The sequence below is a fragment of the Megalobrama amblycephala genome, linkage group LG18 (genome assembly GCF_018812025.1).
Source record: "Megalobrama amblycephala isolate DHTTF-2021 linkage group LG18, ASM1881202v1, whole genome shotgun sequence".
Lineage (NCBI taxonomy): Eukaryota > Metazoa > Chordata > Actinopteri > Cypriniformes > Xenocyprididae > Megalobrama > Megalobrama amblycephala.
This window is the reverse complement of record NC_063061.1, coordinates 4,738,272-4,846,553: the sequence shown is the minus strand read 5'-3', so window position 1 is coordinate 4,846,553 and position 108,282 is coordinate 4,738,272. Positions and strand designations below refer to the sequence as shown.

Here is a 108,282-nt window from a genome sequence, read left to right as displayed (position 1 = left end):
AGAAATGCTGTCCATGTGTCCTGTTTGTCATGATAACGTCTAAAGTCCCCGTCAAAGGAAGTAGTCCCTTTTAGCAACTTGTTGGCAACCGCCGTTTTTAAGACACAATAAAGGTTTGAAAAATCACAAACAGGTTATAACTGGTGTGTTTTATGTCATAGATCCAAACGTGAAAATATTTAGAGGCTTTGATAACCACAGACCTCATTTCAGGTGATTTAGCAAAAACCCATTCAAAAAACCCAGTTTTTTTATGGCGATGGAACCGGAAGTCCTAAAATGCTAACTCACTTCCAGGTTTTGCATACAAAAACACGTCATCTCTGAGGTACTCTATAGACGCACGTCCTCTTCCAGGCAGATCCATAACAAAAAAAATCCAAAATGACATATTTAAACGTTTTTTTCCTGTGAAAAAAAATTCTTCTGCCTTTAAATAGCTTGAATGTAACTCTACACCCTTACCTCATTTAATATACATGTTCTATGAATATGCAAAGTAGCTCCGCCTCCACTTGCTCATGCCAGCTCAGTCCCATCCAATAAATCGCAATAATCTTTGTGCTTTGTTACTTTTGATATGAAGCAAAGTCTCAGATTTCAAATGACGTCCATATTATTATGAGATTCAAAAAAAAAAAAAAAACGTTTTGGCACTGTTTAATGTGACATGACTGATCGCTTTAGCGCCTCAGTTAACGGTGCCCTAGAGCCAGTTTTTACAAGATGTAATATAAGTCTAAGGTGTCCCCTGAATGTGTCTGTGAAGTTTCAGCTCAAAATACCCCATAGATTTTTTCTATTAATTTTTTTAACTGCCTGTTTTGGGGCATCATTAAATATGCGCCGATTCAGGCTGCGGCCCCTTTAAAAAAATCGCGCGCTCTCTCCGCCCCCGAGCTCTCGACTCTTATACAGTGCATTTACAAAGTTCACACAGCTAATATAACCCTCAAATGGATCTTTACAAGATGTTCGTCATGCATACTGCATGCATTTGTCGGATCATGTGAGTATAGTATTTATTTGGATGTTTACATTTGATTCTGAATGAGTTTGATAGTGCTCCGTGGCTAACGGCTAATGCTACACTGTTGGAGAGATTTATAAAGAATGAAGTTGTGTTTATGAATTATACAGACTGCAAGTGTTTAAAAATGAAAATAACGACAGTCTTGTCTCTGTGAATACAGTAAGAAACGATGGTAACTTTAACCACATTTAACAGTACATTAGCAACATGCTAACGAAACATTTAGAAAGACAATTCACAAATATCACTAAAAATATCATGATATCATGGATCATGTCAGTTATTATTGCTCCATCTGCCATTTTTCGCTGTTGTTCTTGCTTGCTTACCTAGTCTGATGATTCAGCTGTGCACAGATCCAGACGTTAATACTGGCTGCCCTTGTCTAATGCCTTGAACATGGGCTGGCATATGCAAATATTGGGGGCGTACATATTAATGATCCCGACTGTTACATAACAGTCGGTGTTATGTTGAGATTCGCCTGTTCTTCAGAGGTCTTTTAAACAAATGAGATTTACATAAGAAGGAGGAAACAATGGAGTTTGAGACTCACTGTATGTCATTTCCATGTACTGAACTCTTGTTATTCAACTATGCCAAGGTAAATTCAATTTTTGATTCTAGGGCACCTTTAAAGGTACAATATGTAATAATTTTGTCCGCTAGAGGTCGCTAGAATCCTATTCAAAACAAAGGCATAGATTGATGACGCCAAGTTTCAGAGTGGAACATGTGGTCTCCACCTCAACGGATGGTGCAAAAGAATAGGGATTGGACTCGGGAAGAAATCATGTTCATGGATGCGATTATTAACGTTACTGTAGTATGAAGCAGAGCAGGAGCGAGTGTTGTGGAGCTGAAAGAGGAGCTGGAGCGATTGATCAACACACGCCTCACGAGCAGCGGGACTTTTATTATGACACAGTCGCCGGCTCCGCTTCCACTTTTCCGGACATGAGTATGAGGAAACACAGCTTTGTTTATCATATTAGATACATTTGATTGCGTTGAAAATGTTACAACGTTCGCTTGGCGGCTGCTGTGAGACACTGTTACACACTGCAGTAAGATTGATTTTAGAATATCATTAAATGCTGGATGACTTGTGTTGATAAATGGCATGCAATTAATTTTAAAACGTATTGTATGATGGAGAGAATTCTGTATTACTGTTACTAAAAATAAAGCTGCATCTGATTATGCAATGTTAGCTACTTCACAAAATAGTGTTTTTCTCTGAGGCATGGTAAAGCATGGTAAATCGAAGAAAAAGACTAAACGTGTTGAGCTATATAACAATAATTTGTTTTATGTCTATAAATATATCAAAACAGTTGTTCCCTTGTCTATTAAAACATGTAAATATTAAAGCGTCTTTTCCATGATTTCTACAAAATCAAACCGGAAACCGAGGATAACGCGGGTATGACGCCATCGACAGGCGACTCCTCACACGTCCCGGAGCCTTGATTAAAATTACAATTTTCTCACGATTTACAAATAGTTGGAAACATTTGGGATATTGTCAGTACTCAAGTGAACAAAATATATAACACTGGCCTAGTGTTTTTTTTGGATATTTTACTGCAAAAATATTACATATTGCACCTTTAATTTAACCTTCAGTATTATTATAGTAGTACCAATTGACTCTCATGTGTAGTTTACAGCATTAGTTGACAGATTTTTTTCCTCTAGAAAGTACTGTAACTGAAATACTACATCCAAAATAATCTATATTGAGTCGAAATCGAATTGAATCGAAAGCATGTGAAAAGTAACCGAATCGAATCGTGAAAATTGTGTCAATACCCAGCCCTATCAGTTATCCATCATACTTTATTAGGGTACAACGGGGCTAAAGGCGCCTTTGATTTTATTTTTCTCTAAACCACTAGATGGCACAAAAACTTGCCGCAGCACTTTCCTAAACATCCGCTTTTCAAAATGCATGTGCAAATTTGTCTGATCCTTGATGCGATCGTGGGCAGCAACGCAAAGTTGATTCTGAGGTGACAAAGGTCTTCTTAATGATTTTCAGTTTTGTTCAAGGTAATTCAAGCAACAGTTTTTCAATAAAGGATGAATATGTAAAAGTATGGTATTTGGGGTAAAAAGCGCACCTGCTGTTGGGGCAAAAGGCACAATAATTAACATGATAATGAATAGCTGGCTAACTTTTCCAGTTGTTGACATGACATGGTTAGATTCACAGCAAATATCATATATCAAATTGGGTATCCATCTTAGAGATAATACCCATATTTATAATGAAACAATCATATAGGGTGATATCAGGTAAAATGGGCCATTTAAGGTTTGGGGGTCCCAGCCCCTCTGGAATTTCAAACTGTTGTCATAACTGCTTGACAAGTAACAGGTGATTTGATTGGTTTATGGTTGCTATGGTGGGCGGGGCAATAATTCAAATCAAAACTGCACCAGAAAGCTGCATGGTAAGTAGCCTGGCATACCAAATCTAACTAAACTATTATAAGGATGATAAATCTATAATAAAACAAACATGCACTCAAAAAAAACTATGCATAATAGATGTCTTGATGGCATCCATCAGAAATAATGCTGTTAGTTTGGTACATGAACATATTTTTTGGAAAAGTGATGTTTTTCTTGACAGCCCAATTTACCTTAACCCACTGAGGTAAAATGGGCCACATGGTTTCAGCTAAAATGGGCCATCCTCTGTGTCACTCACAAACACACATACACATGTGTGAATGTGTGTGTGTGTGTGAGGGTGTGTCTGTTTGTGTGTACGTCTGTGCGTACACACACACCCACGCACATACACATGCAGCCACACACACGCACAGGTCGCACACACGCACACACACTCACCATGACCCCCCCATAATAATGGTGGTAGATATTACAGCTGATGTTTCAAGAACTATAGGGACTAAATAATTATATTTTATTACATAATTTCAACACAAATATCAAAAACAGTCATTATTAATCATAAAAACACATGGAAAAGGCATATATGGTATTGTATTATTGTCCCAAGCGATTTACCAAAAAATGGCCCAATTTAGCTGATATCACCCTATATTAATCATATCATAATAACATATAATTTATTGTTACTACTGTAAATCTATATTAAATAGGCTATTATGGGATCTCCTTCAATGCTTTCAGAATCTTTACTTTTTAAAATAATTTTGTTTCTGTATTTTTAAAATCTATTTTTATATTTTATATATAACATTTATATCACGTAGGCCTATTTTAATGACAGTATATTTAATGAACAAAAATTAATTTTTATTGATCAAAATAAACAGAAAATAGTTCAAACTTTGCTAAAGTGATTCTTTTGAACAAATATTAACCTAGACATTATTAAAAACATATTATTTTAGCTAAAGTATTTGTATGAATATGGTGTGCCTTTTACCCCTTTCACCACCATATTTTTTAACCCTTGGGGTCAGTCCCCACTGACAGTTTCCTTCGTTTATAAAAAGTGTTCCCTTCATCTCAGGGACATGAAACTCGGTGAATCCTCCTAAATAATCTATCTAAACATGCACAAAAAATCTGGGCTTGATTTGGTTGTTCTAAAGGTGCGTAAAAAAAAAAAAATCACAGTTTTAGTCCATCGGGGTCAGATTGACCCCACATTGAAAATGAATGGGAAAATGAAAAAATTTACTTTTTTTTCCATTTCATTTGTCAAAAAATAAATAAATAAATAAATAAATCTGAATAAATCCAGAATAAATCTGAAATGTTCTACATTTCCATAAAGGTCTGGTCCTAGACCATAACCACAAAGTGGAACGAACTTTCTATCTCATACACACACACACACATATATACAAAAACATAAACACAAACATACAATCTCTATTGACCTCTATTGGACATATGTGGTCACTGCACTTTTTTTCTTTAACTATAATTCCTAAAGTTTTTCCACAAACCTCTAGATGGTAGTATTCTATCCCTAACACACAGGGCAATGTCCAAATATAATTTAAATTTAATTAAGTTAATCATTAAAGTGATTTTTTTTTATTAAAAATAAATTTTTCATAAGCCAATTTATGACATGGTTAAGTATTTGTACCGTAAATAGGTAAAAAAAAAAAAAAAATACAAAATATCCACTAAAACACAGCAAAAATGCATAGATGAGAAGTAAATAAAACAAATGATATATAGTTTATCATATAAAAAAATTATATTTCCTTATGCAATCGCTCTGTAAAAGTTTGGGGTCAATCTGACCCCAAGGGACTAAATCGTCGAAGGAATTAAAATTAACCACTTTCTGATTTTTTTTCACACAAAATCTGTTGCTCCATCAATGTTCAATACAAACATATATATTTTTCCTGCAATCATACACTTTGAGAGTAGTGAAAAGCACAATTTTTTTTAAGGTGTGCCTTTTTACCCTACACTTTACTATTCCTACAGCTTATATTCAGTGAATGGATTCAAACCATCAGCTTTTTACATGTCAAGAGAAAACTATTTTTATTATTAATGCCATAAACCAACAATACAATGAGATATATCATTGATTGGCTTGGAGTCAGACCATTTCATCTTATGAATGTGAAACTTTCCCATTAATATTAACAATTGTATGAAGTATGCCTTCTCTTTCTCAATCCCATGATCATTAAAGTGTATCATTATATCAAGTCCACTCAACTGCAATTCAATGTTCAATTCTTTCTTAATTAAATGCTCCACATCAATCCAAAATATTTTTGTATGTATACAATGGAAAAATAAATGAAAAATAGTTTCCTTTTCACCTTTACAGAAATTACAAGAGTAATCAATATCTAATTTAAACCGTTCCAGCACGTTTTACTGGGTATATTCTATGCATTTTTCCAAAATGTTTTTTGTAACTTTTCTTTATCATATCTTTATTCTTTTGGGGTTTTATGTTAAAGACAATAATCAACTTAATGCAAGTTTTTGTATAAACCTTCTTTTATTTATTGGAAAGTGTAAATACATGAAAAGTAAACCCCGCTTTAACTTTTTCAAACAAGAATTGAAGATGTATTTAAATACAATTTCAACTTCTGTTAACAAGAAAGCAATGAAAACATCCAGAATTTGTGCCATGTTTAATATTCTTCCTTAATTTGTTTATTTATTTCCCCTCTTTTTTTCCTCTTCTCTAATTTCTGAAATATTGTTTATTTTTTTGCATGTACCAACTTGTTCTGTTTGTTGTTATTGCAATAATAAAAAAAAAATCTATGCATTATTTTAAAAGAGACTATTAATTATTATAGGGTTAGTTCACCCAAAAATGAAAATAATGTCATTTATTACTCACCCTCATGCCGTTCCACACCCGTAAGACCTAATCTTCGGAACACAAATTAAGATATTTTTGTTGAAATCCGATGGCTCAGTGAGGCCTGCATAGCCAACAATGACATTTCCTCTCTCAAGATCCATTAATGTACTAAAAACATATTTAAATCAGTTCATGTGAGTACAGTGGTTCAATATTAATATTATAACGCGACGAGAATATTTTTGGTGCTCCAAAAAAACAAAATAACGACTTATATAGCGATGACCGATTTCAAAACACTGCTTCAGGAAGCTTCGGAGCGTTATGAATCAGCGTATCGAATCAGCGGTTCGGAGCGCCAAAGTCACGTGATTTCAGCAGTTTCGACATGCTGATTCATTATGCTCCGATGCTTCCTGAAGCAGTGTTTTGAAATTGGCCATCACTATATAAGTCGTTATTTTGTTTTTTTGGCGCACCAAAAATATTCTCGTCACTTTATAATATTAATATTGAACCACTGTACTCACATGAACTGATTTAGATGTGTTTTTAGTACATTAATGGATCTTGAGAGAGGAAATGTCATTGCTCCCTATGCAGGCCGTCATCGGATTTCATCAAAAATATCTTAATTTGTGTTCTGAAGATTAACGAAGGTGTAAAACGACATGAGGGTGAGTAATTAATGAATGAATTTTCATTTTTGGGTGAACTAACCTTTTAAACCGTTCCAGCACATGTTTTACTGGGTATATTCAATGCATTATTTTAAAAGAGACTTTGTTTACTTTATTATTAAGATAATATATATTCCTATTCGCCAAGCTTTACGCCAATTCACATCCCCAAACACAGAAGACCAGAAAAAAACGAGCTAGAGGGTCAAGGGAAAACTTGTTCTCACAAACACAGTGTGTGTGTGTCCGTGTAACATGAAGAAGTGTGTGTGTGACGAAAGCTCCTGATGGTGGCAGCAGCGTTAGTGACGCAGTGTCTGTGTGCTCGCGGTCGGAGCGCGCGACTCCACCCAACGGCCAGAGCTGAAGCACAAAACAACTTTGCGAGCGCAGCGCGAGTCATGGCGTCCGAGAAGACCTCCTGAAGAACAAACTCCGCGCAAACTCACACCAAAAGCGTGTAACAACCCATCGACGACCGTCTGGATCTATTATAAACAACAAAAAAGTCGGAAGGAATCATGGTTACCGAGTGTCGACTTTAAAGCTAACAGAGCGCAGCTAGCTCAAGAGTTTGGCGTCGCGAGGAGTTTGACGAACAGTGTAAATATAGTGTAAATATAGTAGTTTATATAATTTAATAGTGAGTATTGTGAGGAAAAGAGCTCTAAGTGTCTCTCCGCGAGTTTATTGGGTGTGTAGTTTGCCTGTGGACGGGTGGAGATGGCTCAGTCGCCGGTAGCTGTTCAAGTTCCTGGAATGCAGGTGAGTTCGTGTGGAAAGGTAACGACAGGCCATCATCATCATCATCATCATCATCAGCTAATCCGCATTCAGCATAATACACTCCTGAATCATATCCATAGCACACCTTTACACTGGCTCTGTCAGTCCTTCAACACTTGCTGTTGTTATTCACAACATAATATAAACGCTTAAAAAAGTACTATGGTATTACCGTGTTTTTGGACGCATTTATCATTGTATTATTTTAAACTCCTTAAAGTGCTGTGTAAATACCATGGTGCATGGTGATAATTTAGCCCTTTATTATTTTAGTTATGACATACTTTTCTCTGTTCAGTGAGATTCTCTGTTGTTTTATCAAGCAGAGATTGGGAAACTGTGTTTGTTCATTTTTAAAAACAATTGCTTCATGTTGAATAACACAAAATAAGACAGTTCTGTTTTTTCTTTCCCCTGACTTTTATTATTTGCAGTGTACAGTATGCTGGATATTTGCACATTAAATCTGATGTCATTCTGATATGGGAAATAACAGCACAGTTAGGACACAGCTTTTATTGTAGTTACTAACGCATGGAAAATAGTTTAATAACATATTTAATAGCCTTATATATGCGTCATATATATAAACATTGCTTCCCAAAGGTTTGAAATATACTAGCCGGGTGGAAAATCCTCTTATTACCCACGGCACAAAAATGGTCTACTACATGTGACCACTATAAATAATGTGTGATTGAACAATATTGATATTCATTTTAATTACATAGGTTGCTATTACATTTAATTACATACTAACATTATGCATTGTAAATTATGCAAAATACAGATTTGTCATGTAATGTCTCTCTTAGTGAATGGGACACAGATTTTAGTGATACTAGTAAAATCTATATATTGAATAATATGTGCTAATATGTTGTTTTGTAACATTAAACACTACCGTTCAAAAGTTTGGGGTCAATAAGAATTTTTTATAATTTTTTTATTAAGAAATTCAAGAAATTAATACTTTTATTCAGCAAGAATGCATTAAATTGATCAAAAGTGACAGTAAAAACATTACAAAACATTATATATATATTAGAGATGCACCAATACTAAATTTCTCCACCGATAATTCAGAGTGATATCTGTCGATACCGATCGTTTGAGCGTTCTGCCTTTTATACCTTCTTTTAAATGAATGAGAATTTCATTATAATTAATAATTAATCATTATATTTTGAAAGAAATGCAAATAAAAACTTCATTCTCTATTTCATCAACTTGTTTCAGAGTCACTGGTATCAGTTATAAACAAACGCATTACTAATATGAATATTAAATCATATTAAGTAAATAATGAAGATTAAATTAATATATCAACTTTCTGAATGTTATTAATTCATATAAGTACTATTAATATTGAACATCAAACTGTTTTTTTTTATCATTTTCTTTATACAAAGTGCAAATTCAGTAAATTTTTCTCCCCTCTTTTGATTGACAGGATATATCAGCCTTGTTTTAAACTTTGCCATTCAAAAGTTTGGGATTGGTAATATTTTGACTTTTTCAAAAAAAAAAATGCTCTTCTACTCACCAAGGCTGCACTTACTTGATTGAAAAAAAACAAACAAAAAAAAACAGTAATATTGTGAAATATTTTAAAAATTTAAAATAAGTTTTCTATGCGAATATATTGTGAAATGTAATTTATTCCTGTGATCAAAGCTGAATTTTAAGCATCATGCATCACATGATCTTTCTAATAGGCTGATTTGCTGTTCAAAAACATTTATGATTATTATCAATGTTGAAAACAATTGTGTACAATTTTTTTCAGGATTCTTTGATGAATAGAAAGTTCAAAAGAACAGCGTTTATCTGAAATAGAAAGCTTTTGTAACATTATACACGACTACCGTTCAAAAGTTTGGGGTCAGTAAGATTTATTTATTCTTATTTTTTTTTTTAAACATTGAGGAAATTAATTATTTTATTCAGCAAGGATGCATTAAATTGATTAAAAGTGACAGTAAAAACATTTATAATGTTACAAAACACTCTCAGCCAATCAGATTCAAGAACCAGAAAGAACTGTTGTATAAATATGAGGCTTATAATGTGTCATATATATATATATATACCGGATCAATCTATATTTGAACATCTCCAATATGCAACTGGTGTAATGATGGAGCAGATATTTGTGTATAAGGTGTGTTAGTGTTCGCTCTTTTTTTCCCTCTTTATGAGTCTGCGTTTGCTTCCCGTGATCTAGGACAGTGATGTAATCCCTGTCTTTTAAGCCTTTTTGTGTGACAGCAAGAAATAGTCTTACTTGCAGCACAGGAAGTGTGAATGAGGTTCCGTGTTGTGGCCTCTGTCACAACTTCACACTCGTATACGCTTGGAACCAGAACCAAAAAAACCATAGTAGCACATTGGAAGTTCACTTCTACTCCTTTTCTGCCAGCAGACGGGGGTCAGAAAGGTCACTGACCACAGCCAAGCAATGTGCTCCCTCCAGGAATAACACACCTCTCTGCTATGACAACTGAGGGTTGTGTTGTTAATCATTATGCACAGCAGATAGGTGGCTTTGCTCATTAATGTAACACTTGTGGCAGGCCTTTTTAATGTTTGTTTTATGAGTTTTCCTAGGGTTTAAAGGGCAGTTTCGTCCTTTTAAACAGGCCATGCAATTGTCCATTCATAGAAGCGGTGTGCTAATAGCTCCAGAAGCATGAAGGAGTGCCTGTCTTAGGCGTAGCGTCTGGGTGTGGCCCGCGAGGACGTGTTTCGAGCCCTGGTTTCTCGTGGTTAACGCCTGAGTCAGCTAGACAGGTACGGCGTAAGAGGAGAAGACTCATGATGAAAAGCTTGTTGTGTCTTGTAGCTTGTACCCACGTGCATTTGGTACGTTATCCCTAATGCATTTCTGCAGGCCCTGAGGGGTGCTGCTTTGTTGCCATGTGTTTGTCTAGCAGTCAGAGGAGGAAATGCATCCAGCTGATAAATCTTGTGGGGGTACATGTGAGCTTGTTAACATGCAGATAGCTTAGTCAATAACGTACCAGTCTGTGCACAGCGGTTTATCAGAGGGACGCAGATCCGTACACAGTCGCTGAAGCAGGATATAGTTTGCCACTGCTGCTCCACTGAATCTAAAGCGCTTTGGAGATGACCAGTCTAATTGGATATAAAGTTTAACTAGATGAGCAACAGAGCAAGTAAAATCTTTTACCACATAACCTGTGACTGCACTTGTTTACATTTGTTATACAAGGAAAAAAATATCATGATATTCTTAGAATTTTAATAGATAACAATTAGGAATGCAAATTCTTTTAACCGATTAAAGGAGCATGACATGGATTTTTTTAATTTTTAATTTTAATATGTTTCTTGAGGCTCACTTATAAAAAACAATTATTTTCTGCCCCTGTGTCTGAAATGATCCATTTTTAAGGCTTGGCTCCTTTTAAGGTTCATCAGTAAATGCCGTTATAACACTGTTATGATTGGCTAGTGTCATTGCATAGGAAACAGCATCAACGCCCACTTGCTGTTGCACATGAGTAAGTGTTTTGAAAACTTTATCCATATAAAACTGTCATTTACAGACAAAGCATTGTGAAATCATTTATTTGCCGTTTGTGATGCAGCTGCTGTCAGATCTAGGCCTGTCACGATAATTACTTTTTGTTGGGCGATTTTATTGTCATTTAAAGACCATTTTTATGCCACTGAATATATAATCATAATATAACAGCATAATAATGCAAGTAGGCCCACACACATTCAAATGACATTTAATTTAACTCTTAAAGGATTAGTTCACTTCAGAATTAAAATTTCCTGATAATTTACTCACCCCCATGTCATCTAAGATGTTCATGTCTTTCTTTCTTCAGTTGAAAAGAATTGAAGGATTTTTCTCCATATAGTGGACTTCAACGGGTTGAAGGTCCAAATGTCAGTTTCAGTGCAGCTTCAAAGAGCTCTACATGATCCCAGACGAGGAATAAGAGTCTTATCTAGAGAAACTATCGGCTGTTTTCTAAAAAAATAAAAAATTATATACTTCTTAATAGGGCTGGACAATAATTCAATATCAATATATATCGCGATATAATTTTTTTCGATAACGGTGATATGATTTTTAAACACATTTCCGGTATTTCGATATATACATTACAGCATCTTGAGGCGCAGCTGTTAGAAAGAGCAGAACGCGATTGGCTATTTGCGTGATGACGTAACGTTACACCACAGAGACATGCAGCCACCAGCCAGTGCTCAGCAGTTGTACGCTAAGATCAAACGCGAACGCGGCAAGTTTTACAAAATGAGTGCACCTGATGCAAACGCGACGGAACAAGCTTCCACAACTTGATGAAATATGTGTGCATAACTACACCGTGCTGGTTAATGTTTGGTGCAGGAGAATGTGTGAAATAAAAACTTTAAACACGGATACTTTATTCTGTATGAGCTATGTGTCACGTGGCTAGTGTTATTAAACTCATCGCGGAGCTCCGCGCTGAAACCGAGCATATGCGCGCTCCGCCTGTATATCATAAAAACAATCGTATTTTTCATGTGTTCGTATTCAAACTCCAGTTCTGACCGCATCGCGAGCAAAATACAAACAACACGTGCTGCTGTGCTGAGGTAAACAGCCTACAGCTTGCGTATTTGAACGCAGCTAGAGCAGGCAGAGGTGAATGAGCCGCACTTTTGTGATATTTGAATTCTCCGCTGTAATGCGATGATCTCATGTGAACATATTTTCCATTTGCGCTGGTAGATTACAGCAAAACAATCCACTTCCGAGAGAAGTGATGCTTCCTCGTGCAAAATACTGCAATTATAATCTTATGCATACTACAGCGCAGTGATTGGATTAAATGAGCTTTATGTCATGAATATATATGTCGAGATTCGCTCGAACCGGTCTATGTCAGCATGTTCGACCATGCCCATACTTGGGCCGAAAGTACACGATTACGTCAGATTTTGTGACGTTGCTCCGACTCAGCTTTTCAAACAGGAAGACAGAAATCGCTATGAAAAATGCAAAAATAACTATTTTTCACTTATGAATAACATTGAGTAGGCTACCTTTAGTGTTTTCAATGATGTGCAGCCTATACATATCTGTTTACATCTCAAAAAAAGTGTTTTGGGGTTTCATGACCCTTTAAGAATAATAAAATCAGCCTACGTTATAGTTTAATGTTAAAAATGTTAATATTACTAAAGTGAGTGAGTCTTATGTTTATTTTTATGTTTGTATGAAGGCTAAATACAAATAAAAGCTGAACATAAATTTATTTGTACAGTTTTTATTTCTAAAATCCTATATAGTTTTATAGGAAGAGATTTCATAGATTTGGCAAATTAATTTTTCAGACGTTTGTAGGTACAGATATCCGTTGTGGCCGTTCTTGGCAGTTTTTCTGAGGCTATTATATAGTTCATATCGATATCGGAATTATATCGTATCGACCGAAATTAAGAATTATATCGTGATATAAATTTTGGCCATATCGTCCAGCCCTACTTCTTAACCACAAATAAATCATCTTGCACTGCTCTGAGATGCGCCACGCATTTCGTAATCACGTTGGAAAGGTCACGTGTGACGTAGACTGAAGTATCGCGGTAGGGCGAAAAACTCTATTTCAATTTCCCCAACTTCAAAATCGTCCAACAATGTTGTTTTACCTTTTTTTTGTAAAGGCCGTTTGACTTAGTCTTTGCAAGTTTACTTTGTAGACACTGGATCAATACTTCCGCCTATGTCACGCATGACTTTCCAACATGATTACGTAATGCGTGGCGCATCACAGAGCAGTGCAAGATGAGCATTTGTGGTTAAAAGGTATATAAATTTGTATTTTTAAAAAAAATGAGCGATGGTTTCTCTAGATAAGACTTTTATTCCTCGTCTGGGATCATGTAGAGCTCTTTGAAGCTGCACTGAAACTGACATTTGGACCTTCAACCCGTTGAACCCCAGTGAAGTCCACTATATGGAGAAAAATCCTGGAATGTTTTCCTCAAAAACCTTAATTTCTTTTCAACTGAAGAAAGAAAGACTTAAACATCTTGGATGACATGGAGGAGAGTAAATTATCAGGAAATTTTAATTCTGAATTGAACTAATCCTTTAAAAATGTTTAGATACTGAAATTGAAGTGTCAAAAAATAATAATAATGTTGAATGAATAATAAATAAACCTTTTTATGGAGATTTTCCATCTACATATTTTTCCCTGACCTTTTCTCAGTAAAGTAAGGGTGCACACTCAAAAACACAAACCCTACTTAGCAGTCAGATGTCTGTTTGAACAAAGGCACAACAGGCCATTTCTTCTGCTAAATCAATTTTTTCTAGTGGCGTGTTTTTTTTTTTTGTTTTTTTTTTTAAAATTTAAGAACTTCTTTTAACTTGAACACCGCGAACTTGAAAAATGCGAGCGCAACGATCAAAGAAGCATGGAAAAAGAGCGCCTGCTGCATCCCGCTAGCTGTGAGCGTACACCAATTCGTGCTGTCATGTTCATATTTGTACCGGAACCATGAATTGCGGAATGCATTTGTTCTTCCAAACTGTCAGTAGTTGTCAGGAAAACACTATAACGCCACGAATTACGCCTTTTTTCACCTGTCGATGTCCGCTGTGTGTATGAAGCAGCTGCCCAAACCTTGCCTCGACACGGAGAACAGATAAGATGACAGAGGCAGTGTGATCAGCAAAATGTTGGTGAAAACAATAGATAACATATATGTTTGGCATTATTTTTCCTATACAAACAATGAAGCTTCTCTCTTTTTAGTTGAGTTTGAGTATTTTTTGAGCCTTCATGAACCTTCAGCTTGCTTCATTGCGAGACACATCACTGAAATTAATCGTTGTTCACTAATCGCTCAGTGAATTCATTCAGTGAAGGAGCTGTCAGACTGATTTAAACCGGAAAAGGCCCAGATATATTGTTTTCCAGGTTCCGCACAGTTAAGACTTTCAAAGTAAAATGCATTGACCGTGAGTGCGGATCGACGTGTTTGATGCATGAGACCTTTGACTGCACTGCGGTACTCCACAAACTTGCACGTGCTCTGTTTTTTTGCTTGGTTATAAAAATCTGGCTGCTCACACACTGTGCACAAAATTACATCACATGCACTGTCCTTGAGACATACCTGAACACGGACAAGTGAAGCATACATTGGGTTTAACTGAGAACAATTTAGTAAAAGAAACGGCTCAAATGAGTAATTTGTAAAATAGACCTTACAGGGTAGACACCATATTGAATTTTATGAGGATGAAAACGAGACTTGCACTGTATAAAGGGCCTAGATCACTTGTAATTTTCAAAACACCATTTTTAAAACTGATTTATACAGTCCCCCCCCCCCCCCCCCCCCCAAAAAAAAAGATTTTATGTTTCATCAGCTGAACAGTTGCCATGTTGTTAATAAGTACAATCCATAGCCTCATTTTCATTTGTCAAAAATTAAATATGGCACTACTTTGATTTAAACTCCCTGTGAAACGGAAGTTGTGGCCAACTTTACTGAGTGGTTAAGGATATTCCACCCGTCATCAGAGAAGGAACGCCATTCCAGAGCGGAAGCAAATTTTCAGATTTTGATTAAAGATTACTACCCCCTGTGTATTAACTTGCATGTATTAATTGTTTAACACAAGACTAGTAATGTGCACTAACAAAGTAAATAGGGTCAATTTTGATTTCACGACAAGGTCAGTTGCTGTTGTTTTCATGTTGCTCACAGGACAGGACAACTTAATTGATAGACTTGCACATGTGTTGGTGTTTTATTTCATCACACTCAACTCATGCACATTCACAATTCTGGTCTGTTTTTTTTTCTGTGTTGCTGATGATTAGTTTCACAGGAAACACTGTCATAACTATGAAAGAAACTGTACTGTAATATAATACAGGCTTCCTCAAAACCAAGTCCTGAGGGCCACAGCCCTGCAGAGTTTAGCTCCAACCCTATTCATAAACACCTGAGCAAGTTATCAGAGTTACAGGTAGGTGAGTTTTGTCAGGGTTGGAGCTAAACTACAGAGCCACATTTGAGGAATCTACCTCTACAGATGATCAAATTTATATTTGGTGTGTATATATAGTTTTAACAAGAACATCAGGCAACCACAAACAGTATAAACTCTGCTTCCCATTGTGCCACTCAAACACCCTTAAATAATGAATTAAGCTGTTTTGCATTACTTTTCATTATAATCTTTTTTTTTTTGTAAATTCTGCCTACTGTTTACCACACAAATCTATCAACTGTGGTACTATTTTTTTTTAACCACCACAACAAACTCGTTTGCTTGAAGTATTTCTTGTCGATATCCATGATCTTGCTTAAAGTATGTTTCTGGCCTTATAGTCCAAAATGCATGCAGGGAACTCATAAAAGTTGCCAAAAGCTTTGCACAAAACCTGTGCACCCACTGTAGTTTTAAAACCCCTCTTGTGAAATGGCTTGATAAGTGAAATTTTTTTTCCCCCAAAGTCTGTCATATCAAAATGAAACCCTATATTGTAAGGTATGAAAGTAAAACTACTGATTCCAAAACAACAAAACTTTTAATGATTAAAAAGACTAACTGTAATATGCAACTATGTGCCTCTTATATCTTTATCAGTATTGACTGGATAAGTTGGATTCACTTCCTCATCCAGTGAAATAACCGTACCTGCAATAGGTAACTGATACCAGTCGGACAGCTGTTTTATGTTGATTCATAGAGCTCCCCTCCCAAAGTTTCTAGGAATATTACTGACTAACCTAGTGTGCATTGGCATTCTCTCTGTTATAAACGCTTATAAACTCCTTGTCTTTCATCTTCATTGTTCCATTAAGCCTTTTATAAAACTGGAGGAACATATTAAAGCAACTGAACAAAACACATGATTCATAGAAAGTGAGAAATCAGTTTCTAAATACACAGTGTCAGATATGAAAGATTTAGTTATTAGTCTATATTTTCTAACTATAAACATGGATCCCAGATAGCACAAGTATGCGATTTCTGCGAACTTACCTGAGATACATTGTTAAGTGACTTTGTTTATACCTATTTATCTAACCTAGCCAACTCAGACTAACTCTGTAACCTTTGTCTTCCAGAACAGTCGAACAGACCCTGAGGAGCTGTTCACTAAACTAGAACGCATCGGGAAGGGCTCGTTCGGTGAGGTGTTTAAAGGTATCGACCGCCGCTCTCAAAATGTCGTGGCCATCAAAACCATCGATCTTGAGGAAGCAGAAGACGAAATCGAAGACATCCAACAGGAGATCACCGTACTCAGCCAGTGTGATAGTCCCCATGTCACCAAATACTATGGCTCTTACCTAAAGGTATGGATTGATGTTTACTTTTTCCACACATTAGCTGTAGCACATGTTAGTAGGGTTGTAACGATACCAAAATTTCAGTAGTCTGTGCCAATACCAGAAAAATTCCATCGTTCTCTGTAACAGTTTTGGTACCATAGTAAAGTACATACAGTTTAATAAACAAGCGGTTTATATTAAGTGACTTACATTTTAGACGCCAAATCGCTTGTTTCGCTCTATTTCGCCAACGAAAATGGTTCCAAACAGAATTGTTTTGGGTCTCTGAGCAACACTTCCTGAATGAATCAGCCATTTGAATGAATCGGTTGAATCTCAATGACTCGCTCATTAACAGGGACTTGCTGCCACCCACTGGCGGATTTAATTTCACATTTAAAGTGTCTTTTCATTTTATAAATAATTTCAAATAACAGTATTTAACGTTTTATATTTTCAACATTTCAAAACATTATTTATGCATAACTGCTCTTGACTGATTAACTTTAATAAAGTTTAATCTATAGTTATATAGTTATACATTAGATTACAATTTCTGTACCTGGAAATCTCCTGTTTAAACCTACATAACCTGAAAAGCACTGTTTATTTAATTTGTTTATTTAGTTGTATTTATTTGTGCTATTACTTGTAATTAGATTATTTGTTCCTATTTTATTACTTACTGTTTACCCGTCTAACAGTATTTAAAATTTAAGTGTAGTAGCTTTTGGCGTCATCTTATTTATTAAGGTTACATGTATCAAAAACAACAAAACCAGTAACTTGGCTTATTTTATAGGCCCATTTTCTTTCCTTTTCTTTTACTTTATTGTTTTTTTATTGTGGGGCCAGTGAAAATGTTGGCAGGGCAAGTAAAAATTTTAACCACTGGCCCGACCGGGCCAGCAGAAAAAATCCTTCGCCTAATCCCATTAATGACAATAATAAATATAAGTAAAAAATACAGTAAAGCATGTAGCCTTCCATTTTTAAAGTAAGCATTGCTATAAAGTCCCCCTGTAGTCAATCATTTTAAACTCTTCTTTGACATATTTAAATGTTTTTTTTTTTCCTGTGAAAAAATTTTTCGTTAACACTTTATTTTAAGGTGACTTATTACACGTTATTACATATACTTACTATGCAATAACAGTAAATTATGCATAATTACAGGTAACTAACCCTAAACCAAACCCTAACTGTAACTCTGTAGTAAGTACATGTTGTTAATTTATATTACTCAGTACTTAAGTAAGATGTAACTATGTCACCTTAAAATAAAGTGTAACCCAAATTTCTTCATGCCTTTGAATAGCTTGAATGTAACTACACCCTTGCCTCGTTTAGTATACGCGGTTCTATGAATATGCAAATTAGCCCCGTCTCCACTCACATCCACTCGGTCAACTTACTGAGGTAAACGATGCACAATGGTATCGCTTTTTACAACGTCAGACACAACAGTAATATGATTAGCATTTTGCTTGACTACGTTATCAAACAGCTAATAATGTGTTGCTAATGTTACAAACCATGTTCCTGTTTGCAAGTCAGACAGCTGCCTTCTAAAAAATCAGCATCCTTACAAACGCTTTAACAACTCAGAACGTCAGTGGAGAAAGGCATATAGTTCATCATAACATCGTAATATACATCATACACCCCCTATATTGCTAAATCTACACATTTTTTTTATATCAACAGAAAAACAAACCAGAATAACTTTCTCTCGAGACTCTCCTGTTAGTTCGCTGTTAATAATAAAAAAGCCCACCGGCACGTTGATGTGATTGGTTACAAGGTGGTTTGTGACATCACAGACACCAGCGATTTCAAACCTCTTTTTTTCCACTGCAGTTTTAAGGAGAAAATACTCAGCATTGGTGTTGACTTACGAATTTGCACATGGTTTGTCTTAAAGCATATTAAAAACACCACATAGACATACTGTATAAACAACATTAAAAACTTGATTTTTACCACAGGGAGACTTTAAATGTCAACTGAGAAGTTTGTAATAAAATGAAGAACTCATTATATGTAATAGAAAAAGTGTGAGGTCTGTGTGTCTGTCATTTTCACTCCAAGATTTGATGCAGTTCCTCCCAAACCTGTCCGACCGCAACATTCGCTAGATGACACACTCTGAGTTGAATTTTTAAAATGATTAATGCATACAAAATGTAAAAATATACAATCTACTCTACTTTCCTCCAATGCTGCAATCATGCAGATTTAAAATTTGCATTCTTTTAATTCAGTTAAGAGGTTACATCGTGACTTATCGATCTTCTATTGGTCACAGATTTGCAAATGTGAACCTTGGGAACACAATGGTTGTCACATTTAAATATGGTTGTCATTCATGAAACTTTGTAGTGTGCAGCATGCAAGAAGCCTTTCATTCAAATTGTGAATGTGTTATATACAGAAAGTGAGGAAAGACCACTCCCTTTAATCACTTCAGTTGATTTCTGCACTCTTTCAAAAATTCTGATATAGTCACCACATCAGAGCAGATCTGTCATTGTACATCGACATAAGTACATCCTACTAGGCATATATCCAGAAAAATGTCATCTGAACAAGTAACACATCTGCCGCTTTTCTTCTGACCAAATGAAATCATAAATGTCTTAAATTAGATTACATTACTGATGTTTAGTTCTAACATTTGATCGGTCAAATCAGATCATGCATTGAAAATGAGCTTGCTACCTAATGAGCCACTGAAATGTCTTCTGTTTACCAGGAAAAAAGCCATCTCTGCATCTTTAGTCCCTTCAGAGTTGTCGCCACCTCTTAAAAACTATGCCAATATTTACTTCCGTTTTACCACTGACTCTGCCACTTTCCCTTTTTGACTGCTGGCTCTCCACAGTTTTGTCAGCGGTTTAGACCTTTCTAGATTAAAAGCAGCCATCTAGATGACAAGTTTAAGGAACTGCATCCTTATCACATGCCTTATAGCTGGGTCTTCTTTCTGTTTACAGACCAGGGTTCCCACACTTCTTGAAAGTACTTAAATTGCAGATACATGGATTCAATGCCTGGAAAGTCTATGAAAACAAATATAAGTCTTGGAAAGTGCTTGAATTAAACATGAACTAAATTTTGTTAGAGTAGTATGGTGCTATTACAAAAAATGGCCTTTATGTGCTGCCACAACAATATCTAGTGATGGCCGATTTCAAAACACTGCTTCGAAGCTTTACGAATCTTTTGTTTCGAATCAGTGGTCCAGAGCGCCAAAGTCATGTGATTTCAGTAAACAAGTCTTCTTTACATCATAAGTGTTTTGAAATTTTAATGGTTCACACGACTTTGGCAGTTTGATAAGCGATCTTATCCGCTGATTCGAAACAAAAGATTCGTAAAGCTTCAACGCTTCACGAAGCAGTGTTTTGAAATAGTTGAATAAAGTCGTTATTTATTTTTTTGGCCACACAAAAAGTATTCTCTTCGCTTCATAACATTAAGGTTGAACCACTGTAGTCACATGAACTGTTTTTAGTACCTTTCTGGGCATTGATGGTGGTTAAAAAATAATATTTCAAATATTTTTAATTCCCAGCAATTATCTTATCCTTAAATTAATGTAGGCCTATATAATATTCTCTCCATATTTTAATGTTTTTAATCAAGTATTGATTCATAAAAAAAAGATAACTAAAACAAGTGTGAAATAAATGTTACAAGCAGAAATAAAAAACCTACAAATTGCATATCTGGTTCAAACCCGTCTCTCTCTCTCTCACACACTTTCTTCTCATTGGATTTTAAAACAGACATATGCCCCTTAGATTTTAGTTGTCAGTATATGCCTTAACATTACTGCAGTAATGACAGACACAGGTACAGTATACTGTCCAGATTGGCAGTAACAAACCCACCTTTATTGTCTTTATTGTGCTTGATATAAAATAAAAGGTGCTTTAAGAAGTCCTTGGGTGCTTCTCAATATCCCTCCTCGTTTCCTCGCTCCTCTGTCCTCCATCCTATGACCCGGAAAACAATCGAGTTCAGCCATCTTGAAGGACATCTAAATTCTCTAATTGCACCGCGAGGAGGAGAGGATCGAGGAGTGAGGAAGCTTCCTGAGGAGTCATGAGCGAGGATACACAGGTGTATCCTTTGCACAATAATTGAAATGTTTGCTTTACTTTTGCAGTTTAAAATAAACTTTATATCTCATATATTTCAACGGGGCAACTTGCTTTATTAATATTTATTATAATTTTTTTTTAAATAACCAAACTTTTAACAACATATGGGTAGATCCCTCGAGAGCAGCTGATGACGCTTTGAAGTGACGCTAAAGGGAGCGAGGATATCATTTCACTTGATTCAATTCCTCCGTCCTCGCGTCTTTTCCTTGCGTCCTTCTCTCGCATCCTGAAGGGGTGGAGCTAAGATGCGAGGAAAGGAAACGAGGATGCACAAATAAGAATTGAGAAGCACCCCTTGAAAGTCCTTGAATCTGGTGCTCATGAAAGAATGGGAAGCCTGACGGATGTGATGTAACCACGCAAAGACGAATGACCTCATACTGTCATTTCCCAGGAAATCGGACCGAATGTTCACATTGTAAATCATTTTATAAGTGTGGTGTCAGTCGGCGTGAGTAACGCATCAAGATCTTATTTGTGGCTTATTGTGTTTAATAACTAATAAAAGCATGTCCTGCACTTTATTTTCACATTCATGCATGTTCTTTTCATTAATACCCGGAATATCAGAGGCAAATGCTTTGTTTCATTATGACATGCGCAAATTTTTAATTAATATAATAAGAGTAGCCTACATTATTTACAATAAAATGGCACATTAATATGTATTATAGGCCTGTTTAATTACATATTTTTAAAAAAATCGATTCTTTTGTTTTTATGCATCGTAAAAACTATTATATTCCACAGCTCTAGTAACAAAGTACCGGTACTTTTGACAACTCTAGTTACAGGCCTATATAATATAAGACATCTTGAAATCTTGAAAATGTGTTTTTGTGTTCTACACCTTACAAGAATGACATCAGCATGTTCATGTTCTTTTTAAGACACTGTCAAGTTCTTTAAAAAATGCGTCTCCGCGGTCGGTTTCATTCTGCTCTGGGCTCGCTCAGCTCCAGTGCCATATGAAAATATTTACTGTGGAGAATTACAGTGCTTCCGTTTGGAAAACACTGCGGCACTGGCGGTATTTTAGGCACGAGAACCACAATATTGTCATAACAATGTAATACTGCATTGTGTGTAACATGCGTAGTATGCATGGTTGCCATTAGATGGAAATGAATACAAAAAGATGGCTGTGGATATTCTTTAATAGGGAGTTTGGGAGCAGTTGGTCTGTTTGCTTGTAAAGATTTGATGCCACTGACTCATGGCCAAACCCTTTGTGCTATGTCACAATACCTGTATTTCTGGATGGCTGCCAGACACAACGTATGCTCAGAGATTTTGTCTGGCCGCTTTGCGTGTTTGTGTGTGTGTGTGTGTGTGTGTGCACATTGATGGTCAGTGTTTTCAATAAATAAGTCTGCATCAAGGTCAAAAATGACCAGGACCTTGTGTACATGCAGATTTAAACTATACAGTCGATACCTTCCTAAAATATTAAAGGTTAAAATTAACAACTGATTTGGTTACAAAATCATTTAAATTGCAAAAGGTTTTTTTTTTATTAAAAAGTTATTATAACACTATTATGACACATTTAAGGCTAGTTACTCCATTGGATCCTCAAACTGTCAGTCAAACCTCATAACTCCGCCCACCTCTATTGTGAATCAAGTACTGAACTCAGTTTGGAGCTTCTCTGCTTGTTTGCAATGCAAAGGTAAATAAAGAACTGATGTTTGAATAAGTACAGCATTTTCTTTACTCAAGAAACACTGTCTATAAAGGCTGTTTTTTTGTTTTGTTTTTGTATTTGAAGAGCGAAGAAGAGTCTTAATCTGGTGTTTGCAGTCTAGTTGTAGCCAATATGCAGTTTTAAATATCCTATGCATAGCGCTTCATCTTTTATGAGATTTTGTCTAAATGTGTTCTTCAACAAGAGAACCCGAGCGCCCACATAGCTAAATAAACTTTATAACTTTTAAGTTGATGAAAAGGTTCTGTCAATCTCCATTGATTCCATTGAACTCCATTTGAGCTTGATTTTAATAAAATATTAATGTTTTAATGATGCATGCATGCATGTCTGACCATATATAAATCCACAATACCAACTTTGATGACACAGTGTTTAATTATTAAAGGTGCCCTAGATTGTTTTTAAAAGATGTAATATAAGTCTACGGTGTCCCCTGAATGTGTCTGTGAAGTTTCAGCTCAAAATATCCCATAGATTTTTTTTTATTAATTTTTTTAACTGCCTATTTTGGGGCATCATTATAAACGCGCCAATTTATGCTGTGGCCCCTTTAAATCCCATGCTCTCCGCCCACAGAGCTCGTGCTTGCCTTAAACAGTGCCTTAACAAAGTTTACACAGCTAATATAACCCTCAAAATGGATCTTTACAAAGTATTCGTCATGCATGCGGCATGCATGCGTCGGATTATGTGAGTATTGTATACTGTTATATTGTTTACATTGATTCTGAATGAGATTGAGGCTATGCTGCGTGGCTAAAGCTAACATTACACACTGTTGGAGAGATTTATAAAGAATGAAGTTGTGTTTGTGCATTATACAGACTGCAAGTGTTTAAAAATGAAAATAGCGACGCTCTTGTCTCCGTGAATACAGTAATAACCGATGGTAACTTTAATCACATTTAACAGTACATTAGCAACATGCTAACGAAACATTTAGAAAGACAATTTACAAATATCACTAAAAATATCATGATATGATGGATCATGTCAGTTATTATTGCTCCATCTGCCATTTTTCGCTATTGTTCTTGCTTGCTTACCTAGTCTGATGATTCAGCTGTGCACAGATCCAGACATTCTGCCCTTGTCTAATGCCTTTCATAATGATAATGTTGGGAACGTGGGCTGGCATATGCAAATATTGGGGGCGTACATATTAATGATCCCGACTGTTACGTAACAGTTGGTGTTATGTTGAGATTCGCCTGTTCTTCGGAGGTCTTTTAAATGAGATTTATATAAGGAGGAGGAAACAATGGCGTTTGAGACTCACTGTATGTCATTTCATGTACTGAACTCTTGTTATTTAACTATGCCAAGATAAATTCAATTTTTCATTCGAGGGCACCTTTTTAAAAAAAAAAAAAAAAAAAAAAAAAAAAAAAAAGTTTTCCGCCTGACAGCGATAGGTAAATTTGTGGTTTTATCATCATCAACATCATCATATAGCTACAGATATGACCTTGTGTTCATACCTGACTTCAGCTCAAAGGTACTACTTTTGATTTCCACTTACACTTACTTTTGATTTTTTTTATGTCATTTGAAGCAATGCATGTTAGTGCGGTTTTGTTACTTTAGATCTTTAATGGTGTGCCGTGGGATTTTTTACTTAGCAAAACTGTGCCGTTGGGAAACACTGATATAAAAAACAATCTGTGGGGTATTTTGAGCTGAAACTTAACAGACACATTCTGAGGACACTTAAAGGGTTAGTTCACCCAAAAATTAAAATGTATTCATTAATTACTCTCCCTCATGTCGTTCCACACCTGTAAGACCTTCGTTCATCTTCAGAACACAAATTAAGATATTTTTGATAAAATCCAATGGCTCAGTGAGGCCTCCATTAACAGCAAGTTAACTTAGACTTTCAAATGCCAAGAAAGCTACTAAAGACATATTTAAAACAGTTGACTACAGTGGTTCAACCTTTAAAGGTCCCGTTCTTCGTGATCCCATGTTTCAAACTTTAGTTAGTGTGTAATGTTGTTGTTAGAGTATAAATAAAATCTGTAAAATTTTAAAGCTCAAAGTTCAATGCCAAGCGAGATATTTTATTTAACAGAAGTCGCCTACATCGAACGGCCAGTTTGGACTACATCCCTCTACTTCCTTCTTTAATGACGTCACTAAAACAGTTTTTTGACTAACCTCCGCCCACAGGAATACACAAGAGTTGCGTTTGTAGAGTGTGTTTGTCGCCATGTCGTCGAAACGCTGTTATTTTCATCCCGCAGTCCAATCACCGGGTCTGATTCCGGCTCAAATTGATAGGGTAAAATTAAAGACATGTTTACAATAACACTGAGCGCGTGCATCTCCACGTTATGGTAAGAGGCGTGACCTTTCCGGGCAAGGTGCGCTAAGCTGCTGTCGAATCACAACACAGGAACCGCTGGCACAATCAGAACTCGTTACGTATTTCTGAAGGAGGGACTTCATAGAACAAGGAAGTCATCAGCCCGTTTTTATGACAGTGGAAACAGCGGTATACCGATACGTAAATTATGTGAAAAATACTGTGTTTTTTTACACGCGAAACATGAACACATGTTATATTGCACACTATAAACACAATCAAAGCTTCAAAAAACCACGAAAAACGGGACCTTTAATGTTATGAAGCGACAAGAATACTTTTTATGTGCCAAAAAAAACCAAAATAACGACTTTATTCAACCATATCTAGTGATGGGCGATTTCAAAACACTGCTTCATGAAGCTTCGAAGCTTAACAAATCTTTTGTTTCGAATCAGTGGTTCAGATAGTGAATCAAAAAAGATCTCAAACTACCAAAGTCAAAGGCTTCGTTGCGTCCTAAATGTTTCGAAAATTCAATGGTTCATGTGACTTTGAGATCGTTTGATACACTCTCTGAACCACTGATTCGAAACAAAAGATTCGTTAAGCTTCGAAGCTTCATGAAGCAGTGGTTAGTTCTGTGACGAGTGCTAGATATTGTTCAATAAAGTCATTATTTTGGGGTTTTTTTTGCTGCACAAACGTATTCTCGTCGCTTCATAACATTAAGGTTGAACCATTGTTGTCACATGATTTGTTTTAAATATATTTTTAGTACCTTTCTGGGCATTTGAAAGTCTAAGTTAACTTGCTCTCAATGAAGGCCTCACAAGCCATCGAATTTCTTTAAAAATATCTCAATTTGTGTTCCCTTTGTGGGGGAAATGGGTCCCTTTTTATGTGAACGTAAACAGTTGGGGGAAAATTGGATGTGAAAGTATTGGATCCGTGCATTAGTCCATAAAATGACAGCGGCCTACCTGCTACTGTTTGTGTCCTTAAAGTCCACATGAAACAGATTTGCGATAGACTTTTCTTCCCTATTGTGACGTATATCTGATTCAAACAGCTTCTTAAACAAGAAAAAATCTAGGGTGGGACTTAATTTTTTTTTTTTTTTTTTTTTTTTTGAGTTGATTGGATGGTTGGATTGGTTGGACCAAAAAAAAAAATCACTCACTGCTCTTGACTTATTAACTTTTAGTAGCTTTAATAACAATCTATTTATGTTCCATTCAAACAGTGAAGACTATGTGGTGTTTTTATTTCATATTTTATTACTTCACTCAGTTTCTGTAGCTGAATGCTACTGTTAGATAGATGTACTTGAAAACTTAAAGCACTGTTTATTTCATTTGAATCGTTCTATTGTATTTGCTGGCTGTTTACTTGTTTTCAGTAATCTTCGAGAGCTTTTTACTTAAACTAATACTAGCCTAATTAATCTTTGCTGTGGTATCAAAGCAGTATTTTCAGCGGTATTCTAAAACATCATGTGGTTCAACCATTGCTGAACACTGTCCATAGTTTCCTGTTTTTCTGCTTTTTCTCTACTTCCACTATGTAAAGTCTTATATATTCATTTTAATTCATTTGGTGGTCAACTAATGTGTAGTCACCTATTGTTTTTCAAGTGACAATATAATACAAATATAGATTTACATGGTTCAACTTGCCCAGCCAGGCCAGTGGTTCAGATTTGTTAAATTCAAAAATTTTTCACTGGCTCTGCCCTGTTCTTATTATAATGTTATGTAAATCAAGAGTTTTTCAAATCATTTTTTCAAATCTTATCATGGTACCATTTACTTTTTTCATTTACATTTACTTACCCTAACGTCATCTCAAACTTGCTTTATGTGTGAAACAAAGTAAGATACATGAAAAATTTTACAACTGTTTTTTTTTTCTCCATATAATGGAAGTCAGTAGGACCCAATACAATTACGCTTTAAAGAGAACATCATGAATATTCATATGATTTTGATGAACTGGTGTATTTTAAGTCTTCTGAATTCACACTCAAAGACTATGTCTTGTGACATGCGAGAACCAATGATGTTTGAGGTTAGCTGATGTTTCAGGTTTGTGTTTCCATATTTTATGTCGTCTGTTTTGGGTCCCAGTTGACTCATAATGGACAAAAAAAAAAAGCTGTAAGATTCTTCAAAAATGTTTGTATTTCACAGAAGAAAGAAAACATAGAAGTTTAGAACAACATGAGGGTGAATAAATGGTGACAGAATTTTGAAGGCTGTATAGAAAATATAGGACATGCTATACATTGTGCATAAGAAAGCTTTCAAATATAAACATATATTATAAAACAAAAGAACAACTGTTGGTCTACAGTTTGAAAGCAGAAGTTAGAAATAAATGCTGGCCAGTGTTTCCTGTATGAACAACTGAACTCCAGTCAGAAGGATTCATGAAACAGCCTCAGACTCACTTGTGAGTTAGCATTTAGAATCAGAATCGGTCAATGAATCAGAGCCTTTACTGAGGTCACAACTGACATTTTTCAGTAGTGTCCGATTGAAAGTGCAACAAGTACTTCAGGTTAGGGATGCACCGATTCCAGTATCGGTATCGGGCCCGATACCAAGCTCATGTACTCATAAAAATACCCCCGATACCAAAAACTGATACCTCTCATGACGTAACTGACAGAATTTTCCTTGCGCAGAAACAATGTCAGCCTCAGGGGTGTGGAAATACTTCAAATTAATGATGACAACCGACACGTTGTGAGATGCATGCTTTCAATCACAATTCGTTATCGATTAGTGAAGGCGGGATAGGCGGAATTGCACTGAATGACACTGCGTTCAGCCCTGACAAAACCTTGCAAAACGTTTTTTTAAACGGAATCGGTGGTGCTCTGAATGCCCTGTTCTGATGACACAACTATGGCAGCTGAGAAGGCCATTCTTTGTGTTCTTTTTGAAGAATTTCCAAAGCCTGATGAAATCAGTATAAATACGTGTTTAATACTGCAAAATATGCTCTGTTACAGTCACTGCCCTTGCCGTCCAGAATAAAAGAGAACACATTTGTAAACGACTTTACTTGGACCCATTGTGTCTCTTTAATCCCGTGTGGTTTATATACATGTTGCCGCTGATTGGGCTGACATTTTTGACACACCCACCAAACAAGAGAAAATGTATCTCAAACCCATTTCCAGGAAACATGTCGTTCAACCCAGAAACCATAGCAAAACGTTGCGCGCCGGTTTGAGCTTGAACGTGCCCCAGAAGCACGCTCTCTCTCACACATGCGCTCTCTCTCTTTCTTGCGTGTGATCTAGTGATCGACCGATATTGATTTTTTATAACCGATACCGATTATTTGCATGTTTATTTACCCGATAACCGATATGCAGAACCGATATTTATTTACTGTTATACTTCTGTTTTTGACAATTATTACAACACAAATGAGCTGAACAAACCATTTTATTTATAACAATCACTCCCTCCTTGCATACGAATTTTTTTTTTTTATATTTATTAACTAAATAATGGTTATGTAGTAAATCAAATGATTATATAATCTAGGGTGTTTAAACGAGATAATCTTGTCAAAAATTTCATGCAGTGGCCGTGCTTGAGGCTTCCTGTTCATCAACCCATTCAGGTGCTGAGCAATATGAACGAACTTTTTTTCCCGAGACTATATAAAGTTAAACAGCACTTGTCAGTTGGCATTTAATCTAACGTTAAATCATGAAATGCCAACTGACAAAGTGCTGTTTGACTATAACTTAATCAACCGCGATCGCGCATGGAGATAATAAATAATTAATTTCCACAAAGCGGTAGGCTATATTTATATGTGTATTAGCGAAATAATTGTTATGTGGTAAATGATAATATAATCTAGGGTGTTTAAACAAGATAATCTTGTCAAAAGTTTCATTCAGTGGCCGTGCTTAAGCCTCCTGATCATCAGTCAGTTGCTAAGCAATATGAACGAACTTTTTCTTCTAGACTAATGGTGAGCAAATACAACAGATAGAGAATTAAATTCAGCGCTTTTATTTTCAACATGCACTCATTCATGTCTGTTTTATTTAATTCATGTAAAGTTACGTCTTTATTGGGGCAGGACATGACGAATTACACTACGTGACTCAATGAGTTCGTCTCAATTGTTTAGAAACAAGCTGCATAAATTAACTATATCAGGAATTTATGTCTCAGATCTCATTTGTGCATGTCTGTTATGTTAAATAAAGTTGATTAATTAAAGCAAACCAAGTAGAACATATACTTTACCTGTGCACTGAGTTGTTGACTGATCTCCTCAGACGCCCGGGCTGCAATGGCGGAAATCTCAAAACGGCCACAAGATGGCGCCATAAATCGGCGAATCCGATATTACAAAACCGATACCCGATTATGGAAAAATGCTTAAATATCGGGAAAAATATCGGTAAACCGATACATCGGTCGATCACTAGTGTGATCCCAGTTCTCTCAGACAGCGCCTGAATGGTCAAATGCACACATAGTTGTCAAAATGTCCATCGTGTGGAGTCTCTCACGTAAATAGTCGGTTATGGCTTAAGTGGACGTAAACATTTGGGTGAAAACAGGATATGTGTCAGTATAAGGGCCCTATAATTTCCGTGATCACGGAATCGTGGAATCCATTCATAAAAACGGAATTTACTATATAACGCGGAATGTCACGGAATTTGTCAAATTTTTGATGAATGAATTAAAAGCAGGTCAGTACACTTAAATTAAATCGCGATATAGACTAGTGTCTGTAAATATTAAAGACTATTTAAACATGAATCCTGCATGCCTGTGTGACTCTAAAATGAATGATGCGGAAGCTCGGTTTCACTTACCTCACACCGCCTCACACACAATCGCGCGGGCGCACGCACGCTGAAGCACATGCGACGCTCGCGGTGTTTTCGTCCTCTGTCGCCTCACTATATGAACGCACGAATTCATCTCCAGAGCTGCTCTGAAAGTCACTTCATCAGCATTTAACCGCTTCATTTGAGAAAACTACCGTCATAAGCACAGAGAAACTCAAAGCTCTAGGCAAACCGTCAAAATAAAAGTTCGATTTAACTTGACACAAACATATTACTGTTGTACAGTAGAATTCAGATAAATTAATTTAACAATAAATTATTAAAATATATTTTTAAACAATAATCTCAGTGTTTCTTCCATGTTTTACTTTTAACAGTAAAACTCTGTTGTGCAGCACATTGTTTGACAAAAAAGTTTAATTTCATGATAAAAAGATCAATTAAATGGTATGCGTTCATTTGATTGCCAGAAACATTTAAATACACAACAGAACTTCTGAAAAAAAAAATATATATATATATTTTTTAATTAATAAATATTGTTGTTTTTAAGAATTCAATTAATTAGACATGCTTTTTGATTATTAAAATGGAATTAAACCATTAAAATGGAATCCAGAAAACAGAATTTGGTAAAAATAAAATGTTAGGGGAAAGAATAAAATGTTTATCATAGGGCCCTAAAAAAAATTTTTTTTTTTTTGTTAAACTTTTATTAAATTGTTGGTAAATTGGACAAGATTCATTATTTCAATTAATTAGACATGCTTTTTGATTTACTAAAATTTAATTTAACCATTAAAATGGGGTCAAAAAATAAATAAAACAGAAAAAAACGGAATCCAGAAAAATTAAAATAGAAAAAAAGAAATTTGGGAAAAAATAAAATGGATTTCATAGGGCCCTACAGTATCCATGGATTCCGTCTTAAAGGGACCGTAGCCTATATTTGTCATTAATGTTAATAAAACAACAAAAGATGTAAAATGTAAATGTATACATGGTAAATAAACCTACTGTATCTGAAAAACAAGTTTATTTAATTTGTATCTCTCTAGTATTTGTTGTATTGTTTGCAATTTGTTTGTAAGTTTCTTTTTATATAACAACATTTATATATATTGGTAATTATGCCCTTTGAAGGTTATTGGACACTGTGAAATTTTTGTTCTTTAAGTTTGTGACAAGCACATAAAATTCTTACTTTTTTCATTAGAGTAAAAATAAAGAAGCTGTCTTACATTCATTAGTCTCGCTGTGTTGTGCATAGAAAACTGCAAAAAAAAAAAAGAGTGAGAGAGAAATTAATAAATGTATAGGCATCGGTATTGGCGAGTACTAGAAAAAAGTATCGGTACTCTGTCCTTAAAAAATGGTATCGGTGCATCCCTGCTTCAGGTTATATAAACTATGCACTCAGAAGACGTTTATAGCTAATTGTCTGTTGTTTTTCTTTTAGGGTAGTAAACTATGGATCATAATGGAATATCTGGGAGGAGGTTCAGCTCTGGACCTGGTAAGCCCTTTGACTTTATCTGTGAGCCTCCACAGCCAGAGAATGCAACTGATCCTGCCTGTCATGTGCCCTACACACTCAGCTCATTTTGTGTTTGTGTGTGTGTGCAGCTGCGAGCCGGACCCTTTGACGAATACCAGATAGCCACCATGCTGAAAGAGATTTTAAAGGGTTTGGACTACCTGCACTCTGAGAAGAAAATCCACAGGGACATAAAAGGTGTGTACGCAGAGCATTTGTCTCCATGTTAAGAATGTTTGTGTCTGCTTGGATGGGTGGGTGTGACGACTTTGTTTTTCCACTCTCGTTTGTTTTTCCACTTGTTTGAACTGTGCAGGGTGAGGTAGATTCCGGCTGCTTCGTCTGGAATTAGCTGCACTGATTGGTGTTGTGTCTGCAATTTTTGTTCAGTAGTTTTGTGTTATTAATGTAATTTCTTCTTTTGAGGTGTATTTCAGTCTTGAAATTTAATTTTGAATGAAGGAAAAAGAATGTTTTCAGCAGTAAAATGTGAAATCAAAGGATGTGATTTGAAGTGATCACATGTTACTTATGAAGAAAATATATAAAATGCCATTTCTATACTTTTCCAGTGGATAATTGCGATTAAAACTTTGTAACGTGATGCTGTTGAAATAATCCATTTGTCTACATGACACATAATCTCTCTCTCTCTATGATGTTTATTCTGTTCCTATTATGATGACCTTTAATAAATGGTAAAATGTAAATTCATCAGATCACTCAAGTAGTAGTAAAAGCTGCCGCATCTGTTTTCTTCATCGTCTCTTATTTTTACATGGTTACAGCCGCCAACGTGTTGTTGTCTGAGTCTGGTGAGGTGAAGCTGGCAGACTTCGGTGTGGCAGGACAGCTGACAGACACACAGATCAAAAGGGAGACATTTGTGGGTACACCATTCTGGATGGCGCCGGAGGTCATCCAGCAGTCTGCCTATGACTCAAAGGTAAGTCCCTCAGTGCTGAATCTACTTTAACCAGCACACCTTAAACACTTACTACACCTGCAGCAGGCTTGTTTATCATCTCAACTCCCTGAATGTACATGTTTCCATAATCACGCCGTTCTTTATAGAGGGCCGTAATGACTTTAAAGCTCAACTCGCTGTTATGCAAACCACTAATTATTAAGAAACAGCATGAAGCTTTGTGCGGTTATTAAAGGCTAAACTGTTACATGTAAACACCTATCCATATATAAACATACATATCAATTAGAGCAGTGAGTGAAATTTTGTTTGATTAACATTAAAAACACAGACGGCAGCAGGTTTATTAGGCTGCTGTCATTTTAAGAGTGACTGCCCGGATCAAATATAGTGTTGCACATCAACTGTTTACATTCACTTAAAGGGTCATGAAACCTCCCCTGTTTTAGCATGGTCGTTCACACCTCAAAGCTTTAAAAACTCTGTTAAAATGGGTGTGTGAAGCTCTGGAAATGTGGGAGTGTGGGGAAGAGGGGAGAGAACAACCAATAAAACACAGACTCATTATACAGAATAATGAATATTAATAGATGAGCATGGAGAAAAATGACAATAAACTCCCAACCACAAGGGAGAAATGCGAAAGAATATTTAAAAGGGCTAATAATATTTACTATGGGTGCAACGGTTCTCGGTAAAAAATCGAACCGTACGGTTCTCCACTTAGGGTTCGGTACGCACTTGCTCCGCGGTCCATCTCGAATGATGACACATCTATTGGTTAATATGGTTTGTTTAAAATAGCAACGTGGAAAACAGACAGAGTTCAGATAATGTATGTTTCAGTAGATGGATGCGCAAAACGTTACAACAACGATAATCAAAAAGCGTGGACAAAACAGTCACTCTTTGCAAACTGTTAACTGCGAGTGCCGTATACTCTAATGTCCAGTCATTTACGCCGTCATCACCCGGGTGTTGATAGCGCGCGAGCGCAAGTGAGACCTGAACAGCACACGTTGCTATCTGTGTTTAAACTCATTTAAGCCTTGCTGATTTAAACCTTCAAGAACAAGACGCGAAAGAGAACTCGCACGCGCTGTGAGAAGATTTGTGTGCGCTCATCCGAAGCGCGCACACGCTTATTTCAGTCAGTGCGCAAATACTGAGTTCTCTTTCAAGTCTTGCGCTTCAGCGGCCAAATTCATACAAAAATTATGTCAACATGCCCATCTTCTAGTATCCTAGCAAACATAGTCGGTTATGTCTTAAGTGAACGTATATTAGTCGAGAAAGACAGCGCATGTGTAACAGTATATGTACTGGATCGTGCTTGACTTAAAGGGAAAAAAAATTATTCCTGCTGCCTTTTTTTAATGTTAAATCAAACAACAAATAAAGAAATCACTCACTGCTCTTGACTGAATAGTTTTTGTAACTTCAATAATGATTAATCTTTATTTATTTTATACAGTAAAGATAATATGCAGTGTTATTTTATATTTGATTACTTTATCCATTTTCTATACCTGAAAACTACTGTTAGATACCTGAAAAAACTGAAAAGCACTGTTTATTTTAATTGAATATTTGCTTTATTGTACTTATTTGTGATGTTGCTTGTAGTTTGATTCTTTGTTCTTATTTTCTTAATTTTTATATGACCGTAGTCCTATTTTCCCTAAACATAGCACATACCGAACCGTACCGAAACCGTGACCCTAAAACCCTGATACGAACCGAACTGTGAGCAAATTTGAACCGTTGCATCCCTAATACTTACATTACGTTTACGAGCAGTCTTATGATAAACGGCACATAGTTTAACACAGAAAGAATGAAGACATAGTTTAATTTTTGTCCATTTTTCTTTGAATTTTCAATCTAAATCAGTCTTTTGTCTATTAGAATAATCGTGTCATCACGTTCACACCACTGTATCAGTGTCCAGTTTGCACATGTAATTCATTTGAAGAAGACTTAATGAAATGTGTGCTCATACACCGTGCTGGTTCATGTTTGGTGCAGGAGAATATGTGAAATATGTCAATAAAAACTTTAAACACGGATACGTTATTCTGTAAATGAGCTATGAGCCACGTGGCTAGTGTTGTTAAACTCATCGCTGAGCTCCGCGCTGAAACCAATCATATGCACACTCTGCGTGTAACAATTCAACTCCAGTTCTGACCACGTTGCAGGCAAAATACAAACAACACTCATGTGCTGCTGTGCTGAGGGAAACATATACACGTCTCGCGTGTCCGAACGCAGAGGTGATGAACAGCAGTTTTGTGACATTTAAATTCTCCACTGTAATGCGATCATGCAAACATATTTTCCAATTGTGCTAGTAGATTAAAGCAAAACGATCCATATGCACCTAAACTTCTGCTCTGGTCGCGTCGCAGGAAAACACATTTTTGTGTTGTAGCACTGAGGAAACGAACACCTACGACCGTCTCTGACAAGAGACAGAGGCAAGAGAAGTGATACTTCCTCATGCATAATACGGCAATTATAATCGTATGCATACTACAGCGCAATGATTGGATTGAATGAGTTTTAAGTCATGAATAAATGCAGAAACTGTTGATGTCAGCATGTTCGACCAGCCCATACTTGGAGCCAACCAGCACTCCGGATCTTGCCGGTAGTACACGATGACGTCAGATTTTGTGACGTTGCTCAGACTTTGCTTTTCAAACCGGAAGACAGAAATTGCTCTGAAAAAGGCAAAAATAACTAATTTCAACTTTTAAATAAAATTAAGGAGTACCTTTAGTGTTTTCAATGATGTGCAGCCTATACATATGTTCACAGCTCAAAAAATGTGTTCTGGAGTTTCATGACCCTTTAAGACAAAACAGTCTGTGTTACGAGGATACTCGCAAAGGTGGGCAGTTTGACATATTTTCGTGTGAATTTGCCCGTTCAAGTGCAAAAAGATGTGAAAGAGAACTCAATTCAGTACTCGTGCACTGTCTGACAAGCAGCTTTCTGGGTGAGTAACAAATTGAGTTCTCTTTTATGTCTTCTTGCACTTGAATATTTAAATTGGCAAAGCTTAAAAACATGCAAATGATAAAGTTTTGTGACTATAGAGCACTGGCCTGGTCAGGCAGGTTGACCGTTCCTTCGACTGTCCAGAGCGCCGTTTACATTCGCCCCAGACCATCAGGCAGTCCTTACTGTCGAGTCCTGAAGCTGCTATTAATTTTCATTGATGACTGATTATTGCAGTGTTTAAACCTATTGTATATTTTCATTATATCATTTTAATTCTATAATTAATTGTATAATAGACCTAAATGTTTCTAAAACATTTCCAATGAAGAGAAAGCTAATCTAGGATTTTATTATCCTCGGACTCAAAGTGTCAGTCATGCGGTGATGCGCTATGAAATTATGCCGGGGCAAATGAATTGTAATTTAATAGTAATAGCTGCCTAATAATAATAATAATTTAATACTTTAATTTGAAATGCCAAATCCTCTTGATTATTGATAAAGCAATCCTCTTGATGCTTTTGATATCTAAAATCATAATTGTATTGTTTATGATGTAAATATCATGCCCACCACAATAATTCAATCATCTCCACAAATCATCATGAAGTGATTTTTAAAAAAAAATTGAAATATAATTTTCCTAAGAGATATACTAATGGAAATCAATATTTATAAGCAGATAGTAGTTCTTCAACTCAAGTATTTATTATTTACTTTGTCTTTTTTGTTTAATAGAACATTCTGCACAGTAAAATTGGAGTTATTTTGTATGTCAGGCTTTACAATATTAATCTTTAAAACATAATGAGGATGCCAAAGAAGTGGATATATTTAATTTATATATGTAAATATGAAAGTTCCTTCATATTATTTGAGATGCTTTCATTGTGTTAAAGGAAGGTTATAAAGCTCATCTCAATCAAAAAAAAAAGAAAAAAAAAATTCCAGATGTTTTAACTAAACAAATGTCTCACTCTTTCTTGCTTTATTCTACAAGGCATTTTATTATGGCACGCTATATACGAGTTCAACCTCATGAAGTTGTTTTTGTTCTCAGGCTGATATTTGGTCTCTCGGGATCACTGCCATCGAACTGGCCAAGGGCGAGCCCCCCAACTCTGACATGCACCCCATGAGAGTTCTCTTCCACATCCCCAAGAACACACCACCCACCCTCAACGGAGACTTCTCCAAGATATTCAAAGAGTTTGTGGACTCCTGTCTCAACAAAGACCCTACATTTGTAAGCACAGTTAAAGCATTGCTTTCTGAAATCGGATTGTTGTACTTGTGCACAGTACCTTAAAGGATTAGTTCACTTCAGAATTAAAATGTCCTGATAATTTACTCACCACCATGTCATCCAAGATGTTTATGTCTTTCTTTCTTCAGTCAAAAAGAAATGAAGGTTTTTGAGGAAAACATTCCAGGATTTTTCTCCATATAGTGGACTTCACTGGGGTTCAACGGGTTGAAGGTCCAAATGTCAGTTTCAGTGCAGCTTCAAAGAGCTCTACATGATCCCAGACGAGGAATAAGAGTCTTATCTAGAGAAACCATCGGCCATTTTAAAAAAAAAATAAAAAATTATGTACTTTTTAACCACAAATGCTTATCTTGCACTGCTCTGCGATGCGCCACGCATTACGTTATCATGTTGGAAAGGTCACACGTGACGTAGACAGAAGTACAGATCCAGTGTCTACAAAGCGAAAGTACAAAGACTAAGTCAAACGCCCTTTACAAAAAAAGGTAAAACAAAGATGTCGGACGATTTTGATGTTGAGTTTGAGGAGTTTTTCGCCCTACCGTGGTACTTCCACCTATGTCACGTGTGACCTTTCCAACATGATTACGTAATGCGTGGCACATAGCAGAGCAGTGCAAGATGAGCATTTGTGGTTAAAAACTATATACATTTTTATTTTTTTATAAAATGAGCGATGGTTTCTCTAGATAAGACTCTTATTCCTCGTCTGGGATCATGTAGAGCTCTTTGAAGCTGCACTGAAACTGACATTTGGACCTTCAACCCGTTGAACCCCAGTGAAGTCCACTATATGGAGAAAAATCCTGGAATGTTTTCCTCAAAAACCTTCATTTCTTTTTGACTGAAGAAAGACATGAACATCTTGGATGACATGGTTGTGAGTAAATTATCAGGAAATTTGAATTCTGAAGTGAACTAATCCTTTAATTTTGGTATATCAGCTAAAGTATCACAATACAAAGTAGTATCCAGTGTTATTTTATTTATTGATCTTTGATAAAGTTTATTAATATTTTGAATTAGTTTATAGTTTTATTTAGGTTTAGTACGGTTTTAGCTTAATTTCATTAGTTTTATGTATATATAATTTTTATTTTAGTTTAATTTGAAATTATTTAGTATCACATTAAATTAAACATAAATAAGAAATGTTGACTTGGCAACTAGCTTAAATAAAATAAGTTTTGATTTTTGAATATACAGGAGTGGCCAGAAGTGATGATCCTTTTTAAGGACCCTACAAGTTCGAGTAAACCATCAAAATATGAGGAAAATATTTTATATATGAAAGGCAAACAAAACTCTAAACTTCGTTAAGGTATTTCTGACAAAAATATTTGGCAGAAAAGGGCAAACTACAGCTACAGGTTTTATTTTACTATGCAAAAAGCTGACAGGAAAAAGCATACATCGACATAATCAGTTATTAATATTTTGTTGGTTGTTTCTTGTTTTTGCATGTGATAATTTTTTCGTATAGAAACCTGGCCAAAATGTATGCTGCTATAATTTGGCATATTTGAATAAAGGGTGAAGATGTCAATTTTCCTAGACTGGACATCACTTTTGGACACTTTTTTTTTTTTTTTTTTAAGTTCACATTTATTTATTTATTTATTTATTTTTTTCAAATATATTTTTTTATGGTTTTGGTTTTTAACTATAATAACCCTGGTAGTGTATAGCAATACTACATTGTTTGTAAGTGTCATTATTGCAGAGGCTGTTTTGTTATATAACAAATCTGAGTGTTGCAAACAAACCCAGACCTCTCTATAGTCCACCCAACTCAGATCATCACACAAAGTGGTCATGTGGTTCACTTATAATGCACATAATTAAAGGGAAGTTCATATTCTCTGTGTGAATGGCACCGCAGCGTCGCTCCATAAGTGACTTTCTCATGTTTAGCGCTGTGGCATTTTGTAATTTCTGTGGCACTGGCAGCAGTTTGATCCATTGGTGCCAGCATACAATGAGTGCAACGCTAATTCATACTGATGTGTTTGTAAAGTGATAAAGGTAATCTAATGTCATTATCTTCCTTTCTCAGAGGCCCACAGCAAAGGAACTTCTGAAGCACAAATTCATTGTTAAATATGCCAAGAAGACGTCCTACCTCTCCGAGCTCATTGACAGACTGAAGCGCTGGAAAGCCGAGGGCCACAGTGATGGAGAATCGAGTTCGGACTCTGACTCGTAAGTACAGAATCATTTACAAATTAGAATAAGGACACCCATTTTGAACACCCTGCTTTCCATCACTAAAGTGCCTGATGGTATCTGGTAGTAATTACTGGCTAATTTAGGGCCCTATGATTTCCAAGATGCAGAAATCGGACGGAATTGCGGAATCCAGTCATAAAAACGGAATTCAGTAAATAATGCGGAATGTCACGGAATTTGTCAAATTTTTGATGAATGAATTAAAAGCAGGTCAGTACACCTAAATCAAATTGTGATATAGACTAGTGTCCGTGAACATTAAACCGCAAAAAGACTCTTTATGTATGAATCCTGCATGCCTGTGTGCCTCTGAAATGAATGACGCGGAAGCGTGGTTTCATTTACTTCACACTCGCACACACTGAAGCACGTGCGACGCTTGCGGTGTTTTCATCCTCTGTCGTCTCACTATATGAGTAAAATGACGCACAAAATTAATCTCCAGAGCCGCTCTGAAGTCACTTCATCAGCATTTAACCGCTTCGTTTGAGAAAACTATCGTCATAAATACAGAGAAACTCAAAGCTCTTGGCAACCCATCAAAATAAAAATTCGATTTAACTTGACAGAAACATATTACTGTTGTACAGTAGAATTTAGATAAATTAATTTAATAATAAATGATTAAAACTATATTTTTAAACAATTTTAACAGTAAAGCTCTGTTGTGCAGCACATTGTTTGACAAGAACTTTTCATTTCATGATTAAAAGATAAATTAAATGGTATGCGTTCATTTGATTGCTGGAAAAATTAAAATGCGCAACAGAATTCTGAAAAAACAAAAAACAATTCAATTAATTAGACATGCTTTTTGATTATTAAAATGTGATCAAACCATTAAAATGGAATCCAGAACAGTTAAAACAGAAAACAGAATTTGGTAAAAATGAAACAGAATTTGAGGGGAAACAATAAAACATATCAATATCAATATCAATTTAAAAAATAAATTGTTGGTAAATTGGATGTTTCATTATTTAAATTAATTGGACATGCTTTTTGATTACTAAAATTTAATTTAACCATTAAAATGGAGCCCCCCCCCCCCAAAAAAAAAAAAACTGGGGGAAAATGAATAAATAAACAGAATCCAGAAAAATTAAAACAGAAAAAATAGAATTTGGGAAAAAATAAAAAATTTTCATAGGGCCCTACTAATTCTGTCGAGAAATTAAGGATCACATTAGAATCAATATCCAGATTTCAAGCAGTAACTTCGACTGGATTAGATTAGGGCTGTCACGTATCCTCGAGTAATTTTGAGTACTTAAATCCCGGAAGTGCTGCATTCCACAGTCAAGTATCCATGAACCGCATTATTAAACCGTTTGCCAAGGCTGCACAACCTGTGCACAACCACAAAAAAAAAATCACAAACTTGAGGGCCGCATACAGTACTTGTACTGTGCAGCTGCTTTTCAAGAGTTTAAAACTGAGGTCTTCCTCTGAGAAACTTGCTCACATGTATTTTAAATGGATCAAACTGCTCTGAGCTGAACATCTCCATGTGTTCCTGATGATCTAACAGGGAGACCAGCGGGAAGGACAGCGAATCGTCTCCTGAATGGTCCTTCACAACCGTTCGAAAGAAGAAGCCAGAAAAGAAGCAGCCCAATGGAATGGTTAGTTCTGGATGATGATTTGGATATTTAATGTTGAAACTCTGAATACTGAGAACATGTTTGTGTCTTTGACCGCCTCCCTTCAGGACGAAGAACTGCAGAAGAAGTCAGCCAGTTTAACCACCGTCATGGCTCCTGTGTTCTCTGAGGTAGGGGAGCTAGTCTTCTCATGTTCAACAGAAATCTTCATTTGACATGAAATCCTTCTAGTTATGACTGAGTTTGTGTGGTCTTTTTGTAGCTGAAATCACAGAACCGAGATGATGACTTGACGAGAGGAGTTCTGGAGGAGCTGGAGAAGAGCCTGCATGTGGCTGAGGACCTCTGTCCCGGGGTCACCGACAGGATGATCAGCCACATCCTGGAGAGAGTGCAGAGGTCAGACACACACTACATGATGATATGTTTCTGATGGTGCTCAGCGGCCTTGAATTTAGGAGACTAAATGCAGTTTACAGATTTGTGTAGTTATCTAGCAGTAAACATTGAAGGGTCATGCCATGCATTTTTTATTTTTTCATATGGAACTTGTGCAAAAACAAGTGGAAAACATGGTTTTGGTGCTATATCTCATTTAAAGGGATAGTTCACCCAAAAAATTTGCTGTTAATTTACTCACCCTCAGGCCATCCAAGATGTAGGTGTCTTCTTTTCTTCAGTAGAACAGTAAAGAAGATTTTGAGCTGAACTGTGGTCTGTGGTGTTTCATATAATTGTTGTACCATCACTTTGAGAGTCAAAAAACATATACAGGCATAACAAAATTAATACTCAATTCCTGACTATACATTGAGGTGTTGTGAAGCAAGACAATCGGTCTGTGCAAGAAGCTAAATATTACTTGAGTGTGTTCACGACAATCTGGAGCATGAGCTTCCTGTCGCATAATGATGCCATGTTTGAGATGATATTAATTAATTTTTTAGTGCAAAAATCCTCAACTACACCATTAGCATGCATTTGAAAAATTACATTTTTATGAAAAAAACTGATGATCAAAATATGAGTTGTTTCTGGGAATTGATTTAGGTGTTAGATGCAGAATTCTGCCATCTGCTGGTTAGAGAAAAGCTTGTAGGAATTATAGTTTTACAGGGTTCCTACGCAAAGTATGGAAAAATATTTGCACTCCCAGACTATTGCCCAAGAATTTAATAAAAATAAATTTATCACACAAGAAGTGTGTTTTCATGACAGCTGTTCAGTGATTCTTCAGTGATTGTCAAACATGACTGAATTAATTCAAGATGCACTTTTTCATTGCACAGAAGTGCAGGTTAGAAGCGTTTTGGGTTTCTTCTCATGATATTCTTGGCATCGTATTACAGGACCTTTGCAAAAGATAAAAAATATATAGACTTTTGTGTGCACACAAGAAACCATTTAACTTAGCATATAGGACAGTGCACACTGAGCCACATGTCATGATGTGGTTTCTCGGCCGCCACAGAGTATGCATTAAAGCAGACCTAAGACCTTAAATATGACGTACTGCCCTAACGAAAGCCATATTGTGAACACTTATTTATAGTACCAGTCTTTTTTATAGACCCTTGAACTTGGCTAATAGGACAGTGCGCACAGCCGTATTGTGCCATCAGCCCATTTCATGTCATGGTTTCTCCATCACCACAGATGATGTGTTAATGGACATTGGGCATTGATATTAGAGGTACTACCCTAAGAAAAATGGATCTATTTTAAGTAATATGCATTCATGCTCTCGTTTTCTTCATAATAAGATATCAGAGATGCACAAAGAAGATACAGTGGTTACAGTGTTACAGTGAGTGTGTATATATAAAACTGTAATTGTACAGTAAAAAACTAATTAAAACAAATTGTGCAATCATGCAAAAAATTGCAGTGCACATGTGAATAGTTTCTTGTGTGCGTGTGTGTGTGTGTGTGTGTGTATATATACACCTTGAACATTTCATTAATTAATACAGTTTATTCACTATAGTTTAAAAATTGATAATAAAAATAAGACAAGATCTCAGATTTAAGCAGTCTCAGAAAAAAATTATCTTAATTATGTCAGATATTATGTCAGAATTTTTGGCTATAATATGTCCAGTGTTGGGCACGTTACTTTAAAAAAGTAATTAGTTATAGTTACTAGTTACTTCTCACAAATAGTAACGGAGTTAGTAACTGAGTTACATCATTATAAAAGTAACTAATTACCAGGGAAAGTAACTAGTGGGTCAGACATGATTTTAAACACTTCATTAAGTTTTGTTTTATAGAAAGCCTCTCTTTAAAGTGAATTTCGTTTTGTAAAAATTGTATCTTAATTTTAATCAATGTTTCATCAACCAATTGCTTGGATTTAATATATAACAAGCAAATATAGCAGACAATAAAATCATGACATGGAGGCGCGGGCGCGATCACTGGCTCGTGAACTGGAGCGCGTCTTATAGGCTAAATGAACCGAAACTCAGAGGCTGCTTGCCTCGCAGACATGAGAAATATATCTATAGAATGCTTGAAATATCTACTTTAACGAAAATGAAGTAATTAAACACGAAAAGAAAGAGGCTACTCTGATTGTATAGCCTAATCCGAATGAAATGTGCGTTATCTCTCTAGGCGCGTCCATATGAGCAGATGATCAGCAATGAGAATCAGCAATGTCAACTTCATCTTTGCAGCCGACACTGATTCAGAAAACATTACTTTATTAATAAACAATTAAAATGTCTCCTTGCTGTTTTTGTCACACTCATAATCATTACTTTTGCCGGTTCTTTATGGCAATTATGCGTGCGCTTGAGTGCTATATAGCCATTATGTAAACGCTCCTTATTATGGTTTATTCTCTCCAGTATTTAAGAAATTAAATTAATATAAATGTGATTAGTCAACTAATAGCTTAAATGAACAACTACTAGTCGACTAGAAAAAAGCTCATTTCACATATTTTCGATCAAGCATCAAAAAGGGTATTCTGGTTTGAGCTCGCGCTTCGCGCGCATGCTCTGACAGACACACACACAGCATCATACATTATTATCAGTTTAAAATTATATTTGTGTATGACTTACCGCAGCACACACCAGAGAAAAAAACTTTGCAGGTCCTATGGCTGAGAGAGAGCTTACTCGAAAGAAAACCGATTCAGTGAGCTCAATTATAGTAACGCGGCATTTTTTTTGTCAGTAACGCTAACGGCGTTGTAACGGGAGAAAAAGTAATTCGTTTGATTACTCGTTACTGAAAAAAGTAACGGCGTTAGTAACGCGCGTTATTTATAACGCCGTTATTCCCATCACTGAATATGTCACAGTTTACTTCATTTTGCTATCCTCACTTACATAAATGAACTAGTAAAAATATATCAAAAATATCAAAAATGGCAGAATAAGTTTTGGTTTGACTGTGTATGTATGCATGTCTGTGTGTGTGTGTGTATATATATATATATATATATATATAGGGGGCTCTGTATGTCACTTTGATAATCGATTTTAAAAAAAAAAAAAAAAACCTGTGAAAATAATATTTACAAATGACTGTACTTTATACCAAATACAAAGCTGAAAATAATGCTGTATGAACCATTTGTTAAATATGGTCTGAAAATCTACGTAGAGGTTTGAAATGGAAAAAGTGTAGGAAGCCTGGTTGTAATGACCATGTCTGTCCAGCAGAGGCCCATAGAGATCCATTCATTTTTCTGGACGTGCTCCTATAACAGCTTTTGTGAATATACTTTTGACCGGTAAGATTTTTTTAATGTTTTTAAAAGAAGTCTCTTCTGCTCACTTCATTTATTTGATCCAAAATACAGCAACATTAATAATATTGTGAAATATTTTTACAAATTAAAATGTAATTTATTCCTGTGATCAAAGCTGAATTTTCAGCATCATTACTCCAGTCTTCAGTGTCACATGATCCTTCAGAAATCATTCTGATATGCTGATTAAGAAACATTTATGATTATTATCAATGTTGAAAACAGTTGTGTACAATTTTTTTCAGGATTATTTGATGAACAGAAAGTTCAAAAGAACAGCATTTATCTGAAATACAAAGCTTCTGTAGCATTATACACGACTAGCGTTCAAAAGTTTGGGGTCAGTAAGAATTATTTTTGTTTGTTTTTTGGAAAGAATTTAAGGAAATTAAATCTTTTATTCATCAAGGATGCATTAAATTAAATAAAAGTGACAGTAAAGACATTTAAAATGTTACAAAAGCTTTCTATTTCAGATAAATGCTGTTCTTTTGAACTTTCTATTCATCAAAGAATCCTGAAAAAAAAAATGTCCACAGCTGTTTTCAACATTGATAATAATCAGAAATGTTTCCTAAGCAGTGAATCATCATTACAATGATTTCTGAAGGATCATGTGACACTGAAGACTAGAGTAACGATGCTGAAAATTCAGCTTTGATCACCGGAATAAATGACATTTTAAATTGTAATAATATTTCACAGTACTACTGTTTTTGCTGTTTTTTGTATCAAAATAAATGAAGCCTCGGTGAGCAGAAGAGACTTCTTTCAAAACATAAAAATAATCTTAACTTTTGATTGGTAGTGTACATTTGTATATTCATATACATTTGTCTTGTTTTTGCAATAATGTCACATAAATTTGCAGTAATGCCACCAGTTGCCATAAAAAGACTAGACTTGATTGTAGTCCCACATTATTTCATTAATTCAAATATGAATTAAGGTTGATTGGGACATTTTTTTTCAATTCATCTCAATGGCAAAAAGTGTCCCAATCACCCTGAATTCACCCTATATAAAAATAATCAAAGAGAATATTTTTAGAATAAGAAATTTATTTTAAAGTAAATAAAACCAATAAAAAAATTGTGAACAGGTGTGAAGAGTGAACACACCTAGTAACAGGCCTTCATTTATCAGGTTTATGCTGGAATTATTGATTTTATTTGCCAGTTTCTATAAAAATGCTCTATTGCAGTCACACCTCTTCAGCATCAGATATCAGCGTGGCCAATTCACTGATCTATAGCTAGTTTTTGATCCTCATCCCTGCCTGTGTTTGTGTCTGTAGGTTCTCTGTGAGTTAGTGGAAACACCTCCATCTGCTGTCAGCCCCGATGACTGCACCTTAACACACTCACACCTGTACAGAGAACGGACGCGCGCACACTATCTGATCATAACCAAAAGGAAGTCTTCTCTTTTTGTCCCAAAGAATGGAAATATATATTATATATAAATATAGTGTGTGTTCAACTGTATTTATACAATTTTGCCACATGCTTTTATATTAGTCTTCTGCTGGTGCCCAAGGATGTGTGTTACTGTTATTTTATTCAACATTTTACTTTGAAAAGACACAAAAATATCCTTACTGGTTAAGTAGAGCGTTAGCGAAATCTTTTGGTTCACATTTATTTATATGTATTTGACGTCCCGATCCATTACTTTATTATAGATTTTAAACTATGATCAATAATATATATATATATGTTTGGGAGTTTAACAGTGCCTTTCTGTTCGTCTTGGTTTGGGATTTCTTTATTATTGTAGCATTGCAGAACTGCTGTATGGGATTACATGCATATCATATCAGTCAAAATGAATAGAAATACCTCATTTACGCAATCATTAAAAAACAAGAACAGCTCCTGGTTAATGAAGATCAAGATTTAAACTGCTAGAAAAACGAGAGGAGTTTTGCTGTGCAAAAGCTACCTCCATTTCTGACTCATAACTATAGGGAATTTCATTTTTTTCTTTTAATTGGCAACTTTAATTTTATATAGATATATATAGATATATATATATATATACAGGACTGTTATCAACATATTTTGCCCTTCATTTCTCAGTAATGCCCTCTTTTAGTGTCTTTTTTTTTTTTTTTTGAGCTAATATTTTTATACAAGAGTAGAGTTATACTGTATTTTTTGAAGGAAATATGCACTTGCACACACTTTGTACGGGGTGGGCCTGTTTGTTTGTTAATTTCAGAGCTCTCTTGCTCCAAAGACATTCCTCTTACTTTGAGTCGATCTCAAGGGATCCTGCTTCTTTAACCGATGGGGACGTTTCTACACGCTAACTGATGCATTTAAGCTACCCAAAGTGACAGCAAGTCCATGCTAGTCAGCAGTATAGAGTTCATGCTCAATGCAAATCCTTCTTTATGTTTTATATAATCTCCTGCGATGAGGGATTTTTCTTTCTTTTTTTCGCCAAGCTTGTATAGAAACACAAGGGTGCCATTGCGGGTGCGGTGGTCATGTCGTCGTTTGCTCCCGTTGGCTTGGAGAGACTGTGCCAACGTTGCATCCCATTGTGCCTAAACTTCACCTTTTTTATGTATATGATGTCATTGTCTTCTCGAACAGCTTTAAGACGACGTTTTCACACGGTGCCAGACTGCTGGAAGATTTTAGAGCAATAATAAAGGTGTTTAGTAGAAGATTTGTATATTTCTTTATAGGAGTGTAGATGCAGAAGCTAGGTTTTGTACATTTCTTCACCAGAGCTTTTGTAAATTTAAAGACGCCAGACAGAAATCTTTCTAGGCTGTATCATACAGATGCTGTTCTCTTCTCTTATTTTTTTTTTTTTTTTTTTTTTTTGACTTCAACTGTTACAAATTAGTTTTTGTTTGGTGTGGCAAATAAAGATTTAAGTTATGACATTTCAGTGTGTGTGCTTTTTTTTCCCTCTTGATAATAAAATTTCAGACTTGTTGCACACTTTACCATTGTCAGTACTGTTTAAAATGATGAAATCACACAGCATGTCCAATAGATCATATTTATTAAACCTAAGATTAACTTGGATATTGTTAGTAATATTTACTGGACTGATGCAACTTAAGTTTACTTGATTATCTACAACCCGAATTCCGGAAATGGGACGTTTTTTAAATTTGAATAAATTGAAAACTAAAAGACTTTCCAATCACACAAGCCAATATTTTATTCACAATAGAACAGATAACATTACAAATGTTTAAACTGAGAAATTTTATAATTTTATGCACAAAATGAGCTCATTGCCTGTTTTCATTTTATTCAAATTTAAAAAACGTCCCAACATTTCCGTAATTCGGGTTGTATAAATTATTTTTTAAAAAAATCATGTTAAAATGCTGAATATGATCAGGCTTTTGAGGAATGTTTAACATCTCTCAATCATCACTGTATTGCATATCTTTTGCCCCCCACAATAAAAACTACAGAGCATTTAAATATCATCTTACTAAATATATTGGGAGATATAGAGCTATGTATAATTTTACATCACAAGCTATCAGAATTTCATATTTTTTTTGTCCATATAAATATCAGCAACTGCACCATATTGCATGCTCAGTTTGAGCCTCTGAATAAAAACTATGTATTAGTGGCCAAAAGTTATGTCCAGAGGGGATATTTGCTTTTAATGACCCTACTACAAGTTCGACTATACCATCAAATTATGAAGAAAATATTTTAGATTTTTTTTTTATATATATATTTTAAATATGAAGGAAAAAAAAAAACACTAAATTTGATTAAAGCATTTATCTAAAACAAATATTTGGCAAAAACAAGAATCTACAGCAACAGGTTTTATTTTACTATGCAAAAGAAAAAATGCATAGAAAAACAAAAAGCTGACAGGAAAAAGCATACATCAACTACAGCATAATCAGTTATTAATATTTTGTTGGTTCTCTCTTGTTTTTCTTGTGTTCATAATTTCTTTGTACGACAACCTGGCCAAAGATGATGTCCGCACAATTTCTTATGTTTCATTGCGTTATCACAAATAAAACAATTGACAAATTTTCAGTAATATTTGAGAAAAGGTTAAAGATGTCAGTTTTTGGCCACTACTGTTTTCCTGACTATTATATTTCATATGTTAGACTTTACAGGGTTATAATATGGCTAATGCAGTTGGCTACAGATGGTACCAGACTGATAAAAAGAACATTGCTGCTCTGATTCCTTCCATTGTGGAAAAATTAAGCCAAAATATCCCAGTAACAGTCGTTGCTGATTACGTCATTTGGAGCCGCGGCATCAAGGTCCCGCCCACACTCCCGCTCCCGCAGACTCATTCGCAAACACAGCTGTCAATCATGATGTTACATCCCGTTTTTATAGCATCTAATAACTAACTAAAACCAAACTTATTGGGAAAACAAACACTTGAACGTACATCTATGTCATAAGAACTACCTAAAACGACAGAAAGAATCTTTGGAAGTTTGGCTCATGTCCCATTCGATACTGCAGCCAGCCACCAGGGGGTGATCGAAATGCTTTGGCTTCACTTTTCAGGACTTGTGCAGCACACTTTGGTGCAGTCCGTGGTTTTCCCGTGGAATTGGGCTACTTTAACACTGTTGCTGCGGGTTGTTTTTCATGTCCGTGGGTTGAAGCAACCCCAAATAACATGATATTTAACCCCTGCAATGTGAATTTTACCAGGGGAACCCTGCCAAAAACACAAATTTTATCCCCTGGGACCGGAGGACCCCCGAAATGTGATTGGGCTAGTTTTGAGTAGCAATTGGGTGGGTTTTGTTGTGAAAAACTGGCAACCCTGCATGGGTGCAAATGAATGAATTTATGTTGTAGTACACAGTTGTCCATGTTCCCTGTGTATCTCAGGACTTGTGTTTAGCTTTGACAGCTGATGCAGAGGCTGTACCTTCTTCATTACTAGACAAATGTTCCTCTTCATCCAGCTGTAAGCTACCGGAGGAAATGCGCATGCGTGCCAGAGGCCCAGTCCGCACCAGTCGGCTGAGCCCGGGGCAGTAGGACGAACACACGGCATCCGAGTCCGAGTCACTGTGACTCAGTTCTGACCGGCTTCCTTCTGTCGGTTGCTCCGGCAGGAGAGACGAGTGCAGCGGCAGGTATGTAGGCCGTGAGAGGCCTTGCCGTCGAGAAAGGTGAGGATAGTGACCCAGTGGTCGAAACTCGGCAGGCTCACATAACATCTTCATGTCAGACTGGCTGTACGAGCGGCGAGGAAGTCCCGTTTGGTAGCTGCAGTCGTCACTGAAGTGGCCTAACTCTTCCCTGTCAAAGTCTTTGCAATCTCTGTCTCCAAAGCTACCCGCTAAGTAAAAGCCTGGCGCTGCTCCGAGCACCGTAGACCAACCGACGCCAGAATACTGCTGCCAGTTTATAAGGGCCGGGGAGCCATACGAGGATCCGGAGAAGCTGGAAGAGCGCACAGCGTCATCTAGAAAGCACATGGGCGATTGCTGATGAGCGGTGTGACTGCAGCACGGCAGCAGGACTGGAGCACAAGAGTGATCCAGAGCAAACGAAGCACTCAGCGGACACACCGGCACCAGAGGTACCGGATGAAGGTGCAGGCAGGTGTGAGGGTGGTTTGGGTAAAGCAGCACCAGCTGCCGTCTGTTGGGACGTTCGCGCTGTGAAGCGCAGCATCTGCACCGGGCTCTCCGGTCGCTCCTGTGCACCTGCTGTACATCGGGCCCTGCGTCTGCCTCCGAGTGGAAGGGCTGAAGGGAAGACGCCTGAGAATCCTCGAACTCGGACGAGACGAGAACCTCCACGGCTGACTGACTCCGCTTCCCGCCCGGAGCGCAGCCCGCATGAGGAAAACCACACGACTGCTCGTATGCCTGCAACACAGTCAGAACGCAAAGAGCCTCTGTTTTATCAATAGCTCCTTTCACACATACATACAGTCCTTACTGGTAAATTACCGGTAGGAGATCATGTGTGCGTCTGGCAATTTACTAGTAAGGGAAGTTGTAACATTACGGGTAAATTACCGGTATGATGCTGTGTGAACGGAGCATGAAGATTACCTCTATAAGCATATACAAAGTCAGAATGCGTTGATGTAAAGCCCAAAGTATACTTCACTTTTTACGTGTACACGAGGGTCAGCGCACAGTGCACGTGACGCGAATTTCATCATCAAAAGAGTATGAGCGTACTGTACATGCACCGCCGAATTTTTGTAACTGAGTGTACTTTGTACGCACAGGTCGCACATGCGCATTTTTTTGTAGTAATTTATCCACAAGGTGGCAACTGTGCCCTGGGGGCGTCAATTCATAAGGTAGTCAAAGAAAACCTGCATAAACAGAACAGACCGGAACACATGCAAGCTACAGTGACAATGGAGGCCTATATAGACGAGAGGTTGTGTGAAAAGGTTAGAAAGTACCCTCACTTGTACAACTCTAGCATGAAAGAATACAAAGATGTTTACATGGGTTGTACAACCCCAATGCTGGAAATGTTGGGACATTTTTTAAATTTGAATAGACTTTCCAATCACATGAGCCAATATTTTATTCACAATAGAACATAGATAACATAACAAATGTTTAAACTGAGAAAGATTACAATTTTAAGCACAAAATTAGCTCATTTCAAATTTGATGCCGGCTACAGGTCTCAAAATAGTTGGGACGGGGGCATGTTTACCATGGTGTAGCATCTCCTATTCTTTTCAAAACAGTTTGAAGATGTCTGGGCATCAAGGTTATGAGTTTCTAGAGTTTTGGTGTTGGAATTTGGTCCCATTCTTGCCTGATACAGGTTTCTAGCTGCTGAAGAGTTTGTGGTTGACTTTGATGTATTTTTCGCTATAGTTGAAAGATCTGGACTGCAGGCAGGCCAATTCGGCACCCGGACTCTTCTACGACGAAGCCATGCTGTTGTAATAGCTGCAGTATGTGGTTTTGCATTGTCCTGCTGAAATACACAAGGCCTTCCCTGAAATATGTCGTCTGGAAGGAAGCATATGTTGCTCTACAACCTTTATATACCTTTCAGCATTCATAGTGTCTTCCAAAACATGCAAGCTGCCCATACCGTATGCACTCATGCACCCCCATACCATCAGAGATGCTGGCTTTGAACTGAACGCTGATAACACACTGAAAGGTCTTCCTCCTGGAGGACACGGCGTCCGTGATTTCCAACAAGAATGTCAAATTTGGACTCAAGCCTTGGCCCACAGGACACAACGGTGCTTTTGGACCATGTTCACATATGGCTTCCTTTTTGCATGATAGAGCTTTAGTTGGCATCTGCAGATGGCACGGCGGATTGTGTTTACCAAAAGTGGTTTCTGGAAGTATTCCTGGGTCCATTTAGTAAAGTCATTGACACAATCATGCCGATGAGTGATGCAGTGTCATCTGAGGGCCTGAAGACCACTGGCATCCAATAAAGGTCTTCAGCCTTGTACCTTACGCACAAAGATTTCTCCAGTTTCTCTGAATCTTTTGATGATGTTATGCACTGTAGATGATGAGATTTGCAAAGCCCTTGAAATTTGACGTTGAGGAACACTGTTTTTAAAGTATTCCACAATCTTTTTACGCACTCTTTCACAGCTCTGCCCATCTTTACTTCTGAGAGACTCTGCCTCTCTAAGACATCCCTTTTATAGCTAATCATTAATCAGTTGCTAGATGTTCTCCCAGTTGAATGTTTTTTTTTTTTTAATTTCTTGCTTTTTGAGCCATTTGTTGCCCCCGTGCCAACTTTTTTGAGACCTGTAGCAGGCATTACATTTGAAATGAGCTCATTTAGTGGAAAAAAGTGTATAATTTCTCTGTTTAAACTTTTGTTATGTTATCTATGTTCTACTGTGAATAAAATATTGGCTCATGTGATTTGAAAGTCTTTTAGTTTTCATTTTATTCAAATTTAAAAAACGTCCCAACATGTCCGGATTGCTCAAAACTGTGCATACGTTGAACGCCTGTGTACGCGTATGAGTCAAATGAAGCATACTTTGCAAGGCTGTGTGTACGACGGTGTGCGTACACTAGAGTACGCGTTAGAAAACGAAGTATACCCAGGGCTTTAGAAGTCTGCTTTGGGCCAATCATAAAGCTCTTATGTCGATGACGTCATTACTCCGTGCTGTTTACAGTAAGCTCCGCTGCTTTTTAATAGTTTTCTATGTAAATATGCACTAGATGACATCTTTGACCGTTGCGCCACATCTTGCAGCTTTTTCAATGTGTCACTTTTAAGATCCAGCCTTATTTTTACATTATTTTCTCTGCAGTTTAATACTATTATGAGTGTCTCCTGTCTCAAGAGCAAAAACATGTTCTGTTTGATCATCCCCTTATGCTGCATTCACACGGGGCATTGGCGTCAATGTTTGGCGGAGGCATCATAGTGACAACAGACAATCACATTACTTTTCGGTGTTGCATGAACGCAATTGGCTAGCGTCTGCACTAGGGTATTTACATAAGGTGATCTGACGTCTGCATTGGAGTTGAAAAACTTCTGCCATGAGCAACGATAGTGAAAACTGATAGTAAAACTAAAACGCTTTTCCTGGAATGAAGTTCTGAAACAAAATTTACCAGTATTTTGGTGCTGATGTGTGAATGGTTTCTTTTCCGGTAAAAAGCCAAAAGTCCTCTAAATGATCAACATGATCAAAACTTTGCTGATAAACCTGTCACACACAATCTCCTCCATCCCTTCTGTCATCTGATTGATAGTTTAGACTTTTTAGCTAGTAAAGGTCTTTTATAACTGTACAAACGTCCACCTTCACGGTTATGGTTCACGGGTCTTTTTGCTATGAAATCTTTACTGATTTATATCAAGTAAAATTAAGAATAACTTATATGTGGTTAGTAATATTTCAAATATAGGTACTCGTCCATCATCTCCTTGCTGCAGATGAACTCTGTGCTTTCGATCTAGAGCAAATGCAAACATACATGTGAGAGAAATAATGCCAGAACTGCAACGACACCGACAAGAACGACAGAAGCACATGGATAGGATAGTGTTCTGTTTAAATGTGTGTTTTGTTTAGTTGATCCGTGGGACATTTAAATACCCTTGTGTTGAGGAGACTTTGCCTTGTGTCAGAAAATGAGTAACACCTTCCAGCTTTATTAATATACTTTATGTACCTGCTTGGAAACATCAGTCAGCAGGTCAGGCGAGGATCTGCATTGTCTGTCTTTACCGTACCTTCTGAAGGAAACAGAACAACTCATTATTTTAAACATGGGCACTTTTTTACAGAAATAAGAGTTTTTAAAACTGTTTCTAGACATTTCTCACCTCTTAAAAGGTAAGTTCTTCTCAGATTTCTTTGCGAAGTCCAACAGCTGCTTTTGAGTTCTTCCACTGTTGGTGGCAAATTGTGTAATGACAATATTTTTCTTTAATCCCAAATCATTCTGATTAATTGGTTTGATATTTGTGCATTATAAGACTCTTGATATTGTCCAACATCTATAAATGACTGGCTGATAAACAGAAGTGCTCAATCTGCCTTCATCATTTCCATGATTCAAGATGTTCTTGTCTGTCTTTCTTCAGCCGAAAAGAAATGAAGGTTTTTGAGGAAAATATTCCAGGATTTTTCTCCATATAGTGGACTTCACTGGGGTTCAACGGGTTGAAGGTCCAAATGTCAGTTTCAGTGCAGCTTCAAAGAGCTCTACATGATCCCAGACGATGTCACGCGTGACTTTCCAACATGATTACGTAATGGCATTTGTGGTTAAAAACTATATAATTTTTATTTTTTTAGAAAATGAGCGATGGTTTCTCTAGATAAGACTCTTAGTCCTCGTCTGGGATCATGTAGAGCTCTTTGAAGCTGCACTGAAACTGACATTTGGACCTTCAACCCGTTGAACCCCAGTGAAGTCCACTATATGGAGAAAAATCCTGGAATGTTTTCATCAAAAAACTTCATTTCTTTTCAACTGAAGAAAGAAAGACATGAACATCTTGGAAGACATGGGGGTGAGTAAATTATCAGGAAATATTCATTCCGAAGTGAACTAATCCTTTAAGTGTCACAATATCGTAGTATTGTAATGTTATCCACCTGTATCTAAAGCAAGATCCCCTGCTGTAGAGGAGCGATTTCTGTTTGCCCTTCGGCTCCTCAGACAGACGGAAGAAGGCATGATACTCCACACACATCTTCCAGAAGGCCTTACAAACGTCACGACTGGCCATGGCAAATTCTACAGTGTCCTTACAGGACGCCTGAGCAGAAACAATGACAAAAACATTTTCCGGTTTGATGTCACAGAAACGGCAATGGATATTTTGCTGAATGGTTTTCAGATTTCCATTTTTTGAAAATGGAACAGCAATAATTACCACAATCGGTGCATGAAGTTTTATCAAAAAGTGTTTCCTCTTGAAGCTGAGCTTACGAATATTGGCCCAGCTGAAAGAGTTTATTTTGGTATTTCCCTAAAATAAAAGCATAAAAGACAGTAGTTAACAGACGTTTGTTCGATGTGAAAATAACAAAACTGCCAATATTCTGTAATGGCCTTATTATTATTTTTTATTATTATTTATATAGCCTATACCTGGAAAACCAGCACTCCAGAGTGAGTGACAGCCAGATTGATCCTCATGTCTTCTCCATCGCTGGCTGCGTGAGGTCGGATGCCGTACATGTCCAGTTTACGGGCGACCTCGAGCAGCTGACTGTCCGCTTGAGCTGGGGATTGACCTCTGCAGCACGGGACAATACAGGGGTTTATCGTTTCTCTGTGTTGATTTTTAAGGTTAAAGTATGTTAGGTCAGAATCTGAGACAAAGTGTGAGTTACTGTACCACAGAAAATGATTTCCACTCATCCCTCTGTATGTGAAAACTAACAAACATCAAGTGTAATAAACACTGTGGAAGTGTACTGAATAAACGTGAAATACTGTGAAATTACAGACACAATTAAAGAAGCCTGTTTTGTTTCGCCCCCACAATAAAAACTACAGAGCTTTGATGAATTAAACATTTAAATATCATCTTACTAAGACATATTATTGGCAGATAGAGAAAAAAAAATCTTGGTAACACTTTAAGACTTTATGTTTTTAATACACTAATCATACCTTGTAATGCATCGTAATATGTTCTCATTATAACCACAGTTGTAAAACATTATAATACATCTATTCAGCATTTCACAAGAAATATAATGCATTAAAACAAAACCAATTTCATTCCTGTAACAAGGAAATTACAGATATAATGCATTTGAAATTTAGTTACAGTTATTTATGAAAATCTTTATAATGCATTACACATAAAGGCCTCAAGTAAAGTGCTTCCAAAATCTCTTCGCAGTGTGTGTGTTTTGTAAAGGTCTGTCCACACAACATTACCTGTGTCTCTTATGGAAGCGTGTGATCTTTCTGTGGAGGCACTCCTGGTTTGGGATGTACCTCTTGTTTTCCAAATGCTGCTTGTCCAGCTCTTCTACATAGTCCCCGATCTCTGCTGCAGAAACACACAGGCATTAGTTCAGACACACACGCACATATCAAAGCTAAGCTACAGGAGAAACTCTACATACCCTGCAGAAGATAGGAAACCAGTAAAGCAGCACTGTTATCATTACAGGTCAGACTGCCATTGGACAGATCCTGTTTGATCTGCAGTGCGAACAGATACCTGCAGGAGACCAGAAGATGATGACTGTCTGTTGTGTTGTGTCATGTAGTGTGTGTGTGTGTGTGTGTGTGTGTGTGTGTGTGTGTGTGTGGCACCTGGTTAGCTCTCTCTGCAGCTGTCCTGGGTCTGGTGGGAAAAACTTCACTATGAAGCGGAAGGTCACACCATTTCTTCCTGTTTTAAGAAGAGGATAATATCGTGTTTTGTTTGTACTGTAAATGACAGAAAATGACAGAAAAATAACAATTCTCATTCACTAACCGTAAATACCTTATGCCGTATTTGTGGGTAAAATCTATTAAAACCTGTTCACATTTTCATACAATATGTGTATACAATAATGTTATAAGCCATATTTTAGATATTGTTATAAAGTGAATTGATAGGAAAATGCAGCCTCTGTGTTGGTGTGTGCAGCAAATGAGAGGATATTATTATGGAAACTTGTTTCCACCATGGAATAAAACAATTTAAAAGATAATTGCGAATTTATATCTCACAATTCTGAGAAAAGAAGTCAGAATTGTAGGATACAAAATGTGAAAAGTGTAAAAGTCACTCATTTTTATAAGTAATGCTTATACAGCGACACCTGCAGGTGAAGTTACAGTGGCAGTGCCTCCCTTGATCCCATTGACTTTTAACAGACCCCCTAAAGCGTGCGCTGGGTTTAGTGGGGGGTAATTGAGAATGAATAAGGGAAAGTCACGTGAGGGGAGGCAACGCTTCCATACAGGTATGTTTGCATTAACGAGACCGGACAGTGACTGAGTGTCTGTGAGGAGTGTCTTAAGTAGTGCTGCTGATTGGGACTGTGATGAGTGACAGGTGCGTGTGATCAGTACTCTGGTGAAGGAGTGCGTTGTGATTGGCTGGGTGCTGAGCCTGGCATGTCTGTGACAATTAAAAAGCCACTTAGAAATATCACTGCTTTATGTCACGTCAAAATCAAACTCGAAATGGCCTAAAAAAATTATGACCGTGAGGTGTTTAGTGAGCAATCAGCTTGATGAAATTAAAGCTACATCTTCATGTCTGATGATTGATGAATAAGCTGAATATTAGTTCACAAATAATATATATTGTTTAAATTGTTACTGCCTTTAGTTATTATTTTGGAATAAATGTAAAAATGCATAAAAACACTAACTTTATGAAATGTATACTTGGTTTTAATAAATTTAACAATACATAGTGTAAAAATACAAACTATAATTGTATTTGGTCTCTTTTTTATGTAATGTTTATTTAACCAGGAAAATTAAGTAAAACAGGGACATAAATTTAGATTTGAGATATATATATATATATATATAAATTGAGGACTTTGTCTCTTCATTTTAAAACACCACCGCACATCACTGATGAAGAGGGAGATGCATGACGTAAGGTCTTTCCTCCGGTTTCACAGACAAGGCTTAAGATAATCTCAGACTAAAATGCATGTTTGAGCTGAAACTGAAAGTAACTTGCACTGATACATCTTAAAATATGTCAGTGTCATTGTTTTGTCTCAAGATGTACACCAGTGATGTTTTTTTCTAGGGTATGTACAGGTGCTGGTCATATAATTAGAATATCATCAAAAAGTTGATTTATTTCACTAATTCCATTCAAAAAGTGAAACTTGTATATTATATTCATTCATTACACACAGACTGATATATTTCAAATGTTTATTTATTTTCATTTTGATGATTATAACTGAGAACTAAGGAAAATCCCAAATTCAGTATCTCAGAAAATTAGAATATTACTTAAGACCAATACAAAGAAAGGATTTTTAGAAATCTTGGCCAACTGAAAAGTATGAGCATGTACAGCACTTAATACTTAGTTGGGGCTCCTTTTGCCTGAATTACTGCAGCAATGCAGTCCAACTGTTGGGTCTGGCATATCGCATCTTCCTCTTCACAATACCCCATAGATTTTCTATGGGTTTAAGGTCAGGCGAGTTTGCTGGCCAATTAAGAACAGGGATACCATGGTCCTTAAACCAGGTACTGGTAGCTTTGGCACTGTGTGCAGGTGCCAAGTCCTGTTGGAAAATGAAATCTGCATCTCCATGAAGTTGGTCAGCAGCAGGAAGCATGAAGTGCTCTAAAACTTCCTGGTATACGGCTGCGTTGACCTTGGACCTCAGAAAACACAGTGGACCAACACCAGCAGATGACATGGCACCCCAAACCATCACTGACTGTGGAAACTTTACACTGGACCTCAAGCAACGTGGATCGTGTGCCTCTCCTCTCTTCCTCCAGACTCTGGGACCCTGATTTCCAAAGGAAATGCAAAATTTACTTTCATCAGAGAACATAACTTTGGACCACTCAGCAGCAGTCCAGTCCTTTTTGTCTTTAGACGCTTCTGACGCTGTCTGTTGTTCAAGAGTGGAGGAATGCAACAGCTGAAAGCCATGTCTTGCATACGTCTATGCGTAGTGGTTCTTGAAGCACTGACTCCAGCTGCAGTCCACTCTTTGTGAATCTCCCCCACATTTTTGAATGGGTTTTGTTTCACAATCCTCTCCAGGGTGCGGTTATCCCTATTGCTTGTACACTTTTTTCTACCACATCTTTTCCTTCCCATCACCTCTCTATTAATGTGCTTGGACACAGAGCTCTGTGAACAGCCAGCCTCTTTTGCAATGACCTTTTGTGTCTTGTCCTCCTTGTGCAAGGTGTCAATGGTCGTCTTTTGGACAACTGTCAAGTCAGCAGTCTTCCCCATGATTGTGTAGCCTACAGAACTAGACTGAGAGACCATTTAAAGGCCTTTGCAGGTGTTTTGAGTTCATTAGCTGATTAGAGTGTGGCACCAGGTGTCTTCAATATTGAACCTTTTCACAATATTCTAATTTTCTGAGATACTGAATTTGGGATTTTTCTTAGTTGTCAGTTATAATCATCAAAATTAAAAGAAATAAACATTTGAAATATATCAGTCTGTGTGTAATGAATGAATATAATATACAAGTTTCACTTTTTGAATAGAATTAGTGAAATAAATCAACTTTTTGATGATATTCTAATTATATGACCAGCACCTGTATATTAAAGCTACTGTTTATGTGTAAATGTCCTAATTGAACAAAGGCCTAATCCTGGCTTATTCTAAGCCCCGTCTATGAAACCAGACCTTTATCTTATTTTTATTTGAAATAAAATGCTACTTTTTTATTTTCTTTCTACCAGCCAACAATTATAATGTTGAAAACATGCCGAGAGCCTCTAACGAACACAACTTCTGCACACTTCTGATTGACAGGTCTGATAAACAGCACGCTTTTATTTAAGTGTTGTTAATGTTTTGCTTATTTCAGCATACAGTTTGTTCAAATTCAATAAAGTTGGCATAAAACAGAAGTTGCGGTCATATTTTCTTCCCTATTGTGATGTATATCCGAGTGAAATGGCATTGCAAACAAGAAAAAATGTTTTTATTGGATTGGACTGTAGGATCGTTGTCATTTGCTAATTGCTGCGATCTCTGACAGCTTGCTGGACCAGAGAACAAATACATCTGCGTACACGTGCATTCGATGGAAATTACTTGCGCAAAGTTTTTCTGTGCATATAAGTGCATACAAATAATCCAAACAACTGTTATTGAATAAGATTCAATTGGATTTGTTATTAAATAAAGCATCAAAAATACTAACTTAATTAGTAAAACAAGGCCTAAAACAATACAATAACCTATATATAAAAATATATATAAATAATAAATTAACATAAATATACAACTATTTGTATGCACAACATAATTATGAACAACATGGCAACATAAGGGTTGTTTATTATTTATCATATTTACTTACTTTTAATTTGTTTTGCAAGAGGTTTAAGCAGTTCCAGCCAAACCTATGAAGAAAATGACTTCAGGTCAAACCATATTAACAGCAATAACTGAGTTTATATAATATGTTAGTGTCTCAAAATCTACCAAAAATAAGCACTTACAAAACTGCCACAATGATGTCGAAATTCCAGCCCAAAGTATTCCTTTTCCACAAGTTTAAGGTGTCCACATACTGCGTTGAAGAAATCCTTTCCCAGCACCCTTTGCTAATAAAATAAATCAAAAGCATCTATGCTTTTATATCAAAAGAAATGCATAATAGTCATATTACTGGTATTTAGTATTCATACATGATATCAGCCAACGTTAAATGAGAATTTAGAAAAATAAAAGCAACAACAAATGAGAAATGTTAATATTATTTGTCAAAATCTTGTGAGCCTTCTAGCCAACAACTAACCTCTGAATGCACATTAGTGAGATATATGTTATTCCTGTGAAGATTTATAACACAGGATGAGGGATACGGAGAGTCTTTTGGTGAGACACTCAAGCATGCACAGAAAAATTGGGATGCTGACATACATTTTCTCTCCAAACCCTTAAGCCAAACTGTCCTGGCATTCACTCACTCAACAGAATGACACACACACACTTTCATGACTTATTGTCCCACTCAAAAGATGCAATAAATGCCCCTCAGCATACGGCACAAAATAATGGAGTTGCCCTGCATGCTGTTTCAACATGTGACTTTAACTCTCTCTGCTGAGAATCAAAGGATCGCCTCACCTCCATCTCAAAAACATGCTCGCTATCATCCAGAAAGACGACTCGAAGAGCGAACAAACTGTCTTTCTGTGGCTTTCCTTTGTTTTCCGAGGTGAAGAGATCAGGTTGTTTTCTTCTGCAGCTCATGTCGCCCTCATGAACTGACACCCTAAAAACATCAGCAGACAATTTCACACAGAAATACATTCAGTTTCAAGGCATGACACATTCATTAGTAACTTATTAACCATTTCATACAGATTATTACTAGTATTAAAAATACAAGTTGCATAAAAATAACTTTACAATATATTTTATAGTGACATCTATAAAAAAAAATCTGAACTTTGAGCCTGATGTTACTCCACACTACTGTATAAAAAATGTCATTAAGTAATCAAATGAGCTTAATCAGGGATTTATTGTATAATGAAAAGGCAGAAATGTTGTTTGGCATCTAGCAGGATGAAGAATTGAATGAAGAACACTTAATGAGTAGACTAAATATGTGTCATCTTTTACACAGTCAGACACTTGATATCACCAGTTCATGCTCAGTTTTAATGCATCAAATAGCAAAAAGCAATATATGTGTACTTACGTTTTTCTGACGCCATGATGTGAATTTCTGCCTTTGGTCCTCTCTCATGTCAAATGGATGAGGATGAACTACAGCATCACGTCCTTCATCTACAGACACTGAGCAGAGCAGCTCAAATGAAGCTGTGAGGACAGAGATTCATACAGCGACTCCTCCTGAGAGCCAGAGATTCCTGTTTGTCCATTCTGTGTTTTTTAACAATACCACCAGTTTTAAGTTATTCTTAGCAACATGCTGTGCTTTGGTTATGGTGGAAAATGTTTTGAAGTGTGGCTAATATAACGATAATTAGCCTAAATATAGGCCTATATTCAGACTATATTCATCACATTATTATAGTTTTGACACAGATTGTAGACACTAAATAAGCATGTAGAACAACAATTAACGTTAATAAAAGGCAAAATTTGCAACATCAGTGCATTGTGTGTCACAGAAAACCAAATGTTTCTCACTGGAGAGGTTTCCTCTCAAGAGACAATTATTAATTTGCATTTAAATGTATTTTTTTTCCTAAATATTAGACTTTTTAATCAAATGTGTCTTTGCCCTCAATCCATCATATATGCTTTACAAAAACCGTTTAATCCTCTTGTGCTCTTGGGTTTGGTCATTTTTGACTAAATTTTTTTATTTTATTATTATTATTTTAATAATCTTTTACTTCATTGTAATGGTACCGAAACTTGGCAAAGGTTTTGGCATTTGCTATGTGGAAAAAAATCATGGACATGATTCGAAAAGTTTAAATGATCCTGAAAATAATTAACACATGAATGTTTACGGTCAAAAATGACCAAATGACGAATGGGAAGCGAGCGAATTTCATCTAGTGGAAGCGTTTGGTACTGCACCCAAACAAAAATCTTACTGAAAGCTCATTTTTTGAGATATCAACCTCAAATTTGGAACACAACTTGTTTAGATTTATGGCCTTGATTTTCTCACAGTTTTAGAGTAAAACATGTTATGGAAAATATAGATTCCATAGAAAAATTGAAAATAGTGCATTTTTCATAACAATAAACGTAAAATTCTATAACTTTTTGTTCACTTTTTTACCTTTTTTTTAATCTTCAGCAATAATCTGCCAATTCTGTAAAAAGAGACCAAACTTAAGTCTCCAAAGCATTCAAAAATTTACCACAGTATAGACCGTTTTCACAGACTGTGATGACTCGGTCATCAACATCTTAATTCCTGCACAGTTTTTTTTATATGTTCATTTTTTTTAAAAATGTATGTACATTTATAATAATATACTTACCTTTGCATCAAATTTTTTCCTGTTTTTGAAAGTTGTGAAAACACTATTATGGAGTTTTTCTTTTGCTATTTGTGCAAATGGAAACACAAAAAATATATTTAATGTATTCTCTCATTCACAGCTATAAAAGTTTACCCAACTATGACGACTTCTGCTTCTGAGAAAAACGGAAATGTGAAAAGGGTCTATTGGTTGGAAATTTCATTTTCATGTTTAAAAAAAGCAATTAACAGGTAATAAATGGATCATAACTATTCCATAAAAATTATATAAAATATAAGTATAAATATAAAGTATCATAAAATTCCCTAAAATTACCATAAATATTGGCACCAGAGGGTTAACAGATTATGATGACACAGTTGATCAATATTTAGGCAAGGCGAGGCAAGTTTATTTTTATAGCACATTTTATACACAATGATAATTCAAAGTGCTTTACATGGAAAGGAAACAAATACATAAGAAATAACAATAAAAGCAGACTATATGGATGGAAGAGTCAGAGAGTTTCTATCAGGTTGCAAACTCTTGCTGCGAAGGGTTTAGATGCTGAGGGACTGAATGATTGACATGCAGTCTGCAGTGTCTTTTAGGGAGTCATTATTCAAATGTACCCTAATATAATAGTGGGTTTATTTGTTTTACTGTTAGAGCAGATGGAGACGTTTGCAACATTTGCTGTGGTCTCTACCTTTATAGAAGAAATATACAATAGATTTAGACATGTTTGTATCCAGGAGGTGTCCTGGAGTTGGAAGCTGGAGTTTCCATCTGTGAAGAGAGCTTTCATTAAAAAACAAATAAATGTAATCTCTGGGTAATAAGCAAAATTATTGTCTTTTGATACTTAGTTGTGAGTAGTTATTGACAGAAAATCAGAACAAACACAATAACAGAATAAAAAAATACACTTTCTCTCCCTTAGCCTCATTCACATTATCTGTAACCCTAAAATAATAATAGAAAATCCACACATTCCTCATGTTTTATGTCATGGCCTTTAACGCTTCTAATGTTCTTAAAGGGACAGTTCACCAAAAATGAAAATTCTGTCATCATTTACTCCCCCTCAAGTTCCAAACCACGAGTTTCTTTCTTCTGTTGAACACAAAAGAAGATATTTTGAAGAATGTTGACTAGTAGGGGAAGAAGTCAATGGCTAGCCTACCGTCAACTCTGGTGGTTACCAACATTTTTTAAAATATCTTCTTTTGTGTTCAGCAAAAGAAAGAAACTCATACAGGTTTGGAACAACATGAGGGTGAGTAAATGATGACAGATTTTTCATTTTTGGGTGAACTATCCCTTTAAATCAAACTAACTCTACCCCTAATAGACACATTTTGGCATTTTTATAATTCATTAATGATAAAACATCATAATGTAATAAAAATAGGTCTGAAAACAATACATGAAGGCGACTATAATGAATTCAACCATTTTATATAACAGAACCCGTATGTGCGACCCACTAACACAATTCAGGGTGACAAGTGTGTGGGGGCGGGGTCAAAGGTTGTGATGTCACATATATGGGTGATGTAAACAGCGTGGGGGGAGCACAAGCTTATTTGCATTTAAAGGTACACACACCAAATCAGTGCATTTTCCACCCAAAAATAGGCAGTTAAAACGTGGTACAATAAAAAATCTTTGGGGTATTCTGAGCTGAAATTTCACAGACACATTCTGGGGACACCTGAGACTTATATTACATCTTGTGAAAAGGGGAATTATAGGTCACCTTTAAATGATAAGCTTTATTCAGTGTGGTGAAGCCTCTGTTCCATTGACATCCATTTTTCCCTTTACATCCATTCCAAAAAAAAACAAAAAAAACCACAGCATTAGCATTAGCCGTTATGCTTTTTTAGCCAGTGGTTGCAGGCTTTGCTCCAGCTCCCTTTTCAGAAGAGGACCAAGCCTGTTCAGCTTTTGATTGATAATAGCCAGCAACAACTGGAGTGTGGAGAACTTCACACAGTGAGTCGAATTCTCAAAGATGGATCAATACCAACTGTTTGTCCAACTTCAAATTCAGAACATGTAAGCACCGCACATTATATTTTGTGAATCTGTGCAAATTGCCTTTGTGAATGTGCTTGTTAGCACGCTGTACGGGTAATTTGGCTAAAGTTATCATTATCTCTGACTGAATTCACAGAGATCAGAGCTATGTCATTAGCTTTACTTTGAAATTATGGGTGAAAATCGTACCGTACTCTCTTCGACACATACACATTATATGTATACAGCATATATTTTTTATATTTTATTTACCATGCTATTAAAGGGTTAGTTCACCCAAAAATGAAAATAATGTCATTAATTACTCACCCTCATGCCGTTCCACACCCGTAAGACCTTCATTCATCTTCAGAAAACAAATTAAGATATTTTTGTTGAAATCCGATGGCTCAGTGAGGCCTCCATAGCCAGCAATGACATTTCCTCTCTCAAGATCCATTAATGTATTAAAAACATATTTAAATCAGTTCATGTGAGTACAGTGGTTCAATATTAATATTATAAAGCAACGAGAATATTTTTGGAGCGCCAAAAAAAACAAAATAACGACTTATTTAGTGATGGCCGATTTCAAAACACTGCTTCAGGAAGATTCGGAGCGTTATGAATCTTTTGTGTCGAATCAGCGGTTCGGAGCGCCGAAGTCACGTGACTTCAGCAGTTTGGCGGTTTGACACGCGATCCGAATCATGATTCGGTTATCGCTCCACTAATTCCGTTAATTCGCCCTGTGTTTTCCTGCTCGCTCACTCAGTCTGTCCATGCTCAGAAGAGTGTGTGGAGATGACAGTTCCAGAAGTTCGTCCCATTGACAGGCAGATGCACTATAATCCACATACAGACAATGGTTGGGCAGCTGAATTAGTAATTTGATAGTTTGTTTTTGTATTTTGTATGCTAACAACTTGTACAAAACATTCATGTTCTTGGAAGACAATCTGAATTTGTGTCTAATCAAATTATTTTACCAGATATTATATAATATGAAAAACACCAAATTTGCTGTTGTTAGCACACTTGGTAGACAAAAACAATGATTTCACAAAAAGAAGAAAGGCATAGCTAAAGGGAGGCTGCTAAATGCCATTCATCATATTGCAAACATTGATTTAGTACTCCAGCACGCCAGCAGCCCTTACGGAAATTAACAATGGCTTTACTACGAATAAAAAATAAATGAAAAATGGTTATTGTAGTTATTCCATGGTAACCACAAATTAACTATAATTCTGCTAAAAAAAACCACAGGTGCACTATGTAATATTTTCTGTCAGCTAGAGGTCGCTAGAAGCCTAGCAAGTTTGAGCGCGGAATCTTGGGACATGTGGTCTCCACCTCAACGGACGGTGGAAAAGAATAGGGATTGGACTTGGGAAGAAATCATGTTCATGGATGTGATTATTAACGTTACTGTAGTATGAAGCAGAGCAGGAGCGAGTGTTGTGGAGCTGAACGAGGAGCTGGAGCGATTGATCAACACCTCACGAGCAGCGGGACTTTTATTATGACACAGTCGCCGGCGCCGCTTCCGCTTTTCCGGTCATGAGTATGAGGTAACACAGCTCTGTTTATCATATTAGATACATTTGAAAGTGTTGAAAATGATGTTATAGCGTTACTCTGTGCGTTTGCTCGGCGGCTGCTGTGAGACACTGTAAGATAGATCGATTTTACAATATCATATTAAATGCTGGATGGCTTGTGTTGATAAATGGCATGCGATTAATTTTAAAACGTATTGTATGATGGAGAAAATGCTGTATTACTGTCACTAAAAATAAAGCTGCATCTGATTATGCTATGTTAGCAACTTCACAAAATACTATAAAACTTTACTATAATAAAACCATGGTTAATTTTCGTAAGGGAGGTGGGCTAAATAATCATGTGGAACACTCAGCAGGCAGGCACTCAGATTACAATCTATTCTTAGTTGATATAGTAATCTGTAACAAAAATATATAATATTATATATTATAATATACTGTAGGGAGTGAAATTAAGGGTATAAAATAATGTTCTAATACCTTGTATAGATCTGGGTTATAATATCGCGAGAACAGCGCCCCGCGATTTGGATCGCGGGAGAGGACAAACTGTGTGTGTGTGTGTGTGTGTGCGCGCGCGCTTAAAGAATGCAGTTAGCAAATAATGTAATAATTTAGGCAATTAATTTACAATCACTGTTAGCAGTTTAACTGAACGTAGAAGCAATGAGCTCCTGGAAAAATGAATTATATATTAACAATAATTAGCATATAGAAATTGTGCAATGTCATTACCCCATGTCCCCACTTTCCAAAAGGCTTATAAATCATAAAGAATGAGATTTTGTGAGAAAGTAAAAGTGTGCACAGTTTCCTGTGATGGGTAGCTTTAGGGTAGAGGTAGTGTAGGGCAGTGGTGTGCAGTGGTGTTCTGAAATGAGGAGGCACATTTTTTTTATGAATCAATGTAAATTAATGTGCATTACTCTTAAAGTTGACACATCTTCCTTGTTAAATGAACATTACAGTACATCAAAAAAAGAAACCAAATACAATTCTATTTTGTAATGTTACATTAACGTAATGTAATGCTCTATTTATCAAAACCAAGTCAATCTCATCAAGTTAGTGTTTTAAGCATTTCTACATTCATTCCAAAATAATAACTAAAGGCAATAATAATTTAATCTATATTTTTTATTTGTGTATTGCGATTTTTCTTCAATTGTCAACCTAGGATATTTTGGATCATCAGTCATGCTCCGTAAACACCGTCTGTCACAGACACGAATTGTATTTTTAATTTCACCAAGCTGATTGCACTAAAAAAAAAAAAAAACAGTCATCATGCTTTCAGTCCATTTCAAGTTTGACTTTGACGTGACATAAAGCGGTGATATCTAACTGGGTGATCTGTTTACTTACTTTTCAATTAGTCCGATTGACGCCATCATTTGTTCAGTCAAACTGACGCGCGGAACGCACACGTAAACGAGAGGCGGGATTTATCGCACAAACCAATCATATCCAATCATAACCAATTACATCCAAGCATAGCGCGATGGAGACATTGCCTCCTCTCACGTGACTTTCCCCCATTCATTCTCAATTACCCCCCACAAAACCCACCGCACGCCGAGGGTCTGATGATTTTATATGGTTTCCTATGAGAGGAAAGGGAGGCATGACTCCATAGACCAGTGGTCTCAAACTGCCGGCCCGCGGGCCATTTACGACCGCCCACCCCCTCTACCCGGCCCGCAACTGATCTCAAAAATAAAACATAATCCGGCCCGCTAAATTATTATTATTATTATTCTCTAGTTGCTACTTGTCTGACATGCAAAGAAAAAGTCGCCGTTCTAAGGGGCATTCACATATCGCGTCACATAAGCGGCCGCGCCGCATTCTCCTTCTTTCCAATGCGCTTTCGCTCCAGTTGCATCTGTCGTTGCTATGCAACCATGAGCCAAGCTCTCAATCGCTTCTATTATGAGCGCGCTTGCCTAAATTACAGTAAAAGCACTCGACTTTAAGTCATGAGCGCCGATTTAAACCACCGAAACACGTCCGATGCAAACGTTACCGATGCTCAAACGGCATCTTGGACAAATGTGGCCCAGCTGTGTGAGCACAAGTGCTGCAGGTGTCTGTCAAGAAACAGAGGAGTGTACAAATGTATTCAGGGATTGTATTTGTTCAGTACAGTGTTGTTCAGTGCAAGATTTTAATGTTATTTAAGCTAACATAAAGTAAGGGAAAATACTTCCACTAGATGTTAAAAACTAATAAACCCCTCCACGCCACAGGTGTTGCTGGTTTTGTTCCTAAATTACTGATTTTTTATTCCATATATCTTGTTGGATGTGAGAAGTCGCACCAGACTATTTCAATTAATAGTATTATATTAGTAATAGTATTATATAATTATATTACACTCTGTAACAATGAGAGAGACACTGCTGTTTACATTTAGTATGGTAAATAAGATATTTATAGTATAGGTATAAAAAATATTTTAGTTGGTCTAATGAAATTTGAAGTAAATGAGAAATAATGCAAAGGAAAGTAAATTTTCTGAAATGTTGCGCTTTCTTGCGCTTGAATGATAATATGGCCCTCCTATGAGGTGTCAATCACAGAAACGGCCCCGCGACAATTTGAGTTTGAGACCCCTGCCATAGACTGTAAAGCATGACTCCTCTGTGTAACTTTACCAGCGGGTGTCGCTGTTTGGCAGTGTTCCTTAAGAAATACGCGTGACTTGCTCTCTTTTTAATGTCATAGGCTAATTTGTAATATTTGTGTTGTTTTATATGTAATATGGATTATTTTCTCATCCTATTTTTTTTGAGGAGGCACTGCCTCCCTTGCCTACTCGGAGGAAACGCCCTGGTGTAGGGGGATAGAAAATATGGTTTGTAGGCCTACAGTATAAAAACCATTACACCTATGGAATGCTTTAATTACCTGTTTGCCATTTGGATAATAATTTGGAACAGATTTTATAGATTTATTTTTTATTTAAAATGTTTTGTTATTCATTAGCTATTTTTCAGATGATATTGCGTAAGAGTCCACTCAGAAGAGTCAGAGTGAAATTAAGAAATAAATTAAGGTTATACTGTTATCAGAACATGTTTAATTAGAGCTCACATCAAGTTTTTAGTTTCACTTTCTGCAGTGAATAATTGACTGGGATTTGAGACATAAAATCAAGTAAATTACTTTTAAAAATATTTATTTATTATTAATAACTTATTAATAATATTTTTTAAGCAAAATAATACCCCCCAAATCGTTTGTCCTGGCACCGGGACTGGCATAGACCACAACGAAAATGTTACTTGAAAACCCTGCTAGCCAGTCTAGTTCACAACAACAATCATAAACTCTAGCAGAGAAAATAAAACAAAAATACAGGAGAAACAGCGATCAACTAAACCTGCAACACAGCTATGATGAACCACGGACTAATTTCTGAGATCAAACAAGGACGGGTGTGACCAGAAGCGCTACCAGGCAGCACAATGTTTACATCTACTCACATATCCGTGCACAAACAACACGCTTCCATGCAAAAGATCAGACCCCATCTTCAGGCACCCTTTGTTTTAGGTGTCTGCTTAAAAACCCGGTCCCACTTTCTATTAAGTGGCCTTAACTACTATGTTCTTACATTTAAGTTAATCATTTGATACAATGCACTTATTGTGTACATACATGTTTTTACATTGTGCTTATATTTTAAAAAATACCTGCATGCAAAAAAAAAAATAAATTCCACAAACCTGTCCCTAACCTTACCCATACTCCACTTCAATAGTAGCAAAAGTGTTTTGCAATACAATATGAACACAATAAGTACATTGTACAAATTTTGTTGATGTAAGTACATAGTAGTTAAGGCCACCTAATATAAAGTGGGACCAAAAACCCTCTCTGCCTGGCCACGGCCATCACTAACTAGTCGTCACCTCACCAGCTACATTCTTCCCCCCAAGAATTCATCTGCGACCCACCGATGCACCCACAAAAACAAATTAAAAAAAGAGTATCAAGTCCGTTTCTGGTACTACAATTCCTCTCCAACTACTAGTGCAAATGCAGCCAGTCTATATGAGTTTGAATGCTAACCTACAGTACTTCTCCTAGAATGCCTCAGCCATAAAGGTTGAACTTCTAATACAGAGGAACACCTCACGACACTATCCTCATCTGTCTTGGGAGGTGGCACATCACAACCACCTCACAATAATAGTCATGAGACCGAATCACTATCTGAATCAGTAGTAGACCCACTATTCAAACAGCCTGCTTCCTCTGACACAGTAGAGTCAAAATGGGGTCAATAAATGTCTTACGCATTTCTATCCTATGGACCTGCTTCACAGGCCCTGCCGGAGACACAGGAGCAACAGAACACACAACACCCTGCTCTCCTGGTCCACGCACCATCCACGCTGATGGTTTTTAAGGTAGACCAACTCAGCTTCTGTGAAACCCTGGTCATTTACTCTATTAACGTCTGTTACGACCTTTTCTCTCACTCTCTCCTGTACTTTATACGCTGCCTGAAGCCTCCTTTAATGTTCTGCAATCCACTGTTCAGGCATCTCTGCAGTCTCTTCCAACTGATTATTTAACAGAAAATCAACTAGTAATTTGGGTTCACATCCAAACATTGAAAAAATATGGAGTCATACCAGTAGAATAGTGCACTGTGGTGTTGTAAAGAACCACCCGTCAGCCCAAAAAAGGATTCAGATGACCTAGGCGAAGATATAATGCGTGTATGTCTTTTCATTGCCCCTGTGAAGTTCACTTAATTTTAGAATTTAGTTTCAATTTGACTTTAGCTGCTCATTTAATCTGACTCCAATTTCAAATAATTAAGACTCTTATTCCTCGTCTGGGATCATGTAGAGCTCTTTGAAGCTGCACTGAAACTGACATTTGGACCTTCAACCCGTTGAACCCCAGTGAAGTCCACTATATGGAGAAAAATCCAGGAATGTTTTCCTCAAAAACCTTCATTACTTTTCGACTGAAGAAAGAAAGACATGAACATCTTGGATGACGTGGGGGTGAGTAAATTATAAGGAAATTTTTACTTGAAAGTTACGGAAGAGGATTAGGGCCAAGCAATAATAAAAAATAAAACCATCTCGAGATTAAAGTTGTTAAATTTCGTGAAAAAACTCATTAAATTACGAGAACAAATTTGTTAAATTACGACTTTTTTCACATAATTTAATGACTTTATTCTCATAATTTAATGAGTTTGTTCTCAACATTCTATCTCAACATTTTTCTTGAAATTTAACAAGTTTTTTCTCGTAATTTAACAAGTTTATTCTCAACATTTTATCTCGACTTTTTTCTCGAAATTTAACAACTTTAATCTCAAGATGGTTTTATTTTTTATTATTGCTTGGCCCTAATCCTCTTCCGTAGTAAGTGGACTAATCAACTATAATAAACTTTAATGTGCTTTTCTCCTGTGTGTTTCCTGTACTTCTGCATCTCAGAGTTTATGATTTTGCTTTTAGTGCCTCATCTGAAATCTCTCCTTTGCCTACAAACACTGTGACGGTATTTTGGAAAAACTTAACATACATCATTGCCATTGTTTATTGATTTCTTGCTGTCAGTAGCACTTGTATAGCTTTTAATTTTACACCCTTTCTCATATTAGAATGGATTAAATAATAAATATTGGTAGGCCTATGTATAATTTTAGTATTTTATTTTGTATTCTTTTTAAACAGTGCTTAATTATTTACTCAAAAAAGTATTTTTGTTTTAATTGCAGAACAAACGTGGCAAAATGTATTCATTTGATTTAATTATTGGCCATACAAGCCAATTTTATTATATTTTATTTTGGTCATTAAAAGAATCAGCTTTATTTCGAGCTTTCATATGGTATCAGTGAATGTGCACGGATAAACGAGGGCGGAGATCAGAGAAGGAAGACGGACTGAAACTTTAGAAACACGCTTCCTCGTGTTAGTCATTCTGAACGATGATGGATGCAAAAGGAGAAAAAAGGTAAGAAGCTTATTATTATAATTTTTAAACTACCTATGTTTTATTTAGTTTCTAAAATGAAATCATGACATGCCAGTGATAAAAAGACAGTCTAGGTGTCCATCATATAATTAAATAAATTTCCTCAACCAGAAAAAGGTTTATGAAAGTCCATGTGTCTAATAAGGAGAACTTGAAAAGCTGTGGGTTCCTGTTAATTCTTCATTTAATGGAAGAATTTAATAAAGAGCCAAACAAAGCCAAACTAAGATCCCATTTCAGTGAGGTATGTACACATGCATGTTTATGAAGGCTATAGCCTATTTGCCAGATAGCAATCGCTCTGACATTTCTTACGTGGCAAAAAGCTAAATTATACTGTTTAGAATATTTTCTAATAGCCTAATTAATCTTGCTTTTTAAACTTTGTTTTGTTTTGTTTTTTTTCAAGATTCTCCACAGCATCTTCTTTTTAGGGATCATTCATGAGGACAGTCTTACTCCTGAAGACATTTTATCTGAAAAAACAGCTAAGAGTATAAGAAATGAATTTCCAGAACCCTTTATGAAATTCAACACTCACCTACCCAAGCGGACGCCTTTCTCAATATTGTTAGACATAGTAAGAAACATATTAGGATGTGAATATATTCTGTCTTTTTGTTGTAAAATAGTAGTTTATATTTTTTCCTCCCACTATCACTGCAAATATATTTTTTGTTAAATATTATTCTTATTTTACTGTTTTTAGATGCAGCGTAAATATGGCACAAAAGAGAAAGTAATGGAGGAGCTTTGCAGTCTAATGGAAAAGCTGAAATTTCCTGTTCCTATAGACAGACCAGCAAACAAATACCAACACTACTACACACTGGAATCCACCGTCATTTGCGTGTGCTCCAACAGTCAACACACAGATGAATATTTTGGTGCTTCTCTGGGTTGTAGAGGTAAAAAGGCCAAAAGAATTATGATAAACTCCTCATGTTTAAATACATGGCATGAGTATGTATCACATGCAGTAATGTCATTCAGACATCAAGAGGGTGACAGTTTACAATTTCATGAGTCAATGCAATGTCAGGCATACATCAGGGATTTGAAAATCAACACTTACAAAGAAACACGACCATGTAGCAACTGTAACAAGCTTTTCAGTCTGCCAGACTGTACAGAAAAGGAATATAATCCTTATGGTAATTGTGCAGAGACAGAATGCTTGAGCAAACTCCTGTTTAATGATCAGTTCATGCGAGAGAATATCACAATTAGAAGTTATAAACCTGAGGAAATTAACAGGTTAAAAGCCTCTACCAAGGAATCCTTGCTAAAGGAGCTTGCTTCGATACCTTCTCTCAGCAATATGAATGACCTTCTATTTTTTTGACCCACAATCAAAAAATAATGTCCTTAGTTAGAACAAAAAGTTTTCCATCTTTCCCAAAAAATAATTTTCTCTAGTTCTGAAGCCATACCAACTCAAGAATCTCATACCGTGAAAAAGGTTAGTGAAAAAAAACATTTTTTTTTAAATATGTATAATTTTCAGTATTTTAAAACATCACACATAGACTTGAGTGTTGCAACTGTATCTAAAACAGTGCAATATATCATGGTGTCATTTTATTTTCCCCACATACTATGATTATAGTGTGATCATTTCCTCGGAGATTTCATGAACACGGAACACATTCTAGAACCCCATACAGAGTTCAAGCAGGCTCTAACTGGTTTAGTACATTGCGTGCATTGTTATGTTGACTACAGGGCGCAAGGCACACCTAGATTTCTGGTTAAACTTGAATGAGTTTCCATTTAATTTGAGCTCTAATACATGTCTCCACTCATCAAATTATTACTGGATATGATTAGTAATGTTCTAAGCTGTATTGTGTAATTATGGAAATAAATCATGTTTTGTTTAATTTATAAAAATGTTCTTTGTCTTTATTATATAGTAGAGTATTAAGAGAAATGTTGAGAGAGAGAGAGAGAGAGAGAGAGAGAGAGAGAGAGAGAGAGAGAGAGAGAGAGAGAGAGAGAGAGAGAGAGATGGGGGAAATGGGATCAGACCAGACTAACATCCTGAGAGTCAACAGCTCTAATAATCCGCACTACCAAGAATATATTTGTTGATTATATATAAATCCCTGTCTGAATGTATGCTTTAGTGTGGTTTTAATGTGCTCAAATTTTTAGTCAACAGTATGATTAATTTGGAGGATAGAATTAGCAAAAAAAAAAAAAAGGTTTTGAACTGTAATGAAGGGTCAGTGGAGAGTGGATCCATTTGCAGCTTTATTAAAATACAGCAGTATACAAACAAGGGCAAGGCAGTACCGTAAATAGGGACAGGCAAGGGTCGAGGCTGGCAGCAGAGAAACAATGTCGGGTCACAGGCAAGGATTGGGACAGGCGGCAGACAAACACAGATCAGAGTACAGGCAGGAATCAAGGTAGGCGGCAAAGGTAAAAGCAAAACACAAAAGCAAATCAAGACTTCGCAATGGGTGTGAGTGTGTGCGCGTGTCTTCAATAGTGCGAGTGTGATGTAGTGCAGGTGTGTGTGCAATCAGTCCCAGGAATGAGGGCCTATGGGAAATGGAGTCCGAATGGTAGTGAATCAATATTCCAGTGATGGTTCCCTCCGGCGGTCCGGAGGATGAACCGTGGGAGCCACATTCATGACAGAGCCCCCACCCTGCGAGCGGCTCCAGACGCGAGGAGGCGGACGCCGGGGTCTACCACGAAGTCGAGGGGCCGGTCTCTCCGGGTGCGTCTGATGGAATTCTTCCATGAAAGCAGGGTCCAGGAGATCATCCGCGTCGACCCAGGATCACTCCTCCTCCCTCCCAGTCGACCAGATATTGGAGCTTCCGACCCCGACGCCTGGAATCGAGCAGTTCTCGAACTTGATAAGCCACCTCGCCTTCGATCAGCAATGGTGGGGGATGATGGCCCTCGGCTCCCTCCGGTTCCCCTCCCGGACCCCCGGAGGGTTTCAGCAACGAGACATGGAAAGTGGGAGACACACGATAGTTAGCAGGCAAATTTAAACGGAAAGACACATGAGTAATTTGTTTAGTAATTTGGAAAGGCCCTACAAACCTGGGACTGAGTTTCTTGCATGGAAGTCTTAGTCGTAGGTCCCTGGTGGACAGCCAAACCCACTGTCCTACGGTGTACTGGGGATGAGGTCGACGATGTCTGTTGGCCTGTACCTCTTGCCTCCTGACTGCGCGCTGTAGGTGATGGGCCAAATCCCATGTTTCTTTACTCCTTTGCATCCATTTGTTGACGGAGGGTAATTCAGAGGGCTCGCCTGACCTTGGGAACAATGGAGGTTGATAACCTAGGACACATTGGAATGGTGTCCTACCTGTGGCAGGTTTCCGCAGAGAGTTCTGGGCGTACTCAGCCCACATCAGATAACGGCTCCACTCAGACTGCTAGTGCTGACAATAGGTGCGTATAAATCGTGCGAGTCCCTGGTTCAGACGTTCCGTTAGACTCTGGATGGTAGCCCGAAGTGAGACTGACATTGACATTTAAATTTTTGAAGAAAGCGGACCAGACCCGAGAGGTGAATTGTGGTCCTCTGTCTGATACGATGTCATCAGGTAATACATAAAGTCTGAAGACAAAGTTACATAACTCAGCAGTTTCTCAGAAGTTTGGGCAGAGGTATGAGGCGACAGGCTTTGGAAAAGCGATCGACGACAGTGAAGATGGTAGTGTTGCCTTGTGACACTGGGAGGTCGGAGAAGAAGTCAATTGCAATGTGTGACCAAGGGCATTGTGGAACGGGTAGTGGTTGAAGCAAACCGGCAGGGGTTGATAAGAGGTTTTGGATGTTTGGCAGGCTGTGCAGTTGTGGACGAATTGGGTCACGTCGTGGAGCATAGAATCCCACCAGAATCGATTTTGTAGGAGACTGTGAGTGGCAGTGATACCTGAATGACCGGCGCTGGGAAGATCGTGGACATGGTGTAGGATTTTGTCTCTCAGATGGTCTGGCACAAAGGTACGATTTGATGGACATGCGGCTGGCGGAGCAGAATGTTCGTTGGCCTGAGTTATTTCAGTCATTATGTCTCACTGGACTGGTGCGAGGAGAATGGTGTCAGGGATTATATGTTCTTCGGTCTCAGGTTGTTCAATCTGTTCCGTTTGCCGAGATAATGCGTCGGCCTTGGTGTTTTTGGAACCGGGTCTGTAAGTTACCTTGAAATTGAAACGGGTAAAGAACATGGCCCATCTGGCCTGGCGTGGATTTAGTCGCTTGGCAGAGCGGAGGTATTCTAAGTTTGTGATCTGTGAGCACCGTGAATCCCTCCAACCAATGGCGCCACTCCTCTAGTGCTGCTTTCATTGCTAGAAGTTCACGATCACCCACATCATAATTACGTTCTGCTGCTGATAACTTTCTGGAATAGAAGGCGCACGGGAACATTTTCTCTGGGGTACCTTGTCGTTGGGAAAGAATGGCTCTGATGCCTGTGTTGGACCTCCACAATGAAAGGCCGTTCCGGGTCTGGGTGACGGAGAATGGGTGCAGTCGTGAATCGTTTCTTTAGCTCTTTGAACGCTTTGCCAGCTTCAGGGGACCAGAGTAGGCGGTACGTTTGGCGTTTAGTCATGGAGGTCAAGGACGCTGCAACACTGCTGAAGTTTTGTATGAACCGCCTGTAGAAATTAGCGAAGCCCAGGAATCTCTGCAGTTCTTTTAGAGTGCATGGTTTTACCTTGTGTGAGGGAGAGCAATTGATCACCCGGACTCTGGCCCCCTGCGGGATGTTCAAACACCTCTGAATCGTTGCAGGAATTCAGCGAACGTGGGAAATACAGAACTATCGTCCCTCCAGTGGCCCAGTCCAGTGCTTTGCCCGTCAGCAAAGAGCAGACAAATGATATTCGTCCTGTGTCAGTGGGATACAGAGAGGGTTGCTGGTTTACGTACAGAGAGCATTGAAGAAGGAAACCCTTACATTTCACTGAAGTGCCATAAAATTTCTCCGGAAGGGCCAGACGGGGGTTCACTGCCGGAGGAGTTGGAAACGCTGATGTTGCAGTGGGCAGCGGCATGGCGGCCTCGGCGGGATTGAGTCGTAGGCCCTGCAGCGTCTTTACCAGTTCCTCTGTTAATGAAGTTAAGCGATTCAATTGATGGTGATGCATCGCTAATTGACTGGCTTGGGCTGATAATTCGGTGGAAATCTGTACTAGAGCTGCTGGATCGCTGTGTGGCGAAGTCTTCTGTAATGAAGGATCAGTGGAGAGTGGATCCATTTGCAGCTTTATTAAAATAGAGCAGTATACAAACAAGGGCAAGGCAGTACCGTAAACAGGGACAGGCAAGGGTCAAGGCTGGCAGCAGAGAAACAATGTCGGGTCACAGGCAAGGATTGGGACAGGCGGCAGACAAACACAGATCAGGGTACAGGCAGGAATCAAGGTAGGCGGCAGCAGTGATAAACAGTCCAGGTAATAATGAGTCCACAGTATAATGCTCAGAAATGATCACAAAAGCAAATCAAGACTTCACGATAGGTGTGAGTGTGTGCGTGTCTTAAATAGTGTGTGTGTGATGTAGTGCAGGTGTGTGTGCAATCAGTCCCAGGAATGAGGGCCTATGGGAAATGGAGTCCGAATGGTAGTGAATCAATATTCCGGTGATGGCTCCCTCCGGTGGTCCGGAGGATGAACCGTGGGAGCCACATCCATGACATGAACTGTGTTTGAAACCATCCCTGCGTTCCAATGTCCATACTATCCATCCTAAATAGTATGTGAGATTAAAATAAGTGTGTCCCAAAGCATAGTATGTTGAAAAGAGTGTGCTAAAAGTCCCCGGATGGTCTACTATTTCCGGTAGATTTTCGAAGCGTGGATCCATGCACACTATAAAGGCTAATATTGCCCACAACCCATTGCGCATTGGACAAGGATTCAGTTCAGAACTACAAACACGAGTAAAAAGTGTTAAAAAACTACAAAACATGGCGGATACGCGCGATCGACGCTGAGAGGTTTGAGAGACTAATAATCAGTTTAACCTGATAGAAAATATATATTTAATGTTATCCGTGTTATTTTTCATCTGCAAATACCAATGTGGACTTTTATAAAGATCCGAATGGCCATTAACTTTTAAATGCATCATTATGCATTAATATGAGGAGAGTTCTCCACATGAAAGACTGCAGATCAACGTGGTACTGCATTTCTCTCCGATGCAGTAGGAAATTAACTAAATGAAATGTGGAGGATGTAAGATGATTGACAGGCCAGTTTACGGTGACAGGATGCGACAGAGAGAAAAGACGCGATTGTATGACGTGTTAGTATGTCCCAAAGCTTGTCTACTCTTTTGCTACACACTCAAAAGTAAGTACTTTTTGTTCACAGAAAGAGTACATACTTTTAGGGCGTAGTATAAGTAGGCGAATTGGGACGCAGCACATATCAAAACTCTTTGGTCATTTTTGAGCGAGATGCTAACGGTCTAATCAGATTCAATGAACTATGCTAAGCTATGCTAAAAGTGGTACCGCCAGACCCGGAGATCGGCTGAATGGATTCGAAAACGGTAAAACTGTTTAACTCTAGGGGAGTTGAAAAATGACCCTATTTTTTTTTTTTTAAAAAGTGTAGTGTTCCTTAAAAAACAACAACAACTGGTTATACAGTAAAGTTATTTAATTTCAAACTGAACACTTGTGGATAGAAATCATCTGTTTATTTTTGTTGATGTCTCAGAATGACTGTTGAATGTCAAAGCAGCATATCATCAATGGGTGTAGGAAATTGCTCTCCTGTTCAGACAAGCAATTCTTAAGCAACAGGTGACATCAGGTAATATTTGCAATTGTTGCTGGATGGAAAAATATTAGCACATGCGCACAGGGCCAGGGCTTTGTCACCAGTCAGGAGCTTCACGTAAATGAAACTGGTTGGACAAAACCACACCTCTTTACCTCTTCAGGTGTTTTTCCACATACTGTAACCCATAGACTTTGTATTACAAGTCCAACCATCAAAAGATCGCTCGGTGAGAGAAGTTGGGTGAGTTTTGTTTTCCTTTCTTACATTTTCCACCAGAACCTGCAGTTCACTGAACCAATAACCAATGATAAAATTCACTGAAAGTTGTTTAATTTTAAAATGAATTTAAATGCTTTACAAGGGCCTAAAAATTGGTGTACTGGTGAGATAATGGAATCGGGTTGATTCAGAGTCATATTAAATAAAGTTTTTGTCTTTAATAAAATAAGTTATTTTAGTTGTTGATACATAAACACATTTTTTTAGGTTACATGACAGTGTATGAACTTTGTCTAAGCCTTTATTCATAAACATTGTATTCTCATACAAAATCCTTGATAATTAAGAAATTCTGAAAAAAGTAAAATGTTAGGCAGCCTTTAATTAATACAATGTGCCATTGTTCCTTGTGACTAATCTATGACTCAGAATCGGTGATGATCTTTGCTGGGAAATTGCAGAAGCGGAAAAATAATTTCTCTAATGTAGTATTCGTTTTTATTTCAGTTTTCCATCTTGATAAAATAACCGCAGTTAAATAAAAAAACTACCACATTTACCCGTCCAAACTACACAATAAAATGGCTTTAAAAAAAAAATAAAAATAAAATAATGTTGTAAATTGATATCACAAATTAATTATGTAAAAAAAAAAAAAAAAAGATAAAAAGCATATGTGTTTATTCTGCTTATGTTATTACAGGGCTTTACCGCGTTCACTGTGCTCTTCTTAGCCAGGTATGTGAATGTTTAATTTCAAACAATTTACAGTCTGATGCATTTTGAGACATTGAGTTTAATGTTGATCATTTTGAATTGATGCTACAAAAATATTTTTTTTTCAAGTTATTTCAAGGTATATGGTATATATTTCAAAGTTTATCTCAAGTTATATCATATACTGTATCTTTTCATATTTTATATCTGCACACATAAGTGAAATGTGGGCCTAAATAATAAAAATAAAAAGTAAACACAAAATATCAGAAGACCCAAATAGCAAGTGGGTCGGAATAAGTTTTTTTTTTCACATTATAAAAATATATTATCTTCAATTTTACCTCTTTTTTTATCCATGTAGCTCAGCTTGAAGGAGACTTCAGCCTTGAGACACAGTTTGAACCATGATAAACAAGTAAGTGTATTTTCATATTGTAGTAAAGCCCTTTAATAGCTTATTTTACTTATATTGGTTGTTTAGTTTTAATTTTTTTTTTTTTTTTAATTGTTTGCATATGAAATCTTGTTTCCACCATGGAATAAAAAAGATAATAGCAATTTTTTGTCTCACAATTTTTACTTTTTATCTCATAGTTCTGATATTTGACACAATTAAAAGGTATAATGTCAGAAATGCATGATATAAACTTGCCGTTTGCAATTTAAAGTCAGAATTTCGTGATAGTGTATTTTCAGTTCGGTGTACAGCATTCCTTTGAGAATCGCTCCCCAGCCCGTGAGGGAAGCGTCCGTCATTAGCATTATGTGATAACCCAACACTGGGCCTTGGGAGAGGAATCAAAAGAAAAGTTACTTCAGAATTATAATTGATATCTAGAAATTCTGAAATCTTTTGAGACATAAATTGACAAAATTATACATCAGAAAGTAGAGAAGGATGAAAACGGCAACACTATGGTTTAGTCTTATGGCTAAAGTCGGAAAGAGATCAGAAATTATCTGAAGTGATCACGTTTGATATAAGTTTGGATTCAAGCAAAAAATCATCTTTTGTGCCTTAGTGAGAAAAAGAATAGTCTCTTCCTGTGGGATTTGTCAGTCTCTATATATCAACCAGATTCATGTATTTAAAACTATGGAGTCCCAAGGCAACTGGATTATTTGGGCCGTCCTGTCCAAAACATTATCAAGCACACTGTTAAAATCACCACCTACAACAACATGTGAATCAGTAAAATCAGACAATAAATTAGTAAAGAAAGGAGGGTCATCAAAGTTTCCTCTATATACATTAAGAACTGTAGCTTGAAATTAATAAATGTAACCAGTTACCAGAATATATCGACCGTTTGGATCAGTCAAAGTGGAAACATTTCTTACAGGTTAAAATTGCATTATTATCAATGTTGAAAACAGTTATTTACATTTTTATTTCATGATGCTATGATGAATAGAAAGCAGCATTTGTCTGAAATCTCAATCTTTTGTAACATTAAACACTACCGTTCAAAAGTTTGGGGTCAGTCAGAATTTTTATTTTATTTTTGGGGGATAGAAATAAAATTAATCAATACTTTTATTCATCAAGGATGAGTTAAACTGATCAAAAGTTACAGTAAAGACAATTATAATGTTAGAAAATATTCTATTTTAAATAAATGCTGTTCTTTTGAACTTTCTATTTATCGAAGAATTTTGAAAAAAATTTGTACACAACTGTTTTCAACATTGATAATAATAATGAATGTTTCTTGAGCAGCAAATCATCATATTAGATTGATTTCTGAAGGATCATGTGACACTGAAGACTGGAGTAATGATGCTGAAAATTCAGCTTTGATCACAGGAATAAATTACACTTTACTGTATATTGACATAGAAAACAGCAGTTTTAAATTGGAATAATATTTCACAATATTACTGTTTTTATTTGTATTTTTAATCAAATAAATGCAGGCTTGGTGAGCAGAAGATACTTCTTTTAAAACATTAAAAAATCGTACTGACCCCAAACTTTTGAACGGTAGTGTATCTCTGTATTTTCTAAATTGTTCTATTTGGATTTAGAAAAAAACAATCAGTATTTATTTTAATACATCTTAATTTAACATCCTGCCTAATGTACTGTAATCCTACAAACAGTGTTCACTGAAGCCTATTAAAACAAATATAGTGAATGTAGTCTGTCTAGCACTCTATATATGTGCAAAAAAAGGTAAAATTACATTACATTCTGTAACATTATAATCTAAAAATAAAAGTAATGCTTTTTAAATTCACTGACTAAAAATGAAAATGAAAACAAAAGCACAGACTATATTAGGCTTTTCCCAGCAAACATTTGGACGTTTAATTACCACTGAACAGACACGTCCCGTCACGGTTGAAAAATACTTCCAAAATGAAAGTTGAACCATCGTCTTTGACGTCATCTGGCCTGTTTATTTATTTTAGAGAATTATTTATTTTAGTAAAACACCATTTTCCCCCCCCCTAAAATGAGATGCTTATGCAAAAGTTTTTAAATTGCAAAACAGAATTGAGATGTATGTTTTTTTAATCATTATTATTTTATGAATACAATCTCTATATTGGCAATTACCTGCAACACATTATATTAAAATCATAATAGATCATGTATATTCAAATATTACTGTTATAAAATGTCATTCCACTTTTTTTCCCTTTAGATCCCCAGAAGAAATCAAGGAGGAATTTCTGTCATTCATTAAAGAAGGTAAGAAAAATTTTATTTCAACAATCACCTTTGGATAGACAGACCTCTGCTTTACTAGCATCGTTTTTCTTTAGAAATATCAAGCTGACATTGTCCTCAGTATTTGAAGCTGTAATGAATTGTCTGTTGTTCACTGACAGACATACTGCGTAAAAATAAAAGACTCGCCCGCTGACCGAGTTCAATGTTGTCAAGTTTTGGACACTCGCATTTTGTGGTAATGAGACTGTGTTGAGCACTTGTGCAAATGCTGAAAGCAGATCTTGACCAGTAACAAGATCTGTGAAATTTGCACAGAACTTCAACAGAGAATTAATACTTTAAAAGTGTGAGATTCCAAAACATGGCTCTTGACTGGAGAACCTGAGACTGCAGCAAACCTTGGGTAGAGAAGATGCGCCTGGATAAACACTTGGTCAAATGTGAGTTTCTCCAAAATATCTTCATACTTCTACAAATCTTCAAAGGCACTTTTTTTGTGGAATCAAATGGCTCCAGGGTCAGTGGAAGCACACGTAATATATTTGACTGGTGTAAAGAACACACAAGCGTAGCCAGGAATCACAATGTATGTGCGCCCAGAGAAAATCAAAAAAGTGCATCAAATGCATCATCAAAAAAGGCCAACACAACTACTCCATTCATGCTCTGTTTAACCTGTGTAGTGATCAGCAGGCAGACTCCCCTCATCACCTCAATCTGCCATGATGAAAAGCACTGGACTCCAAAACTCACACCTCAAAGAGAAGCAAACAAGGAAATAGATAGGCTAGCAGATAAGCCTATCAAGACAATCACCCTCACCATTTATGCAAAGGAAGAATGATGACGTTAGCATGTCATTGAGCAGGCAAATCCTATCACCATTTTCCCCATTGTTCACCTCACTCCTTAGACCTGAACTGGACTCCACTCACCAGACAGGTTTGCCATATGGCTTGAAGTCACAAAATAGGCACACAGTGGACAAAATGGAGCAAATCTTCTCCATTTCTATTATCAGAACTCTATACACTTAATGAGTGTTGTTTGTGTACATGCAAACTATACAAACTTGCCTATTAAGGTATTCATGAATGCATAGGTAAAAGGTCTTTATGTTTTCAGCACGATGCCTAATCTGAAAGTGAATTATGCATAGGAAAAACCTTAAAGACATTGTTCTGAACATGAACTTTAAGCTATGAACCTCATGCAAGAAGGGCGCCATGCAGCGACCACCTCTGACAGCATCAGCCAATCAAGACACTGCATCTGAAAGGTGCCAATTTGCATTTCCCTCCTTCTCGGGACAGGTTAAAAGACTTGTTTCTGAGACAGAGAATTGTTCCAGGTTCCAGGTTGCCGCAGTTTCCCAGTCTGGTTCGAGGCTCCAGCTCCTGTTCCAGTTCCGGTCCCAAGATGTGCTAAGCTAAGCTCGACTCTACAGAGTTGTGAAGTTGCTCGAGTTGGAAAACTGCAACGGAGACAACGACTACAAGCTTAGTCCCTCATCTTCAAGATATCTTCAGCACCAACTTCAAAATCCTCTGCGTGTTCCAGACTGCCCGGATCTACACTGACTTCAGAATCTAAAAATCCTTCTGTCTGCGTGTTCCAGAATAAGGATCATCTGCACAGACATCAGAACCTTCAAGGCTTCTTCTTCTGCGTGTTCCAAGAAAAGGACCTTCTCTGTCCTCCAGGAGTTCAACCTTCACAAGTACTTCATGTTCAAGGCTGTGAAACGGATTCCAACTCCTTTCTTCCCACTGCAACGCTGCTCAGCTCAACAAGTGGAAGACGTCACCTTCGGATTCAGAACGACCAGGCAGACGTAAATATCACTTACCAAACCTCTTTCTAGAGATCTTGGCATTAGTGTATATTGTCAGTATATGATTATCTAATTTGCATTAGATCTTGCATAGCTGATATCAGTTAATAACAAATAATCTCTTGGTTTATTTGTTGAATTCAGAATAAGGTTTGCCTTATTTCTTCTAGAGAAACTACAGTTTATCTTTCCATAAGATTAACTTGTAACTGCCATAGTAACATCCTACTCATTCACTTGCATTTATCAATCTTTTTGCACTTTATCAATTCAGTAGTTGTTAGTTACTCTTGTCTATACTTTTGTTAATAAAATCCATTTATTGTACTTGTGTCTTCCTTGTGTTGATAATGCAGTAAGAGGCTCTACAAGTTAACGATATCTCACAAATCCTTCAGATTGGTCAGATGATGAACTTCCTCCAATTTATATAATTGTAATTCAGTCAACAATCTTCCATGATTGTTCTTTATTGTCAAGGTGAGACTTGACTGGTGCCCCAAAAATATTGGAAGGAATTATCTGACTCAATATTGATATTAATACAAAATATTAATATTTAAGACCATGAACCACAAAATTTGTGGTACCCTTGAGTGAGGCTAGTCCAAAATCACAACACATGAGCATCTCTCTCAAAATGTAAGCAAGTGTAAATGTCAGCATTATCATATATTTCTAAAGAACTGAAGTATGTCATGTAAAACAAAAACTTTTACACAGAGTATGCCTCAACTAAATTTAATGGTGCAACACAAACATATTTAGTTCTGTCAGAGCACTATCATCAAAGATTTATTAATGATAACAAAGAATGTTACCAATAAAAACAATTTAAATAGTGATAGCAATGTAACGTTGACGGTATGGAACTGTTCTGGGCAAAACTCCGCGCTCATTCAAGCAGCCATGCCTGGACAGTGCAACACATTTCCCCAGGAACCAGAATAGTTCAGCAAAATAATAGAACAGAAACATCTCAGACAAATACTTGTGAACATCACCGTAAACAGACATGAGGAATTAATAACAACAGTAATACAATACGCAGATTGCATGAGCAGAGGTGCGGTACTGAGCCATGTCAAATATTGGAGAAGTAGGGGACGAAGGCAGCGAGATGGTCCTCAATGCAGAACCACAGATCCAGGGGGTTGGATCTAGATCCAACTCCTCCTACTTTATATATTCCTAAACCTACCCGTCTCCACCCCTGGATTTCGTGTGTTCTGTAATAAGGGGCTACTGGATCAAGCAGCTCTGAATGGCTGGAACTTGAAGGTGTATTTGAAAGATGCGGTCTAATCTGAAAAGTATCCCTATTGGATGGCATGGATAAGCTAAGTGACAGCTGACACAAGCTTGACTGACGTGTCTTGCCAGAACTGACGCTATATGCTTGATTAATGTGCAAGTTGTAACTTAGTCCCCATTTACATCAAAACTAGGCTAAAGTTGCACCAGGTTCTGAGAGATGCTGGTCCCCAGGAACCTGAATGACTCCACTGCTGCCACTGATGGTGAAGTGGGGGTAGTGCAGGGGGGTTTCTCCTGAAGTCCACTATCATCTCCACTGTTTTGAGCGTGTTCAGCTCCAGGTTGTTGTGACTACACCAGACACCCAGCTGTTCAACCTCCAGTCTGTAAGCAGACTCGTCACCATTTTGGATAGGGCCGATGACAGTTGTGTCATCTGCAAACTTCAGGAGCTTGACAGAAGGGTCTTTTGCGGTGCAGTAGTTCATATACAGGGAGAAGAGCAGTGGAGAGAGCACTGTGATTGTGATCAGAGTTCTGATTGTGAGAGTCCTGGATGTGAGTTTTCCCAGTCTCACTAGCTGTTACCGGTCTGTCAGAAATCTGGTGATCCACTGACAGAGAGCTGGGCCAGTTTGGCTGTAAGAGGATTAGGCATGATGGTATTGAAGGCTGAACTGAAGTCCACAAATAAGATCCTTGTGTAAGTCTCAGGTTTATCAAGATATTGAGGGAGTAATGCAGTCCCATAAAATTCAGGAATTGCTATCAAGACAACTAGTGTAAAATGTTTTATAAACTTTGTGTCATCAGGCATACCACTGAAATGATGAATTTGAATATTTATCACATTATAGCTAACAAGATTCATCCAAATCTCTTAGTCCTGGGCACTTCAAAAAATAATAATAATTCACAACTGACTGATGCAGTGTGTGTGTGCTTTCCATTCTGTGCGTACAAAATTGTATACAAAAAATTAAATGAATAAATAAATAGTATCTGTTGCACACTATAAATAAGGTCTTTTCCTGCTTTTTATTTCTATTGTAATATAATAATAACAATAATATATACTTCTTGTGCTTTAGATGCTGTGGACCTCAGTGAAATATCACATTTTGTAAAGTGTAATTGCAACTCAACGATTCCTCTTCTAAAACCAAGAGGTTATACACTGAGAATTTGTGGCCTCGATGGAACAGTGTTCGAAGGGGATGAAGAGCAGCTTGAAGCCTGGAAAGATTTTTACCTCCCAGAATCGATGGAAATGGAGGTGATTGGAGCCATTGATGAATTCCCATGTGATGCATTTGGACTGCAGTTGGTGCTTTTGTTGGGTGAGGATGGAAGTGTCTTTGCCTATGAGGATGAGATTTTGCACCTCGTAGCCAAGAGTTTGAGGGACCTGTTCCAATGTGAAATGTTTTTTCCTGGAATAAAGACCTTCAAGATTGGAGAATGTTTTGATGAGCCGGTGAGGTCATATACATATATTATGCATTTATATTCTTATGTGTATACATACTACACTTACATACACATGAAAAAGAAGTTTATATTGAGTGACTTACATTTTAGATACAATGTTGTCTATTTAATGATGCCAAAAACAAAACCGATTGTTACATCCCCAAGCAAATCACAGAATTCATGTTTGTGAACCAGTTTAATCAGATTTGAATCAGGTGAATGATTCATTGACTCACTTATAAAGACAGTCACTTGGTGCTAAAAAGACAATCTGTGTGGAATTCACAGTTAAAAACAATGGTAAGCATAGTGACACAAACAGTGAAAAGTCTCAGTGCTGTTGGGTTATATTGGCACAGCAGTCTGCCAATCAAATTTGAGTACGACTGAGATCAGAAAGTCAAGTAATAAGATTAAACCATAATTCTGAACATTCTGATTCCTAGATTCCAGACATCTAATGGTGGTTAGATAGCGAATATCTATAGATTTTGTGTTTAAGCCTTTTCATACTTTTGTTCAACAGACTGAGGAAGAATACCGTGAAATGATGGAAAGCGATGAGGTCAAAGCAATAAAGAAACAACACGAGGATTTCAGAGCATCTCTGGAGCACGACTTGCTAAATATCATGAATGAAATCGCAGAGAGCCGTAATGTAAGATTATAGTTTTTTTATTTACAACCATCAGCAGTCAGTTATCAGCTTCATACACCCATCAGACCATCCACATTCCACAGCTATCAATCTTCCCTCATCCTAAACTTCTCCTCTGCAGCCACCCTACCTCACCCCCTCACACCTTCTACAGGCAATTTCTCCTACACTTCTGCCATTACTCAAACACATCATCAGCACATTTCTTCTCACATTCATGCAGGCTCGGGTAAGCCCACTGATTTAAGACCCTTGAATGAGTTGTTTTTTAACCAGTTATCATCTTTCCTTTTACAGAACAACCAGCTGGATGATAACCACTCAGGATTCAAAAATGGCCACTCAACCAAGACTGCCTTGGTGTCGTTCACCAAATCATCAGTTCTGATTCTGCCAGATCAGTCTGCAGCCTTTGACACTGTTAACCATCAGCATCTTCTGTCCATCCTCCCATCACTTGGCATTACAAGATTCTTCCTATACAATACATCGCTGGGACCGATTCTGGCAGACAGTTTCTCTTGCCAATTCAATGCTGATGACACACAGCTCTGCTTTTTATTTCAACCAGACGATCCCAGGGTACAGATACAGATAGAGGAATTCCTAGAGGAAGTCTTGGCACGGGTGAAATCTAATCATAATCTGGAACTCAATTGTACCAACCAGCTAGGTCCATCAACAATAATCTCATCCAGTTTGGCCGGAAAATATGGAGTAATCTGGCTGACCTTCAAAAGACACAGAAGACACTTTACAACAACAGTTGAAAGCAGGATTTCTCTGTACAACAAAGCAATGTTACAAGTCAAGTCAAGTCAAATTTATTTATATAGCGTTTTACAATTGGTAATTGTTTCAAAGCAGCTTTACATATTAGAAGCACAGAAAAAAAGAGAAGTGGTTAAAAATAAGATGTACAAGCAAGCGTGGTAATATGTAACATATACAAGATGGTGCTACATTAAGCCAATGTCGGCTGACTCCCAGGGGTGGAAAAAACCCCCTAGGAGAAAAACCCAGCGTGCTGGGAAAAAAGTCCTAGGAGGGAAAAAAACCCTTGGAAGATATATATACACATATAGAATGGAGCAGGAATCGTTTCTGGTGCAACACATCACATTTTTGAGGGTCTAAACATGCTCAAAAACTCATGAAACTTTGCGCAACCCAACAGGATGTGAGATATTTTGAATTTTCTCTGCAAAATTTTGGCAGTTTTTGTCATTTTCAGACGTTGTACTTTAACGAACTCATCCTAGAGCTTTAATCAGATCAATATCATATTTGGTTTGTCTAATCTTAAAGTACACATGAAATAAAAATTGACCTTATTTACTTTGTTAGTGCATATTACTAGTCTTGTGGTAAACAATTCATCCATGCAAGTTAAAAAACACAGAAAAAAATTGTTTGTCGTGGTAATCTTCAATCAAAATCTGAAAAGTTACTTCCGGTCTGGAATGGCGTTCCTTCTCTGATGACGTCAGTTTGACGGCTTGGGTTGAAAACGTGTAAACCACTCCTCTGCAATGGGTCTGTCATGAGCGAGAGATGGAGAGGAAGAGCGCTAAAGTAAAACTGCTGTTTGGCTTGCTTAGCTGGGGACACTTGACATTTGATATTCAATAGTATTATTGTCATTTATTCAACAGTGCTTCTGATCTGCCTGCATTGACACTATTATTTAAGAGCTGGTGCGCAGCCAAATTATGTACCAGTTATCAATGTAAAGCTGCTTTGACACAATCTGCATTGTAAAAAGCGCTATATAAATAAAGGTTAAAAAAAAAAAAAAAAAAAAAACCTCTGCCCTCTATTCAATATTCCGTTTCACTTGGAAATACGTCACAACACTGGAGAAAAGCTTCCAGTTCACACGGACTTTAAGGCCTTTGCAATGTTAAATTGTGAAGATCTAGAGTTTTCACAGAAGGGCGTGTCCGTGGCGGCCTGACAAATTCGATGTTTCGCAATGAAACAGGAAGTTGTTGTAACTCTGGCATACAATGTCCGATCTTCCCCAAACTTCACATGTTTTATTAGAGTCCTGACCTGAAGACATCTACATGCAATATTCAGTTAGTCATAGTGCCACCTGCTGGCAGCAGGAAGTGTGGCTCTTTGAAATGACTTTGCCATATTTCCCTTGTATTCACTCACTTACATGCATGTCGCCCACTGTTCACTGTTTTCCTGAGGTCAACGGGTGGTGGTGAGCCCGTATTTTTTGCATTTCTTTGTTGTATATCTTTTGTATTTAAAGTATGTTTTTTTAAAGTGTGTTATGTTTTTTTGTAAAGTGCTTTGAATAAGACACTTTTAAAGGCACTATATAAAATAAATATATTATTATTTATTAAGATTGTTTGCATGAAAATCTGCAAGAAAAGAAATGACAGTATAAAGTCAATCACATATTGAAAGTCTCAATTCTGTGTGTTATCTTTCTGCTCCTCTCTGTGTTAACTGCTTTACACCTTCTTGAGCAGACCTTCTTCTTCTTCTTCTATTTTTTTTTTTTTTTTTTTTTTGCAGGAGGCAACTAGCAATTAAGGTGCATATCCACCACCTGCTGTACTAAAGTGTGAGCCAGAGATCAGTATTTTCTTAATTTATATATATATTATTATTCATTTAGATTCTTTGCATTAATCCAGTTTCTTTCATAATAATAAAAACAACTTTAATGATCTGCTCTTCATTTATTATATTCTTAAGGTTCAACACACTCACCGCATATTTCTTTAACTCATCTTTTAGTCTTACTCTTTGTGTCTCATATTTAATGCAGTGACAAATAGCATGCTCCACTTCTTCAATCCACAATCACACATACCTGAAGGATGCTTTCTCAATAAGTACATCGTTTTATTTATCCCAGTATGTCCTAGCCTCATCCTCATACCATTGTTTTGCCATGCATTCATTGTATTAATGCATATTATTGTTTTACTATGTTACCTCAATTATTCTGCTTGCTTAGCTAAAACATCTGCCGTCTCATTCCTCTCAATTCCCATATGTGCTGGAATCCACATAAATCTAATTTATTCCTATATAACTTATTCTGTACAGAGTTACATATATATATTATATACACAATATCAGGTTTGTTATAAGATGATAAAAACTGTAAAGAAACCAATGCTGATAAACTATCAGAGCATATTACTGCAATTTTAAATTTATTATGTTCTACCTATTGTACTGCATTTAAGATAGCTAACAGCTCAGCTGTAAATACTGTTTATTTACACAGCAGATTCTCAAAGCTTGATTTTTTATTATTTCCAATTTCTTTAGCAGTGTCTTTGCAGCTGATCTATACACTATATTTCCATACTCTATCATTGGTCTTATTAAATACATGTATTTCTCGAATTTTGTCAATGTTGGTGCGAGATACTAAACCACTGTTCACTTGATTTGATGTTATTAATTGTTGAACATGCTTCCAAGGAATCATCCTCTATAAAAACATCTATCCTGGAGTGTGAGAAAGAAACTAATGACCATCCAAGAACAACTCAAAGAATTTTGTGAAGACTTGACTACTTTCAAACCTCAAGTTCAGACGTGATACAATGGACTATAAAGCCAAGGAAAACCTTGAGCTTCACGTCCACGGGAAGAACCCACAGCAAATCCTATTCTATTCTTCATCCACGACGTCTTCTAATCCTAAAAGGTCTTTTTTGGGAACTCCACGCCATTCTCAAAGAACAAACTCAAGAAGAGGCGTCCAACCAGAAGAGGTTCGAGGGTGAAGAAGACGTGTGAGGTAAACCACATTGATGCAGCGATGACATTAATGTAATATTAAATCTGTCTGATAAAGAACTCTCAAGTGAACATATGCAAGTTCTTAGCAAAGTTTTTTCTTTGTTTCATCTCCAAGAACTGATCCTTTTCTGGTGATTTTTGTGACTTTTCTGGTTTTAATTATTTATGTTTATGAGAAATATTAAATTAAAAAGTTTTTTTGGACATAAAAGCATCAGTGGCACAGTTATCAATCGCTTTAAGCCCTTTGTTTCCAATTCCTCTGAGAATACATTTTGTCTGCTGGTGGAAGAAGATATTGATAATTTGTTAATTGAAAAATCTAAATTTAGTATAAATAATTTGGATAAAACTCAAAAGATGGCTTTGGAGGATTCAAAGAGTGATAAATCGATTAAGATTCAAAAAGCAGATAAAGGGGGAGCAATTGTTTTACAAAATAGATATTTATATTGCTAAAGTAAAAACAATGCTTATAGCAAACCTTTATGCTATAAAAATAACATTCAATCCCACTATAGAATACAAATCCCAGCTAGACAAGATGCTAAACAGAGGTTTTGAAGAAAAATCACCCAGTTTCATTACCAAAAATACATAAATCAACCATAGATCGCCCTTATCGACCTATATTCTCTGGTATTGCTTCACTCACTGAAAAGATATCTGAATTTATAGATTTTCATTTACAGCCATTGGTGAAACAATTACCATCTTATCTAAGAGACACAACAGATTTTTTAAATAAATTACCATTGCATTCAAATTTAGAAGACCAAGATTGGTTAGTATCATTGGACGTATCATCTTTATACACCTCGATTCCACACAAAGAAGAGTTGGAAGCTTTGGATTTTTTTTCTAAAAATTCTTCAAAATTCAACTTTACCCACACAATTTATTTTTAATTTAACTCAATTCATGAAAAAGATTACTACCTTCAAACACAAGGCACTGCTATGGGTACTACATTAGCACAAAGTTATACAAATCTCTTTATGGGTAAATTCGAATTAGATTTTATTTATAATATCAATCCTTTTGGGCACCGCATTCAGTACTAGTAATAGTTTTCTTGAAATTACTAGAAAGGTTTGTATCCAGTAGGTGTCAGTAGATACACGACAGCAGATGCTGGAGTTTCCTTCTGTGAAGAGAGCTTTCATGAAATTAACAAATAAATGCAGCCTAATCTCTGGGTAATAAGCAAAATTATTGTCTTTTGATACTTAGTTGTGAGTAGTTAGTGACGGAAAGACGGAGAATTAGGACAAACACAATATAACAAAATACACTTTCTCTCCCATAGCCTCATTCACATTATCTGTAATCCTAAAATAATAATAGAAAATCCACACATTCCTCATGTTTTATGTCATGGCCTTTAACGCTTCTAATGTTCTTAAAGGGATAGTTCACCTAAAAATGAAAATTCTGTCATCATTTACTCACCCTCAAGTTCCAAACCACGAGTTTATTTCTTCTGTTGAACACAAAAGAAGATATTTTGAAGAATGTTGACTAGTAGGGGAAGAAGTCAATGGCTAGCCTACCGTCAACATTTTTTAAAAATATCTTCTTTTGTGTTCAGCAAAAGAAAGAAACTCGTACAGGTTTGGAACAACATGAGGGTGAGTAAATGATGACAGATTTTTCATTTTTGGGTGATCTATCCCTTTAAATAAACTAACTCTACCCCTAATAGACACATTTTGGCATTTTTATAATTGAATATTTTAAGGATAAAACATCATAATGTAATAAAACAGGTCTGAAAACAATACATGAAGGCGACTATAATGAATTCAACCATTTTATATAACAGAACCCGTATGTGCGACCCACTAACACAGTTCTGTACGTGGGTGACGAGTGTGTGGGCGGGGCCAGTGAAAACGACGTCACATATGTGGGCGGAGTCCACAGCTTGGACTCAAATACGCGGGCGGAGTCAAACTGGTTCAAACACAGATTCTGGACTCTGGAGTAGTTGTTGACGAGCTTTTCTTCTCTTACATCCTCCGGAGGTGATTCTTTCTCGACATTCCGTGATGCAAAAAACTTGTTTTACACCCGTTAGTCTTGTATTAATGTTTTGCTGTTTGAAGTGAAACATTTCTTAAATCTGTAGTTGTGTAAACAGTGCGCTTGTTTTTCAGACATGGAGGAATGATTTTGTGCTCATTTATGCAGTGGACGTCAATGTCAGAAGCTGTGTTTCCTTTTGCAAAGGTAATTTCTGTGTCAAAACTTTCCGTGTCTTTGTTTACAAGTGGATGCAGATCGACCCGCCCATATCTGTCTGTGCGCTTTTAGTTTCACATTGTCTTCAATTTATGTTTTTCTGCTTCCCTGTTGCAGTTAAAATAGCGTGCATTATTCATTTGAGTAAATTTCAACACGAATTAATGAGATGTGGACATTGATTGTAAACACTGTGCTGTAGGCCTGATGTTGGGACCATTTTGCATTGCATAGACCCCAACATCAGGATGCCAAAGAAGAGAAAATTGGTAAAAGGATTGACCGATACACTGCCTTCCTTGCTTGAATAAATCACTTTGGATAAAAGCATCTGCTAAATCACTGTACATTTCTTTGTCAGGCATTACTTCCAGTGGAAAAGTTTTCAAATCAGCCATGAAACCTCCTGGTGAAGAAGAGAATCAGCGTCTGGGCACACTGCTGCTCAACACCCTGGCGAGAGAAATGCGTCTTTGGAGGGCTCCTGTCCTGAAGAACGGTTGCATTCAGGTGGATGCATGTTTTAATTCATTCTTCTGAACCAGAGAGATCCTGGTGTTTGGTCTTTTCACTAGGGAACACAGGTGTCAGAAACAATCTACATTTGCTTTCAGGGTTCAGATATCAGCCCTCCTCAGTACCATGAGGTGATTGTGTGGTTGCGTGAAATGAGCGGCACATTCAAGTTTTCCTCGGAGACGTTTGCTTTGGGAGTCTGTGTTCTCAACAGCCTGCTTGCAACAGTCAAAGTAAGTGAAACTGCTACATTTCCATCTAGGGCTGTGCGATTAATCGTTTGGCTTCCACAAGAATAGTGTTGTAAAATGCAGTTGATAAACCATGGGATGTGTTTAATATTAAACCGTGTTATTAAAAGCGTATTAAGCTGCAAAAGAGATACTGTTCCCTAGGCGGCTTTCTGTGTGCAATCCGAGACGGAGCAGAGCGTGCATAAATGTTTAGTTCACCCCCATGTCATCCAAGATATTTATGTCTTTCTTTCTTCAGTCAAAAAGAAATTAAGGTTTTTAAGGAAAAAAGTCCAAACGTCAGTGCAGCTTCAAAGAGCTCTACATGATCCCAGACGAGGAATAAGAGTCTAATCTAGAGAAACCATCGGCCATTTTCTAAAAAAATAAAAATTATATACTTTTTAACCACAACTGATCGTCTTGCACTGCTCTGAGATGCGCCACGCATTACGTAATCATGTTGGAAAGGTCACGTGTGAAAAACTTCAAAATCTTTCGACATCGTTGTTTTACCTTTTTTTGTAAAGGGCGTTTGACTTAGTCTTTGTGTGTTCAATTTGTAAACACTGGGTTGGTACTTCTGCCTACATCACGCGTGACTTTCCAAGATGATTACGTCATGCGTGGCACATCGCAGAGCAGCGCAAGGTGAGCATTTGTGGTTAAAAAGTATATAAATTTTTATTTTTTTAGAAAATGAGCGATGGTTTCTCTAGATTAGACTCTTATTCCTCGTCTGGGATCATGTAGAGCTCTTTGAAGCTGCACTGAAACTGACATTTGGACCTTCAACCCGTTGAACCCCAGTGAAGTCCACTATATGGAGAAAAATCCTGGAATGTTTTCCTCAAAAACCTTCATTTCTTTTCAATTGAAGAAAGAAAGACATGAACATATTGGATGACATGGGGGTGAGTAAATTATCAGGACATTTTAAATCTGAAGTGAAAAAAAAAATGAAGTGAACTAATCCTATAAGCAAAGTATACTGTGGGCTTCAGATACGTGCCTAAAGGGTCAAATAGCCGAGTAGCTGAGTATCCTCGTAAATGTAGTCGCCTAGTCGGTGATGTTTTAAAGGGTTAGTTCACCCAAAAATGAACATTCTGTCATTAATTACTCACCCTCATGTCGTTCCACACCTGTAAGACCTTCGGAACACAAATTAAGATATTTTTGATGAAATCCGATGGCTCAGTGAGGCCTCTATTGACAGGAAGATAATTAGTAGCTTTCTGGGCATTGAAAGTGTTAAAGACATATTTAAATCAGTTCATGTGACTACAGTGGTTCAACCTTAATATTATGAAGTGACAAATACTTTTTGTGCGCCAAAAAAACAAAATAATGACTTTATTCAACAATATCTAGTGATGGGTGATTTCAAAACACTGCTTCATGAAGCTTTACGAATCATTTGTTTCGAATCAGTGGTTCGGAGTGTGTATCAAACTGCCAAAATCACGCCCCCCAGTGGTGAACCATTGAAATTTCGAAACACTTATGACATAACGAAACCTCGTTTACTGAAATCACTTGACTTTGGCAGTTTGATACACGCTCCGAACCACTAATTCAAAACAAAAGATTCGTAAATCTCAGAAGCTTCATGAAGCAGTGTTTTGAAATCGCCCATCACTAGATATGGTTGATTAAAGTCATTATTTTGGTTTTTGTTTTTTGGTGCACAAAAAATATTCTCGTCACTTCGTAACATTAAGGTTGAACCACTGTAGTCACATGAACTGATTTAAATATGTCTTTAGTAGCTTTCTGGGCATTGAAAGTGTTAATTATCTTACTGTCAATAGAGTCCTCACTGAGCCATCAGATTTTATCAAAAATATCTTAATTTGTGTTCTGAAGATGAACGAAGGTCTTACAGGTGTGGAACGACATGAGGGTCAGTAATTAATGACAGAATTTTCATTTTTGGTTGAACTAACCCTTTAAATGAATGTAAACTGTTAAAGGTGCGTTCACACTGTACTTTTCGCCCATTGTCTTCCATTCATACAGATGTGAATGCGTCAGACTGGAAACGCAAGTTTGTGCGAAAAGTTTTGCATTTTGCTGCATCCAAAGTCAAACTCTGACCTGCGAATTTGCATCACATGAAGACGTTTAGCCGGTAGAAGATCGATTCGCCAGGGCATGACCTCTTGGTTGAATTAAAAGAATATTTTTGCAGTGAAGTCAAGTAGGTTGTATGTTTTTACATTTTGAATGTATTATTATATTATATGTTAAATTCATGTAGAAGACCCTGTAGACCGTGACGTCATATCACGACCATTGCAGCATCCGATGAGATTTCGCACATTCAGAGTCTGGCTTAAAACGCAGGTGTAACAGTATATTGGATCTGTGCCGCTCTTAAAGTGACAGCAGCCTAATAAACCTTGTTAATCAAACAACAAAAGGCAAAGATAAAATCACTCACTGCTCTTGAATTAAAAACCAAAAGCACTGTTTATTTAATTTGTATTTTTGTTCTGTTGTATTAATTTGTCTGTTTTGTTTGAATTATTAGTTTCTTTGTTCATATTGTATTGCTGACTGTTTACTTGTCTTCTGTAACTGTTTTGAGGACCTTTTAGCCTACTTACATTAGTTAACCTATTATTTTTTTTGTTGAAATATCTATACTTTTAAATTTCGCTGATATTTAAAATTACTTGTACCTTAAAATAAGACTTTGATCATATCACCCACCAACAGTGTTGCCAAGTCCGTGTTCTTCCCGTGGAATTGGGAGATTTTTAACAGTGTTGCCGCGGGTTGAAGCGACCACAATAACATGATATTTAGTCCCTGGAATGTTTATTTTACTAGGGAAACCCAACCAAAAAATTCAGATTTTTTCCCCCGGAATATGTTTTTTAGCAGGGGAACCCCCATGAAACGTGATTGGTTTAGTTTTGAGTAGCAATTGGGCGGGTTTTGTTGTGAAAACCTGGCAACCCTTCCCACCAATAATCGTTTTAAATAATCATGATTTCAATACTGACCAAAAAATAATGGTGATTATGAATTTTGCCATAATAAAGCAGCCCTATTTCTAGAAGATGGTTGCCGACTCTAAGTGCTCCCTCTTTCTTTGCAGACTCGGTTGAAATATCTCAAATGCATGGCCATCACTTCTCTGATCCTCGCTGCAAAAATCAATGAGGAGGATGAGGCAAGATACAGAAACGACAGAAACACCCCACACAACTTTTAACCATTCCAGTGCATTTATTGTTCTTGTTTTGTTGCTGAACAGGTGATTGCATCGGTTAAAGACTTGCTGGAGCAAAGCAGATGCAAATTCTCAACAGCCGAGATTCTTCGCATGGAGCGAGTCATATTAAACAAGCTGCACTGGGACCTTTACATCGCTACGCCCATGGATTTCATTCACATCGTGAGTAGCGACCGATGCGTCATCTTTCTTGTATTGAGATCAGAACTTAACGGTACAAAAAGCACAGGAAAACATACAACCTTTCAGATGTGCCCATTGCAAACATCAGCAGAAATTGACTTTTGGTCCTTGACTTTGTGCATGTGAATATCTGTGGCCGCGTGGCATGGCATACGAGGGCGGTACGAGGTGTGTGTTCGGCCAAGGCACTGATCTGACTTGAACTTTAGCAGTAAAGCAGATAGATAACCCTGCAAAACATCTCCAGTACAAATATACTCTCGGAAATCGCAACTTCAATCTTCATGCTTCGTCTTTCCTACATAGTGGGATTCGGTTAAATTATCCAAAAATATGAATTTTTAGTGGAAGTTAATGTTGCAAAGAGTTGGCTGAGGCATTTAGCCATGATTAGATCGAAGACCAACCGCTAAACAAGGGAATGGAAGTGAGTGTAGCGTTGCTGTTTTGGCACACCGCGGACAGCCATAAAATAGCCATTAGAAAGTACATGTAACGAGACCCCAATATAAATACTTCTGTGGTTTTAAAAGAACGCAAGATCCTGATCCTGAAACACAATCTCAATTAAGAAAATGATAAAATCAGTTTACAAAATGGGTGAAACTCATGAAACCTTATTTGACCCCACATCAAAATAATAAATATATTTTGGATGAAGAAAACAAAGCCTTTTTTTAGGACGGTTAAGATTTTTCTGTATAGACATCAGTCAGGATAGATGCTATATTTAATATTTTCCGAACAAGACTGCCCATTCAGTGGCCGTTTTTGGTCTAAAAAAGTATTATAAGTGCACCTCAGAAAAAAATCTTTTGTAACATCTAATTTTATCACCAGGAATAATTTTGTAAAGACACTATTTCAATTTTAAGACAGTTGAATGAACAACATCAGCATGCAGGATTGTGGTTTTCATTCATGAATAGGGATGCAAAGGGGTGGAAAATTTCTGGTAAATTTCCAAAAACTATTCAAAGTTTCCAAAAATCCTGGAAGGTTTCTGGAAAGCTTTTTTGAAACATTCCGGACATTTTCTGGAAAACTTCCGGAAACATTACGGACATTTTCTGGAAAGCTTCCGGAAACATTATGGACATGTTCTGGAAAGCTTCCGGAAACATTCCGGACGTGTTCTGGAAAGCTTCCGGAAACATCCCGGACATTTTCTGGAAAGCTTCCGGAAACATTATGGACATTTTCTGAAAAGCTTCCGGAAACATTATGGACATGTTCTGGAAAGCTTCCGGAAACATTACGGACATTTTCTGGAAAGCTTCCGGAAACATTATGGACATGTTCTGGAAAGCTTCCGGAAACATTCCGGACGTGTTCTGGAAAGCTTCCGGAAACATCCCGGACATTTTCTGGAAAGCTTCCGGAAACATTATGGACATTTTCTGAAAAGCTTCCGGAAACATTATGGACATGTTCTGGAAAGCTTCCGGAAACATCCCGGACATGTTCTGGAAAGCTTCCGGAAACATTCCGGACATGTTCTGGAAAGCTTCCGGAAACATTCCGGACATGTTCTGGAAAGCTTCCGGAAACATTCCGGACATGTTCTGGAAAGCTTCCGGAAACATTCCGGACATTTTCTGGAAAGCTTCCGGAAACATCCCGGACATTTTCTGGAAAGCTTCCGCAAAGTTTGCCCCTTTGCATCCCTATTCATGAAAAATTAAATCTATCCTAGCTAAGGTTCAACTGTTTCCATGGCAAATTGGCACATTTTTCCTTTTCGTTACTGTAATGTAAAAATTGTCTTCATTATCATAATGTGGAAACAATATACTTAACAATATACATATTACTTAAATTGTAAAGTACTTGCACTGCATTATTTTTGTGCTGAATAATAATGCCACAATGCAAAAAAAAAATCTCAATGGTCCTAAAAGTGCTTCATTTTCTTAATGCAAATTGATTTTTGGGTGATGTTTTTGTGAGATCTACCCATATAGGTCATATTAAAGATATCTAGATGTCTGTAACACATAGAATAATTAAATATAATTGCTTGTGAAATGAAAAAATATCTAATAGCATACAAAAATAAATTTCCTTAACTTCCCAAATAAATATCCACAATTTAGAATACCTTAAATATATTACCATACAAGGTCCATGTGACTCATCTGTCTCTTGGAGTAAAGACACACACTCACATACAGCCGTAGATACAAAGGAAAGTCACACTTCCACAGTAGACATTTAACGAAACATTCCACAAGGCGATATATATGTATTTTACCCTGAACTCATGAAACAGACGTGTCATTCCTGTTCGATTGAGATGGCTTATTTCTTTTTCTAAAAGGCTGAACCCATAAAAATTGTGCATTAAAAGTAAATGTACAACCAGAATCGGTCCTGTTTACTTTCTTAAAAGGATCATGACATGAGTAATCAAATTTGCTGTGATCTTTTGACATATAAGAGGTCATAGTACCATTAAAGCAAGTTTCAGAACTTATAAACTAAACACTTATTTAATCAAGCTCCAAAAACGACTCGTTTTGGTATTGCACGATCTGTGAGTCACATGGGCAAATGTGACACTGAAGACTGGAGTAATGATGCTGAAAATTCAGCTTTGATCACAGGAATTATAAAGTATATTAAATAGAAAACCACTATTTTAAAATGTAATAATATTTCACAATGTTACTGTATCAAGTAAACGCAGGCTTGATGAGCTTAAGAGACTTCTTTCTAAAACATTAAAAATAGTAATGCTTACAAACTTTTGACCGGTCCTGTATATGGGCCATTCTACAGAATTGGTTCAGTCAGAGTTTTTCCTCACATTTTGTATTTATGCATATTGTATAATATCCAAGGTACACATTTCTAGTAATTGTGCAGTTAATTCTCATATTGTATTTTCAGAAAGTTTTGAAATATTTTTACTCTCCCCAAATTTGTCACTACCGAAACACAATAATAAATAATTTAATAAGAAGGGTTACATTGACCTATTAAGATCTACCTTGTAAATATATTTTGGGCTTTTTAAAAAAAAAAGTTTTCACAGCTAAATCAATAACAATTACAATTTTAACAATATTTCAAGTGTAATTTATGAGATTTGTCGTATTTCGAATCCAATCCTTCTTTGTAAAAGGCATAAAGTTTATCAAACTGATTTCAAAGTGAAGGATTCATTAGTTTGAATAAACATTAAACCAAACACTATCATGACATCTTAGGTGATCATTCAATATACTTCATTTTTGACCAAACATCCCATGTTTCGGTAATGACTGCACATTTTCAGTAGTGACAGTAATGTGTCGGTAGTGACCACATCACATGACAGGATTTAACTCGCATACTAAAACACTAATGATTTTCATAACTGTACTTAAATTTAGTTAATTTCCCCCAAATAAATGATTGTGTTCCGTTTTGTCACTTTCAAAACAATGATGACATGTTTCAGTAGTGACAATTTTAGATACTTTTGAGCCTAGTTTAAAGATGCTAATCAGCACATGGTTATCTAAGCACAGTTCTGAACAGTTGTACACGCATAAAAACTGAATTTTATTGAATAACATTTAATAAACAATGATGTCAATACCGAAACCACCACACGTTTCGGTAGTGACATCATTGTTTTTTGAATGTTATTCAATCATTTTATTGGTCGTGGCTGTTTCGGTAGTGACAATTTTCGATACTTTTGAGCCTAGCTCAAAGATGATAATCAGCACATGGTTATCTAGCACAGTTCTGAACAGTTGTACACGTAAAAACTCAATTTTATAGAATAACAACCAAAAAAAGTTTGCTTAATTGCAGAAAAAAGGTGTTTGTTAGTGACGTTCCTTAAAGTTACACACAGATTTTCAGACTTTTGAACACATTTGGCTCAAAATGATGGACCTATCTACTCTGAAAGAGAGGCTAAGAGAGGGAGGGACACAGGAATATTTCCTGATCAAAAATGTAGAAGTGTGTTAAAATCAGTCTCAGACAATGGACCTAAACACTGTTTCGGTAGTGACGTGAAAATGCGGGACACTTTTTTTTTTTTTTTTTTTTTTTTTTTTTTTTTTTTTTACATAAAGTTTCATGATTTGAAATAAAAAAAAAATCAAAAATAGATATTTTAAAAACAAAAAATGCAAAAATGATTTCGATATAATTTTCACCAGTTTAAATTTAGGGGTGAGGGTTCAGGACAGCCACCTCCCAATTAAAGCTACCCAATAAGTGATGATTTTATATATATTAAGCTTACTGATATTATTGTGCGATTCAATAGATAATAGAAGGATCTTAGTAAACATCTAATATTTGAATACTTAAATGCTTTTTAAATGTGTTTTTTGGTTGTGGGACAGCAGTTTGCACCAATTCTGTATAATGGCCCTTTATTAACATAAGTGAACCTGAACAAACAACAAAAAAAAAAATCTATGTCATGATCCCTTTAATGTACATTTCCTGGTTTCATAACTCATGAGTGCACATTATTAAAAAAAAAAAAAGTTGATCAGTGATGATCAGTGTAATAACTTCCCTTCAGCTGGGCTGTTGGACGTTAACCAATAGCCGAATCTGCAACTCATATTCAGCTCTGACTCCACGATCAGGGAGTCAATTCCAAAATATCTGGATTGGGATGTAGACAACTGGAGCCAGAGACTTGTTATAGTTTAAAAACATGGAGACTACTGAACACGGCACATTTTTACAGCCCACTCATGAAGAGGTTAACACACAAACCATGTCGAAGGAGTACAGATACAGACCCACGCCTCTGTGAGTGATTGGGGTTTTTGGTGGCGTTGTCTCCGTTGGTTAAGCGCTTTGTTTTTTCCCCTCCAGTTCCATGGCCTGTTGATGTCCAGGCATCCCCAGCTGGTGTGGGCCGGCTCTCAGAACAGGCCCTGCCTCCAGGCGTCGTTGTGGACCAGGCAGGTGCAGCACTGTATGGCCTGCCACCAGCTCTGGCAGTTCAAGGGCTCCATATTGGCTTTGGCCATCATCACTTTGGAGTTGGAGAGACTGACGCCTGATTGGTTCTCAGTTTTTACCGACCTGCTGAGGAAAGCACAGGTAGTGAAGCATATACATGAGCAATATCGCACTCGTAGCCATGCAATATGGCTGTATATCAGCACGGCTGTAGGTTAGCCGAATAGAGCGATATCGCACGGCTACGAGTGTGATATTGCATTTATACAACAGTTCAACGGCACAAGTGCGTAAATAAATAAGAATAATAATGGATTGTTCTTAACAATCCTCTTTTGTGAGGAACTACTTTCTTCCGCCACAGATTCAAATCTAAAGTTTAACAGTTGAGCTCAAGCCTCCATTAGTAATTCTAAAATGTCACTTTAGAACTAGTAACGTTGAGTCGCTACATTGAAACAATGCATTTGTCAGTTGCGTCTCGTTAGATGATGTTTAAAGTAAAAACAATGTCCTTGTTTCAGTCCGTTTCGATATAAAACTCATTGCGACTGACTCACTCATAAAGACAGTCTTTGCCGCCATCTAATGGCGTATGAATGTAACTTTCACTGAAGTCGAAATCATACAGACTCTATCTCAGTACCAAGAAATACAGCATGTTATTTATATAAAATGTTATTTATTGAACAATAATATTGAAATGAACAACAATAGCCATTATAACAGTATAAGAAGTAAGATTGGAAATAAACACAAGCAAACGGACAAAAGCAGAGCTCTAGTTAGTAAAGGATTTAATTTCAAAGCAAATATAAAGTTATGAAACTTAATATAGCCCTTAAGCCAAATCTATTAGCTCTGGAACAAGTAATATATTAATAAGACCAAAAACTGCCCTTTTGATATACCCAAAATGAATTATAGCTCATGTTTAACCACTATCTACATAAGAACTAGCGGCAAATTCCCAAAGGACTGGCCGAGATGAAGCTGTTCTCTGTGGGTATTTGAGCACTGAATGGTCGCTGACGGCCTGGAGCTCACATCTCTGAAAACGTCTAAACAAATTTTCAAATGGGCGCTATGTTTACATAGAAATCGCATATCTGAGATCTAAATACGCGCCTAAAAAAACTCTTAAATACATTCTGTTACAAAATAACAGCAGTATCTATAAAAATATGGTGGGTTTGCTCATATTTTCTCACTCTGTGAGAATGCTGACAGCACAGTGATTCAAATAGTGAAACGGTTCCCATGGTGATATTGGTAGAATATCACATGACTGGAAAGACCGAGAGATCAGATTCGAGAACCAGAAAGAACTGTTGTATAAATCAATATAACTTAATAAGCTTGATGGAATATTATGGGTAACTGCTAGTGATGCACAAAAAAAATTATTTTGCTGAAACCAAAATTAAACTTTTTTAATTTAATAATCAATCAATTAATTAATATAACTTGTTCATGAGCCAACCCTCAAATAAAAACTGAGCTTTTTAAATTGCACATAATTCTGTTTCTACTCTAGTTCTTGTTGAAATCTAAACATTTAAATGGTGGCTGTAATAACTTGTTTTCATGACAGATTTGTTCAAACATTTTCTAGCTGACTAACGAGTTCACTAACTTTTCTGAGGTAAATGTGACGTTGCGTGTACGTTGTTCTCAAGCTGTTTTATTGACGTCTTTGCGCGGTTGAAACACCGATTGAGTGATTACATGAGACCTGATACGTTTCAGTAAGTTGTACTGTATCTGTAAATGTTCCTGGCTGAAATCAAGTCCTCAGTTTTTATTGTAAATATATATTTCAGCTACACTTAATGTTGACACGTTTTTCAGGTTAGATAAATGTTACTTACACTATCAAGAAAGCAACAACAACATGTTCTATTTAACAGGTTTTCTAAAGTCTTAATTTACACTTGAAAGGGTCTTAAATCAGAGCAGAAAGTCTTAAATTCATAAAGTCATGGGATTAAATGTTGCATGCATTGCAAAAAATGAATACTTCTCAGTATTTTTATCCTGCTTTACCAATACAAATATCTAAACGCCTTTTATAGGTGGCTGGAAACATGGCTAATGAAGTGTTTTGTCAGTGCTGTTGCAGTTCTGGCATTATTTCACTCACATGCATGTTTGCATTCACTCTAGATCGAAAGCACAGAGTTCATCTGCTGTAAGGAGATGGTGGACGAGTACCTGACCAGCCTCCAGCTCTCCTTACCCACAAACGCCGTGTACATTTTAGACGCCACCAGCATGCTGGCGTTCAGAGGACATGACATGCAGGATGGGGATGATGGAGACGGGAACAGAAAGCCCGCCGGACGAGCACAGACAGCGGACGGGGACCAAGACATGGACGACTTCTATGATGGTCTCTGGTGCCTTTATGATGAGGACACGCCAATGAGAACAGGAAGACATGGACTGGAGGATATGACCTCGCCCTGTCCTCCTCTACAGCCCTCGTCCAGTCAATAAGCTAACACGTGATTCTGTGGATCAACGACGGCCAATGCACTTTTCTATTCCTTTTTATGAAACCTTTATGCAGCACTTTGATCATATTTGAGATTTCTTTACATTTTCTTTTATTTTTGTACTTTGTGTTTTATATTTGTGTATCTTCATACATCAAGTTATTCAGAAGTAGAATTGCGGTGCTTAAACGGAAATCTTTTTGTTGGCCAATTGGTTATTCCGTAACGAAGTTTATGCTTTATGGTATTTATGTCAATATTGAGAAAAGGTTTTTGACATTTCATATTTTTCAAAGAATCCCGTTGCAGGATTAATGTGAAGAGGAAATAACAATCTATTCAGATGTTATTGAGGTTTTTTCTTTCTAGTTTTTATCTAAAAACACCTCCCAACCCTTTTTAAGGCAGCTACAGATATCAAATTCCTGTTCCTCTTAAATGAAACAAGGAAATTTTCTTTTCTGAATGGGACTTTACACTTTTGCAAAAACAGCAGCTTTTTATGTTGTTTGGAAAACGGTGTCCTATGCAATAAAAACAGATTTACACTACATGTGGTGTTCTTAGTTTTCTTTCTGTGTCTGAGCAAATGTCACTATAGCGTCATACCGGAATATAGTTTATAAGAATGGTTCATCCAAAAAAAAAAGGAAATTCTGCCATCATGTACTGACCCTCATGTTGTTTCAAACCTAAATTAAATTAATACAGGTCTGAAATGACCTAATCACAGGAATTAATCACAGAATTTAAAGGGGACCTGTTATTCAAAATTCACTTTTACATGGTGTTTGGACATACACAACCACCCTACAAAAATCCACCCGCTTTTTTTTTTTTAATCCCCATAAATCATAAGCAGTGTCTCAGAACAAGCCGTTTGCAGGTTCCTGGTAGTGTGACGTCACATTAGCCACAGGCTCCGCCCACGAATGTTGACAGACACTGCCGTTGAGTTGTACACAGTCCGCCATTGAAGAACGTCTCCCAAGCGTTTAGGTGTACTGTAGCGGGATGGATTAATCCACATATCTCTCTCCATTTACTCCTGAAATCTGAGCCGCTGAAGACGAGGTGGATTCATTTTGTTTTCGAAGAAAATGCTCCCTCAACTCTACCAAAATTCGTTTATGTCTGCGCGAATCATTTCACACCGGACTGCTTTGTGAACAATACAAAGGGACAATACGTAACAGGTTGTGCTGAAAATGTGTTACTCAAGGATAGATCAATACAAACTGTTTGTGATCCAGCTTACAGCCTCCAGAGTGATACTGGATACAGCAGTGATGAAGGTGAGAGCACTTTATTACAGTTCATCGGAGTTGATTTACAGATATAAAGTTTAAGTACCACCAGAAAAGGCATTAGGTCTTTATATATTTGTTTAATGTTAGCTGTAACAAGCGTTTCTGTGTTCTTCGCTGTGTATGTTGATGATAATACAAGGGAGAGAGAGCATTTATGAATAATATTTTAATGCACACTTGCACTGTTTTAAGTGCTTACAGAGATTTTCTGTGATATTTTGTGTAGTACAATAAACGTTATAAAACTCATCAGTAAACAGGCTTGTACGAATATATTAGATAAAAACAAGACGACAATATAAGTTATAACTAATTGAACTAAACTATAACTGTTCTATCTCCATTATTGTGCATCCTGACTGACTCCTGACACGGGAGAACGAGCCTTGAAGCTCCGCCCTCTTAAGCCGAGCACAGCAGCTCATTTGCATTTAAAGGGACCACACTGAAACGGCGCGTTTTTGGTCAACTACAAAAAGTGGCAATTTTAACATGCTATAAAAAATTATCTGTAAGGTATTTTGAGCTAAAACTTCACATGCACACTCTGGGGACATCAGAGACTTATTTTACATCCTGTAAAAGGGGGCATAATAGGTCCCCTTTAATTTAGAGGGAAACGTGACACATTTTTAAATATACTCAACTTATGAAAAAAGTGTAAACTGGGTTGGAAGCTATTGTACTGCATAAATTGTTAAATATGGATATTTTTCTTACACAAACGCATCAGAAGGCCTTTATTAACCCCCCGGAGCCGTGTGGAGTACGTTTATGATGGATGGATGTGGAGGGATGCACTTTCTTCAGCTCAAACTCATTGATCCTTGCTTACTGCCATTTTAAAGCTTGGATGCGTCAGGATATTTATTAATATATCTCCAATTGTGTTCCTCAGAAAGTCATATACACCTAGGATGGCTTGAGGGTGAGTAAAGCTTGGGCTAATTTTCATTTGAAAGTGAACTAAATGCACATGCCCAGTAGGGACAATCTGACCGTAGCTCGACCCCTTCTAGCCCTAACCCCCAGAAGCGTTGTGTCATAAATGACGGAAAATTCCATCAGTGGCGGGGAAAGAGTTAAATTTGTTCAAATACAAAACTTTAATAGTATTTCATATACATTTTTAATCAAATAAATACAGCCTTGCTGAGCATAAGCCAGGCCGGATTTACCTCATAATTGTGACACAGGCAAAAGAAATGTATTGCTTCATGAATATTTTACGTTTCTAAAATTGTAGCTTTATGTATGGTCAGACAATTGCATGTGTCATTATATTATTATTAACATTCTCCACTCTTCAAATACATAAAACATTAACCTTTACAGACAGCATTTCATGAGTAAAGAAAACACTGTACTTACTCTAACATCAGTTCTTTATTTACCTTGCGCTGCAAACAAGCAGAGATGCTTCAAACTGCGTGCGACACTTCATTCACGAGAGGGGCGGAGTTATAAGGTTTGACTGACAGTTTGAG

General features: G+C 36.8%; 5 protein-coding genes across 5 annotated transcripts; 4 read left to right on the top strand and 1 right to left on the bottom strand.

The window, feature by feature from the left end:
• The first annotated feature begins 7,284 nt into the window (after nt 1-7,284).
• On the top strand, nt 7,285-47,419 carry stk26 (serine/threonine protein kinase 26). Its single transcript, XM_048165544.1, has 11 exons — nt 7,285-7,783; nt 16,934-17,164; nt 31,631-31,687; nt 31,798-31,906; nt 32,497-32,654; nt 36,706-36,891; nt 38,972-39,117; nt 40,676-40,769; nt 40,856-40,918; nt 41,011-41,147; nt 45,815-47,419. Exons 1-11 carry the CDS (start codon nt 7,742-7,744, stop codon nt 45,828-45,830), a joined length of 1,239 nt encoding a protein of 412 aa, XP_048021501.1. The 5' UTR covers nt 7,285-7,741; the 3' UTR covers nt 45,831-47,419.
• Nucleotides 47,420-48,952: 1,533 nt separating this feature from the next.
• Nucleotides 48,953-60,933, bottom strand: frmd7 (FERM domain containing 7). The gene is made up of 12 exons (XM_048167320.1): nt 60,786-60,933; nt 60,155-60,259; nt 60,013-60,055; nt 56,288-56,366; nt 56,095-56,192; nt 55,904-56,018; nt 55,103-55,250; nt 54,885-54,980; nt 54,604-54,767; nt 53,826-53,891; nt 53,672-53,735; nt 48,953-50,380 (listed from the first exon to the last, which is right to left on the bottom strand). Exons 1-12 carry the CDS (start codon nt 60,909-60,911, stop codon nt 49,385-49,387), a joined length of 2,100 nt encoding a protein of 699 aa, XP_048023277.1. The 5' UTR covers nt 60,912-60,933; the 3' UTR covers nt 48,953-49,384.
• A 10,633-nt stretch (nt 60,934-71,566) lies between these two features.
• On the top strand, nt 71,567-74,112 carry LOC125253590. Its single transcript, XM_048167621.1, has 5 exons — nt 71,567-71,745; nt 71,966-72,204; nt 72,337-72,469; nt 72,635-72,805; nt 72,935-74,112. Exons 2-5 carry the CDS (start codon nt 72,179-72,181, stop codon nt 73,568-73,570), a joined length of 966 nt encoding a protein of 321 aa, XP_048023578.1. The 5' UTR covers nt 71,567-71,745; nt 71,966-72,178; the 3' UTR covers nt 73,571-74,112.
• A 4,976-nt stretch (nt 74,113-79,088) lies between these two features.
• Nucleotides 79,089-90,433, top strand: LOC125253304. The gene is made up of 8 exons (XM_048167222.1): nt 79,089-79,248; nt 79,931-79,965; nt 80,309-80,362; nt 82,599-82,645; nt 86,810-87,195; nt 87,718-87,849; nt 88,147-88,778; nt 90,388-90,433. The coding sequence occupies exons 3-8, from the start codon at nt 80,352-80,354 to the stop codon at nt 90,431-90,433; spliced, it is 1,254 nt and encodes a 417-aa protein (XP_048023179.1). The 5' UTR covers nt 79,089-79,248; nt 79,931-79,965; nt 80,309-80,351.
• Nucleotides 90,434-93,512: 3,079 nt separating this feature from the next.
• Nucleotides 93,513-106,036, top strand: ccni2 (cyclin I family, member 2). Its single transcript, XM_048166899.1, has 8 exons — nt 93,513-93,662; nt 93,795-93,867; nt 94,241-94,389; nt 94,494-94,628; nt 97,738-97,812; nt 97,897-98,037; nt 102,898-103,128; nt 105,154-106,036. The coding sequence occupies exons 3-8, from the start codon at nt 94,276-94,278 to the stop codon at nt 105,484-105,486; spliced, it is 1,029 nt and encodes a 342-aa protein (XP_048022856.1). The 5' UTR covers nt 93,513-93,662; nt 93,795-93,867; nt 94,241-94,275; the 3' UTR covers nt 105,487-106,036.
• Nucleotides 106,037-108,282: the final 2,246 nt, after the last annotated feature.

What these genes read in the sequence shown, in the direction of transcription:
- stk26 (XM_048165544.1), top strand. Translation starts at nt 7,742, where the DNA reads ATGGCTCAGTCGCCGGTAGCTGTTCAAGTTCCTGGAATGCAG. An exon ending in TTCAAGTTCCTGGAATGCAG is followed by an intron (nt 7,784 to 16,933) that starts GTGAGTTCGTGT and finishes TTTGTCTTCCAG; the next exon opens with AACAGTCGAACAGACCCTGA. An exon ending in AGTCTGCCTATGACTCAAAG is followed by an intron (nt 32,655 to 36,705) that starts GTAAGTCCCTCA and finishes TTTTGTTCTCAG; the next exon opens with GCTGATATTTGGTCTCTCGG.
- frmd7 (XM_048167320.1), bottom strand. Translation starts at nt 60,911, where the DNA reads ATGAGCTGCAGAAGAAAACAACCTGATCTCTTCACCTCGGAAAACAAA. An exon ending in GGTTTCCTATCTTCTGCAGG is followed by an intron (nt 56,019 to 56,094) that starts GTATGTAGAGTT and finishes GTGTTTCTGCAG; the next exon opens with CAGAGATCGGGGACTATGTA. An exon ending in GGATCTTGCTTTAGATACAG is followed by an intron (nt 53,892 to 54,603) that starts GTGGATAACATT and finishes TGCCACCAACAG; the next exon opens with TGGAAGAACTCAAAAGCAGC.
- LOC125253590 (XM_048167621.1), top strand. Translation starts at nt 72,179, where the DNA reads ATGATGGATGCAAAAGGAGAAAAAAG. An exon ending in GATGCAAAAGGAGAAAAAAG is followed by an intron (nt 72,205 to 72,336) that starts GTAAGAAGCTTA and finishes TTCCTCAACCAG; the next exon opens with AAAAAGGTTTATGAAAGTCC. An exon ending in TCTCAATATTGTTAGACATA is followed by an intron (nt 72,806 to 72,934) that starts GTAAGAAACATA and finishes TACTGTTTTTAG; the next exon opens with ATGCAGCGTAAATATGGCAC.
- LOC125253304 (XM_048167222.1), top strand. An exon ending in AAATCGCAGAGAGCCGTAAT is followed by an intron (nt 87,850 to 88,146) that starts GTAAGATTATAG and finishes TTCCTTTTACAG; the next exon opens with AACAACCAGCTGGATGATAA. An exon ending in AATAAGATGTACAAGCAAGC is followed by an intron (nt 88,779 to 90,387) that starts GTGGTAATATGT and finishes TTTTTTTTGCAG; the next exon opens with GAGGCAACTAGCAATTAAGG.
- ccni2 (XM_048166899.1), top strand. Translation starts at nt 94,276, where the DNA reads ATGAAACCTCCTGGTGAAGAAGAGAATCAGCGTCTGGGCACACTGCTG. An exon ending in TGAAGAACGGTTGCATTCAG is followed by an intron (nt 94,390 to 94,493) that starts GTGGATGCATGT and finishes ATTTGCTTTCAG; the next exon opens with GGTTCAGATATCAGCCCTCC. An exon ending in CCATGGATTTCATTCACATC is followed by an intron (nt 98,038 to 102,897) that starts GTGAGTAGCGAC and finishes TTTCCCCTCCAG; the next exon opens with TTCCATGGCCTGTTGATGTC.